This window comes from Pangasianodon hypophthalmus, chromosome 12 (assembly GCF_027358585.1).
Source record: "Pangasianodon hypophthalmus isolate fPanHyp1 chromosome 12, fPanHyp1.pri, whole genome shotgun sequence".
Classification (NCBI taxonomy): Eukaryota; Metazoa; Chordata; class Actinopteri; order Siluriformes; family Pangasiidae; genus Pangasianodon; species Pangasianodon hypophthalmus.
In genome coordinates, this window is record NC_069721.1 from 25137184 (window position 1) to 25266095 (window position 128912).

The 128912-nt window shown below is 38.2% G+C and overlaps 5 protein-coding genes across 9 annotated transcripts; 1 reads left to right on the forward strand and 4 right to left on the reverse strand.

Annotated features, from left to right (window-relative positions):
* Positions 1 to 16617: 16617 nt before the first annotated feature.
* LOC113527621 (legumain-like) lies at positions 16618 to 32456 on the reverse strand. Of its 2 annotated transcripts, none has more exons than XM_026915612.3 (14): positions 32424 to 32456; positions 31361 to 31440; positions 31019 to 31116; positions 23685 to 23766; positions 23496 to 23581; positions 22910 to 22985; positions 22596 to 22658; positions 21149 to 21215; positions 20939 to 21057; positions 19697 to 19813; positions 19252 to 19461; positions 17888 to 18043; positions 17406 to 17473; positions 16618 to 17323 (listed from the first exon to the last, which is right to left on the reverse strand). In XM_026915612.3, exons 2-14 carry the CDS (start codon positions 31433 to 31435, stop codon positions 17278 to 17280), a joined length of 1263 nt encoding a protein of 420 aa, XP_026771413.3. In that variant the 5' UTR covers positions 31436 to 31440; positions 32424 to 32456; the 3' UTR covers positions 16618 to 17277. The 2 variants fall into 2 exon arrangements, with proteins under 2 accessions (XP_026771413.3, XP_053094383.1); XM_053238408.1 differs by lacking the exon at positions 32424 to 32456 and adding an exon at positions 31542 to 31609.
* A 7928-nt stretch (positions 32457 to 40384) lies between these two features.
* Positions 40385 to 51502, reverse strand: LOC113527635 (legumain). 4 transcript variants are annotated; one of them, XM_034309490.2, is made up of 14 exons: positions 51390 to 51502; positions 51058 to 51145; positions 50098 to 50195; positions 47239 to 47320; positions 47071 to 47156; positions 46150 to 46225; positions 45936 to 45998; positions 44664 to 44730; positions 44454 to 44572; positions 43331 to 43441; positions 42831 to 43040; positions 41972 to 42136; positions 40953 to 41020; positions 40385 to 40867 (listed from the first exon to the last, which is right to left on the reverse strand). In XM_034309490.2, the coding sequence occupies exons 2-14, from the start codon at positions 51127 to 51129 to the stop codon at positions 40822 to 40824; spliced, it is 1263 nt and encodes a 420-aa protein (XP_034165381.2). In that variant the 5' UTR covers positions 51130 to 51145; positions 51390 to 51502; the 3' UTR covers positions 40385 to 40821. The 4 variants fall into 4 exon arrangements, with proteins under 4 accessions (XP_034165381.2, XP_034165379.2, XP_034165380.2 ...); XM_034309488.2 differs by having other exon boundaries at positions 40387 to 40867; positions 43331 to 43444; XM_034309489.2 differs by having other exon boundaries at positions 40387 to 40867; positions 43331 to 43444; positions 51058 to 51175; positions 51390 to 51496.
* Positions 51503 to 53392: 1890 nt separating this feature from the next.
* On the reverse strand, positions 53393 to 67603 carry LOC113527169 (proton channel OTOP3). The gene is made up of 7 exons (XM_026914733.3): positions 66794 to 67603; positions 63569 to 63705; positions 62335 to 62393; positions 58490 to 58617; positions 55255 to 56015; positions 54302 to 54430; positions 53393 to 53885 (listed from the first exon to the last, which is right to left on the reverse strand). The coding sequence occupies exons 1-7, from the start codon at positions 67176 to 67178 to the stop codon at positions 53715 to 53717; spliced, it is 1770 nt and encodes a 589-aa protein (XP_026770534.2). The 5' UTR covers positions 67179 to 67603; the 3' UTR covers positions 53393 to 53714.
* A 645-nt stretch (positions 67604 to 68248) lies between these two features.
* LOC113527655 (pre-mRNA splicing regulator USH1G) lies at positions 68249 to 79377 on the forward strand. Its single transcript, XM_026915668.3, has 4 exons — positions 68249 to 68685; positions 75373 to 75814; positions 76374 to 76910; positions 78000 to 79377. Exons 1-4 carry the CDS (start codon positions 68522 to 68524, stop codon positions 78303 to 78305), a joined length of 1449 nt encoding a protein of 482 aa, XP_026771469.3. The 5' UTR covers positions 68249 to 68521; the 3' UTR covers positions 78306 to 79377.
* A 28985-nt stretch (positions 79378 to 108362) lies between these two features.
* On the reverse strand, positions 108363 to 111233 carry LOC113527634 (zinc finger protein 503). The gene is made up of 2 exons (XM_026915634.3): positions 110989 to 111233; positions 108363 to 109917 (listed from the first exon to the last, which is right to left on the reverse strand). Exons 1-2 carry the CDS (start codon positions 111070 to 111072, stop codon positions 109015 to 109017), a joined length of 987 nt encoding a protein of 328 aa, XP_026771435.3. The 5' UTR covers positions 111073 to 111233; the 3' UTR covers positions 108363 to 109014.
* Positions 111234 to 128912: the final 17679 nt, after the last annotated feature.

Consider the following 128912-nt stretch of genomic DNA (forward strand, 5'->3'; position numbering starts at 1 on the left):
CAGAAGACTAGAACTAGTAAATTCAACCAAGGAACAGTTATCAGTAATGAACCAAAAGCAACAGGCGAGCCATTTCTTCTCACATCACACCACGGCTGAACTCTGGATTGTGATTGGTCAGAAGGTGTCGATTAATTTTCTCTGACAATAGTGCAGCTGCAAATCACAGGTTTATATTAATGTACTCGTTCTAATACGTTATCATTTCTGTAGCAACAGCTCATTCACACGTGGTCGCTCCAGTAATAATAATACGATTAAAAACGTGTAATCGTTGATATGGTGAAGTTTTCTGTAAGGAGATGTTTATTATGTAACATTTATGGAAGGAGTCTCCAGTGTCAGCGCTTTGTAACAGTCAGAGGTAAAGCTGTAACTTTAAGTTTTCCGACATCTTCAGGACAGATTCTCAGTAACATGACAAGCTGCTTTTTTTGTCTTATTAACTAGAAGAGCGAGAAAAAATATTGATGATGATGATGATGAGGGAATTACTGTTTATAGCTTTTAGCTAAAATTCAGCTAAAAAGCTAAAAGCTGTGTGTGTGCTAGAAGTGACCATTAATAACTTTTTTAAATCCATGTAAGAAAATATCCATGTAAATGAATTATAGATAAACCTCAGATACATTGCTACTACAAAGTACATTCATAATAATATAATATAACTTTATAATAATATAATAATGACTTTAACAGTTTCTCCTGACAGTTGAAATGTTCCTCACTAAAGCTACCAGAGACTTTGTGATCAGGAATGTTTTGTGTGATTTTAGTTTCATGCTAACAGGTCAGGTGAGTTTTTACCACATGAAGAGGCTCAGAGGCTGAAGCTCGTGAGAAGCTCTTCATGAGAAGCTCTTCATTAAAACAGGAAATGCCTATACCTGAAAAATAATAGATTTTATTTCCGTCTGTTTTGGGTTTTACATGAGCCTTACCCAATAACTTTCTAGTAATCTATCTTTTTTGTGTTTACTATTTTATCAGTTTAAGAATATCTGCAAAATATAACCAGTGAAATAAGAATAGGAAGGTACAATGGTCTGCACACCCCTGTTAAAACAGCAGGTTTTTTTGATGTAAAAAAAGAAACAAAGATAAATCATATCAGAACATTTCAGAACATCAGAACAGGAAAAAATTAAAACCTGTACATTGCTATTGAAAATCAAACTGAGACATTTCAGAGAAAAAGATAAAAATAAAAAAATTTACAATAACCTAGTTGCGTAAGTGTGAACACATCTAAACTAATACATTGTTGAAGCACCTTATTACACCACTCAGTCTTTTCGGCTGAGTCTATCAGCGTGTCTCAGAGTATGCTTTGGGTCATTGTTGTGCTGAAAGGGGAAATTCCTTTTCATCTTCAGCTTACTAGCAGACACCTGAAGGTTTTGCACTAAAATTGGCTTGTATTTGTAGCTATTCATGATTCCCTCCACCTTGGTAAAAAGCCCCAGTCCTGGCTGAAGAAAAGCAGCCCTAAAGCATGATGCTGCCACCACCGTGCTTCACCGTGGGTATGGTGTTCATGTGAAGATGTGCTTTTTTTGCGCCAAATATACCTTTTAGAGTTATGGAACTATCATACCTTTTGGAATTGGTCTCATCAGACCATAACACATTTTGCCAAACGGTTTGGGGTTATTTAGTGGATGTTTATTGTGAGAAAGGGCTTCTGTCTACACTGTAAAAAATCCAACTTGCAAATTGTTAGCTCAGTTTAAAACTGTAAGTCAAGTGGACAAATTTTTAAACACAGCGTTGAGTTTACTTATAAAAACTATTTAACTGCATGTTGATTACTACTTTGTCCACTGAATATAAACAATTAAGGATTTTATCATCTGGTCGAGGTAAGTTTTCTTTTAACGTTATTATTGAAATTAAGCTAAATAAACTGCACACCTAGATTATAAAGTGCAATGATATGTTCCTAAAAGATTAAACTCATTCTATAGCACGTGGTTATTTTCAAATGAGCTCAGACAGCGAGTTAGAGATCTTCATACACTGTAAAAAAATTTAAAGTTGAGTTAACTTTAAAAAAAAATAAGGCAACCAGCTGCAAAGCTTATTTGAGTTTACTGAACATCAGGACCTCTGTAGTTGTGCTTACTCGTTTCTTTGAGTTGGACTGGTTGTTAGGTGAACTTACTGAGGAAGGTATAATTAACTTAATCAAATAAGTTTAGTGAACTTTAAAAAATGATTTGGCATAACTTCAACCACTGAAGTTGAGTAAACACAAAAATGCTTTGCAGCTGGTTGCCTTATTTTTTTAAAGTTAGCTCAACTTTTTTATTTTTTACAGTGTAGCCACCCTACCCCACAGCCCAGACATGTAAAGAATTTGAAAGATGAAGACTATGATTGGTGGTTGTCACATGCAGAGAGTAATCAGTACAGATATTCCAGCAGCTCCTTTAATGTAGCTGTAGGTCTATTGGCAGACTTCCTGGTCATTTTTTTTGTCTTGTCCTTTTATAAATTTTGAAGGGCCGTCCTGTTCTTGGTGATATCACTGTGTTGCTCAATTTTTTCCACTACGCTACCCAGAATCCATTACCATTGAAATGTTTGCAATCACCAGAGTACACTCACCTGTTCCCAGTCACACACACACAAAAAGGACTCACACTCGGAAAAGCATTGCAAAGTAAACGCTCAGTTTGTGTTCTGCCTCTGACGATTACCAAGCTTTATGTGTTTGTTATTCTGGGTTTTTGACTTTGCTGGTTTCCTAGTTGTCCGAGTTTTGCCTTAGCCCTGTTTATGCTGTTTGTGCCTCACCTGTTTATTGAACTTGATCTTGCCCAACACTTTGGAATTGTCCATTAATAAAAATATGCTCAACTGCACCTGCATCCATTTGTGTTTTATTCTTTACCTATTAAAGAAGATATTAGTACAAAGGATACAAAATTTGAATAACATTCTGAAGCCATAGCTGACAAACCACTAAATCAAAAACGTCTCATCTGACTGCGCAGCTGTGTTTAGTTAAATATGCTTTTAAACAGAAATACTGAAAATATTTAATAGCATACAAACATGTATAAGTTATATTATAATATTAATGTTTCCTTAAGTCCTAATTTTACCCTCAAAGTAAGAGACATTGACTTCTTCTCTTTCAGGTCTTGTGTTTTGCATTTTTAGCATTGCTGCATTTCTTGAGAATGTCGTACCCTTTACATCAAAAACAGGAACTCTTATGAACAGCCACTCCCATTCTGAGAACTGTCTTCACAAGCTGTCATGAAAATCAGACATTATTACTCTCACCTTCCTTTGTTTGTTTCTTCAAAGTGGCATATACGTGTAGTTTTCAACACTTAGCCGACTGTGATTGTGCCTGTTCGGTAAAAGTTCATGTCTTACATATTGCTTAATAACTTAGGAACTATTTTATGTCAAGATTTACTTTAATTTGCTTTTCTAATAGCTCATGATCACAAATCCACTCATAGCATCGCAGTTTAGTGAAAAAAAAGGTTTGTTATATTTTCTTGAGTTATAAAGAAGTACAATTTATATTTTTTAATTTATTCCCTGATTGCTTTTCAATAGTTGTACTATAAACAGGACCTCTGACCAATTATACAGTACATTTATTTTTTAGTCCCTACACCAATCAGAATTCAACAACATATTTGTGCTAAAACAATGATATAATGAAATGATAATATTGTTATTGATGGTATCAAAAATGGTCCAAAATAGGAATAGACCTTTGAAAGTTAAACTGCAATACTGTCAAAAATCCAAAGAGCAATTACACACCACACAGCAGAGATCACAGAGAGTCTGTGAATCAGGGGAATGTGCTCTTTATTTACAGTGAAGGGAAGAATGTGAAGGGGATTTTTGGGCATGCTGGGTGAGGAGAAGGAAGTGAGGTTGAAGGCCGGCGTGGCAGTCTCGGGGTAGCGGCTCTCTTAGGAGGTGGATTTCTCGCAACGGCAGAGTTCACAGTGGCCCGGGGGTGGCAGGCGGCTGAAACGGCTTCTCTTCCCTGCTGATATCGCCTTCTAGAAGAAGAAAAAGACAGCAAAACATTAGCGAGTATGCCATTGTCCCTTCCCTCCTCCTCTGTGCTGCCACGGGCTCCTTTCATATCCCTCCATCTCCTCCGGGAGGGTAGATTTGGGCAGCACCGGGGATTCGCTGCCAGACGTGAAGAATTAAAGTGCTCCGCCTCCGAGCCACGCGCACTCCGATTATTCAAAACATTGGGGGTGCTGAAGTGGCGCTGTCCTTTCCTGTCCTCCTTCTCTACGGCTGCGTACTTCCATTCTGTGGGGGACAGCTTGCGGCTCGCAAAGAGGACCGGGTGCTCCTCCCCATCAAAAACTGCGACAGGATGGCCCAGAGCCCCGTCTCCAAGGCGTCCGTGTGGACAACAAAGGGGAGGGTGAAGTCGGGGTTCCGTAGAATGGGCAAGTTCATCAATGCCTCCTTTAGCTTCTGGAATGCCTCTTCAGCTTCCCAACTCCACTGCACCCGGTCCGGCTGACCTTTCCTAGTGAGATCAGGGAGGGGAGAGGCAATCAAGGAGAAGTTTGGCACGAAGCTACGGTAGTAGCCAGCCAAAGAAGGCACATACCTGTTTCTTGTTGGTAGGTCTTGGGTACTCACGCACCGCTTCAATCTTCTTCTCCTGTGGCATGAGCAGTCCCCGGCCGAAGCGGTACCCCAGGTAATGTGCCTCAGTTAGGCCCAGATGACATTTTTTTGAGTTGGCTGTTAATCCAGACTTCCAGAGGGCCTCTAACACCATCTGCAGGTGGTAGAGGTGATCAGACCAGGTGGAGGAGTGGATCACCACATTGTCGATGTAGGCGGCTGCATAGGGCCTATGCAGTCTCAGGACAATGTCCATCAGGCGTTGGAAGGTGGCCGGTGCCCCATGCAGCCCAAAGGGGAGAACCCGGTACTGCCAGTGGCCTCCGGAGGTGGTGAAAATCTTCGGTTTGGCCTCTGGGCTGAGGGCCACTTGCCAGTATCCTTTTGTTAGATCTAGGGTGGAGATGAACCGGGCTCTCCCCAGCCACTCCACCAGGTCTTCCACCCTGGCGGGGGTAGGCGTCGAAATCTGATATTTGATTTAGCCTCCAGAAGTGGTTACAAACCCGGATGCTCCCATCGGGCTTGGGTATGGCTACGATGGGGCTGGACCAGGGGCTGGTTGACTCCTCGATGATTCCATCCTGGAGCATCCGGCTGACTTCCTCCTCGATTGCCTGACAGTGGGCTTCTGGGACGCGGTAGGGCCGCTGTTTTGATGTCATGGTGCACCAGATGCGTTCTGCCAGGGACTGAACAGAACACGTACGCAAACTCTGTCAGCTCCTGGGACTGAGCTGGTGTGAGCTCTTCTCCTTGGTGGACCAAGTTACGTTCTGAGCGATCTGTGTGAGGTATAGCGAGAGCAAACACCTGGGGGTTAGGCTCCGACCATTTCTTTAGCAGATTAACATGATATATTTGAGTGTCAGCTCGCTTACCTGGTTGCTGCAGCCTGTAAATAACAGGACTCACTTGTACGGGCCCTGCCACTGTGCCAGGAATTTGCAGGAGGCATTGGGGAGGAGGAGGACTTTATCCCCAGGCTGAAATTCTGGGGGTTGAGCCGGTTGGTCGTAGGCCCTCCTCTGCTCCTGTTGGGCTGCTTCCAGATGCTCTTGTACACTGAAAAAAATAATCCTTTGAATTTATTTGATTTTAATGTGTACATCAGTCCCACATCATCAAAATGTGGAGAAATTACACAATTTTTGCTTGTTAAACCAAAATATTTAATTCATGTTAGACTAGTGTAAAAGAATCGTGTTGACTTAAGTTAATCTTTATAATTTACTGTAATAGGAATTGATTGTGCAATTGTAATGTATTTTAATCATGTCCATGATACTCCATAATCACTGACAAGTCTAACATAATTTCTTAGTGCTAACATTATTCAAATGTATAATGTAATTTAACAGTAATTTCATTATGTCTCTGACATATAGTAAACAATGTATAGGTTTCAGGTTTAAGTGTGTGCAAATAGAAAACAACCAATGGAAAATACTAAGTCACTGACAAAAAAAGGCGGAACCAGGTCTTTATACAAACATGCTATATTGAGCATTAACTTTGCAAACCATACATTTCTTTCAGTCCAAGTATAACGCACTGTCACAGCCAAATGCAAGTGTGAAGTGTTACAAAGTGAATTCTGAAGAAAAATTATTTCACTGAAATAAACCAAACATGGCATCACAAACAAGTGAATAAGGCAAAAGGGGCATTGTTATAAAGGTTACATTAGAACTCTTACCTAATTTCACAGTGCTTGAAGCATTTCAAATGGGTTTAAAAAGACAACCCTGTGTAAACATTTGCTAAGGAATAACCCTGAATGAGCTGCTGTCAAGATTATTCAATATAGCAAATACAAAAACTGTTTTACTGACTTAGCAAACCAAAAATGTTACAAACCTGTTAACATAATGGCTTCATAAAAGAAAACATTGTAAACTTACAGTGGATTCACAAAAAAGTGCAAATAATATAGCAATGCCTTTAAGAACAATTACAGTGTTTATGAAATGTCCATCTAGTTGTGTTAAAGTTCAGACTCTGTAACTCTTTCATTGAACGAGTCTGTTTTTCAGAGTTTGTGCTTTGTTAGAAAGTTTACGTCCATCCAGTTCCATAAAAATCTTTTGGACAACCTCAAAGGTGTAGCGAAGTTTGGCAGGGTAGCTGAGATTTAGAGCATACATCAGTCCGAACAGCATAGCCACAGCTAATGCTGCATTATCCAGACACTGCAACACCTTGATGCCTTCAAGTACAATTCCAGTGTCATTTGGTTCATCATTTGAAGCATATTCTTTGAGAACATAAATTCCAACAGTGGTGTCTTCAATGGCCTCCGTGATGGCATCTTCATCCATGCCCTGTACAAAACAGACAAGATATCACGTAAAACTCAATGGAGTGCAAAAACCTGTCTCCGACTAAGCACCACCAAATGAAAGTGACCTATTGTCAAATTTTATATCATACATGGCAGACTTACTTTTTATGCAGCAGTCTGTTGGGAGAGCAGTGTGGAGAAAAAAAAAGAGATGTCTTGAGTAAGTAGGTCCATTGAAAAATTATTAAAAAAGGGCCTACTGGACAATTGGAAGAAGACTGGAGACTGTGATGTGGGTCCTGTGAGTCCTTTAATGATACATGTGCGTCCAGCATCTACATCATTACACCGAAAAATAAAATTCTGTGTGTCTTAATACAGCACATATGGTCACTTTTACACTTTTACTAGCATTGCTTTCATCTACTTTCTATGTTCATGTAGGAAGTAGACTGACATAAAAGACACACCATGAGACAAAGATGCACCTAAGTAACAAGAGAAACTTTAAAAAAATAAATGCACTGTTGTACTCCCTGGTTTGCTGTACTTGCTCCTCTTCTTTACATCTAGAAGTAGACTTTTCTGCATGGCCTCCAGACTCTCCTCAGTTTCTGTTGATGGGTATGTTGGGCAAAAGTTAACCTCTGCTCGCTTTGCCTTTTTGACTCCAAAAGCTGCACTGCGCCTTCCTGCAGGCTTGTTTTTCAAAGAGTTCACTGAAACCTCTGGACAGCCCAGTTTTCTCAGGTGTGTGCGGTAATTGGACAGTTTGTATTTCAAACTGGTTTTCCATCTACCGCATCCAGTCCCAGACCCTTCCTCTGTCAAACAAGGATGTGTCTTGATAAGACTCTGGGCTACCTGTTCCATCTCATTCTCACTGACATACACTTTATACTGAACAATTTCCTGTACTAAACCATTAAGGATGGCTGACTTCAGCTTGGGATCTGGAGCAAGTACAGTGCCATTCTGAATATAAGTTACATTTGCCTGTCGAAGTTGTAATTCAGCATCGTAGGAAAACTAAGGCACATGAAAAATAGCAGGTCAAGAAGCTCGTGAGCTAGAAGACTCACTCGAAGACAGTATATTTGTATCTAAAGATCCATCTGACAGGAACGAATGGTCACTTGCAGAAGAAAAGCTGAATGGTTGTGACTGTACTTGACTATGATCAGATGGCCTCTCATCATGCTCCATAGAGATGGGTCTTGACATATCAATTATTTTAAGTGTGCCTTTATCTTGGACTTCTGAAATTGAAGTAAGGTTAAGGAAATCATTTCCAAACAAGGAATCCATAAAATGAAGTTTAAAATTCCCTTTAAGTCCACACTGTTTCTTTACTTCAACCATAAGGTCATCAATAGATGCAGGTAGTCCATGAGAAAGTGTCAACCTCTGAGAGCTGCCATCAGTCAGGATGATCTTAAGGATCATAGGTCCCCATCTTCACTGCTGTTTACTCTGCTCAAACACATAAAATACAAAAAGATTATAAATCAGATATCCATTGTTTCACATTTAAATTTCAGAGGTTAAAGCCTACTTTTCAATTACTTATCTAGAAAAGCATCTGCAAATATGGTGCAGGTTGAATTTCCCTTTTAACAAAGTAGACAAGACCGTTCCCAGGTGCTAGCCCACCTTGTATTTCAATATGCCTTTTCAGAGTCACCATGCGAGTAGCTCCAATCCTGTAGTCAACTAGTGGATAAGTATCAAGAAGTTCACTGACTGTCACAAGAGTGAAACTTCTTGTGGGTGCTGTGCTGAGTTCAAAGGCTCTATAGTGCTCTCTGTACCAACCACAGAGCTCTTTGACAATGTAGAACACAGATTTGATCAATTTCACTAAATTCAGGCAATCCACCTACAGACCTGTGGACCAGTATCATTCCCTTCCTATAGGTTATGCCCTTGACTTTTACACACTGTGCAAGGTGAACCTCTGTTGTGTGAGAGACCTGTTGCTTGATGACTTGCGCTATCTCTTCTTTGAGTAAGTCTACTGGCAGAGTCGATACAGCTGAGACCTTTAGGTCAGACTTGCTCAGACATGGAGAGCTTAGATGGTAAGCAAACATCATCTGATGCTTTGAGGCCAGTGAGAGGGGGACATTCTTGAAGCACCTTGTGTGTCTGATAACTTGCTTAAAGAAGTTATGCTTAGCCTCAAAGCGCATCGTCCACTGCCCAACAACTGGACCAAACCTAATCATCTGGGGGTAGTGTTCCAAATAATGGTGTTTTGGTAGCAGCTTGATGTCAGGGAACAACTCTTTGAATCTCTGTCTGTGCTCTATGATTTTACTTTCTAAAAAGGCCAGCGAGTCATCACTATATACAGGGGCAACAACAAGCTCTGTTATGTCCTTCAGATCCATTAGAACAAGCCACGCAGGCTCATCTTCAGGTACAAGTGGCCCAACCAGAAAAGGCAAGAACCTGAGCAGGCTCCAGTTTTCATGAGCATTTCCTCCCACTGTTTTTGTGCTGGAAAAACTTCGGGACACTACATGGGGTTTGTTTGTCTTGTCAGTCCATTTGTAGGGAAACTTAGGAATGGCATTGTTCAGATCAACTAATGTAAAATACTTTTTGGATATAAGCACAGTCAAGCAATGAGCTAGCTCTACTGGGATTACACCCTCAAAAACATCATGGAGAAGATCAGGTGGATAGCCAAAGATGACATGAAAATGAGACAAATTTTTGGTGAAGACACATTCCTTTTTCACTCCAAAACAATTTGTTCCTGAATCTTGCGCTTGTTTGACATGGGCCTGATGATGCTCTTTAGTTCTTAAAGTGAAAGCACCTGATGCAACAGAATGTACCTGAATATCACTTCTTTTTCCTGTACAAAATCTGCAGAAGTATTCCACAGAAATACTCTGCATAAATCCTGCAACACTGTGTGATCCTAGGTTGTCAGCCACTACACTGAGTACTGTGCCTTTAATTGACTCACCTAACAGCGGGATATAAACACCCTGCCCCTCCAGAGTTTTCAGGTCTTCTAGAAGAGGTTCAAAGATTTTATCATATCCATAGGTTTTAACGTCATCGCTTTTACAACAAACTGAGAAGTTAATAGATGACAACGAGGAATGAGACCCTGGAGGCAAGTTAGCTAATACCCAATAAACGGCACAAAGCTTGTGTTTCTTACGCGAGGTGCCGAGGGGGTTACAGATTTCAAAATCAAACTGCATTAACCGTATCTCTTATTGTAAGTTCATCGACATGGAGGTTTTTCTGTTGAAAGATGTCACTCACAGTGTCACAAGATAATTGAACGGGTGCAGAACAAATCAGATGATGAAGTTCCTCTAAAAATACATCAATAGCCGTACTTGGTACATGGACCAAATGTTCCAACTTTAGCAAGGCAGCTGCAAATCTTTGCTCTATGATTTTATGCAAGTCCTCTGTTTCACAGTGACTATTTGATAAAATGGCAATATCTGACTGCTCTACAAAGTCCTGACTAGTGGCCACCAATTCATTCACAGACGATGTTCTACTTATAACAACTCCAGGTTTAAAATCAATCAATGTGTGATGGCAGTGTTTTCGATTGTTGTGTGATTTAAATGTGCAATAAATGTTTGTTTTGAAGTCACAGCCTAAAAATATACAGATGACAGTCTCATGTCTTTTGAGATGTGCATTTATATGAGCAAAATAATCCGTCTCTGATGCTAAATCACCACAAGCGCAAAGGTGGCAGCTGAATATTGCTGTCTGTTTACACATAAAGTAGGCCGAGTGACGGCTGCTCTGCTTAGGCTGCGAATATATTGAAGCACCGTTAACATTAGCAGCCTGTTTGTTAACCTAAGTCTAGCTAGCTAATTGTTAGCGTCAGGTACATGTTAGTTAACTAGCATATCACACACATCGGCAGATGTTGCAAGTGTTAAATACAGAAAACAGAAAACAAGCGTACATCTCATTTAGCAATGATAATTTGCGCCAAAAGGACTGTACATACTGAATGAATCCTTTCATCCCTAGCACAATCCTGTGTAGACCACGTTGCCATCTTTTAACCCCGAGTAAAATATTATTTTAGGTCAAATAACATAAAACTATCGGAGAAATATGCCGCCTATAAGATGATATTATTAAGGCACTGTACTTTTATTTGCATTTTGATTAATTTCACAAGTAGATGATAAAGGATTTGCTCTTACCTTCCATGTGCTCGCTCATCAACGGCTTCCCTCAGGTGTCTTCTTTACATTATTTCAAATCTTCATCTCGGGACGTGTTATCGCCATAAAGGTAATCATTTTCCAGGAAGCGCGTGGGTACTTGATTGTTTCTTGTTATTTTGACAAAATCGAATCAAGTGAAAGATAAGCATTTGAATTTCAAGCAAATCTTACGTGATTTTTTTCATGTTCATTTTGTAAACATTAAATTAGGTAATACAAAACACACGTTGCACTTAAGTAAATGCAACAGCCAGCAAAATTCCTTTTTTTGAGTGTACGATTGGGATAACTCGATTTATCCGCTCCCACATTTCATGGACGTATTCGATGAGGGAGCGGAAGGGGGAGGGTTGTTCTTCCCAACTTCTCAGGCCACGTCCAGTAGTCCCCGAGGTCCCCGCCCAAAGAGTAGCTCAAACGGTGTAAATCCAGTGGAGGCTTGTGGAGTCTCCCGGACGGCGGAGAGGACGTAGGAGAGGAGCAGGTCCCAGTTTCTGCCCTCCTCGTCTACCACCCAGCGAAGCATCCTATTCAGGGTCAGGTTAACCAGCCCATTCCACCAGCCCATCTGTCTGGGGTGGTAGACGGACATCCTCAGGTGTTTCACCTGCAACAACCGACACAGATCCGTCAGGATGTCCTTTGCGATGCCGATACCACTGAAGAGGAGCAGGAGCTCACGGGCTATGTTTCAGGAGGTCTCTTTTCAGAGAGGTACTCTCTCGGGGTATCGGTGATGTAGTCCACGATGACTAGAATGAACTCATGACCCCGGGCAGACCTCGGCAGCGGCCCAACGAGGTCCATGCCAATTCTTTCGATTGCCGATAATGGGGAGGGGAATGAGTGGTGTGGGAGCAGGCTTGCGGACCTCTGCATCCATGCCACGCCACACAAACTGATCCTTTAGTGAGGAATACACCACTCTCGCCTTCACCTGCATCTCGCACAGGAAGTGGACGCAGGTATTGTTCAGTTTTCAACTCCATTCAGAATCTTATAGAGCAAGTGTGCATTCACTGTTTAACAGATGTTACAGATGTTAATTTGATTTATTTACTGTATGGTAAAATGGGTGCTATGTGGTAATTGTGTTCTTTTTTCTATAAATTAGTACTAGTATCAGTGAACATCACAATAATGTTAATAATGTAGTTTATTTGTTCACTTAATGCTTACTTTTTTATTTCAGACGTGAGAAAAACAGTGCAAAAGAACCTGTGGCAAAGAGAGCCAAAGCAGATAAGCAGCCCGCTCTGTCATGGAACACAGAGACTGATGTTGACATATGGGCTTGTATTATACTCTAAATAAACTACAAACAAAAAATATATATATATAAATTTCTTTTGTCCTCACATTCTTTTTGATAGCACTTCCCTCTCAGCCACATTCCTGACTGAAAGGCTCATTATGCAGGTCATTATGCGGGTCTTTGTCTTCTCAGGTGTCAATCACATTGTTATGCATGATCATTCACGCCCTCTTGCATATGCCCTTTCGAAACAAAAAGTGTCTTTCGGTTTTAGTTTTTTTAGTAATTTTAGTTTTTCACTAACCACGCATAAATGCTGTTTTCTCAAAAACACAATCATGTATAAACATGCTGCTCACATATTATTGTAGCCCAGTTTGTGCTAATTACAGTGTTCTCAGACTTTAGCCATTAGTATGTTCAAAAGCAACTGAAAAAAGCACAAATGTCAGGGCATGTCAAAATTTGTCCAGGGTCCCAAAACACCCTCAGACCCCAGAAGGTTAAACTGCAATACTGTCAAAAATCCATAGAGCAATTACACACCACACATAAGCACCAAAGATGTCTTTATTATAGAGATAAATTTCTTGAAATAGATCATGACTCAACATAAGTGTGGTGATAAAATTTACTGTAAGCTCTTATCCACAGCAATCTACACAAGTGCTTTGTCATAGATATAAAAAAGATCCTCGTGCTAGTACAGATAGTTCAGGGTCTGAGATGAGAACACCATCAGTGAGAATTATTACACTGACGATGCTTTGTTTGTTTGTTTTTTGCTCTCACTTCAGTGTTTAATAAAGATGTGGTACTTCATTACCATGTTGTAAAAGAGAAATCTACATTAAACTCTAAACATAGTTGAGTAAACTTCAGCCCTGAACCTTCTCTATGCTACATGTCCAAAAGTATGTGCACCCCTGACCATCACACCCATATGTGTGCTTGTTGAACATCTCATTCCAGATTTATTCCCCCTTTACTGTTATAATAAGCTCCACTCTTCCGGGAAGGCTTTAATTAGCTGTAATTAGCGGATTTATTCTATCTGTCCATAGGTCATCCTGTTCACCATGACTGCTTTCATATTGCCTTCAATATATTCATTTATTTGGGAACAGCCACTTAAACAAATTACAGAGATAAAACCAACAGGTTTCTAATTTATTTCCCAGAAGAAATACACAGTTATTCATTCAGTCCTGCAGTTATAGGGAAATAATCCACAGTGGGATGGAATGATGAAACATAGCAGAATGTTTTATCCCTCTTAAACCACAGCAACTTGTCAACAATTACATTTTTTTAAATTTATTAAAGAATGACACGTCTAATGATGAATAAGTGTGTATTTATAGTTACAATTTGTACATAATGGTCCATGAAGCAAATAAGAGGAAAAAACATACAGCTTGTTGTGTTACTGAGAAACCACCGAGTGTAAACCTGAAAAGTGGCTCACAGCCACCGTCACTGAGTATTTTTCTTACAACAGCATGACACAGAGTGTTTTATTCCTTACATATTAAAGAAGTTTTTAGTATAAAGAAAACAATATTTTAATATCATTCTGATGCCAAAGCTGACAAACTAGTAAATCAAAAACATCTCATCTGACTGTGCAGTTGTGAGAGAAATACACTTTTAAACAGAAATACTGAAAACATGTAATAGCATACAAACATGTATAAGTTAGATCATAATATTAATGTTCCCTTAAGTCCTAATTTTACCCTCAAAAACTGAATGTTACATTACAGTGCTCTTCTTAATAAAACAGTCTAATATCCGACCTCACTTTCTGTCCTACATCATCTACTGTACACAATGCTATCACAGCAACCGTTTATACTGCTTAAAGTAAGAAACCTCAAATCTTTCACTTTCACTTCTAGTTTTTTTGCATTGCTGCTTTTTCTGAGAACATGTCATACATGCCACAAGCTTTAAATCAAGAACAGACACGCCTATCTTCAGCTACTTCCTTCATAAGCTGTCACACCACACATTATTACTATCTTACACATCATAAGCATCATAAGCAGTGTGTACATTTAATTTTTAAAATGCAATACTGCCAAAAAGCCACACGGTAATTACAAATCACACATAAATACCAAAAAAGTCTTTAATATAGAGATAGATTTCTTGAAAAAGCCTGTGACTCACCATAAAAGAAGTGTGGTGTTGAATTTAGGAAAATCCCCCCCCATACCTGTCGACGTCATTAATCTTGCCTTTGTGTCACTTACAGTATTTAGAAGACGCTTTTATCCACAGCGACTTACAGAAGAGCTTTGTGATTGACATCAAAAACTGCCTCATGCTAGTACAAATAGGTCAGGGTCTGAGACGAGAATACCATTTTAGTTCTGACGCAAGTGTTTAATAAGTGTTTAGTAAAGATTTTGTACTTCATTACTGTGTGAAAGTGTAAAGGAGACTAAGCCATTAGTCACAAAGCTGAATAAGTGAACTCAAGCTAGTTCCCGTTCTCACTTACATTACAGGAGGGAATGTTTTTATGTTACCGAAAAACAGTAAAGCGCAAAATCCCTCTGTCCTGAAGATGTCGGAAAACTTACAGTTCCAGCTTTAGCTGTAACTGTTACAAAATGCTGACACTGGAGACTCCTTCCATCAATGTTACTTAAACATCTCCTTACAGAAAACTTCACCATGTCAACAATTACATGTTTGTAATCTTTTTCTTATTAGCAGAGTGTCCGCTGAACAAGTCCCTGTGAATGAGCTGTTACTATAGAAACGATAACGTATTAGAACGAGCGCATTAATATAAACCTGTGATTTGCAGCTGATGTTATAGAAAACTAATCAACACCTTCTGACCAATCACAATCCAGATGGTATAGAAGGAGCATTTAAAATACTAATTTCAGGTGGCTCCTGGTTATGCACCTCAGTATGAGCATACTGTTTTCTAAAGTAAATGATTGTAAGAATAAAAGGTCTCTCGACACAAGGAAGTCAGTAAAAAAAAAAAAAAGGCTTTGTTTTCTTTCTGACGGAGCGAAATGGCACAAAAGCTTCAGTGGCATTGAGAAAAATTTACAAATACTTTGAGGAAATCTGGTGTCTTTTTTTTCACCGATGCTGGTTCTTCAGTGTACAGAGCAGTGAGTGGAAGATGTGCAGTATGTGAACACATTTCTATGCAAAGTCAAGTACCTTCCAATGACATAATCCAATAGACATTTCAAGTGAACAAATAGTAGCTGGAGTAGTGTTTATATTAGCAGAGTAAATGAGATACATGTGTGTGATGAGTTTGTAACTGAAACTCAGGAGATTGTGACCCCTGGTGGTCAAGAGTGGTACTGCAGCACACTGTTGTCATATAGTGCAGTGGATAAAACTTTTACTGAAATCAAATGAAGATAAAACAGAGCTCTTACTGTCAGTACTAGTGCACATGAAGAGACATTACTAACCAAGCTTAGATGGAGAACCTGGTCAGAATGGAGAAAAGAGATCTCAGTGACATGCTTGTTGGTGCCAGATGAGCTAGTTTGAGTATTTCAGACACTGTAGCCTCAGATTCCTGTTCTTGGCTGACAGGAGTGGAACCCGATGTGATCTTCTGCTGTTGTAGCCCATCTGCTTCAAGGTTCAAGGCATTGTGTGATCTGAGATGCTTTTCAGCTCAGTATGGTTGCAAAGAGTGATTAGCAGTTAGTGATTATTAGTTAGTGTAGACTTCTTATAAAGCTGTTTCACATTGGACATAAATTTTGGTTGGCAAAATGTATCACATGATTAGTTTGTTTCCAAAAACAGACAAAAACCAAAAAACAAACAAATTCCATACTATATATTTTGAGCTTTTTTGTTTGTTTTTTTATTTATGTGCAAATTTTCATTTATGTACAAAACTTTTAATCATTTTAATTATTACAAATTTGCACCACATACTGATTTTCTCGTTCCTTATTATGGTCTTTGCAATGATGCGAGTTTAGAGTCCTTTTATACTATGAGTGTGTTGTGAAGGTAATAGAGTTCAGGTGTGTGTAATCAGTCATCTGGTGAGTGTGAACATGAGAGAATTTGGCTATTGTAGGCTGCAGTGATTTCTGGGAAGTGTAGTGTCTTGGTAAAACTTCTCAGGTCAGAATAAGAAAAAAGTAACTTTCCAAAGTCAAAGGGTTTTGGATGGCAAAAATCAGACTTTATTTATTCAACCAACAAAGCCGAGATGTCTGCAGATCATCTGATTTACATAGTTGTGGCTAATGCTTTTATACAATTCTAAAAACAATGATCTCACTAGATGGAGTTTTCTCTTTTTTTCTTTTAATCACACACCTGCCTCTCACCTCAAATATTCCATTGTTTCTCTATCTTGGTTTTAACCATGGCTTGAGCTCAATCAGTTTTTTTTTGTTTGTTTGTTTGTTTGTTTTTTAAAGTTAACATTCATCACAACTTCAGCAATGCACTTCAGTATTCTGGTAGAGAAAAAAAACACCTTCCCATGAGATATGACGGAGCAAGCCTGGACTGACAAAGATACAATTTATGAAGGAGAACTGTGTGCCTATTGTTTTCCCACAAGCACGGTCCACCTGCAAAGGTCACAGCAGTTTGTTTTAGGTTTCTTGAGTAACATACAGAAGTATTCTCACACAGAAATATTCTTATAAAATCATACGCATAAAGTCACTCTCTTCGTGAGTAGGATGTACTAAATGTAATAAATCTCATAATTTCTAAGTATTTTAACTCTTGATTAGACTTGATTTGATTAATCATACTTAAATCATACACCGATTACGAAAATTCTTCTATAGTAGTTAGATGCGGATTACGGTGTAGACACGATAACAGGAATGTGTTCATTTTCTTCAGAACGTAATCTCACGGCTCGCATGGGTAATGGCTGCCGTGATTCTGATGGAGACAAACAAAGAAATTAGTAATGACTGGAGGTGTTTTTTTTTTCAGTATTTAATCTGAATTACTCATCACCTACCTTTCAACCTGCACCCCACACTCACACAGATTCACTAAAACCTGCAGGTGATGACGTGTGACAACAAACTGCACAGAGAGAGAGAGAGACATTACATTAGCATGATTTGCATAACCTTATACAATATATTTTTCTTTTTAGTAAAGTGTTACATGAAGCTTCCCTTCACTAACATTATTATTATCCACACGAGTGATGTACAAACCATAAACTTGTGCTTTAAGTTTCTCTAATGCAACAACGAGTGTCTACTTTAAGGTATTTACGACAGAATGTTTTCAGAAACAAATGATGAGCACTTCAAAATGTAAAAGCTAGAGTCTAGGGAAAGAACCAGAACCAGAGGAGCAGAAGAACAATGCAGGGTTTGTGCAAAGAGTCCCTTAAACAAACTAAAAAGCAAATACTAATTTGTGTATTATCTGAAATTATCTTTAACACCCCATTTTACTCAGGCTAGTAAAGTAAAAAGACAAACATACCTGATTTTCATCCCAGTTGAAGAGAGTCGTCCTGAAATGCTCAGCCACGGCTTTGAGTTCGTACGTGCGAGTCACCTCACGTTTTTCAGTCAGAGCTCGTGAAGTGTTTGTGCGCTCAGCAATCTTCTGCAGTGCTTCATCCATTATCCTCCTCTTCTACAAATGTGATCATAATGTACACTTTTAATCTATAAATCCATCTAAAATGACTATTTGAAATACAAATGTCTTTTCACATACTGTATGTTACATGATATGTAATTCATCACGAAATGGATTACATATTACTTATAAACTCGTGGCTTAATATAAACCATTACGGCCCTGACCAGGCAGATAGTAACTGCACATTCATGTTAATGAACAGGATCTTTGTTTATCCCATGAGCTTCATGCTTGAGCATCCTAGACTGCATCAAATGGAAGTAAAAACCTCCTGCTGCACTGACAAGGCATTTTTCTTGCTTCCTATGGGATCAAGTCTCTGCCAAGGATGCTGCTCCACCTCCAGGCTACTACAAGAATGTCCCACTGTCTTCTGGCTTTGCCAAAGACGTCCCTCTGCCTCCTAGCTTCACTGAACACATTTACACTCTGCCGCCTGCCTTAGTTGATGGTATCTTCCTCCACAGAGGACGTAATCAAAGCTCCATCTTCTCATGATTTCACAGAGGATGTCATCATCACTCCGCCTCCAGCACCAGCATGGTCTTTGCTATTTGAGCTATTGCCTTCACACTGGAAATGGTTCCTTCAAGGCTATGCCCACCTAAAGGCCTCCAGCAGCTTGTGGACTTTCTGCCAAGGGGTACAGGCGCTTTTTGTTGCGCTTAGGGAGCCATATGCTTTGGGAGCAGAGCCATCACCGCCCCTTTCTGTAATTGTTTTTTTTCTGATTCTGTTCATATATTCTCCTTTTGGATCCTGATTAATTTGTCTATTTATACAATCCTGTGTCTTTGTCTCAGTGGTCTCCTTTGTCTACATTTTCCTGTGGGGGGGTGCAGCAGGTGGCAGATTTGGACATGACCCAGGGGAGTAACGGCTCCAGAAAAAGCACTGATGAATTTGTTACAATCTATTATTATGCAAACTATTGCTTTATATTAAATTACGAAGTCTGCTGCCCAAGAATAATCTCTATTTTAAAAAAGAACGACATACCAGCTACTGTGTTAGAATGTTCTGTTTGACAAATTAATTTGATGAGTAGTCAGGATATGGATACAATATGTATTCTGTATTGTTAATTGAGTTTTTTAAACATCCTAAATCATAATCTGGCCCCCATCAATTGGAACACACATTTCTATTCATAAATAAGGACTGTAAATAATGCAGGTTAGTGGCAATAGCTTACTCACTCTTTTAAGTTCATTATATTGTCTTCTGAGGGCCTCTTTTCTCCTCCAGTCCTGTTCATTTTTAATCCTGTTTTCTTGGATTATCAGTGGAACTTCTGTAGTGTCTACCACATCATACACTTGAATGTTCAGGGGCTGGGACGTGTAGGCCTCTCTGACAGAGTCAGGGGATTCTCCAAGAAATTCACTCAACATTAACTTCAACATGCCCTGAATTAAGAGAGTGGAGTAAGTAAGAAAAAAACATCTTAAAAAAGACGTCTTAAAATTTCACTGAAATTTCAGGTAAAAAAGCATTTATTTGTGTTAGTTTTCCACTGAAATGACCTGGAAGTTATTGTTATTTTTAATTATTTAATGCTTCACTTCATTCTTTAATTGGCTGCCAGCCATCATGAAATTAAGAATGCTTTAAATTATGAAATTTATTTCTAATTGCACATACCTTGTTTCCATAGTTACATGGTGTCTCAGTCTTTCCTGTTTTCTTTTTCACATCCTCACTGACGTTTTTCCTCAGGTAGGAAAACTGATCTCCAAATGAAGTCGTGTTAAGTTTTACCTTCAGAGTGAAGAGCAGAAAAAAAGGAGTTGAATTTCAAATATTTTCCATATATGTAGAACCATATTTATCTTTAGTGGGAGTGTTTGCGTATGAGATAATTAACCTGACACCTATCTATGATGCTTATATTAACAAGCTGTTTGTGGCTGTCTCTCTCTTGCTGCATCCCAATTCCCCTAATATCCATCCTAAATATCCAAGATGAGAATTAGTGTGTCCCAAATCGTATTATGTTGAAAAGAGGATCCCAAAGGTACCCAGATGGTCTACTATTTCCGGTAGATTTTTCAAAGTGTTGATTCGCGCGAGCAAGGAAGGAGGAGTTTTGTGATCGTTTGCTTCACCAAATTCAACCTGCAAGCTTGGCAGACGAGTATAACATCTGTGATGTGTCTTTATTTAAGTGTAAGAACTTAAATGTTAAGCACTAACCAAAGATTAATGGTTGGATGTTGTGTAAAAAGAGTACCATGTTTATTTTGTAGGATCAGATGAAGAGATCAAGTACCTAATAAAATGTTGGGTTTCAAATGACTCCCTTTTCACTGGCAATAAATAAATAAATCAAGGGAATAGTTAAATTATAAGGTTTATAATTAAATTATATATTATAAACGATATAAGGAATAATGAATGAAGAAAAGCTGAAATGCAACGAGGAGTTGTTTACAGTGACAGTGTGTGTAACTAGGCAACAACGCTCTCTTCCTTTACATGGCGTGTTAGTACGTCCCAGTACTTGAGTACTCTTTTACCACACATTCAAATGTATGTACTTTTTCTTCACAAAAAGAGTACATACTTTTAGTGCATAGTATAAGTAGGCTAAATGGGATGCAGTATCTCTCTTTGTCCCATGAGCTGAAGGCTGTGGCTGTGAATCATGTGGAGTGCAGTGAAGGAGCTGAAAGTTTGTCAAGTTTCTGTTCTGTTTATATGCGTTTTCATTCCCCTCGATTTTGCTACCATGCTGTAGCATGAGCCCAAAAGCAAAATAAATAATTTGCTTGCAAGTAATTTCACCCTGCATCGGCTAGGTCCTTGAGCAATGTGGCCTTGAAATTGAACTTCTAATTATTGTAAGAAAAATATATATCAAAAATAACCATATAACACACTAACTGTCTTGGTGTGATGTAGCCAGTGAGCAGTGAAGACATCAGAAAGAAAGGCGTTTCTTTGCTTGTCCCGGAACCAAGCATAGGTATATTCATCTGGCTGGCATGAAGAAACTGCATACACTGAAACAAAAGGTTCAAGACCTTTCAGACAAACAATAAGATACCTAAACATCAGAACTAGCTCCTTTCAATGAATAGAAATCACACTAACCATTGCCTTCTTTTGGCAGCTCCTCCAGCATGGATCCAGAATGACACGCTTCCAAATAAATGACCATCTGCAAACATTCACCAGGTTTGATTATAAGAACGATTATAAGATCAGGAAATACAAAGACACACAAACAATTTATACATCTTATAAATGAGGGAGATAGGGAGGAAAAATGTTGCAATGTATCTGGAAGTGATCTTGCTGGAGAATTCTGGATTTTGATTGGTCAAAAGTTGTTTTCTATAACAGCAGTTCTGACAGAACTGCAGCTGTAAACCACAGGTTTATATGAATGTACTCATAATAAACAGATTAGAAAAACAGTCATTTAAAAAAAAGAAAACAGAAGGTCAATGACAAGAAGAGAACTTCGAGGGCCGTTACTACCCCAAAGTCAATTATTCTCTTCACTTGTTTTATAGCACACCAATTTGCCAATGATTACAGTTTATTAATAAACATCTGTGACAGCGGGCCCGCACACATAATTCCTCCATCGCTTCTCACACAACTGCCGGCGGGTAGCTGAAAGGACAGCGCCGCTTCAGCACCCCCATCGTTTTAGACATCCAGAGTGCATGTGGCCACGAGGTGGAGCAGCCTAATGCAGCGCGTCTGGCAGCCAATAAGAGCAGCGGCCAAAATCTCCCTCACAGAGAAGACCAAGGGATATAAAAGGAGCACACGGCCGCTCTCTGAGGCTTAATAGTAGGCGAGGCTATCAAGCCTTCTAACGACTCTCTCTTCTTTCCCTACAGAAGGAGACATAAGTGGAGAAGACGAGCCCCACCCCCTGCACGACAGTGAACCGTACCACTAAGACTGGCCGCCGTGCATCCTCTGTCCTGCCGCTGCACTGCTGCCACCTGCTTGCCGCGCTTCACGCTGGGACGACCCCTCACTGCCATCTGCACGCTACCTTCTTTCACTCCCCATTCCCTTCACCATTGATCTGCACTTCTGAAAATAAAGAGCACGTTCCCCCACATTCCTGCCTCTGGGTGCTTGTGTTCGACCACCTTGTGATCTCGTGTGTCACAACATCATACTTTTTTATCTGTTTATCGTTACAGTTAATGTTGTTGAACGTCCATGAAACAAGTTAGTTCCTATTGTCACTAACATTATAGCAGCTATAAACAGTCATTCCATCACCAGCTTCTCTTTTTCTCTCTCTTGTTGTTATTAAGACCCCAAAAAATGCAGCTTATCATGTTGCCGAGAAATTCAGTAACTCCTCAGTGTGAACTCCTCTGTCCTGAAGATGTCCTGAAGAGTTACAGCTTTAACTCTGACTGTTACAAAGCGCTGGTATTTCAAGAATTCAACAGCTCTGTGATATAATCTGTGATCTATTATATGCCATTTTAATGAAAAAGGGGACATAGAAAATGGAAGAGAGACAAGACATGAACACAGGAATGTATTAAAATGTGCAATGTACCTTTGAAAATTTGCCATTCCTTGACATTGTTTTCACTGTGTCAATGAGGTCATGTGCGTAAAGCTGTAACAGAAAACAACTGATAATTACATTTCATGACCTCAGTGTTCTACAGTTAAAAAGACTAAAGCATCTAACAACCTTCTCACCAAGTTGTTGCCTTCACACTTTATTTAGCTAGCAGGGGTAGCAAAACTGGTGCTTAGCTGTTTTTGGCATCTTCTTTCACTAACCATTCCTTCATTTAGTACAAGGTACTTTTCAATTCACAGGGAGCTGAATAACAGAAGGAGTAGAAAATTGATTAAACTTACTGTGGTATGAGGAAAATGGAAGATCCCAACACCTCCATGGTCTGTTAAGTAGATGAAGATAGAATCATTTTTATCACTGAAAGAGAACACAATGTTCTTGTCATATTATGTTGTGGAAAGTTCATAAAACAAGTTAGTTCCTGTTCTCACTTATGTTATAGCAGCTGTAAACAGTCGTTCCCTCACCAGCCTCTCTTTTTTCTCTCTCTTTAAGTTAATAAGCCAAAAAAAAATTGCAGCTGGCCATGTTACTGAGAAACCAGAAACCATAACCTCATCTGTCCTCAAACTGGAGACTCCTTCCATAAATATTAAAACACTATATATGGGGTGTTCTCCATAAAAGTCCCGGTAAATGAGCTGTTACTATAGAAATGATAATGTATTACAACAAGCGCATTAATATAAACCTGTGATTTGCAGCTGCACTACTGTCAGAGCTGCTGTTATAGAAAATTAATCAACACCTTCTTACCAGAATCCAGAATTCAACACTGCTTTAAGTAAGCTTATTAAAATATGGACTAAAAGGTCACGTGAATTAGATGTGGAATTGGTGAATAAAGCTAAAAGGGATGGTTTCTACCTTTGTATTACTTTTTTTGGTCCTGTTTTCTTGACAGCAGCTGAATCTCCACGCAGTACAGCCAGAAAGTTTGCAGCTGACACCTCCTGATAATGGGCAATTTAAACAGATTAATTCCACTTAATAAACACACAAATACAGTAAGTCCAATCAGAGTGTTTATTTATTGTATGTTACAGAACACATTACCGCTTTAGTGTAGTCCTTTGGAACCCCAGGGTAAACATTTGGGCCATTTGGTACGTTGATTAGGTTTCCAGGAAAGGGATTTCTGTGCAAAAATATAATACAACTGTAATGAGGATTCTGGACATTTCCCCTCCCTGCCAGCAGAGGTCAGAAGAGTTTTGAAAGCGACACAGAGCTCGACAAAGTGCTTAATGCTGCTGTGCATGAAACCACTAAACATTTTGCATTTGACTTGGAAACCTGACGGACTGTGATGTTTTGTGTCTGATGTTTCAACAGTAGAGTATGTGATTTTTATTCCCCCAGACTTGCAGAGTGTGTGAATAATACTGCTCACGCAGTCACTGCTTCTCCACAGCCACGCAAAAAGATGCAGCATTTCAAACACTCCCTGACTTTTTGAAAAGTCAAGAAATATAAGCTCACGTTTCCCACTAGACTGTAAAGCCAAGGAATATTCTTTTGGTTTTTAGTCTCTTACGATACACATACATACAGTATGTTACTAACATAATAAAATGTTCAGATGTTACAGTAGTCCTCTATTATAAATTTGGAATTTAAAAAAAAAAAATGTAGGGTGGTCAAGGCTTGGGGTCGCAGAAAATTCATAATATCCATTTGGAGTTGTTAACCCAATAAGCTTGGGAACCCCTGATTTAAAGCATGAGAGACTATTGTGTGATTAGCTGATTATGCACTGACTTTCCACAGCAGAGTGTCTTTAAAAACATTTTCTGACATGGTCTGACCTAGATCATTCAGATGGAAGTAGCATGTTGAGATGATCAACTGGTGCAGAGTCAGTTCATTCAACTAGTCTTATTCCCATGGTCTCTCTTTCCTCATATGACACAACTGACCAGAAGGGCATGAAAATGGGACACGCACAACTTATTTGCAGAGGAGAGAAGGCTGATGTTTCTATTGTGGGGGAAAAGAACATTTCCACAATGCCTGTAAGGGGAGACACTTTCCTTACTCTATTACTTCAGACACACTTTTTACCAGTGAGTTTGTTATTATTCTCATAACAAAATATTTTCCAGCACTTGTCAATTCCTGCAGCAGAAAACTTTCTGGATGAAGAAGTAGTAAGGCTCCTAGAAATTCTCCGTACTTTCCTTAAAGAGTCCTGTGACCATCCTAGCCATAAATGAAGTTCCCATACATACTATACTTTATATTGTGTGTGATAGAGGTGTACCATTTATGTTTCTGTTCTGTAAACCACTCTGTCAGCAGCTAAAAAAAGAACAACATCAATCTCTTAGGGCACTGTCAGGGACGGGACTTAAACTCAGGTCTCTGGGGTGAGAGGCTGATGCTTCTCAGACTCTTGCACCACATGGGCTTGGGGGCTAGGGGGAGCACTTGCAAAGTAGTGGACCCAAATGCAGAAACCCAGTGCATGGTTCAGGGTAAAATGTAGGAAGTTTTATTTCAAAAATGAAAGATAGAGCCAAAGGAAAATTCCAAAAAATCCAAAAGTAAATCCAAGCAGGTTTAACTGGGTAACAAAAATACAAGATACCAAAGGCACAAAATCTCAAGAGACAAAAAAATCCAATAGTCATATAGCAAGATCAAAAATGGAAAACAAAGAAAAAATACAAAAGTCTCTAGAAATTAGAAAAAAACAGAGTAATTCCAGAAGGTTAAAGTTGGCAATAACAAAAACAAGATACCATACCCAAAAACAGGCAGTTTGTAGATAAATCCAAAAGCAGAACAGTCAGAAAATGACTAGAGCTTGGTCATGGCAAGAGAAACACTGAGCAAAGAACTGAGAAATAGGGCAACTTAAATACACACACAGGAACCCAGACACAGGTGAAAACAATGAACTTAATTACAAACACAAAAAATACTAACAAAAACACTCAAGGGGGAGCTCTAGTGGTCAGGACAAAGCCATAACACTGATGACCTGCCATAACCTGCCGCTGATACTGCTCAGAGGTCTGGAGAAGTTTGAGTCTGGCCTTCCTCCAGGTCAGGCGGCAATGTCTTACAAAGTTTAGAGCTGAAGGAACCCCGTCTTCTGCCTATTTGTCAGGGAACAATGATGGTGTAAATCCAAACTGGCACTCGAAAGGAGACATGCCAGTGGCTGAGGAACGCAGCATGTTATGGGCATACTCTGCCCAGGAGGTTGGGTTATTGGCAGTCATGCACCTCTGTAGTTTCCAGGTCCCGGTTTAGACTCTGGGTGGAAGCCAGAAGACAGACTCACTGTAGTCCCCAGAAGTCGACAGAAGGCATGCCAGAAGCAGGATGAAAACTGTGGTCCTCTGTCTGTAACAGTGTCCTGAGGGATACCGAAGATTTGGAGCACATGTTCTAAGACAATTTCTGCAGTTTTCTTGGCCGAAGGTAACTTGGGTAATGGGATAAATCGGCATGCTTTGGAGAATTGGTCAACTATTACCAGAATGGTGGTGTTACCTATGGATGGTGGGAGCCCAGTGATGAAGTCCATAGAGAGGTGAGACCAGGGTCATTTGGGAATCAGAAGAGGATGGAGCAAACCTTGAGGTAACTGATGAGGGGCCTTCCCCTGATTGCACGTTGGGCAAGCAGCCACAAATGCCTGAATATTTTCCTTAATGGTAGGCCACCAAAACTTTCTTAGAAGGAAGTCAAGGGTCCAAGCTGCCCCAGGATGGCAAGTGAGGTGAGAGCTGTGACTCCATTGGAGCACTTGGGACAGTGCTTGGGACAAATAGGCAGTTAGCTGGCCCCCCTCCAGGGTCTGGTTCTTGAGCTTGGGCCCTCCTTACAGTTGCCTCAATCTCCCATTTAACTGGAGCCACCACTTTAGAGCTAGGGATAATGGGGCCTACCAGCTCCTCATGACTACTGGGTGAGTAAACACGAGACAGGGCATCAGGTTTCAAATTCTTGGAACCCAGTCGATATGACAAAGTGAACTGGAATCGGTTAAAAAACGGAGACCATCGGGCCTGGCGTGGATTGAGGCATTTAGCCTGCTGGATATACTCTAAATTCTTGTGATCTGTGAGGACCAAGAACTGGTGTTTAGCTCTCTATCCCCCACATCATAATTTCTCTTTGTAGGTGTCAAACGATGTGACAGGAAGGCACAAGGATGAAGCTTGTTGTCCGCTCTTTGTTGTGAGAGAATGGCTCCCACCCCAACATCTGAGGCATCCACCTCAACCACAAATGACTTTTCAGGATCGGGGATAGTTAGAATAGGAGCAGAGGTGAAGCGGGACTTGAGTTCTTGGAAAGCATCCTCTGCCTCAGGACTCCACTGGAACTTAGAGTTTTTTCCTTTGGTGAGGGCTGAGAGGGGAGCGGCTACTGCACTAAAGTTTCACACAAACTTGTGATAGAAATTCGCAAATCCCAAGAACCATTGGGCCTCCCTTACACTGTTGGGAGTAGGCCTATTGGTAACTGCTTGGACTTTTCTAGGGTCCATCTTTATGTTACCTGGGGAAACAATGAATCCTAGGAACTGCACCTCAGACACATGGAACTCACATTTTTCAGGCTTGATGTACAGATGGTTGTCTAGAAGACAACAGAGGACTCTTTGAACATGCTTGATATGATCTTTCAATGATCTCGAGGAAATCAAAATGTCATCTAGGTAGACAAACACGAACTGATTTAGCATGTCCCCGAGAACATCATTGATTAGAGCCTGAAAAACCGCGGGTGCATTAGTGAGGCCAAAGGGTATAACTTGATCCTCATAATGCCCTGATGGGGTGTTGAAAGCGGTCTTCCATTCATCTCCTTGCCTTATGCGCACCAGGTGGTATGCGTTGCGCTGGTCAAGTTTGGTGAAGATTGAGGCCCCTTGGAGCAACTTGAAGGCAGAGGACATGAGGGGTAGAGGGTAGAGGTTTCGAATGGTGATCTTATTGAGGCCTCTGTAATCAATGCAAGGGCGAAGACCCCCATCTTTCCTCCCCACAAAGAAGAACCCTGCTCCAGCCGGGGAGGTGGAGGCTCGTATGAACCCTGCAGCAAGGGCTTCCTTAATGTAGTTGTCCATGGCCTCCCGCTCAGGAGGGGATAGTGAAAAGATACGGCCTCTGGTGCCCGGGAGCAGATCTATGGCACAATCATAAGGACGATGCGGAGTTGGAGCTCTACACTTGCTGAAAACCTCCTGAAAACAATGATACACGGGGGGCACTCAAGAGAAGTCAGTGGGTTCTTGAGACTGAGAAGGGATGTCTGGGGAACTCGAGAAGATGCAAGTGGCATAACAGGTAGGTCCCCAATCAAGACTAGAGCTAGTGGACCAGTCGATGTACGGGTTGTGCTGAAGAAGCCAGGGGTGGCCTAGAACCACCAGAAAAGCTGGTGACTGGATTAGTGAAGTGAAGTGACTTGTGGCCAAGTGTGGTGACCCATACTCGGAATTTGTGCTCTGCATTTAACCCATTCAATTCAGTGTTGGTCTGGGGAGAATGTTGGGTAACTCCCATCACAGATCTCCCCTGTCTGCACGGGACAGAGCTTTTCCCGGAAGCTCAGGGCAGGAGACTCGGAAATGTCCAGGTAAAGGCAGCACCTAGCCCTCATGCGATAGTCACGTTCAGCAGGTGACAACCTGGTGCCTCCCAACTGCATCGTTTCTGGGGTTTCGTGAGAAGCTTGAGGCATGAGGAGTACAGGAGAAGGCATAGTGGACTTACGGGCCAATTCTCTCTCAGTCTGTTGTCTAGGTGGATTGCGATATCGATCAGTGTCTCGAGAGTGTTAGCGGGATCCCTGGTAGCAAGCTTATCTTGGATAGCCTCTGAAAGTCTGTTCTGGAAACATACAATGAGGGCCTCTTGGTCCCAGCCGCTAGTTGCTGCAACAGTCCAGAACTGGATTAGTCTGCCACACTACGTTTGCCTTGCTGCATGGACAACAGTTTTTTTGAGGCCTCCCGACCTTGTAGGGGGTGATTAAAGACCCGTCCGAACTCCTCCACAAAGGCTGAGTAGCTGGTACAGAAGGAACTGCGGGCTTCCCAGCTGGCTGTCTCCCACGACAAAGCTCTCCCGGAGAGGAGAGTGATTATCCTGGCAGTCGCCGAAATATCTGTTGGAGGGAAGTGAGTATGTCAGACAGCAACCCATCATGTTTAACCATTAATGTCTCATGTTGCGCTAATGCAGCCTCCTGATGAGCCAATGTGTTATGCAGATCTTGTGCGCTGGCTGATTCTGCTGGGTCCATGTTTGGCTCAGTGTTTCTGTCAGGGACGGGACTTAAACTCAGGTCTCTGGGGTGAGAGGCTGACGCTTCTCAGACCCTTGCGCCACATGGGCTTGGGGGCTAGGGGGAGCACTTGCAAAGTAGTGGACCCAAATGCAGAAACCCAGCGCACGGTTCAGGGTAAAATGTAGGAAGTTTTATTTCAAAAAGCAATCTTCAAAATGCAAGATAGAGCCAAAGGAGAATTCCAAAAAATCCAAAAGTAAATCCAAGCAGGTTTAACTGGGTAACAAAAATATAAGATACCAAAGGCACAAAATCTCAAGAGTCCAAAAAATCCAATAATCATATAGCAAGGTCAAAACTGGATAACAAACAAAAAATACAAAAGTCTCTAGAAATAAAAAAAACAGAGTAATTCCAGAAGGTTAATGTTGGCAATAACAAAAACAAGATACCATACCAAAAACAGGCAGTTTGTAGATAAATCCAAAAGCAGAACAGTCAGAACAATCAGAAAATGACTAGAGCTTGGTCATGGTAAGAGAAACACTGAGCAAAGAACTGAGAAATAGGGCAACTTAAATATACACACAGAAACCCAGACACAGGTGAAAACAATGAGCTTAATTACAAACACAAAAAATACTAACAAAAACACTCAAGGGGGACCTCTAGTGGTAAGGACAAAGCCATAACACTGACAGGGCACCATTTGCAGTCAAATGTTCAAATGGAAAAACCAAACCAAGAGATTGGGAGGTTCCTCAGATCATATTGTGCAACTAATCAAAAGGACAGATACCTCCAGATACCTGGGCTGAATATGTACAGAACTCACTCACTCTTCAACAGGATTCGCCCCATTTTTGTGTCTATTAGGGCACCAACCACCACTGTTTCTCTGGTCTGAGGAACAATCAGATGTGCTGGCCATCAAGAAATGGATGCAGAGAAGTGAGCAAATCCGAAAGATGACTTATGTTGGAAGACTACGGAGAAGACCAAACGTCTATGATGTATGATGAAGACTACGGAGAAGACCATGACATCACGCACCATTCTAATCTCCACAGATGGATGGTTTGGTGAACTCAAACTGAGATTGCCTATCATTACCTACCTGTCATTGATCCTTTTAAAATTTTAAGGCACCTTAGTCCTGTTTCATATATACTAAAATTGCCTGCCTTGTATTGCATTGCACCCACAGTCCATGTCTCGCTCTTGAAACCTGCAGACGCCCTGAGCTGACCAGTTTCCCCCAGTAGACATCAATGGAGGACCAGCATACCTTCTACAGAGTCTGCTCCATTCAAATGACTTACAGTATGTTGTGTCTTGTGGACTGGGAGGGGTACTGTCCAGAGGAATGTTCCTGGATCTCAGCTAAAGACGTCCTGGATCCCTTGTTAATCTTGGAATTCCATCCTGAACATCCACACCAACATGCTCATAGGCATAGGGGCAGACCCTGACAAAGGGGTGGCTCGGCCTCCAGGGGCTGGGGGTGGGACTGTACTGAGATCTCTGGACATTTCCACTCCCTGCCTGCAGAGATTTCTCTCACCAGAGTTCTAACAGAACCTCTATGCTCTCATTTCCTCAGTACTCCCTAGTACTACTCTGTACTCTGGTACTACTCCAGTGATCCTCCATCTCCATTATGGATGGATGCTTCCATTTATGATCCACATAGTTGATTTGGCACAGGTTTTACGCCAGATGCCCTTAATGATGCAACCCTTCCATGTTATCCGAGCTTGGGCCCTGGTTCTGCACTGTATAAACTGTTTAATTATTGTTTCTGCCTTGACATCTGCCTGTTTCTATTCATTGTTTTAGGATTTTGTTTTGAACTGTGTTTGTGTGTGTCTTTTTTATTAAAGACACCATACATGGTTCTTCATCCTCTGTCTGAATCTGATATGTTACAGTAATCCTTTTACTTATTCATCATATTTACATTCACATTACACTGTACACATTACAGAGAGATGTTAGATGCATGTTCTCACAGATTCTGTTATTTTAAATATAAAGTTTAAAGGCTAAATGGCACGGCAGTCATGAAAGTATAAAATGTTAATACTTTTCCCGGAGAGCAATAAAATAAGATGAAGATAAAATGTAATACTTACTCTGCATTATAAGCGACATCATCATACATCATCACCACAATCTGTTCATCTGGAATGCCATTCCGTTGTGCAATCTGGTACGCGTGACACACGTTGGCCTGTGACAGAAATGGAGAATTTAGACTAAGAAGCATGTACTTGTACTTTAAAAAAATGACTTTCCTGAGCTCTAAACATAAAACAATTAGTATTTATAAAATGGTATAAATATGGTATATTTATGGTATATGGTATTGAATATACTGCACATATACTGGTATATTCTTATATTCTATAATATTGAATTGCTTATAAACAGCGATTAACAGTAAAAAATCAAGCCACTGATTTTAATATTCTCACCTGGTGTCTGTAGTTCTCCCAGCCTTTAGAACCCGCTGCCAGGAGAACCCACTGTTTGCTGTCACTACCGCCCATATTGACTACAAAACAGAAAAATATCAGGTGTCACTAAGCAAAGGAGTGTGTTGATAAAACTGAGAATTATATAATAAATAAAATAAATAAATCATCTTTAGTATACCACAACACTGTTTAATTCTGATTAGCCAGAAAATGTTGATTAATTTCCTATAACAGCTGCTTTTCAAAATGTCAGGAGGTGTGTGTGAAAGGGTGCATTTTATTTTCACTTTCACATCTAGATTTGAATAATACATAAGGACTGAAACACAACAGGGCGTGTTATAAATAATCTGTTGTGCTGGCGAATGAACGACACAAACGACACATTTTGGTTTCTCTTCTTTATTTAGCATTACACTTATAAACCCACAGTCAAAAAAACATTTTGCCATGATTTCCTCTTCTTTTTCTTGACTTCTGCTTTTCCACTGGTTCAAAAAAAAATAAATAAAATAGCACGTACACATTTCATTTAAATGTAGCTTATTTGAATGAGACAAATATTTTTCCCAGTGACGTTTCCTGCAATCGATCCAGAATCACACATAACAGATTCCCATGGTACTACAGGAATAACATGCTTTTATAAAATAAAGAATAAAAGAAAAATACATGCTTTTATATTTTTAAAAAAATCCAAATTAACTCAACTCTACTGTGTCAAGAAATATGAGCTCACCCTTTCCCTTTCCTCTGGACTGATAAATCTAGTCAAGGAATATTTCTTCTGTCTTGATTTGTCACTTATGTTATTTACCAAAAATAAAAAGTTTGGGAACTTCTGTGTTATAAATAAAAATAATAATAATCATCTTTATTAGTTTACTTTAGTATTTTACTGTGACATCAACACACACTGTTTTATACTTTATATAATACACTGTGAATGCCTTACACTAAACAATATCATTTCTTTCATTAAATTACAGCATTCTATAAAAAATTTAGTCTTTTAAATCTGATTATTGTTGCTGCAAAGTAGAAGTGTGTTGATTCTTACCTCTCTTCTCTCCAGTGACTGCGGAGCGAGCGTCCATCAAGTGTTTTTATTTTATAACCAGCAAACTTTCACTTTTATTTTCACTCAGAAATTTTTCTCAGAAACAGATTTTTCACTTCTAGGAAAAACAATATACAAAAAGTTACCTATGAAGGTCTGTGTTCATTGTTAACTGAAATATACACGGGTCTCCACAGACACCAGGAAACTGTGCTTTTCTGCTTTTTCAGGTAAAGCAGCGATAGACCAGGCCTGAAAATAGAAAACAAGAATCAACATACCATCAACATACTGTAGGGTTTTAGAGGGTTTTGTTGTTTTTGCTACTGTTAGTTTTTTTCCTCTACCTGCTAGGATTGTCTTGTTAGCAATAATGGCAGCTTTGTGTAGTGCTTTCAGATTTGTCATAATTACAAAATTAAACACAGACTGAACTGTAAGTACAGATACAATAGTAATGTGTGTATTATACTGGATGATGTATTTATACTAATGAAGATCTGTGTACATTTCAGTGCATTTACTAAGGCCGAAAGTGAGAACAACACCCACACACACCCACACACACACACACACACACACAAACACACACACACACACACACAGAAAACCCCCTTACTTTTTTCTCTGAGTCATCTGCTCTTCATTAAATTCCCCTTGGTTTTCTGCTCTCTGTGCACTTGGAGATAATGACTCAGAAATCAGGGATCTGTGTAAAGAGGAATGTGACCGTGCAGCTTTTATTAACAAAACAAAGTTTATTGAACTGCACTCCAACTAATATGTTTTGTTCTGTCCCACCTCCTGTCTCCTCAGTTCTTTTACGTGTAATCGACCATCATGAACACTGTGTGTTAGAGGTCTGTGTTTGAGACCCAACAATAAAGTCAGGTCAGTTATGAAGCTCGCAGGACAAAGAAAGGCCACGGTCATTAACATGGAAGGAGCGTACTCGGCACTCGAACAGCGCTCATCATCACAATTACCGTGTAAATTATTCATTTGTGTATAGTCTGGGAAAATATCCAACTAGATATTAGAGAATATCCTGGGCAGGTGCATCCGGAGCACTTCCTCTAATCAGTTTCACTTTAGACTTGTTTGTTTCAGCTGTGTCTTTTTGTGTTTGTAGTCCTGTGTATTTTTACTCTTTATTTGGTTCTACTCAGGAGAAATATCTCGTCCTGCCTCTGTGCAGTTTATCTCATTACTGTACCTCTCACCACTCAGGCACATAAATATGTTTGTGTCTGGTGTTGCATATTGACTGCACTTATGCACATCACTATGAACTTGTGTAATTTTTATTTTGGCTTTAATAAATCTGATATTTTATTCAATTCAATTCAATTCAATTTTATTTGTATAGCGCTTTTAACAATGGACATTGTCACAAAGCAGCTTTACAGAAATAAATGGATTCACAAAAATATATTGTAAATATTTAAATTTATCACTGTGAATTTATCCCTAATGAGCAAGCCAGTGGCGACGGTGGCAAGGAAAAACTCCCCGAGATGATATGAGGAAGAAACCTTGAGAGGAACCAGGCTCAAAAGGGAACCCATCCTCATCTGGGTGCAACGGATAGTGCAATTATAAATAAATCCCTTCTATTGTGTACTATATGGACAAATAGTGCAATTGTGCAACCAATAAATTCATCACAGTATTTGCAAGAGGTCCGGCTGGTTAAAATCTATCCACTGTCCACTGATGGAGTCCTGAGTACGAAGCTGCTCGTGGCAACTGCAGCCCCAAAGCCACTACAGCAATCGCAGTCCCAAGCCATTACAGTACAGCTCCCCATATGTGATCCCCAAGCCATCTCCACAGCCCCCAGGTGGCACCATCCCCAGCAATCCAAACAGTTCTTCAGACCGTCCATATGGGGCCACCCCCAGCAGCAGCGAGCGAACTCAACCGATGAGAACTCCAACCAGAAGTAGGGCATCAGGATGGGTCAGGCAGCGAGGAGGAGCAGAAGGGGTCAGGATCACTGGCATCACTGGCATCTCAGAAGTAGCATGTGTAGCTCGACAGAGAGTGAGGGAGAGAGAGAGATGGAGAGAAAGGAAGAGATTGTTAGGTGAGCTTTTGTCCTCTAATGGTTAAGCACGATGTACTTTGCATGCAGAGTGCAAGCAGGGACTCCGGCAAGACTAGCTATGACAGCATAACTGAAAGGGAGAGCCAGAAGCTAACACAGACATGAGGGCACCCTGGGACATAAGGCAGCCAGCCACTCCACCGTCGACAAACCTGAGTGAACGTGTGAGAGTGGAGGGGCGACAGCATCCAAACATCCCATTTCACCACAACACTCTATGCCTGTGAAACCCTCCAGACCTGCCCCTGTACCTAAGAAAACTATTCACAAAAGGCTTGACTAAACAAATATGTTTTCAGCCTAGACTTAAACACTGAGACTGTGTCTGAGCCCCGAACACTAAGTGGAAGGCTGTTCCATAACTGTGGGGCTTTGTAAGAGAAAGCTCTACCCCCAGCTGTAGCCCGCATTATTCGAGGTACCAACAAATAGCCTGCATCTTTTGATCTGAGTAGGCGTGACGGATCATAAAAGACCAAAAGTTCGCTCAGGTACTGTGGCGCGAGACCATTTAGTGCTTTATAGGTCAATAGTAGTATTTTATAATCAATACGAAATTTGATTGGGAGCCAATGCAGTGTGGATAAGATAGGGGTGATGTGGTCATATCTTCTGGTTCTAGTAAGGACTCTCGCTGCTGCATTCTGGACTAACTGGAGCTTGTTTATGCATCTACTGGAACATCCAGACAGTAAGGCATTACAATAATCCAACCTAGAGGTAACAAAAGCATGAACTAATTTTTCTGCATCGTGTAGTGACAATATATTTCTTATTTTAGCAATATTTCTGAGATGAAAGAAAGCAATCCTAGTTATATTATCTACATGAGCTTCAAAAGAAAGACTAGAGTCGATAATCACACCAAGGTCTTTTACTGCTGCACATGATGAAACAGAAAGGTCATCCAGAGTTATTATGTAATCAGAAAGCTTACTTCTAGCTGCATGTGGTCCTAGTACAAGTACTTCTGTCTTGTCAGAATTAAGTAAGAGAAAGTTAATAAGCATCCAGTTTCTAATGTCTTTTACACATTCCTCAACTTTATTAAGCTGGTGTCTGTCATCTGGCTTTGCTGAAACATACAACTGTGTGTCATCAGCGTAACAGTGGAAGCTAATACCATGCTTACGAATAATTTTGCCCAGAGGTAGCATATATAAAGAAAAGAGCAGTGGGCCTAAAACAGAGCCTTGCGGAACACCAAACTTTACCTTAGCATGAGAAGAGAAGTCACCATTTACGTTTACAAACTGATAACGATCAGTCAAATAAGACCTGAGCCAGGAAAGGGCTGTTCCCTTAATGCCTACTACATTTTCTAGTCTATTGAGGAGAATAGCATGATCAATGGTATCAAAAGCTGCACTAAGGTCAAGCAGCACCAGCAAGGAGACACAACCCTGATCAGAGGCCAGTAGTAAGTCATTTACAACTTTTACCAGTGCTGTCTCTGTGCTATGATGAGGCCTAAATCCTGACTGATACATTTCATGAATGTTATTCCTATGTAAGTATGAGCATAGCTGCTGTGCTACAACCTTTTCAAGGACCTTGGAAATAAAGGGGAGGTTTGATATTGGCCTGTAGTTGGACAGTTGACAGGGATTGAGGTCAGGTTTTTTAATCAGGGGCTTGATAACTGCTAATTTAAAAGATTTAGGTACATAGCCAATGCTAAGGGAAGAATTGATTATCTTTAAAAGAGGTTTGATTGTTTCAGGAATTATCTGTTTGAGGAAACAAGTAGGTAAAGGATCTAGCATACAGGTTGATGATTTTGATGATGAAATTAGTGAAATTAGTTCAGTCTCTTCAAGGGGACTAAAGCGTTGTAGTTGTTTATCTAATATTATCATATTATCATCTACAGGGTTAGTTATAGAACTGTCCGGTTTTAAATTAATAGTCTGAATTTCTAGCCTGATATTTTCAATTTTACCATTGAAAAAATTCATGAAGTCATCGCTGCTATATAATGATTGTGTGCGTGTTTCTATTGTGGTCTTATTCCTAGTTAATTTTGCTACAGTATTAAATAAGAATCTAGGATTATTTCTGTTATCTTCAATTAGGGTGGAGAGATACATTGATCTAGCAGCACTAAGAGCTTTCTTATAGCTCAATAGGCTCTCCTTCCATGCTATTTGAAATACTACCAAGTTAGTTTGACGCCATTTACGTTCTAGTTTTCGAGTGGTCTGTTTTAAAGTCCATGTGTGATCGCTATACCAGGGTGCTAGCTTTTTCTCCCTAATTATTTTTCTTTTAAGTGGAGCTACCTTATCTAGTGAGTTGCAGAACGTTGATTCTAAACATTCAGTTGCCTGGTCAAGTTCTTCGGGATCAGACGGTGATCCAATCATGGTTGATAAATCTGGGAGATTACTGATAAAACTCTGTGCAGTTGTTGACGTGAACGTACGTTTGACACGGTGACGTGGCAAGGTGCATATACTATGATTAATACACATTTTAAATGAGATGAGGTAATGATCTGAGATAGCTTCAGACTGTGGACATGAGACTATATTTTCTATATTTAATCCGAATGTTAGTATTAAATCAAGAGTGTGACCACCACTATGGGTGGGTCCTATTACATTCTGATTAACCCCTACAGAATCTAGAATGGACACAACTGCTGTTCTCAGAGGGTCATCTGGATTATCAAAATGAATATTAAAGTCTCCAACAATTAATGCCTTGTCTAAAGAAACAACCAGGTTAGAGATGAAATCCGCAAATTCACACAGGAATTCAGAATATGGCCCTGGGGGTCTGTAAATAATAATTACTGGAATCACCTGGGTAGACTTATTTTTAGTGGCTACGTATGTTATGTTAGAATAAAGAACTTCAAATGCGTTGAATTTATGACTAGGTTTTTGTGTGACGGCTAGATTATCATTATAAATGACTGCGACGCCTCCTCCTTTGCCAGTTAGACGGGGCTGATGTATGTAACTGTACCCGGGAGGACTAGCTTCATTTAATGCTACAAACTCGTTTGGTTTAATCCACGTTTCTGTTAAACACAGTACATCAAACTCCTGATCAGTAATGGTTTCATTAACAATAAGCGCTTTAGACGTAAGAGATCTAATATTCAACAGTCCTAGCTTCAGATCAACGGTGCTGGCTATGCATTCGGTATGGTTTAATTTTATGTTAATTAGATTACTAAAACAAACTGTCTGAGTATGTCTATAATTTTGTTTAGCTCGGGGAACAGACACAGTCTCAATACGGTGGAACCTAAGTGACGACTCAGTGCAGCTAGCAGACGGTCGGTTTAGCCTGCTTGTCTGCTCCCTGGCCTTGGCCCTGGATTGTCACCGATTAACTAGGCCTGTTCTGAGACTATGTGCTATGCTGCAAGAAATGAGAGCAGCACCTTCCCGAGTGGGATGGACACCGTCCCGCCCTAACAGGCCAGCCTTGCCCTCAAAGTTAGTCCAATTATCTATAAAGCCCACATTGTTTTCGGAGCACCACCTGGACATCCAGCAGTTCAGTGACCATAACCTGCTGTAAGCTACATCGCCATGCCGCATTGGGATGGGGCCAGAGCATACTACAGCATCGGACATCGCCTTCGCTAATTTACACACCTCTACCATGTTACTCTTAGTAACCTCAGACTGATGAAGGCGTATATCATTAGCTCCTACATGAATAACTATCTGTGAGAACCTGTGCTTGCCTAAGACCCTAAGATTACCTGCTATGTCTGGCGCCCTGGCTCCCGGTATACACCTGACTAAAGCTGCTGGTGCCCCTAAAGGCCTAGCTAATTTCACGTGCCGCAAGATAGAGTCACCTATAACCAGAGCTCTTTCAGGTTTCTCAGCGGGTGCTTCACTGAGGAGAGCAAACCTGTTGGACACGTGAAGCGGAGAGGAGTGGTGCTCCTGTGGGCGAGCCTTAGCGTTAGCTTTGGCTTTGCGATTATGCCGCCGAGTCGTCACCCATTCGCCCCGCTGTGAGGGCTTTAATGCCGGAGTTGGGGGATTACTAACTCCGCCTAAGGCATCCAGACTTTCCCCTACAGAAACTACGCTGCTCTCACTCTCACTAACCCTCTCTAGAGTCTGGATGCGCACCTCTAATGCTGCAATCTTCTCCGTCAGAGAGCTAACTAACATGCATTTATCACAAATAAAGTTAATACTAACGACGGAGGAAGAGTGACTAAACATCCTGCACTCAACACACTGAACAAGCTGAATGTTAGACATGTTGTTTAACGCACCTTAGTCGAAGATTTGTTGATATTTTATGTCCTTGGGTAACGAAAATTGAGAAAAAACACTGACAGATCTTTTCATGTCGTTTCACATGTTTTATATTCGATCAGAAAAGTTTCTCTGGGAGAAAGTGTCTGGGAGAGAAATCAGCACCTCCAGGTCTGGGGCCATGGTTCTCTCCTTGAAAAGTGTGAGATGATCACTTCAGTGTGAGAGGAGAGGCCTTACCCCTGGTGGAGGAGTTTAAGTGATGGATAGGGCACATGGATTTGTTTTTTTATAGAAGTTGGTGAGAAGCCCTGATAACTAAAAACATCGAATTGAAGGAGGGTGTACTTTCTTTTTCCCATGACTGTACATTCAGTCAGCTCATGAGCATACAGTATGAGGGAATAGGGATGAAGGTCCTGTTCTTCTTTACAGCGCTGCTTCAGTTCATTGGTGTTTGAGGACATTTGTTTATGCACAGCTCTCTTAAGATCCCTCCACAGCATCTCAATGGGGTTGAGGTCTGGAGATGGACTTCGCCATTCCAACACCTTGATTTTCTTCTTCTTTAGCCATTCGTACGTTGATTTACTAGTGTGTTTGGGATCATTGTCCTGTTCCATGATTCAATTTCGACCCAGTTTAAGCCGCTGGACAGATGGCCTCATATTTATCTCAAGAATATTCTGGTATAAAGTGGAGTTCATCGTTGTATATATTGGTTTACTTTTTTTGGGGAAAATGGCTAGATATTGAAATCTGTTTTGTTTTTAATTGTCACCTGAGGTTATTTGTTTTTTGTAGACGTTGGTGAGGACCACATAATTGTTATTTAGCTCCTGTGTGACGGCGGGCCACCAGCCTGTGCACAAAAGAAGCCCAGTGCTCCTTACACGACTGCCAGCAGGGTGCTGAACGAGCAGGAGAGGCCCAACCTCTGCACGCCGACCTCAGCTCTGCTTGAGACCGACCACCGTGCCCTCTTCGTCCCGCCGCCACGCCGCGCTCAGCTCTGGGATGACAACAATCTCACCCCACTTCATCAGCCATCTTCACCTTCACCCCCACTTGCTTTCTGCACCTTTTCTTAAAATAAGAGCACATTCCCCACACTCCTGCCTCCTGCTATCTGTGTTCAGCCCCTCTGTGGTCCCGTGTTGTCACACCTGATAAATAAAAACTTTCTTTTTCCCATGACTATATGGCTGTGAGTACAGCCGGAGAAAATGAGGTTCCTCCTTTACTTACTCTCTGTGATACAGTGAAGAGCGCAATAATCCAGGAAAGATATGGAGTAGAGCTGCTGCTCCTCCAAATTTAAGAGGAGCCAGACTGTGGTGGTTTGGATGGGGTGGAATCAGGGATCGAGACCATGGGGCAGATGTGTGGGGATCTCCCAGGAGGAGCTGGAATCTGTGTCTGTGGATCTGGGCTCATCTTCTCAGCTTGTTGTCACCACAACTCCCAGAAGGAAAAGTACAAAGAGAATGAATGAATGAATGAATGAATAAGCCATCAAAGGATTTTCTTTGAGATTATTACAAATATGCAACACAATTCCATAAAAACATCACATAAATAAAAACATTATTCCTTGTAAACTCTTTTATACTCTTTATTCCAGAACGTGGTTATGGTTACAGCAGAAAATCACAAATACAAACATGATTTACTACCATCATACTATACGTCTAGGACTAATTCTATTTTTTAAAAATATAAGCATATTGAAAAAAGATTTTTAGAAAGTCTCCCTTGTATAAATTTTAAAAAAGAATTGAAAGAAAATGATGGTGACCTATAATGTAAGTACCTCTAGGTACATATTGTCATCACTTTCAGCACAGTTTTTTGCAGGGAGCATAAACCAAGTATTTAATCTAATTATGAATAAAATATATAGAACTGTAACATCAGGGTGTTAAAAGATACACTTATCTCAATACATGCTTCTTATAACCAAAAGAATGTGAAAAGCTGAGACAATCAAAATGAAGCATTTAAGGAGAATGAAATCTGCTGTCGCTCCGTAGAGTTGCTTGTGTTTTCTTCAGAACTTAATCCGCTGACCGACGTAGTCAATGGCTGCAGTGATGCTGATGGAGACAAACAAAGAAATCATGAACGAAGGGGCATATTTAATTTAAATGAATTCCTGAGGAACTGAAACTCATCACATACCTGTCAACCTCCAACCCACACTCACACAGATTCACTAAAACCTGCAGGTGTGAACGAGTGAAAACAAACTGCACAGAGAGAGAGAGAGAGAGAGAGAGAGGGAGAGAGAGAGAGAGAGAGATTATTCATACCACAGACCTGTTGAATTCTGGATTGTGATTGCTAAGAAGGGGATTAATTTTCTATAACAGCAGCTCGGTCAGTAGTGCAGGTTTATATTAATGCGCTCGTTCTAATACATTGTCGTTTCTATAGTAACGGCTCATTCACAGGGACTTGTACAGCGGACACTTCACTGATAATAAACGGATAAAAACTTCTTCACCATATCAACAATTAGTTTTCTGTAAGGAGATGTTTATGTAACGTTTATGGAAGGAGTCTCCAGTGTCAGCGCTTTGTAACAGTCAGAGGTAATTTTGTTGTAACTTTAAGTTTTCCAACATCTTTAGGTCAGAGGAGTTTACCTTTACAGTTTCTTGGAAAAAATTCATTCTCATTATAGCTGCTATAACATAAGTAAGAACAGGAACTAACTTGTTTCCCTGATATTCCATGACAGTAAATATAACTGTAAATGGATAAAAAGTATGAAAATTGTAAGTGTTGGTAAATCACTGTGGTATAAGAGGATTAAAACACTTGGAGACATGCTGTTATAGGAAAATAATCAACTTCAGGGTGTTACAGTAACTCCACGTCATCACACCACCCCATCATTGATTGTTATTATATTATAGATTATATTATATAAAATATCTTGCATACATTTTAACTTCACTGATTAAACATACTTCATTTCTTACCTATTGGAATTATGAATTATGAATTATAAATCACTCAATCTACCTGATAAAACTTGTGCTTGCAAAACACCATATATTTGCTGGATCACACGGGAATGATGAAAAGCGTGACTATTTGCTCTTTGGAAGTTTTAAATAAATAAGCAAGTACAAGTGCGCACCAACAAATGAACAAATAAATGAATGAATAAATAAATTTAAAAAGGAAGTACCCGCCTCTTCATCCCAGTTGAAGACAGTTGTCCTAAAATGCTCGGCCACGACTCTGAGTTCGTACAGGCGAGTCACCTCGTGTTTTTCACTCAGAGCTCGTACACCTCCATCGTAAGTGCAGCGCTGAGCAATCTTCTGCACGGCTTTATCCATTGTACTCTGCTTCTACAAACATGAAGACAATGATTAATCTACTGTGCAGTTTAACTAAGTATAAATAAGCAAAATACACATCTCAGGTGCTTTAGCTGTAGACTATAAGCCAGGGGTCTTCAACTAAAACTAAAAGCGGCCTTTCGTTTTTGCCTTAAGCTTCATATCTGATGGCTGTAATAAAGAAAAAAACCACCATTTTGTGACTGTTTATCCCGAGGCACATGTCTACTCTGAACAGATGAGACACCTCAGAATAAACACGCACCTCTCCATCCATTCATCTATTAACATTTAGTTTTTTTCATCCACCTTATTTTAAACGTTTGTCACTTCATTAATCAGATCAGAAAGCTTACGTTTACATTTCTGACCTGTTTAGCTCTTTCTGTAGCTCGTCTCTGAGCCAGTGGACTCTGAATAATTTACATAAATGCATGTGCTTGAATAAAATAAAACACTGCTGGTCTGGTTTAGAAAACGAGAGTCACAGATCTATGATTAGTTGAGGTTTTTTCATACATTGATCGGCTCTGATACAGTATTTTTTTTTTTAAACAAGTATATTTTGAGAATATAGAGTAGATACAGAGGATAATATTGCAGAGCAAGAGATGTAAATAAGAATATCATACAGGTAAAGGTGAGTAAACTGAATTTGCATATTTGTGAAAATAATGTACTGCACAGGAAGTGGTGCACTTACTCTCTTAAGCTCATGATATTGTCTTTCAAGAGCGTCTCTTCTTCTGGGGTTCCGTTCTTTTCTAATCCTGTTTTGTTGGATTAACAGCGGAACATTTGCGCTTTCTTCGACATTGGTCACGACAAAGTTCTGCGACTGGGATTTGTACTTCCTCCTAACGGAGTCAGGAGACTTTCCCAGAAATTCACTCAGGGGTAGCTGGAGCATGAACTATAAAACATGTTGTAAATAAAGAATAAAGTCCACTTCATAATATTGTAGTGAATTATTTAACAAAATTAACTTTAAAGACCTTTTAATGCTTAATAATGTTGATAAATACAACACCCTCTCCATTTAAAGCAGTTAACAGACACAATAGTTCTATTATTCGTTATAGTTTTTTTTTCTGGGAAGGTTGACTTTTTTTATTTAGTAGTTTGTTTAAATAGTATTATTAAATGCCTGAGTTAATTCCTAGATTTTCTAATATCTAATATGATTACATTTTTCATACGTACCATGTTCCCGTAATGACAGGGTGTCTGACTCACTCCCAATTCTGTCACGGTCTCTCTGACTTTTTCTTTCACATAATAAAACTGGTCCTCTAAAGTGCTCACCCTGAGCTTCTTCTATCATGGAAAGAGGAAAAGAGCAACAACCCCGTTTTTAAAAATAAAAAATAACTGATGTTCGATTCAGCTTCTTTTCGTGTACGTACAAAACTGACCAAATTTACTGCACAAAACACGACACCATTGCGATATACAATTAATCTTATTTAACATAACAACTTATACTACAGCGCTGTTGAATTCTGGATTCTGATTGATCAGAAAGTGGTGTTAGGAAAATAATCAGTGCCAGGGTGATAACCGCATGTCCACAAGTGTTTTATTCCTCTTATACCACAGCAATCGGTCAATGATTACAATTTTTAAATTTACTAAACTGTGGCATGGCATACTTTTTATCTATGTACGGTTACATTTAATGTTGTGAAACATTATTTTATAGCAGCTATAATCAGTCGTTCCCTCACCAGCCTCTCTTTTTTCTCTCGCTAAAACATAAAAAACGCAGCTTGTTACGCATGTTAGCGAGAAACCGCAAAGAAGCGTAAACTCCTCTGTCCTGAAGACGTCGGAAAACTTAAAGTTACAGTTTTACCTCTGACTGTTACAAAGCGCTGACACTGGAGACTCCTTCCATAATTGTTAAATAAATATCTCCTTACAGAAAACTTCACCAGATCAACGACAATTTACATTTTTTTAATCTGTTTATTATTAGTGGAGCGTCTGCCGTTCAAGTCCCTGTGAATGAGCTGTTACTATAGAAACCATTAATATAAACCTATATAACTGTCAGAGCTGCTGTTATAGAAAATTAATCAACACCTTCTAAGCAATCACAACCAGATAAATGGACATCATTCTTAAATTAAAAAAATTGTATTCATTGGTAAATTGCTGTGGAGGAATGTAAGAGGAATAAAACACTTCAGGACGTGCTGTTATAGGAAAATAATCAACTTTACGGTGGTAATAGTAACTCTGCTTTATCACACCACCCTGTTGTTGATTATTTTACTATAACATCAGCACATGTGGTGATTTATTTCTTATATAAAACACTAACTCTCTTGGTGTGGTGCAGCCAGTAAGCTGTGAAAGCATCAGCGACAAACGCGTTCCTTTTCTTGTCAAAGAAGCAAGCATACGAGCTCTCCTCTGGCTTACTCGCTGCAACGGCATACACTGAAACGACAGATTCGAAGTTTTGAAGTCACACCAATGCATTTTTTGACTTAAAAATATTCTCTTTTTCATAAATAAGAAATGTTCTAACCGTTGCCTAATTTCGGCAGCTCGTCCAGCATTGATCCAGCGTGGCACGCTTCCATGTAAATAACCATCTACACGGGCAGAAAAATGGGCAAACTCATTGTCATTTTTAATTCTGAGATTGCAAACACCAGTAACACTGTCTAAGCAGGCAATACTCCTAAATCATTCTAAAGCCTGGTTTATGCTTCTGCATTAGTGTGAATTTGTGTCGCAATGCACAGCAGGGGATCATGGGTAACTGTGGCACACAGAGACACAGAGACGTGCTAGCGCGTAGTCCTCCCATGAGCTAACGAGATGTTGCAGAATGCTGATTGGCTGGCAGAGAGGCGTGTCCGGTTGCGTACCTGGGAACGTTTTGATGAGCCGATGTGGCATGTCTAATTGTGTGTAATCAAACTCAGAATAATTAAATTATAAACAATAAAATGCTAAACAATTAAGTGTAAAAAAAAAACACAAAATGTTTTCAGTGAGAATTCATTTGGTTTATAATAGATGATGCAAAGTTATCCTTTATCGTTTCCGGCCGTGAAAAACAGAACTCGCCTTTGTTTCGGCTCTTCATCGCTGTCTAATCAGGTAAATTCTGATGTGATTAATGTAAAGTATGAAGACGTGATCCTGTGCGAGCCTCCGCGCACGACTTCCTGATGTGTTCGCAGATGTATAAATCAGAACTAACAGTTGGAAACTTGTCATGGATCCCTTCTTGGCATTGTGGTTCCCATGGCGACGTTGGAGTCCTGTCTCCACCTCTATCCTGTCATTGGTCTCTTCCTCTACTGTGTATTTTGTATAGTTACATCATCAGTTAGTTTGTCTGCGTATACCCGGCTGTTTTTTTTGTAATGTAATGCTTTCGTAAGCGTTTATTCCCCCAGTGTCTGTTATTCTAGTCCTTGCTCTATGTGTAGCAGTTCCTGATTTGATCTTTACCTGTTCTTTGACCATTCTAGTATGTTTCTGATCCCCATCATGGACTATGAGTCTTGGATTTGCCCTGATAATGTAAATCCCAAGTTAACACACGTTACGTAATGATTCTAGTAACATCACTAGTAGAACGTATGAGCAAGACTTCGCAAAGATTCATTGAAATTTCAGGTTAATTATGAGAAGGACGTTAATTGTGAACATGAATTTTGAGCATAATTGTGAGCATTCTGGGAAATGGTGTTCACTTTGGTACGTGGAGCAGTATTTCACCAAACATGCCGATGATGTTCATGATCTAACAGTTTTGGCCCTCATATTATTATAATATATCTACCTTTGAAAATTTGCCGTTCCTGCACATCTCTTTCACTGTGTCGATGAGCTCATGTGCATAAAGCTATAACAGAGAACAACTGATTAATATAATCAACAATAAAGTGCATTATTATGGTTTTGAAGGGGCTCTAAAGGATTTTTGTTTCTGCGATTTTAAATTAAACATCAGTTACATTTCTAAGAGAGAGAAAATTAAATCTGACTGCACTTACTGTGGAATTAGGAAACTGAAAGACTCCGTGGCCTCCATGGTCTGATAAGTAGATAAAGATAGAATCATTTGCACAACTGAAACAGAACAAATATGGATAATAAATGTCGGAGTATATTCATCAATTAACATTACAGAGTAACAGAGAACTACACAGATTTCCGTAAAAAAAAATTTTTCTTTCTTTTAATGTTTTCTGCTTTCGAACAATAGTAAAGTCATCAAAATGAGGAAAGCTGCTCCTCGCTTCAGCTGATATCATGCAAGAAAAATGCGCTTGAGTTCAACACACACCTCTGTTTTAGATAAACTCCGCCCCCTATGTGTCACTCACTCATAACTTCTGAATAGTGCTTAGCTTAAGTCTGTAGTTACGCAAAATTTCAGTATTAAAACCAAGAACAAAATTCTGGCACTGTGAGCAACTGAATCCAGATTTACTCTGTTATTTCAGCTGTGTTTTAAAATCATTCCTCATCACACTGTATGAGATCTTAATAAATAAACCCTGTAGTGAATTCTGTAACAGACTGTGTGATAGCATGTGTCTCCATGTCAGATTATACGATGAAGATCCTCTAACGATAGACCTGCAATTAAAGAAAATTACTACATTCTGAAATCAGCTGGTGTGTAAACACACACACATTCTTTAAAGTGAGTGTGAGGTAATGAGGAGATTATTTTCTGTCCATTAGCACGTTTTGTTTACGCTTCTCCATCGCAGCTACCGTGTTCGACTGCCGCTGAGCGTCACGTTTATTGGTGCAACAACACTTCAAATCGTACCAGCTCTCCACCAGGTTTATTAGCCGCAGTTTTAAAATGAATAAGTTTGGGAACGATTGTAAAATGGTGAGTGTACAGGAAACAGAACAGTAGAACAGGAGTCGAGCGTTGTTGAATAAGACATGATTAATACCTTTTGATGACTTTTTTCCTTCCTCGTTTCCTGATAGCCCGTGAATCTCCACGCAGGACAGCCAGAAAGTTTTCAGCTGATACGTGCTGGTAATAAATTCATCGACAGTTTAATTTTCACTTAGTCTAATAAGAGTTTTGTTTAACCGTATAACGCAAAACACATTACCTCTCCTGTGTAGTCTTTTGGAACACCATTGTACACATCTGGACCTTTTGGTACATTGATTATGTTGCCAGGGAACGGATTTCTGAGGGAAAAAATTATATATATATTTAAACTTTGTTATAGATTTTTATTTTCCGACTTCTACATTATTGATTCAGTACAAAAAACAGTTTAGATTCCAAACATTAGTTTTCCAGCACAAAATGAAATGTTCCAGAAAAATGTTTGTATGTCAGTAAAGAAAGCAGCAGATTCCATAAGAGACACTTTTCAGATAAAAACATAATGAAGGCTGCTGGGTTTCGCTGCAGAAATAAGAAGCGAGTCGACAGTCAAAGTCTCCAGAAGAACTGTGGCTGCTTCTGCAAGATGCTCAGTAACACTTCCAGCTCATTTCCTTATAAAACTGCACACACTGCACCTCAGATACTGCTTTATTTATTTAAAGCGAAGGATCATCACATTAAATATTGACTTTGTTTCATTTATTACTGTTTACTGCTCTTTATAGGATTTTTTAAAATGTAGAAACATAATTATTGTTCTGCATTGTAAACTTCAGCCAGAGACAATAGAAAAGATCGAGTGACACCTGACGTCACTGCACTTTTCTGAAAAGATGAAAACTTTTGGAAGCTCCACTGTGACCAGAATTAAAATATATATATATATATATATATATATATATATATATATATATATATATATATATATATATATATATATATATAATTTTATTTGTATTTTAGCAATAGACATCATCACAAAGCAACTTTGAAGAAATCCAAACCTAGATTTACAGCATGTCTCAAAAGTCTCCATACACAGGGGAAATTAGCACTTTTTAGCAAAATGTCTTCCAAAATGGTTCATATTTAGTTTATATCATATATATTATTTCAGATAGCCTTTAAGAACGCCTTTGACAACAGAAGAACGTATTGAAATCATTCTCATGAAGCTGTCGCAAGGTTGCGATGAAATTACAATCCGACTGCAATTACATGCATAACACCAGATGTGTTACTCAATTTCATCATGAGTGGGAGAGACGACTCCGTGTGTGTGTGTGTGTGTGTGTGTGTGTGTGCAGAAATGGCAATCATGCAGAAGATGTTTCGTAAATAAAGTTATATTTTGCTAAAAAGTATTTTTTATAAAATTTCCCCTCTGTATGGAGACTTTTGGGACACGCTCCTATAATTTACTCCTATTTTTGCTTGTAGATTTTTTATATACAACCCCAATTATGTATAATATTATTTAAAATGGCTGTTTTATATGATGCTTTATATCTGTGGATAAAAACAAAACATTATAAAAACAAAACATTATTGCTTCCTAACTACGGGGGGTCCCAAAAGTCTCCGTATGTAGAGGAAATTAACACTTTTTAGCAAAACTTGATTTTAGTAACTTTATTTACAGAACATCCTCTAAATGATTGCTATTTTTTTGTCGTGAAAATGATTTCAACAAGTTCTTCTTTTGTCAAAGGCATTCTTAAAGGCTATCTGTAAAAAAATATTTTTTTATATTTTTTTATATTAAGTGTTAATTTGTATTAAAATGTATGGAGACTTTTGCGACACGCTGTGTTTAAGCTTAGCCGCTTGTTAATGGCACAATGCCTCCATGCCTCCACCAAAAAAAAAAAGAAAAAAGAAATAGGAGGATGGATAAATGAAGAAATGTCTTTCTGACACAGAAGTCATGAATTTATTTCACACTAACAGGCGACAAGTCACTCATCTCACTTGTGGTTTGCCTCTTGTGGGCGTGGCCTGTCCAGCGCTTTTATTTTCTTTCGATGAGAAACGGTGGTAGCCAAAATGTACAGCTCACTATATCATTTATACACTCCACATTTCTTTAAAAACCCATTAGGCTTCATACTAGCTTTCATATTCTCATATTAGATTTGCAAAGCAAGCTAACTAGCTACTAGCTACGTACTTTCAGAAGAGGCACAAACGATCTCTGTTACTTCCTTCCAAGCTTTTTTTTTTTTCATAATGTCTCTATACACATTTAATGAATGGTCGTATTTGACAAGATAAAGATGAAACCTTGCATGAGATGAAAAAGTTTTTCTTCTATTATTATGTGTCAAATGTAAAAATTTAGCAAGCCATACCTCATTTGCTCATTTGAATTGACACAGTCGTAATTTATCTGAAGTTTGTTGCTGAAATTGTGGCTCTTACGTAGAAAATGAACAGTCCGTCGCTTGCTAGTGATGAGTGACAGCAAGCGCTTGTTTTTAATCTCCTGGCCAATCAGCTTGTAAGTTGCTGCTTAACACTGTTTACAGGCCATTAGAGTACTTAATTGCCAGGTGATAAGAAACTGCAGATATGCACAGACAGCAAGCCTGAACTTCTTGATCCATGAAGTGAATGCACAGTGAACCACGATCGCTTTGTTTTTCCGTGGATTAAGTTTTGAGCCCCAAAACAAACCCCAAATGACCCACAGATGCAGTGTGAGTACAGTTTCCTGTTTTAGTGGTGTCTGAGTTCATTTATTGTGCTCAGACATACCATAAAAAATACCGAATCATAAATCCGAGACTAGATGGAACGCTAAAACGGCCAAAAGTAAGCTGCCTAGGAGCAAAATTAAGAAAATACAGTATGCTTAATGCAATGGAACAAAGTTTTATTTTTTCCTCATGCTGATCTTCTGTGTAGATGTTTTAATTGAGTGTGTTTTAAAAGCCTGCGCTGGATTTTACACTTACACATTAATCTCCGTAACAGCAGTGTAAAAGTTCGTGATTTTATACAGGAAAAAAAACATAGTCCTAATATAGGGTCTGAGAATTTTGACTCAAACCTCTGTGTGGCAGATACTCACTCTTCATTATGAGCGATATCATCATACATCATCACCACAATCTGTTCGTCCGGAATGCCATTCTGGTGCACGACCTGGTAAGCGTGGCACACATCGGCCTGCAAGAGAATCCATGGACTTTTAAACCAGGATTTAATCAAGTCTCAGTAACACTTATAGTGTGAATAATCATGCACTAATACCTGAAGTGATGCTTAAATCTGAACTAATGATGAGTTCTCCATCTAGTTCACTTCAAATCCCACTGAAGCACTAATACGTGCAAGAGTGAAATGAATACGGTAACATTTATTCATTTAGCAGATGTTCTTATTATGCTATTAACATTTAAAACCAGTGTTCTGTAAAATTAATTTCCAGTGTTTTAGTCTGAGAATGATGGAGAATGATGCAAAATGGGTTGAGATAAAATTATCGGTGTTTATTATTACTATTATTATTATTATTATTACAATTATTAGTGCGTCTTTCCACATTCAACAGGGAGGATCAGTGTAAATTATGAAAGTAATCCATCCCATGATGTTTGTGTACGCAGCTGCATATGGCAAAACATGTATATTTAATTCATATTCTTACAGAGCATGTTTGATTGTTAAGTGTTAATTAATACAATATATAACACACATGTACTAATATGTACTTAAGGTGGTCGTTATTCACACATGAATTCACTCACGTTGTCGTGCCTTAACTCATCATTAGTTCATATTTAAGTAAGAATTAATTCAGGTATTAGTACATGATTGCTCATGTACTGTTATTGTAAAGTGTTACTCATGTCTCTCTGAAGACCATAATCATGAAAAATAAATAATCTACTAGCAAAGATTATATTTAGATATATACTATTTAGTAAATAGTTTACTATTTAGATTTAAAAAGCTTCAAAAGGTCTGTACATACAGACTGTATTTGCATCTGACGGTAAAATCAATCCACTGGATTTAATATTCTCACCTGGTGTCTGTAGTTCTCCCAGCCTTTAGAACCCGCTGCCAGGAGAACCCACTGTTTCCCGTTGCTGGCCATGTCGAGAGAGACGCTCCTTCCGAGCAGAAAATACTGAAATGTTACACTATAAACATTACAAAAGACCAGTTCATAGCTTTAATAATAGTGATAATCCTCCTGCAACAGCTTCAAACGTTATACAGACTTACATAACTAAACTAAATAAAACCTTCTTCTGTTTTATGTTTACTTCTTTTTATTCTAGTGAATAATTCTTATTCTTATTCTTAATCCATTTCTTTCTACTTGATGAAAATGAGAAATGTGTTGATTCGTACCTCTTTTCTCGCCTGTGACTGTCTTCAGCAGTCTGTTATTCAGTGTCATGAACAGACACATCAGGGCTTTTTATCACCAGCTAACTTTCACTTTCCTTTCATCTCAAGTCATGAAGAGGTTTATGAGGAAATACTGCAGGAACGTAACTTTCACTTTCCAGAAAACAGTAAATCATAATGAAAAACAGTTCACTAAGTCAAGCCAAGTGGCTTTTATTGTCAGTCCTCTATACAGCTTGTGTACATTGGCATGAAACTCATTAAACCAGGCAGGATTTTCCTATAATATAGTTTTAATTCAGTCCTTTAGTTACTTTATATGAACACAAGACTTATTATATTTAAACCTCGAATAAATAACCTCAACTTTAACCAATACTGACATACCAGAAAAGCTATATATTTCAAAAATAGAGAAATGAAGATAGAAAACATACATCTTGACCTATATCTGAGAATATATTACACATTTATTTGGTTATGATTCTGTAAATACTTCCTTCGTAGTAAAATATATGTCATATGTCATATGCAATATATTCACATATATACAGTATATCTTAAGCAAATAAATTATTTACTGTGTATTGCATTATATTAAATATATATGATTAAATATATAGGACAAAAAAAAGTTTTTTTTAATAATGCGCCAATTTTAAATATTTGCATATTTTCTAAAAATATATTTTGAAAAATACTGCCTTTTAATTATTGATTTTAAAGTTAAAAATACTGACATGAAGCTAGCGCCGATCGACTTCACAAACCAGGAGCAGTTAGCTAGCTAGCTCAGGAGATAATATAATTTGTCGAGCTATTTAAATTAAATTAAATCATGTGACATCACCAGTAACTTTTACTGTTACTTATTTGAATATCTGAAGCAAAATACATAACTTTAGTTACACCATATAATAGTTTTGCAACATTAGCTAAGCTTTATGGAGCTTAGTAATCAAAGCTGAACTTTGTAATCAAAACCAGTCGGCATATATGTTAGCAAGCTAGCTAACGTTAAGTAAACTCGTATAGTCATATGGTGATGATTGGAATTGGATGAACAAGTTTAACTTAAGCTCCGCCCTCCTTGATCACTGCACTGGAATAATTATTCATACACTATGATTTATGTTTATATGTTTATTTATCGATGCACGCTGAATATTTATTTATATTACACACCGATTCAGTCGAGCGAAAGGAACAGGAGAGGTTATTAGAGGTACACTATACTAGCTAAAACACAGAAAACCTGTTTACTCCGTAACATTACATCATTTATAATAGACGTCTAAGAGCAGCTGTCGAAAACCGTTTTTATTGTCAGTGAAGCACATGTGGAATTGTGGGGCATATGGATACGACCAATCCTTCACATAAAGAAAAAGATAAAGAAGTTAAAGATAAAAGAGAAGACTAGAGCTTTACATTTGTGTTTTATACTCGCGTAATTTAAATATCGAGTGACGGAGCTCAGCATCTGCGCTTAGACTTTGTATCATTATAATTATAGTTTTATAGTAAACAAGGTCTTTAAGGCGAGACACTACAATCGATATCACAGATAATCTTGTGCCAGCTGATGGTTGATATTCTTACAGCGTTTTTTTTAACTGCTTTTATGCAAATGAGGATTTATCTCATTCAATATGCGCATATTTACATACATTACTTAATAAAAGCAAAAATCTAGTCCTTTGGTGATGTTTTAATTAAAATGTTTTATTTCACTCGGACTCTCCAGAGAAAGACTTTTACAGAATAGTTCATTGGAAAAATCATTTATTTATATTATTTGTTATAGTTTATGTTAATAAAATTTCAGTTTAAAATCTAATATAAATCTAATCATTTGGATTAACATTTGGAGAAATTGCTCTGTAATATGTTTCTGATTAATGATAAGGATGAACGTGTAAAGTTTCATGACTGTGGGTCATTTTTGGTTCCGAATATAGAAAAAAAAAGATCGAGATATTTTAAAAATAGAAATTGGTTTAATGTTTGCACTCTAGTCAGTGTGGTTTATATCATAATGACACATAACTGGATATATATCAGGAAACACGATTCAGGTGATAAATGACATGATGTGATTGTCAAGTGGGCGGAGCTTAATCTTCAAAACTGACAAGTTTTAGATAATGTAGTGGTCAAATAATAAGTAGACAAACACAGTCGAGTGTTGATTGTTTTATTGCTACAGTTCAAGAGAAGAACGTGTCAGTAGATGCAAATTATTGTGTCATGTATTGTGGCACGTTGTGTATTGTGTCGTGTGTGTGTGTGTGTGTGTGTGTGTGTGTGTGTGTGTGTGTGTGTTCATGCAGAGATGAGCAGCTCCATCAGCGCTCCTACAGAGTGCATCCTGTAGAAGACGGTGAGCGGCTGGCCGAGATTCACCAACACGAACCACACCGAGAACCCGAAGAACTGCTTCCCCACACCGCTCTCGAACTCAGGGTGTGCTCCGAACGCCGGGATCACCCACAGCTACACACACACACACACACACACACATATACACACATATACACACACACACAGAGAGAGAGAGAGAGAGAGAGAGAGAGAGAGAGAGAGAGAGAATATATCTATACTCAGTAAGTTGGCCATGTTTCATGTTTCAAGTTGTTTCATTTTCTCTCATTTAATGTACAAAAAAAATTATAATTTTAATAAGGTTCAGAAAAACATTTAAAAAAATGTTGTGATACATATGCACTAAATATTGCAGTATATATTTAACTTATTTACAATATACCACTGAATAGATTTATTGCCTAAATGTTATATTTTCATTTAATAACAGTAGCACTATTAACACAGGTCCTAAAAATAATTAATAAAACTTTTGTGTTTTGTGCTCTCTCTCTCTCTCTCTCTCTCTCTCTCTCTCTCTCTCTCACCATAATGTTGGAGAGGATGAGGAAAGCGCAGATCTCCTGCATGACCCTCTTACTCCAGCGATGAACGTCACGTTTCGGATATAAGAACGATTCTCCTCTGTCTGTCGTCTCCCCTTTCCTCACCATTTGCTTCACACAGACACATTCACACTGACTTTACTCACACCAACACACCATGATACAGTGTAGAAGCGTTTCATTCAGTTTATTAAATATTAAATTAAGTAATGGATGTGTGTGGTGATGTGGAAATGCAGTGTAACAGTGAGAAAACGTGCCACTTCCAAAGAATTAAGCCTTTCTATAGTGTTCAAGCCACCTAGTGGTGTAATGGATTATAGACTGTTACTTATTCTCTCTCTGTCTCTCTCTCTCTCTCTCTGTCTCTCTCTCTCTCTCTGTCTCTGTCTCTCTCTCTCTCTGTCTCTGTCTCTGTCTCTCTCTCTCTCTGTCTCTGTCTCTCTCTCTCGTGTTTTATTCACTTAACACAAAAGAATTGAACAAATCAGATCAAACATGTACACTGTGACCATGACATTGCCCTCACATGACCAAGTCATGCCTCTGACTTAATTATCTCGTTCCTTCACGTAACTAAATCATTACCTTGATCACTTTCTCTCTCGTTAACCAAGTCGTGGTCATGACTTACTGTCATTATCTCATTCTCTTGCATTACTAATTCATGGCTGTGACTTATTAATCCCTTTCCCTTGCATTACTAAGCCGTGGCCATGATTTAATCATCTCATTCCCTCAATTTCTGAAATATCTCAGTCTCAGACCTTACAGATCTTCCTGAAATCAGATTTTGCTGTATTACTCTTCAGCTGATATTTCCATGTTAACTTTCTCACAGGTTCCACTTCCATCCGATTCACAACTGAGACTTTACACAATTTACATCAGCTGAGCAAAAAAGCCAACTTGCTGTGTGTAAACGTGAAACTGACCTTACAGACGACCTCCGCCTCAGCTGTCTCACCGTCCACCTCGTTCTTGATGGAGTATGTGTGTGAGTGTGTGTGAGTGTGTACGTGAGAGTGCAGACCCTGGATGATGAAGATGTTCTGCAGCATGAGCTCCAGCAGGCTGAACAGTGAGTATGACAGGTGTAAATTTCCCAGAATGCCTCCGGCACCGAGAGCCAAAGCAGCCACCAAGGAGAAGTATGAGAGCAAGAGCTGCCCGAGGCCGGCGCCCAGCAGCAGCAGTACGTCCAGACTGCGCGTCGGGTTTTTAGTCACGCCTCCTTCGCCTTTAGCCTTGCCACCTTGATGTAGGCAATGGCCTTTCCTCTCCTTCCAGCGGTACACCAGCGTTCCCGCCAGTGAGCACAGAACCATGGCAGGAATCACGCAAATGTGAAAGTAGTAAAACATGAGAAAAGCGTCCAGACGCCGCTCCTTCTGCCCCACCCACACCTGGTACAGCAGGAAAACCACAATGCCGGAGATCAGCACCAACACACCGAAGATCAGCCCGAACAGGATGCCGCCATGACGCACAATCCGCAATGTGATCTTCTGGGCGTGGCCTGAGTCGGTTTCGCCCACATGACGCCCCACGTTCTTCCACATGACATAAAGCATGCAGCCAGCCAGGAGACTGAACTCCATGTTGAACGGGTACAGGACCTCGTAGCCTTTACGCAGAGCGATGCAGACTGGCTGCCTTCTGCACTTACATTCCATCTCACTCTCACTGTCCTCGTCTGAAAAACATTTCAATAAAATGATACAAAAATATCTAACAAATCACGTCACGTGTGTAATATCTCTCAGTACACCGCAATATCATTAGTGAGTAGGAAGTTGCTCATATCGCTTGTAGTTTGTGTCTTGTAGGCATCAGGCATAACTTCAGGAATAAACGTTGGTCCAAAAATCACCAAATTGTAGGATTGGTCAGAGAAATCATACTATTGGTCAGAGAAATCATATAATTGGTCAGAGAAATCATGCGATTGGTCAGAGAAATCATACAGTTGGTCAGAGAAATCATACTATTGGTCTGAGAAATTGGAGAATTGGTCTGAGAAATTGGAGAATTGGTCAGAGAAATTGGAGAATTGGTCAGAGAGATGGTACGATTGGTCAGAGAAGTCGGAGAATTGGTCAGAGAAATCATACGAGCCAGTTGTTTGGATTTTTTTCATCGTAATGCGCCATACAGTTCAAATGTCACTTGCAGCTGTGACTGAGAAACATAAGCATGGTTTCATCTCATCCTCTCATATATAAGCTCTCATTATATGAGTATAGAGACATTATGAAGGACAGTAAAGCTGAGAAGGAAGTAGTGGAGATCGATGGTGTGTCTGGAAAGTGTACGTACTGTAGCTAGTACAGTTAGCTCACTTCGCTCATCTAATCTGAGAATGATGCTAATATGAAGCTGAGCAAGCAACATGTAAATCAAACAACCAACCTTCATATCGATGAGTGCGTTACTTAATTTCTGTTTCACTAGTTAGCTCTAGAAGCTATATAGCTGCTAATATAGCTACTATATATTAAAAAAATAATAATAATAATAAATGCTGGCCCACAGGGGACAACAGTAGAGGTCGCAACTACACGCTCACAAGAGACAAACTACAAGCGACATGAGCGACTTGTCACCTGGTTTGTAGCCCCGCCCCTAAGAAAATAAATGTAGCACGGTTTTATTAAATTTTACCAAGAATGTTTTAATTAACCTACATAATCAGAATCCATTCAAGACAAAAAAACTTGATGTACTTTTGCATTTTTCATTCAGATTTATATGAGCAGTGCAGTAAATGTGGGATGATGCACACAGTGAGCTCTAAGTGACGCGACCAATGACAGAAACGCAACACGATGATGTGACGTTTTCTAAATAAAAAACTCTATAACTGTCTGTAAAATTCATTTTTATAGGTGTTTTTTGTTCATATGTTTGTTTCAGCTCACTTCTCTCAGGACAGCAGCTGATTTATCTCAGTGTTTCATCACATTAAATAAAAAACACGTATAAAAATAAAACATTTGTCCCTTTGTTGAGAATGTGAGTAACAAACTAATGAATATTAATGAGGTCTGATGAATATTAACGACGAGTCAGCAATTTATTAAAAACAGAATAAAGGCGTGGTTTTAGTTCAACTACATGAGATGTGTTTTTACAGACGTGCCTAAAAATAACAAGATATAAGAACTTTAACCTTTCATCATGGTTTAATGTTTTATAATGTTTTTAAAAAGAAGTTTAATGTTCTATGGGAAAATGAAGCGAGCCCTTATTTACGGTAGCACCAAGTTCCAAAAACAAAAAACCACCAAAAAACAGGATTAATATTAATGGATGTTTTTTGGTGGGGTTTTTTGGGACTTGGCGCTACTGTAAATAAGGGCTCGCTTCATTTTCCCTTAGAACATTAGACTTCTTTTTGTTTAATCAGTGCCTGCAGGACTTTTGGTAATATTTCCCAATCTACTCCATCCCTTTTAAGTCTTTGGTGTAACTGGGGTCTGTTCAAATCGGTTCTTTACCGTGTTTATTCCAAAAGAAATGCTGTTTTAAAATAAAAACAATGCATGTAGTAGCAGTGTTTAGGATCATATATATCATTAAAAGAAAATGTTAATATAATAACAACGTTTTATTCCTCTTATACCACAGCAGTTTACTGATGATTATATTTTTTATATATTAATGAATGACACATTATACTTTTTATACATATTATCCAGGTTAGTTCCTGTTTTCACTTACGTTACAGCCGCTATAAACAGCGTTCCCTCACCAGTCTCTCTTTTTTCTCTCTCTTGAAGTTAATAAGACAAAAAAACGCAGCTTGTCGTGTTACTAAGAAACCGCAAAGAAGCGTAAACTCCTCTGTCCTGAAGAAAACCAAAAACTTACAGCTTTACCTCTGACACTGGAGACTCCTTCCTTACATAAATGTCTCATTACAAAAACTTCATATCAACAATTACACACGTTTTTTAATATGTTTATATTATTAGTGAAGCGTCTGCCGTACAAGTCCCTGTGAGCGAGCTGTTACTATAGAAACGATAACGTATTAGAACGAGTGCGTTATCATAAACCTGCACTACTGTCAGAGCTGCTGTTCTAGAAAATTCATCAACACCTTCTGACCAATCACAATGCAGAACCCAAGAGCACTGTGGTGTAAAACGATAAGGTATAACGTACAGGTCTTCACTTTGCTGATGGACTCGTTGAACTTTCTCTCCAGTTCGATCTCTATGTGGATGGTATCTTCTGTTACTGCATTCAGCCATAACAAGACGTCTGTGCACAGGATTATCATTAGTCCAGACCTATAACACACACACACACACACACACACACACACACACACACACACAGAGATGTCTGTATTTACAGTGATGCCTGGATGTAAATGCAGAATCTTCTCAGTGAGATTTTGTTTTAAATCATTAGCAGAGAAGGCACTTCCTGAGAGATTCATGATTAATATCCAAAACACACAAGCTTCCGAATAGCAACAAGACTTAGGAAATATTTGACAATTGTCCATCGTTATCCAGGTTTCCACTAATCACATGCTTCCTCTGAAGCCACTGCATCTTTTCCACCTGGAATTTATGTAATATGTAAAATAATAATGAATGAAAAGAAGGAAAAACAGAACCGTTATTTTTTATACCCAGTTGTACGTGTCATTATGTCATACATCTCAGTAAACAGCTGAAGGTCGGTACTGTCAAATTACAGACTCACGTTAATCCATTTGATTTTGTTAGGATGACATGTTCCAACACAAATATGCTGCATTAAATATATCAGTTTTAGACGTTGAAATGTCAAAATTCACTGCATATATATACATATGGAGATGTCCATAAGTATTCACCCCCTTGAACTTTTCCATATTGTGTAATGTTACAAACCACATTTCCGGAAAAGTTGGGATATTTTCTAAAATGAAATAAAAACAAGAATCTGTGATTTGTTAATTCTCTTGAACCTTTATTTAACTGACAAAAGTACAAAGAAAAGATTCCCAGTTTCACTGACCAACTTAAATGTATTTTGTAAATATAAACTAATTTAGAATTTGATGCCTGTAACACACTCAGAAGAGAACAGTTGGGAGAGAGGCGTGTTTACTACTGCGTTCCTTTGAATTACACTTTTTATCTGCACTGGCTGCCGATTCGTTATAAAATTGAATTCAAAATTTTGCTTTTTGTTTTTAAAGCTCTGAAGGGATTAGCTCCAAAATACCTTTCTGACCTTTTGAATTTAAATAACTCTGCTAGATCGTTAAGGTCATCGCAACAAAGATTGTTGATGGTTCCGAGGTGTAGACTTCTGTCGAGGGGCGACCGAGCTTTTTCTGTCATTGGTCCAAAATTGTGGAATATTCTCCCTTTATCCCTAAGACTAATCTCTGCAGAGTCTGAATTTAAATCCAAGTTAAAAACTTACCTTTTCGCTCAGGCCTACAACTGATATTGGATATTACAACAAATTGGTATTTTTGATGTAAATTCCCTTTATTTATTATTGCTTTGCTGTCTTTTTATTCTCTTTTATTCTCTTTTTGTCTCTTTTTTAGATATTTATCTTTTGTCTTTTATGTACAGCACAATGGTCAACTATTGTTGTGTTTATTCGTGCTATAGAAATAAAATTTGATTTGATTTGATTTTTAATCATTTGGGAATACCTGATACCAATTGTTGCAGTTTTGAAAGTGGAATTTTTGCCCATTCGTGCTTGATACACGACTTCAGCTGCTCAACTAGTCGCTGTTGTCTGATTCTCCTCTTCATGATGCACCATACATTACATCTTCAGCAGGAGACAGATCTGGACTGATGGCAGGCCAGTCAAGCACACACACACACACACTCTGTGTCTACGAAGCCACGCTGTGTAGAAGGAGGCTTGGCATTGTCTTCCGGAAATAATCATGCACTTCCTGGAAAAAGACATCACCTTGATGGCAGCGTATGTCTCTCTAAAATCCCAATATACACCTTAATGATACTTTCACACATATGTAAGTCCTCCATGCCGTGGACACTGATACCATGACAGATGTTGGCTTTTGCACCTTTCGCTGATAACAGTCTGGATGGTCCATTTCATCTTTGGCATGGAGAACTCGATGTCCATTTTTCCAGAAAACAAGCTGAAACGTGGACTCATCGGACCACAGCACACATTTTCACTGTCTTTTGGTCTATCTGAGATGAGCTCAGGCCCAGAGAACCTGGTGGTGTTTCTGTGTAGAATTGATGTTTGGCTTTCTCCTTGTGTAATAGAGGGTCAGGTTGCATTTCTTGATGCCACAGCGCACTGTGTTAAGTGATGAAGGTTTTCCGAAGTATTCCCGAGCCCATGTGGCTATAGTTATCACAGTAGCATGACGGTTTCTCATGCAATGCTGTCTGAGAGCTCAAAGGTCACACACATACAACAGTGGATTCTGGCTTTACCCTACACGGACTGAGATTTCCTGAATCTTTTCACAATATTGTGTACTGTAGATGGTGAAGGACCTAAATACTTTGCAATCTTGTGTTGAGAAATGTTCTTTTTGAACTGATTGATAATTCTCTCACGAAGTTTGGCACAGTGATGAGACACGACCCCTCTTTGCTTGCAAAAGCTGAGCCTTTGGTGAATGCTCCTTTTATACCCAATCATGACACCCTCACCTGTTACCCATTCACCTGCTTATTGTGGAAGGTTTCAAAATGGTGTAACTTATATATACTATAAACTTTTCACTCTTATTTTGCCTCTGTCCCAACTTTTTTTTTTTTTTCGAGTGTGTTGCAGGCATCAAATTCAAAATTTGTTTCTATTTACAAAATACAATCAAGTTGGACAGCCAACAAAATAAAAGTCTTTTCTTTGTACTTTTGTCAGTTAAATAAAGGTACAAGAGAATTTACAAATTGCATACTTTTGTTTTTATTGCATTTTAGAAAATATCCCAGCTTTTCTGGAAATGGGATTTGTAAAACCTGGAACTGAAATGGACACTGAGACAAAAAAAAAACACATAAACGTGGTCATTGTATAAGTATTCACCCCTTAAATAAGTTCTGGTGTAAACAGTTCCCATTAGAAGTCACAGAATTAGATGAATGGAGTCAACTGTGTGAATAAAGTGTCACATGACCTCAATATAAATACACCTGCTCCTCAAAGAACTTACTGTGTGTTAGAGAACATACCTAAACACACAGCATCATGAAGAACAAGGAGCGATCAAAACAAGTCCAGGATAAAGTTCTGGAAAAATATCAAGCAGGGATTGGTTTAAAAAACTTTGACCCTCCCACAGAGCGACTTTAAAAGCTGGTACAACCTCGACTCTGCCTGGAGGAGACCATCCACCAAACATCAGTGAGAGGGTAAAGAGGAGATTAGTCAGAGAAACACCAGAGAGGACTAGAGGAACTGTGAAGGAGCTGGAGAGATCCACAGCTCAGTTGGGAGAAGTTGTTCTCAGGACAACCACAGAGCTGCACTTTACAGAAGATTTGGAGTTCTCCAAAAGACATGCTGGAGACTCAGCAGACATGGAAAATGATTCTCTGATCTGATGAGACCAAAAGTAAACATTTTGGCCTCGGTACAAATAAGCTATATTTGGTGGAAACCCAACACTGCCCATCACCCTGAGAACACCAGCTCCACTGTGAAGCATGGTGGTGGTAGTATCATCCTTGCTCTCTTGGATGCTTCTCAGACTAACGACCTCCTTACCCAGTACACTTTAATATTATGAGATATTTTGTGGAGATTCTTGTCCTATAATCCCATTACGTCCATTTCACTTCCAGGTTGTTACACTACACAATGTGAAAAAGAAAAGTTTGAAATATCAAGTTGTGATTTTTGCCTTATTAACTTCAAGAGAGAGAATAAAAGAGAGACTGTTGAGGGAATGACTGTTTATAGCTGCTATAACGTAAGTGAAAACAGGAACTAACTCGTTTCAAGGGCTGAAAAGCTAGAAGTTAGCATGGAGGTGGAGAAGGAGCAGGTACCTGGTGAGGACTTTGTGTTTGTGGATGCAGTCTTTGGAATGAGACCAGAGCAAGTAGGTCTACAGGAAGAAGAGGACAAGGAGAACACTGAATACACTTTTTTATTTTCCACTACAAAAAAAGATATCTACACAAGTTAAAAGATCTCAGATTTAGGCAAATGTATCTCATTTTTCTCATTTTTCTCATTATGAGGAATATTATGAGTGATGAAGCTACTGTTATCTCCACGAACAGCACGGGTTTTATTCAGAATCCAGAATTCAACAGCGCTGTGAGATAAATTACAAACAAATCTCTGCAAATAATAATCAGAGAAGGTGTAAAAATCTTCTATTTCTTTTTATCATGTAATCTTTTTTTTTTTTTTAAATATAGTTGTCCTTTTAAAGTATTTTTAACTTGCTAGGACATTTTTTGCAGCGTAGTAATTTACATATCTGCTCTGTGGGATTATTGTTTAAATTTGAATAAAAGTTTTTCATTTTAATAATTCGATGAGAAAAATATTATGTGTAGACTGTTTGTGGTTTAAGGTTATTTTTACAGATAAAAAAGCTTAAAGTTAAAGTTTTATGATTAACATTCAAAGTTAAAGTTTAATGTTAATGTTTATAGTTAAAAGTTACATTAAAGTTTACAATGAAATTTTATGCTTCAAATTTATGGTTAAAACTAATGATGAAAGTTAATATTTAAAATTTATTTAAGTTTATATTTATTTATTATTATAGTATATATATTATTTACTTAAGTTTATAGTTAAAGTTAATGATTAAAGTTTAGAGTTAGTTAAAGTTTGTAGTTAAATTTTGTGAATAAAGTTTATAGTTAAAATTTATGATTAAAGTTTAAAGTTTATACTTACCTTTATAGTTAATGTTTATGAATAAAGTTTATAGTTAAAAAAATTTATGTTTATGTTTTATATTTAAAATTTATAGTTAAAGTTTATGTTTATGTTTTATATTTAAAATTTATAGTTAAAGTTTATGATTAAACATTTGGTATATAGTTAAAGTTTAAGTTTATAGTTAGTTGTAATTATAGTTAGTTTGTAGTTAAAATTTATGTTAAATGTTTATGGTTAAAAATATTATTAGAATTTATAATTTTATAAATTTTTACATTAAAAAATATTTGAAAAATGCTAAATTAATAAACTTTACATTTATGTTTAAAGGGTAAAGTTTATTTTTTAAAGTTTATGGTTCAGGTTTATTAAGTTGCTCACCTGGAGGATGAGGAATGGAGTCTGGATGAAGGGTAGAAGCACTTTAGCTAACGACTGACATTTCGCCATCATGATGCTGTACGCCATCATAAACACACACAGTAACAGACTGAATCCTGCAAACAGCGTGAGCACCACTGACACACACACACACACACACACACACACACACGGTTAAGATAATGCTCTATGGTAGTGTAAAGTCACACCCTAATTCCTAATTCCAACTGGGAAAAATAACATCATGTTATTTCAGCTTTCTGAAAGCCCTGAATTTCAGATTTATAGAACAGTTTATAATAAATTACTCATAACTGATAAACTGCTCCACATGATTTAGTTTTATTAGAAAAAGATTCCCTAAAATGAACCTCTTTTCACTTTTAACATGAACATGCTAGCTAAAAACACCAGCGGACATTTTATTTAGTAAACGAAATTGCAACACTTTCAAGCTGGAACACCAGAAGGTTTGTCTGTTCTCCTGAATTCTCCAACACGACATGAACAGAAGATTAGCTGACTTGTTGGAAATATGATGTTGAAATATCCGTTAATGTCAAGAATTTAATGTAAGGAACGACACAAACAGAGCTATCATTATTGCGAAAACTGACTTATTTTATAAAACAGTTTATTTTCGAATGGTGAGACTGAGATAAAAATGTCTATTAAAGTGAGTGTGTGATGATTCAGACATGAGGTTTACGTTGTGCTAAACTGGTAGCTAGAATGTTCCCTTAAGAAAAAAATAGCTTTTTAACTTCGATAAAACACTACAGCACATTTGGGGTAATCGTGAGTCAAATGATTCCTTTAAAAAAAATTTTTAATGCAAATACTTGTAATATTATTTTTAACAATTACTAATGTAATATAATAAACCATTAAAGGAGCTGTTTGTGATTTTTTTAGTGCCTCCTGCTGCCTGTGAAGTGAATTACGCTTCAATAAAAATACTGACCAGCATTTTTCAAGAAACACCAACAGTAACAAAACAAACTATACACTTTGTAAGTTCCCTTTTTAGGAAAGGGGGCAGGATTGAGTAAGGTTCATTCTGGATTGGGGGTGGAGCTAATTTCAGGGCCAGAAAAATGTAACCGGAAGCATTATAAAAAGTGAAGAAATTCATTTTTGAAACAGGAAGTCAGAGTGACAGCATGTTAAAGTGCGAAGCCAATAGCGTTCCAGATGCACCAGACCACGCCCTCTCCGAATCTAAACACACCTGACAGTAGCTTAGCGAGCTAGCTTAGCTTAGCTAGCTAAATGTGGAGAACAGTGTACAGTTTTACAAGAGTGTTTTTTCAGCTGTGGAGGATTTCACACCCACGCATGTCCACTTTAACCAGGACGACTTTAATCTTAGACAACGAGACGAAAAGTGTTGTTTTTGAAGTTATGGCGTTTGAGTCAGCATTGCCGATGGTAACGGAGAGCCACAGGATCATCACCAGGAGACATCTAACACATCTGAGTGGGAGATAAAATGATATTACAGACTCTTACTGATGGAGACGGTGTATGAAGACAGAATTCTCCATCAGTCTGAGGGAGCGATATTCCAACACTGAACAGCTACATGTTGGTAAAACACGCCTCTGAAAAGTCACATGACCACCAGCTCACACAAACTCCGCCCTCTTCCTCAAGAATAAACTCCAAACATTTATTCTCAGATGGAAAAGTGAACATTGTGCAGGAAGACACACACTGATAAACCGTGCGGGGGGGTATACACACTCTAGAGAGCATTTACTTGGATGAACACAAGATTAGTACGGGATGAGTCATCAAAAAAGTTCAACTGTTTTCCCATAAGTGATGAAGTATAACATTTATCACTATCAAAACCTTTTTTTTTTGCATTTGTTTTTAGATGAACTGATTTCACTGGACTAGCTGCATGAAAACAACGCTAACTAGAAAAGCCGGTTCCACCAGAAGTCATGTTCAGATATGAATCACTTTGTTTGATTCTTTTTGATTCACTAGAGTGCAGGATAAAGTGTAATGCAGTGGGGCATTTCATTTCCTGAATATAACAGCACATTCATTTCAATTCAATTCAGTTCAACTGGATTATTTAGCTTTAGCAGCTTTACAGAAATCCAGATGCACATTTAAATCCCTAATGCACAAGCCAGAGGCGAAAGTGATGAACCTCGAAGGAACCTCGAGAGGAACCAGACTGAAATGGAGCTCATCCTCATCTGGGTGTGATGATAAATCATTACAGTGTACAGGTGTAGAAGAGAAAAAACAAGCAGCACTGAGTGTGTGTGTGCAGGATGTTCAGGATGAGCAGTTTGTGGATAAGAGTCCTGGGATGAGAAACAGGACAGGCTTTATGATTACATTCAGACCTCAGATGAAGATGAGGAAATTCATTGTCCCCTTTTGTGTAATATATGTACTACAGTAGAGTTTCCGTTGCTTTTGGAGCGCTACGTCATCATAGCCTTAGGTCACCTTGCCGCTAACCGCGCTTGCATGGTACATATGCATATGATTCAGGTACGAGAGTTCATTTTAATATTGAATTACTTTCCTCAGTCTCTACCTGTTATTAAAAGTATATCTGCTCTAATAGCTAGTAACATCAATAATTATCCTAAAACAGCAGCAAGCTGCAAAACAAAGCAACAACTGAGAAAGCTGGTAGCGTTACCTGGTTCACTAATGTCAGCTTTGTTTGCATTAATTCGTTGGTTAACGCTAACTAAAGAACTAATCTCGCATTATGGTCACTTTTGTTACACCAGGTATGTTTTTGTTTCTCCAAACTCCTCCTTACTTCACTCTCCCTCAGCCGTTACTTGCCTGAGTGTTGTTTCTTATGTGCTGTTTATATTTGCATACAATTTTTAACGTGAAATACAGTACACCTCATGTGAAGTCCCTAAAAATCATATTTTGTGGCTTTAAAAAGTCGTTGATTTTAACCATGTGATGTCTGAATGAATGCTGCTTTTTGCACTGTATTGTATTATATTTCATTTGTGTGACACCGCACTTGTTCATCTTGTACTTGGTGAATGAAAGACTCTGGTTGTGTTTGTGTTCAGTGATTGTAGTAATGATTGATAAAATAACACACTGCAATGGCTGTAGCTTCAGACTAACATTTAAAAGGTCATTATCAGGAAAAGTGATGGTTTAGTGGAGCAGAAATAGTTACAGAGAGAAAGAGAGATTGTGTGTGTGTGTGTATTTGCTTACCAGTGACTGTAACTCCACCTGCGTGGTGATCAGTGTGCGGAGGGGCTCCAGGCTGCCGTCGTGACCACAGCAGGTACCACAGCATCCACGCCACACTGAACCCCATCAGCAGCAGCAGAAACACCTCTGGCTCGTGATGGTGAAGTCCGACCGGGTTCAGAGTGTCTCCAGCGACCAGCGCGGCTCCCAGCAGCACCACGTTGATCCCAAAGAGTCCAGAAATGAGCCTGCGTCCGGAGGGAACCCAGAGCAACACGGCCTCCTCATCTCTGTTCACTCCGTCCTCCAAGTCGTTTGTGTTTTTCAGGTCATTTTCCACGCCGTTTAAATCCGAGTCTGGAATTTTCAGCTCCAGTTCCTCAGTTTCTCTAGTTTCAGCCTGCATTCCTCCGTCGTGTCTGTATCTGTCTATCTATCTATCTGTCTATATTTATATTTCTCCATGCGTATGTCAGTTCAAGTGCCTTTACCTTTCTTTCTTCTCTGCACTGAGAAGGTAAAGTGTCATACTATGTGTGTGTGTGTGTGTGTGTGTGTGTGTGTGTGGTGACTCACAGACTGGGCGTGTCTGTTTGTTGAAAGTGAGGCAGGTAAATATTCCACTCTGATCAGCACATTCACCAATCCAGCGAGCGAGGTGAAATTTAACACCCACATGTTCTTTATTTGCCGTTAAGGAATGAAACAGAATCCTATGCTTTTAAAGCTCCTGGCTTTGGACTGAGATGTATCACACAATCTCTGTGTCCCTGAGACGTGCCCAGACACGTGAATGTTCTAGACGTTCATAAGAATCCGCAGCGAACACACGGTATCTTATCAGAAAGTCAATGTTTAATGTCTGTCATTCACCTAGTGGCAAGTTAAACAGCACAGGGAAAACGTATTACCGTATTGTACACACAGGTAATGAGTGTTAAGTGCAGAAATATAATGACAGAAGCATTAGATTAAATCCTATTAAACCGGAGTTTGACTTGGTTTCACTTTTTCCTAACAAAGCCTTCTACAATCCGACTGTAATCAAAGAGCTAATGCAATATTACAGGAAAGGAATAACATCAGCGCAGAGGTGGTGTGATGAAGCAGAGTTACTGTTACCTCTGCAGAGTAGATTACTTTCCTCTAACAGCACATCCCCAAGTGTGTTATTCCTCTTATATACTGAGAAACCACAACCAAGTCTGACTGTTACAAAGCACTGACACTGGAGACTCCTTCCATACATGTTGATGTTAATAAACATCTTCTTACAGAAAACGTCACCATACACACACTTTCAATACATTTACCTATGGATTAAAACATAAAACATACATGAATAAGCTGTTACTATAGAAACGAGTGCATTAATATAAACCTGTGATGTGCAGCTGCGCTACTGTCAGAGCTTCTGTTATAGAAAACTAATCAACACCTTCTGACCAATCACAATCCAGAACTCAGCAGCAATAAATAGGATCAGCGGAGGAAAATTCAGATTAGTGTTTAATAACAGCGCTTTACCGTAAGAGCTTTACATAGTGAGTGAATTATTGTACCTCGTCATCCAATAGGGAGCCGTTTTGGGATTCAGCCAATTACGTGCCCCGATTAAAGATTAATGGCTCCGGCATCTTCATGCTGCCATGACAACGCTCTCATCCTTCTTCTGCTGCTGCATTTCATCTTACGCTCTTCCCCAGACACATCTCAGTACTTTAAATCCCGCTTGCAGTTCGTGCTGAAATGAACGACAGATATCACCGAGCAGCACGAGATGGTCATGTGACCTTACTGAAGGAAGCCACTAGGAAAGAGCTGAACGCTGAGGATGAAGATGGTATGACCCCGGTGCTCTGGGCGGCTCATCACGGCAACCTGGAGGCTCTGAGAGTGATGCTGGGGCGAGGGTGAGTGTTTAACCCCCAACCAAAACCAACATTTAACATGTCTATCTATCTATCTATCTATCTATCTATCTATCTATCAAGCAGGATTTGCCTCAAACCACGTTATCCTTTATTACGTTGGTGAACCATAAAATTCTAAATATTACAAATGATATAATTTGATTAATATACTAGTAAATATATAAAAATGCGAATAAAAATATCTTATCACTCTCTATATAATTTTATAATATATTATGGATTATTTCAGATAAAGAATATAAAACATATATTATCAGAATGCAGGGAACAACTGAGCATGTAGATTTTTTTTTTTTAAGAAAAATTGGATAGTAGGAGAAAAAATCATCATCATCAACAACAACTATTCAAGAAAAGTGCACAAAAACCAGAAAAAAAACACTTTTACATGTATAATGAATGGATGTGTATAATAATTTTAAAATAATTTAAATAAATAAGTAAATAAATTAAATAATGGTATCACTTTCTATCTATTTCTGTACTATAATATACTATACATTGTATGAAAGACAGTATAGGAATTATATACAGTATATCCAGGGACTAGTGGTACATTTAGTACATTTAATTCTTCAGAGAAATTGGACATTTGGATGAAATTCTTTTACCATCTGTGCAAGAAAAGTGCTTTCTGTACTATTTTCTATTTTCTTGCGCAGATGGTGTTTATCTAAAAGTCCGATTCCTCTGAAAAAGGATGTATTAAGCTGCTTTATTTCTGAATATATCTCTATATTATTCTGACACAAAGTGGTTGAATATTAGATTGGTATAATTATTATTGTATCATTGTTGTGATTGTTGTTTTGTTGTTTTGTCGTTACTATCCTGTCTAATTTACAGTAAGTTTCTGGTTTGTGTTTAGAGGCCACAAAAACAAAGAGTGATGTATCATTTGTATAGCACATGAGCTGGTTTTTATGGAGGCGCTTGTCTCAGGGGTTGATGGACAGAGTTACTGGTATTTGCATTTTAATAGCACTACTAGAAGAAAAGGTCAATGAGGCAGGACGTGTCAAGTGTGTAATGTAATCTATTCACTTCCTGTCACACAGACCAACATATATCACACACACGTTTCACTATAGCTTCATTTAGTGGTTATAAAGGTAAAATAAATCTATGTTTTTATATTCAGGACCTGAACATAGCATGTACATAATATTTAGATCTTTAATTATGTAGACTTCCATATGAAGCATATGGCGAACTTGAAACCAGACAGATGTAGTGACATTTTGGTTGAAAAACTGTTCTAAATATCAAATATAGCTGTTTTAAAAATATATCTAATACCGAAAATCTTCAGCCAGGATTGATTACGTTATTAAAACGTAAATGTGGTGTTTGTATAGTTTACATGTTGACAGAATCTGAGAGTATGATCCGTAAAAGGCCTGATCAAACCACAATTAAATAATGAACAAATCCAAAGGGACAGCCGAAAACAGTAAACCAATGATCAGTCCAAGGTCTAAGTACCAGAATATATAACACGAAATAACAAGTGTTGGCAAGACTTCGCGCAGTGTAATTGAAAAGTAGTGTTTTTATAACATCTTTGAATGAGGAAGTGATGTGAATCAGGAGCACTAGGTAAACCTGAAGTAGGTTAGTGTTCTGGTGATGCGTGATCTGGAGTGGGATCATCAGGTGAACCTGTGACTCAAACATTTTTCTCGACTTCTAATAACCATATAATTTTAAAAAAGTGGTTCATGATAGTTTTTTTATAGACAACTGACTGATGAGCTTCAAGAGCCTGAAGAGAGAATTACACATTGTGCTATCTCTCGTTCATAGAGAGACTAGTCTCTAACAAAATGCAGTTAGTTGGCATATGAGTGGAGGAAAAATAATAGAATTCCAATGTTCCTCCAGTTTCACTGTTTTGCTGTGGTTTTTACGGTGACGTAAACAACTTCTCGAATGTCACATTAACTGGCCTGGTCGTGTCTCTCTATAGTACACCAAGTCTGCATTTTTTTAAAGTAATAAATAACGGCACCTTCATTGTTGTAACTGTGACGTGTGTTTCAAACATCCCTTTCATAAGCAAGTTGAACCAGGCCTTAAAAATCGACGAACTTCTTAAAATATAATGGCTGTTTTCACAACTTTCAATCCCAGGAAATGTTCTGAATGATAGATGTCTAAACACGGATTCAGTAAAAAAAATTAAGAAGCACTGGTAGTCCTTGATCTTCACAAAATACAGACTAGAAAACTGAACAGTTCTCTGAAACGCTCTTCAGTTGCTTCAGGAAGCAGGAGAACATTTTGTCAAAGTTAGCATCTATGAAACCTGTTCAGTCCCTCTAGTTCAATGCTCAAATGTTCAAAAATACAAGTACACATTTTATTTTAAGTTCTCAGTCTTGCAACAAAATTACCTCCATATTTTTCAGTCATTTTCATTTCTGTAAATCATTCTGAATTGCCTTGTGTATGAAGTTACGCTGTATACATTGAATTTTGTTTGCAAACTCAAGAACAAATGGTTCCTCAGGATCATTTAAACGGTTAATGGTTCTAGCTTTCTAAAATGCAACCATCTTACCTGGAACTTTTTTTCTAAAGGTTATAGGTTTCTACATAAAAACACAACATTTTATTCTAAATTTCTGACCTAGATGTCTGATTTATTGGACATTTCCAGCTGTAGGTTGTGAGTTATGAATTTTGGGTATGATGTAAAGCAGCATGTGTGGAGTTGTGGAAAAGGAAATGAGCTTGTTATTCAGGTTTGAACAGTAGAAGGTCATTAGGTAATAAAATTCTTTATTAACCTGATCTTATCTCTGCTGAAGGTTGTTATTAAAAAGAGAGAGAGAGAGAGAGAAAGAGAGAGAGAGAAAGAGAGAGAGAGAGTAGATCTTAATAATATTCTGTTCATTTAATACATGTTATGAATGTTGCCTAATAAACAGGTCTGCCTGTGGAGTGTGTTATATGTGAGTAATAAACCAGCGTGTTTGCTGCTGTTAGAGAAAATTAATCAACACCTTCTGACCAATCAGAATCCAGAATTCAAAAGCGCTGTGGTACGGATGAGTGTGTGTGAATTAGTGCGGGCTCATATTGTTGTGTGTGTGTGTGTGTGTGTGTGTGTGTGTGTGTGTAAAGGTCAGGGTAAATAAAGCGGAAATCCTTCCACTGACAGTTTTATGATCCAGTTTTATGTATGACGCTATTCACTGAATATTTATTATTATTGAAGAAAGGTCAAAGGTCATCATGAGTGAGTTGTAGGCTTATCAACTCACTCAATCATTCTCCGTGGGATATTAAAAAATAAAAAAAAAAGTTGCTACAAATTTCCAAACATGAATATAATGAAATAACGTTGTTGTGTCTCTGAGTCTCGTATGAGAATAAAACGCAGAATGAGAGCTTTAAAGGAAATTAATTGAAATGTATTTTAGGGGAAACATACAGAGATCATGCACATAAGTATCTCAGATGAGCGTCATACACACCGTAACTGATCATATACTGTATAGTTTGTAATTTTATTGTCAGTGTATATTGCTGTATGATATATAGGTGTATCTCAGAAGGCTGTAGTGTGTACGTATCTTATTACACTGTTAGGTTTCTATCGACATCATGCGCAGTTACAGAGAGATAAAATGTAAAGCTCTTAGGAAATATTTGGGAATTTCGCAGCTCATTTCCATCAGGTTGCATTTTGACAGTAAATATTATGTAATGATGTAAACTCATGCAAAAAAAATGCATGTTTTTTTACCAAGTTTCCATAAACAAGTTCTACTTTTTATTTTTTTGCATAATGTTAGTTCATGTTTAAGTGACTATTCCACACTGGTAAAGTCTTTGTTGCAGTTTGGTGCATTTTCTAACCACAATCTCATCCTTGGAGTTTCACCAGCAGTGGAACTGGATATGAAAAGGACAGCCAATATTTATTTTATTTCATTTTATTGAATGATTGATTGATTGATTGATTAGGGGAGAGTGGGGTCAGTGGTAAACACCTGCTCCAATCCACTACAAGCTCCAGCTCAGCACATGCTCTGTAGCGTCCTCTGCCAGCCTGCAAAATCACTTATAAAAAAATAAAAAGAACTTCATCTGGTGAACATTTTGAATACTGTGTTCATTTTGCTTGCAAATGAAACCAAAAAACAGATATTCAGCATTAATTTTTTTATTATTTAATATGAATATGTTATAATTCCACTGCATATTAAGCATTTCAGCAAAAAAAAAATCCTCCTAAATTAATTTTCATTATTTATTGATCTTTTTTCATACATCTCTCTGAATGGCCTTGTGTATGTGTCTCACCTTCATGTCTCTGAACTCAGGCGTCCCTCAAACATTTTTTTTTAATGTTTAATACATTCTCGCTTTCTAAAATTGTTCTCCTTTGAACCTTTTTCTTAAAAGGAAACGTGTTGTTACAAACCCACGAAGTCTTTAAGGTTGTTTTTAAGATTTAGTCTTTTACCCTAAACGTGTCAGGATGCAGATTTCTGCAGAGCTGCTCTGTGACGATGGCTGCTGTTAAACACACAGACTGAAACGAACTGGAACTGAAATGATTTTTAATGCCGACTTGTGGCTCTGTTGTAGTTTGATTATTGATGCAGTGTGAAGAACATGCAGCAGGCAGAGATGTAAATGTGTAAAATGTGAATAGTTCCACGTCATGTCCTGCACAGGATTTGACTTGCAAAGCTCAGGAGTGGCACGATGAACAGAACTAAACCACTAACTCTACATCGCTCGCTCACACAGCCGGCGTCTGAGACAACTCTGTTTTATTTAAACCTCAAGTTTCAAAAGAAATGATGGTTTCTTTATGATGAACAGATTGATGTGAGGCTTTTCTGATTGTGTACGTCTCTGACTCATACAGCTTTATTCATTTTATTTGATAATTTAATTTCTAAAACAGATGTGTTTAAAGGTTTAGGGTGAATACAGTTAGGAACAAGACACTGTTTAACCGTGTTACAGACAGCAGAGTCACAATCTCAGGCCTCATTTATCAATCTTTTAAAGTGTGTGAAAGCTTTCCACGAACCAAAACAAAAATTTCCACCGCATTTACAAAAAGTTTTACAAAAAGCTTTTCTTCTTATTCACGTGCACGTGTTGATCAACCATAAATTACCAAGTGCATTCACGGTACAGCTGATGGCCACAAAACACTATAAAAGCTCACAGAAGCTGAAAACAGCAGTGCGACAGCGTGTCGGAAAACAGACACACACTAACTCTTCCTTCTTAAGACTTTTGTATTAATTCAACAGCTATTTTTGGGTGGGTTTCACGATAACCATGAATCTCTGTGAATAACGAACACGTTACGTACGAGTCTGTTTTGTGAGTGTTTCCCGAAAGCCTTCATTATCAGAAATTTACATTTACATTTATGGCATTTGACAGACTCCCTTATCCAGAGCGACTTACAATTATCTCATTTATACAACTGAGCAGATGAGGGTTAAGGGCCTTGCTCAAGGGCCCACAGTGGCAGCTTGGTGGTTTAACAAACAAGTTGTAAGTAGTTGTTTGTTGTTGTTGTTGTTGTTGTTGTTGTTGTTGACTCTGACCTGCCCGAGTTCAGAGAAAAGCTGCAGGAGTCGATTGTCAAACACCTTACAGTCCGGAGGTAAATTTAATAGACGTATTAACGACTTAAACAACAAAAACAGATGCAGATAGACAGGATTTATAAAGATAGACTCAAGCATAATCAACAATTTACAAGAAAAATTATGTTAGATTGGAAAAGCTATGCCAAAAAACAAGGGAATATGGTAGAATTTAATAATATTAAATTATGTATTATATATATGTATAATTTATATATTAAAATATATTCAGGGCCTTGGGTTCGATCCTGAGCTCAGCTGACTACATGGACTTCATTTTTATTCCAGGGCTTTGAATGTACGTGATCAAACCATGTTGCTGAACAAAACCAAACTGTGTTAATGCGAATCCATTCATTCACGTGGAACCGATGTACACATTTGAATCAATTAAATTCGATGAATCCTATGAACGATTTGTGAATAAATTCCCTCGTGTCCAGTTTGATAAATGAAGCCTGAAGTTTGTAAGAAATTCCTACACCATGTAGATTAATTATCCATTAATAGGATTTTATTTCGTGTATTAATGTTAGTTTGAGAGTTTGTGTTGTTTAAATGAGCTGACTTTTTTATCAGCGCTGTTTTGCAGGATAATAAAACACGTCTTTACATGCAGCTTGTCATCTAGTGTGTGTGTGTGTGTGTGTGTGTGTTTATACTGTATATACCCACATGTACACATCAAAACCGTTTAAATCCAAAACTTTGACCCAAAACCCATCACACCTGATCTGGATTAACTTCCCTGTGACTCGGGATCACAAGCATGATCACTTCCACGTCTCCAGTACCTGACACCAGGTGACAGTATGTGACATAAGACACAGTGCTGGAAATTAGATAATGATGACATCGATGATAAAACTTTAATCCTTTAAATCCATAAACTCTCACTGAATCTGCTGGCCAGCTCTCTTGAGTTAAATGTCTTAAATATGTTCTTCTCTGGAATATTGAACATCAGATAAATAACTTGTTCTTGTTCTGTTCCTCTCTCTTTATTTATCGTCCCTGCTATTTCGCCATGTCTCAGCGGAGAGCCGGATAAGTGTGACATCTGGGGAAACACTCCTCTCCACCTGGCCGCAGCCAACGGCCACCTCGACTGTCTTTCCTTCCTCGTGTCATTCGGTGCCAACGTGTGGTGTTTGGACAACGACTACCACACGCCGCTGGACATGGCGGCCGTGCGAGGACACATGGACGCCGTGCGGTATCTGGACTCTGTCGCCGCCAAGCAGAGCGCTCTCAACCCCAAGCTGGTGAGGAAGCTGAAGGAGCGAGCGTTCCATAACGCAGAGCAACGCATTAAACACTGCGCAGAACTGCAGCACGAAAACCAGCGGCGCTTGGAGAAAAAATTCCTGAAAGAGACTGTGGATTCGGGCGCATCTGGATCTCTGAGGTTCTCCCTGAGCAACGGCCGCAAAATCCCACAATTCAACACTGTTAACTCCAGCATCAGCTACACACAGGTATACACACCTAACACTCACTCACCTTCTATTCCACAGGGACTTGTACAGCAGACGCTCCACATAAACAGATTACAAAACGTGTGTAATCGTTGATCTGGTGATGTTTTGTGAAAGGAGATGTTTATGTAACATTTATGGAAGGAGTCTCCAGTGTCAGCGCTTTGTAACAGTCAGAGGTAAAGCTGTAACTTCAAGTTTTCCCACATCTTCACACTTTCACACAAGTTGCATTTTTGTCTTATTAACTTCAAGAGAGAGGTTGGTGAGGGAACGACTGTTTACAGCTGCTATAACGTAAGTGAGATCAGGAACTAACTCCTTCCACAACATTAAATGTAACTATAAATGAGAAATAAAACACTTGGGGACATGCTGTTATAGGAACATAATCATAGTCACTCAGTATTTAGCTGCAACAGCAACACACACTGTGGTTTTCTTCATTAATTAGTTTATTTATGTGTAGAATGTGAACGATATCTTTTAGTTTAATTATTTACCTCTAAGTAAACATGCTCTTTATGCTACTGTAGAGTTTCTGATTTAACCCCCGCAGGCCACGCTGAACTCCACGGCCAAAGGTAGGAAAAAGATCCCGAAGTGTCTGGAGAAGAAGAAGCAGGATGATGACACCTTTAAGATCTCTGAAGATGGGAGGAAAAGTGTGCGTTCCCTTTCTGGGCTTCAGCTGGGGAACAACGTGATGTTCCTGAAACAGGAGACGTATGCAGACCCTCGCCGCCGACTCCACGTCCGCAACATGTTCCCTCAAAACCCGAACGATGATGATGAGGAAGAAGATGATGATGATGATGATGTGGTCGTGGTTTCACATGCAGTGAGTGATCCAGGTCTGTACAGTGACCCGGGAAAGGACTCTCTGTTCTCCCGGCCTGGTCTCGGGACGCTCGTTTTCCGGAGGAATTACGGCAATGATGGAGTTTGGGGGTTCGATTCGTACAGCGTAGAAGGTGAGGAGTTGTTGTGGAGAGAACAGAATCTTCTCTTTAGAGAGCGCGTACATCTCCGACCTCCCAGCCCGGATCAGGACTCCATCAGCAGCTCCGCAAGTCTGCAGAACAGACACTTAAAGGTACAAGAACACAGAGAGAGTGGCGTGAAAACGTAAACCTAAATGCTGCAACGTTCTTTTCTTTTCTTATCCATTTCATATCTGCTTCTCCACGAGTTTCTGACTAGCGACAAGTCAATGGTGTCAGTTGTAGTTTGTCCTTTTGTAGGCGTGTGGTGAACTCTACTGTTGTCACTTGTGGGCGTGGCCTGTCCACTTCTTTTTTTTCTCATGAGAAACGGTTATAAATTGCTTCTAAAGCTAACTAATTGAACACAAATTTAATAACGCACTTATCAGTGGGAAAATATGATTTCATGTTACATGCTCAGCTTTGTACCAGCTTCAGTCTCAGATTAGAAAAGCAAGCTACCTGTACTGCGCTGCAAAAACTGGCATCTTACCAAGTGAAAATATCTTGAATATAGTCAAATTTATCTAGCATTTCCTAACATAAGTTTACGATAAACCAAATTTAAGATTATTAAACCTATTTCTAGAAATAAATACTTAAAATGAGCAAAATTATCTGCCAATAGAACAAGACTATTTCAAGCATAAATTAGTTTTTAAAAAATGTCTAGAAATAGGTTTAATAATCTTAAAATATTTGGATTATGGTAATCTTATACTAAGAAATACTAGATAATAATATATTCAAGACCTTTCCACTTGCTAAGATGTCATTTTTTGCAGTGTAACAACATACATGAATCTCTGCTACTTCCTTCCAAGCGTTATTGTTCATCATTCGAGATGATCGTTTGGATTTGTTTATCGCATCATACCTAATTTGCATAGAATTGAGAAAATCTCCATAAATTAATTGATCTATTTAAATGACGCTTGTTACGGTCACACTGTCACTTTGTTGCTGTCGCTGAAATCACGGCGCTGTGTCGCTCACGTACTCATCGATCGTCTGTCACTTCGTCCTTTTTGAATCCGCTCTCCGAAGTGGATAAATCTGAAGATGCCGTTTTGTAAATTGAAGCTTTTAAAAGCTCTGATCTGAACTGTCACATGATGGAGGATGCAGCACTGTTTTCTGTATCACGTGCTTAACTCCATGTTGGTCTGCTTTGTATCATATAGAAATATCTCTTGCAGGCTTTTCTATGGGATTACAACGATGGTGATGATGACTATGATGATGATGATGAAGAAATAGAGTATGATGATCTGCAGCCTTGCTCTTCTCCTCTGGAGGTGTTCTTGGTGTCTCAGGGTCTAGGCGAGTTCCTGTCCCTGTTCCTGAAGGAGCAGATGGACCTGGAAGCTCTGATGCTGTGTTTGGAGCCTAACTTGGCCATCATCAACGTTCCACTGGGACCCAGGAAGAAGCTTCTGGAAGCCTGCAGTCGGCGCACACACACTCTGCAGCGAGCCAGGGCCATGTGTGACACTCCGCTCTGAGGGTGACTGTGTGTGTGTGTGTGTATGTGTGTGTGTGTGTGTGTATGCAAAAGATGAACCTGCTCAATAAAGAAACTGGGGAGCTTCAGTAAGATGATTTAAATCGTACGCTACTTTGATAAATAAGAGCTCTTGTGTTTACATTGTTGTAGCTACAACTGAAGAATCTGGAAAACTGTTATATATAAAATGTTGGATATTAGTGTATATATGATGTAGTCGTGTAGTTTAGAGATTATAGCTTTAAAAAAAATACTTAAGTGATGACTCCAATAGCTTACAAATTTCCTTTTATATTAAATTAATAGTATTTATGTTTGCTTTCAGTACGTCTTTTTAATATAAATAAGACACAGAACTTGAAGACATACAGTTGGGGTCATAAGTTTAAATACACATTCCAGAATCTGCAAAATGTTAATCATTTAAAAAAGTAAAAGGGATCATAAAAATCCCTCTAATAAAAATCATAAATTGTTATTATTTTGAGAAACATGTAAATATCTTATGTAGCTTCTGAAGGGCAGGACTAAATAAAAAAATAAGATTTTTAAACAAAATAATAACAATTTACGCCGATCATCCTGTTCAAAAGTTTACACCCCTCTGGCTCTTAATGTATCGTGTTGCTTCTTGAGCATCAGTGAATGTTTGCGCTTTTTGTAACAGTCGTGTTCGAGTCCCTCAGCTGTCCTCAGTGTGAAAAGATGGATCTCAGCATCATAAAGCTGCTGATGGAAAGGAGTCAAATATGCAGAAGATGGTGGAAAAGCAGAGAAGGTGCAGGAGCTGGAGGATTTTACTGAAGAACAGTGTGCAGTTTAACTGCTCAGGACAAACAAGAGACTCATGAACAACGATCACAAAACATAAAAACAGTCGCTGATCATCAGGAAACACACACAGTATTAAGAATCGAGCGTATGGAAACTTCTGAACTGGTTCATGTGTGTAAATTCAGTTATTATTGTGTCTTGTGGACGAGATGGAAACATCTGCTGTGTGAAATCGCTTATTCAGGGCAGAACTAAATAAAAAACAAAATGCAATTTTTATGATCCATCTTATTTTTTTTTTAATTATTAACATTTTGCAGATTCTGCAAGGCGTATTTAAATTTATGACCACAACTGTAAAAATAGAATTCATGTTTGTAGTTGACCATTTTAAATATATAAATACATAAATAAAGATGTTTATTGGATAATAAGTGGTTATTAGTACAGTATGAGTAAATAAGTGTGTTATAAATGATGTGATGATGTTTAATTGTATTTTGCTGCTTCTCTGTTGTTCTAAATCCTGCAATAAATAGTTGTGATGCTACAACAGCTGATTTTGGGCCATTTCTGATATTATTATTATTATTATTATTATTATTATTATTATTATTGTGAGTAGTAGTAGTAGTGCTACCCAAGCCAAGTTAAATTTCATCATGAAGTGCTTCGAAAAGCTCGTCATGAGGCACGTCAAGACCCTGCTGCCCCCCTCACTGGACCCCTTGCAATTCGCTTACCGCCCCAACCGCTCAACAGATGACGCCATCACCACCACCCTCCATCTGGCCCTCACCCACCTGGACAGTAAAGACACTTATGTTAGAATGCTGTTCATAGACTTCAGTTCAGCATTCAACACAATCATTCCTCAGCACTTGATCGGAAAGCTGAACCTGCTGGGCCTGAACACCTCCCTCTGCAACTGGATCCTGGACTTCCTGACTGGGAGACCTCAGTCAGTCCGGATCGGGAACAGCATCTCCAACACCACCACACTGAGCACTGAGCAAAGCCACCATATTGTGGATGATCCCACACACCCCTCACACACACTCTTCACACTCCTGCCGTCTGGAAAACGGTACCGAAGCATTCGGGCCCTCACAACCAGACTGTGCAACAGTTTCTTCCCTCATGCCATCAGACTCCTAAATACCTAGAACTGGACTGAAGGAACACACACACACACACACACACATACATATACACACACACACACACACATATATATACACACACAACTGAACTGGTCCAAAGGAACTCACGCATACATACATACATACATATATATACACACAACAGAACATCCTCTATGCACATGCACTGCTCATGTTTTGCACATGTCTTATTATTGCTGCTACTACTATGTTTACACTGTTTACACTACCTCAGCTGTAATATTTGCACTACTGTCACTTTATCACTTTCAACAGGACTGTGTACTGGTCGGCGTCGTAGTTATGTAGTACTGTCTGTTCTGTCTTGTGCTGTCTGCATGTTTGCACTTGTGCACTTTACGTTTAATTTATGTAATTTATGTAGTCCCCGTAGTTCTATGTTGTTCTGTGTTGTCTTATGTAGCACCTTGGTCCTGGAGAAACGTTGTTTCGTATCACTATGTACTTGTATATGGCTGAAATGACAATAAACTCCACTTGACTTGACTTGACTTGATTTATTTATATAGCACATTTAAATACAACTTAAAAGCTAACTAAGAGTGAATTTGAACATTTGCGTCTTTTAGTCTATAATATGACCTTCATTAATACTTTGAAGAATAATATTTTTAAGCCTCACAAAACACTGTCTAAGATCTTCTCCAACATCTCCAGAGCTTCCACCCTCTGCTTCAGACCTCAGTCCGCTCTGTGAACGTGCCAATGAATGACTTTTTTTCACAGTTTATTTCAGTTCAGCACTCAGTAGTTTCATTCACTAGAAAGTTATCTGCTTTGATAAGCCAGTGAAGAACCTTTCATTAAACAGCAGTACGGAGGAGAAGCTACTCCAGGACCATCTCCAACCATTCCAGCAGCTCCAGCACATGGTCACAGTGACACAGTGAAAGCAGCAGAATAAAGGGCTCTATGGTTATTTTTTCTTTTAGAAAATGTAATTGAGAAATTTTAAATGAATAGATGATTTATGGAATTTGTGTTTAATTGTTGTTATAGCAAGGAATACAGTTAATTCAGCAGACTTCAATCATGTGTCAGAGATGTTCAAGCACAGTGTGGTCCAATACTAACAACTGTTATTAAAACTCTTGGAATTCTGTTTGATAATTGTTAATTATGCTTCAAAAATTACTAATTATTTCAATAAAATTACCTACATTTATAAAGATAAGAACAATAACTCTGTGTGTTTCTAAATGTTCTCTTAATATGTACAAAAATAGGCCTAAATACAAAAACACACAAGCACGGTACCAACCCTGTTACAGTTCATTTATTACGAAAACACACAGGCAGAGTCTCAGCTCACCATCTGTGTGTGTTCATTCCTGACGTCAATCATGTACAAACATCCTACAAACAAATGAGCTTTAACCAAAGTAAGGCGAATTCTGAATTTTGTAAAACCTGGTAGATTACACACCATGTCACACCTTGTAGATTACACACTTATGTACAAGGGATGGAGACAATAATGGAAACTCATAACCATACATGAAGAACAAATAAAGGACCTAATAAAGTGTCGAGACTTTAATCTCAGGACTCACCTTCGTACTCAGGACTCCATCAGTGGACGGTGGATAGATTTTAACCAAACAGACTTCTTATGAAAACTGTAATGAATTTCCTGGTTACACAACTGCACTATTTGTGCATGTAGTACACAGTTATAGAAGGGAATGATTTATAATCACACTATCGGGTGTCACCCAGATGAGGATGAGTTCCCTTTTGAGTCTGGTTCCTCTCAAGGTTTCTTCCTCATATCATTTCAGGGAGTTTTTCCTCACCACCGTCACCTCTGACTCGCTCATTAGGGATAAATTCACATATTTACAATATATTTTTTGTGAATCCATTTATTTCTGTAAAGCTGCTTTGTGACAATGTCCATTGTTAAAAGCGCTATACAAATAAAACTGAATTAAATTGAATTGAATCTTTGTTGGAATGTCGTCATACAGATGGTGGTTTGTGGTGAGTTACAGGTCCATTCTTCAAGACTTTCTATGAGGGATGAATAAAGTGGATTATTGCTTCACTACAGACGTTCCCATAAAGGGTCAGTGATGTTTTAATTTGGAATGTCTCTGTGTGCTGTACAATGGTGTGTGAAGGTTGGAGTGGAAGAACTCGAGTGTCCTGCACAGACCCTTGACCTCAACCCCACTGAACACCTTTGGGATGAACTGGAACACCGACTGAACCCCAGACCTCCTCGCCAGACATTGTAGCCTTCATTCAGTAACGCTCTTGTGGGTGAATGGACACAAATCTCAACAGCAACTTTATAAAATCTAGTGGAAAGCCTTCCCAGAAGAGTGAAGGCTCTTTAAGCAGTAAAGGGAGGAACAAGTCCATATCAGTGCACATAGCTTTGGAATGGGATGTTCAAGGACAGATTGGGATGTGATGGGCGGGTATCCACAAACTTCTGGCCATATAATGTAGTTCTTTGGCTAATCACCGAGGTTGTGTTGTAAGCATGTGTTGCCAATAAAAGAGAAATTGCGTGCTTTTTCTTCACCAACACCACACTACTCTTACCATCACTAAAAGGATCTCTGCACTGAAATCACAGCGTCTTGATATACAGGGGAAAATGCACTAATTTTAAGAGATCTACACGCCTCTGTTAAAACTGTAGGGTTTTGTGATGTAAAAAATGAATACAAGATAAATCATATCAGATCCTTTTCCACCTTTACTGTGATATAGCAACCAACAACATTCAAGTGAAAAATAAATAGACATGTTTTATGTGAGAAAAAAAAAAAGAAAATACCTTACAGTAACCTGGTTCAAGTCAAACATCCAAGCAACCGCCATCATAGAGGCACTACAGGTCCATCACCTCCCAAACCACATGCTACCAGCACAGCTTCTTCCCGGACACTATCCAGTTACTCAGCCGACCCCAGTCCACAGCAACTCCCACACAACTACCGCAACTTCCTGCACAATATATTACACATATTCACACTATCTTTTGTCTCATGTCCTGTCTCTGTGTAATTGTGGTGCTACTGCAAAGTCTATTGTCTACTGTCTGATGTCTTGTCCACTGTATAATTTGTTGTTCGTTTGTTGCAGTATCTGTTTTGATGTACTGTTTAATGTTACACACTGGCACCAAACCAAAACCAATGCATGTGTTTCTGTTTCTGATTCTTATTCTAAGTGTACACACCCTTTAACTAATACTTTAACAAAGCACCATTCAGTCTTTTTCAGCAAGAGTCTACCAACTTAAAACATCTTCATTTGGCAATTTTATTCCACTTATCTTTGCACAAATGCTCCAGATCTCTCAAACTGTCAAGGGATCTCCCAGGCACAGTCCTCTTCAATTCAATTCAATTCAATTCAATTCAATTCAATTCGACTGATGCTTCAAGTCATTCCACAGGTTTTGGATAGGATTTAGATCTGGGGTCTGACTGGACCATTCCAAAACACTGATCTTCTTCTTCTGAAGCCGTTCCTTTGTTGACTTGGATTTGTGCTTTCGGTCGTTATCTTGCTGGAAGATGAATTTTTTCTTCATCTTCTGCTGTGTAACAGATGCCTGTAGATTGGTATTATTATTATTATTATTATTATTAATGGAGCTATCTATTATTTCCTCTATCTTGACTGGAGCCCCAGTCCCAGCTGAAGAGAAGCAGCCCCATAACATGATGCTGCCACCACCATGCTTCACTTTTGGTAAGCTGTCTTTTCTTTGCACCAAACATGTCTTTTAGAATTATACCCAAAAAGTTCCACCTTGGTCTCTTCAGACCATAAAGTATTATGGTCCACACATTCACACTAACTTTCACACTAAGTTTTCTCGACTTGTTGATGATGGCCTTCACAGTGTTCCATGCTGCATCTAATGTTTTGGAAATTCTTTTCACTGATAATTAATATTTGAACATGAGTTTGAATGTGATTAGTTAACTCTGAGCACAGTCATATGCCCCATTTTAAAAGGGTGTGCACACTTATACAACCAGATTATTGCACATTGTTTTCTTTTTCTTTTCCTTCCCAAAACATTTCTTTTTATATCCATGGATTTTTGTTTGTTGCTATATTACAATAAAAGTGGGAAAAGAGCTGACGTGATTTATCTGGGTTTAATCTTTTACATCACAAAAACATGAAATTTTAACAGGAGTGTTGAGACTTTTTATATCCACTTAATGTAGGATGTGTAAAAAAAAAAAAAGATATGGCATGTATGAATTCCTGTAATGATGCAATATTAGAAGCCTAGTAAAAAAAAATTTTTTTTAAAAGTCAAAATTTCTTAAAAATAGGCCTGGGTTCTAAGAGTTAACAAGGTACCAACCCTGTTACAGCCCATTTATTAGGAAAATACACAGGCAGAGTCTCAGCTCACCATCTCACATCATCAACATCAGTCATGTCCAAACATCCTACAAACAAATAAGCTTTAACCAAAGTAGCTCTAAGAAGACCTGGTAGATTACACACTCACATACAGGGGATGGAGACAATATTGGAAACTCATAATGATATATTAATATATATATAAAACCTAATAAAGTGTTGAGACACACTTTGCCTCCAGAACAGCTTTAATCTTTGTTGGAATGCCGTCATACAGATCTTCAGTGGTTCGTGGTGGGTTACAGGTCCATTCTTCAAGTCTTTCCATGAGAGATGAATAAAGTGGGTTATTACTTCATGGACTTCAAACTGATTAGAGGCCATGTAAGGCACTTACATTAAATAATTTTAACAGTATTGTGTGTGTATTGTGAAATTATAACTTAATATAACCTCAGATATAACTCATACGTGCAGCTGTGTTTGTAATTGTTCTTGGAAGTTTACTGAGAGAATGTAAAGAAGTTGTATCCATGGTTACAGTTTAGGGTAAGGCCGTTTCCATCCACTCTGTTTTGGTTTCCTGAGGAAAGCAGGGTTGCATAATGTGAATCATGTGCAGCAGTGAAGGACAATGTTGTAATTATTGTCTCCAGTCTCTCATTGGAAGCTAATGTAGATTAAATTCTATCTTTTTCCTCCTTTTTTATTTCAGATATATTGCTAGGATAAGAAGTATAATCTCATTACATGATGCAGAAAAACTGCTTAATGCTTTTGTTAACTCTAAATTGTAATGTCTTGCCATCTGGATCTTAACACAGGTGCATAAACAAGCTTCAGTTTTTCCAGAATCCTTACTAGAATTAAAAGTTTTGATCATATCACTCCTATTTTATCTACACTGCATTCTTTACATTCTCTGAGTCAAATTTTTATAAAGCACTGAATGATATTGCTCCACAGTACCTGATTGATCTTCTGGTTTATTATGATTTCCCATCACTGCTTCGATCAAAAGGTGCAGGCTCTTTATTGGTACCTAGAATAATAAACTCCCAGTTACAGAGCAGATGTCCTGTTAGAATTTGGGAGTCAAAAAAAGGCTAATTTGAACACATAATTGTTGTATCACTCTTTCAAGTACTTGAGCTCGTTGTTTACAATTAGTTGTCTCTTCTTCTGGCCCAGAAATTCCTCCACAAACCCAACCAGTGTTGCTACAAAGTGGTGCATTCTTCGCCAAATGGCAGGTCATGTGATGTGCAACTTTTGCTTTATATTTGTATTTCAACACTTCCTATAGACTAGGAAATGTTTTACTCACAGCATAAGAACCAGATGAGTGGATTGGATGGAACATGTACAGAAATAAAATCTTTATTCTTGCACTATGTTAGATTTGTCTTGTCATTAAAAATAAAACTCGGCTGTGTAGCAGGACACATCGAACCTGTCCTGATGAATTCATATCCATGTTTAAAGGTAAGAATGACAAGCTGATCTGTGTGCTGTATAATCTAATAATCAAAACTGAACATTTAAACCTTTTTCTCAAATTACACACTAAAGACAACTTTATAAACATCTCCAGTCCTCCTTTTTCAGAAAATCCATCTTAGGATTTTCTGCCAATCTGATTTGGAAAGCAGGGAACGAATGAGGTGGTAATTTGCATTAGGTCATCAATCCTAAAAGAAAAGAAGACAAATAGCACCTCAGTTAGTCAGATACAGCAGAAGATGTCTGAAGAACACTGAGACATGAAAAATCTGTAACGTTGATCATTTACCTCCTTCAAATTTCAGGTATGTTTCAATATTCTACTGTTATACTTCACTTATCTCCACTTAATGAGTGTAAATATTTTATATACCTTAACATGTGAGATCATTTTTTTTATTTTTAGTATGTTTTTAGAGAAGATCTTTACATCAGCAGTTGATTACAGTTATAAAGAGGCTCATGGACCGAGGTTTTATTAACACCAACTACAGCATAAGAAACAGAACCACTGATAAATAAGCACTAGAATTTAGAGTTTAATGCCATGTGATATTTTGTGGAAATATAACAATATAGATATAACACGACAACATACAAGCATACAATTAGTGTGTTTAAAATTAGTTGTAAGCACTATAAACTCACTACAAGTCCACGTTGTAGTTTAACTGTTGTTTAGGAGCGGTTTTACAGAACACTTGTATTTATGGGAAGTGAAATGTTTGTCTGCTTTGTCTTTCAGCTGGTAGTATTAGTATTAAGACTTAGTTGTTGTTGTTGTTGTTGTTGATAATAATAATAATAATAATAAGAAGAAGAAGAAGAAACTTTATGTATATGGCACTTTTATTTGAGTAAAAAAAATCATAAAGTGTGTTATATGTAAACTATTAGGATATAAAAAAAGCAACATATTTACTATGAATCATATAAAATGACTCATGAACTGCAGTAAAAGTCAATTAGTTTTTTTAATTACTTTTCACAAATCAGGAAAAGACATGGAACACCATTTAATGTTTAATAGGAAATGTTCCTGAGTTAATTCCTGAATTAATAAACGTAGCATGATTGTGTTCAGTAGCATGAATGTGTTCAGTAGTATGAATGTGTTCAGTAACATGCTGTGTTCAGTAGCATGAATGTGTTCAGTAGCATGAATGTGTTCAGTAACATGATTGTGTTCAGTAGCATGAATGTGTTCAGTAGCATGAATGTGTTCAGTAACATGCTGTGTTCAGTAGCATGAATGTGTTCAGTAACATGCTGTGTTCAGTAGCATGAATGTGTTCAGTAACATGCTGTGTTCAGTAGCATGAATGTGTTCAGTAGCATGAATGTGTTCAGTAACATGATTGTGTTCAGTAACATGATTGTGTTCAGTAGCATGAATGTGTTCAGTAGCATGCTGTGTTCAGTAACATGAATGTGTTCAGTAGCAAGATTGTGTTCAGTAGCATGAATGTGTTCAGTAACATGCTGTATTCAGTAGCATGAATGTGTTCAGTAGCATGAATGTGTTCAGTAACATGATTGTGTTCAGTAACATGATTGTGTTCAGTAACATGATTGTGTTCAGTAACATGCTGTATTCAGTAGCATGATTGTGTTCAGTAACATGCTGTATTCAGTAGCATGAATGTGTTCAGTAACATGATTGTGTTCAGTAGCATGAATGTGTTCAGTAACATGAATGTGTTCAGTAACATGATTGTGTTCAGTAGCATGAATGTGTTCAGTAGCATGCTGTGTTCAGTAACATGCTGTGTTCAGTAACATGCTGTGTTCAGTAACATGATTGTGTTCAGTAACATGCTGTGTTCAGTAACATGCTGTGTTCAGTAACATGCTGTATTCAGTAGCATGAATGTGTTCAGTAACATGAATGTGTTCAGTAACATGATTGTGTTCAGTAGCATGAATGTGTTCAGTAGCATGAATGTGTTCAGTAACATGCTGTGTTCAGTAACATGAATGTTACTAGCGGACTGGTCAGGGTTGCGATGGTTCAAATCAGGCCACTAGTTTATATTTATTTGTTCATATTATGTGTTTATATTTTGGGGAATAAATCCAAATAAATTTGTTGAAAATACTGTGTGCAGGTACAAACAAAAATAATAACTACATAAGCAGGATTTTAAAAATAAACCTGTGCAGATGCGAATACATTCAGACTGAATGGATGACGTTAACAGGAGCCCAAACCTAAGCACTGCCTTACTGATCTCCACAGTAAGAAGCTTGCACAATGTGGGCTCGAGAAAGAAATTCATTAACGTCATATGATTATGAGGCACATCATGAATGTCTTTTTTTTTGTCTATCAATAAGTATAAATACTCAAACTAATCACAGGCTTACACAGCAATAACAACATTAACTATGAACTAAAAACCAAGCAGGAGAAGTGTGCTCATCGCCATCTCCTGAAACGATGAATTCATGACACATCACGTGTTCTTTCCTCTCATGAAGATCACGTGCCATGATTCTGTTACAGAAAAATGATGACATTGATATTAAATTGATATTAAATCCTACCTGAAGTGACTCCATCTAATTGTTTATTTATTGCATGATGGACTACAACTCGGCTTTTTTAATTTCTTACAGAGTTTCCCAACAATACATCAGTGATGGAGCTGGGTCTGTTTCTACTCCTGTTTTTCACCGGTGAGAAAAAATAAGTGTGTGTGTGTGTGTGTGTGTGCAGGTTTAGGTGAGCTGTATAGCTAGTCCTAGCGTCTGATCCAGGACACCTATAGCAAGAGGAGTTGTAATTTAGGAGATGCTTCACTAGAGGCAGATAATTACAGAATGAATGAGTTTAGGGCGATGTGTTATTTTTATTAGCAGTAAAATGCTAGGTTTCATGGTTTGCACAAACCTTAAGATGAAGATCTTTCACACTGAAAGCTAAAATTAAGCCAGGAATTCGGTGGAATTTCTGCTGTAGACTTAACACTGCATAAAACATTTAAACTTCCCAGCAGTGGCTCCGCCCATCCTGGCCGTCACTCGGGAGTACTTTCTGATCCAGGAGGGGAAAACATGGACTGATGCTCAAGCTTACTGCCGAGCCAAATACACCGACCTGGCTATCATCAAAAGTAATGACGACATGGTCCAACTTCATCACGAATCACAGAGACAACAATTCAACTCCAATGCTTGGATTGGACTCTACAATGACATCACTAGCTGGCGCTGGTCCCTTGGAAATGAGCCACTAGGAAGTGTGACACAATGGATGTCTGGACAGCCGAACAACAAGGACGGCCATGAAGAGTGTGGTGGAGTAAATCTTTGGAGTTGGTCGGATGAACCATGCACAGACATGCACAGCTTTGTGTGCTTCAATGGTGAGAAGCTGCATATTTTCACTTTTCCATTTTGTCAGTAAAGAATGTTGTCTTTTTTTTTAAAAAATTCTGAACTGTGAAGCTCAGACCTTAAAAAACTACATTTGAGATGTACATTAATTGAGAGTGTAGTGAACGATGTAAAAGTTTAGTGCACAGTGTACACCGTTTGTGAGTGTGGTGTACAGTGTAAGACTGTAGTGCACAGTGTGAGAGCATAGTGCACAGTGTGAGAGCGTAGTGCACAGTGTGAGAGCGTAGTGTGATAATGTAGTGCACAGTGTGAGAGCGTAGTGTGATAATGTAGTGCACAGTGTGAGAGCGTAGTGCACAGTGTGAGAGCGTAGTGTGATAATGTAGTGCACAGTGTGAGAGTGTAGTGTGATAATGTAGTGCACAGTGTGAGAGCGTAGTGCACAGTGTGAGAGCGTAGTGTGATAATGTAGTGCACAGTGTGAGAGCGTAGTGTGATAATGTAGTGCACAGTGTGAGAGCGTAGTGTGATAATGTAGTGCACAGTGTGAGAGTGTAGTGTGATAATGTAGTGCACAGTGTGAGAGCATAGTGCACAGTGTGAGAGCGTAGTGCACAGTGTGAGAGCGTAGTGTGATAATGTAGTGCGCAGTGTGAGAGCGTAGTGTGATAATGTAGTGCACAGTGTGAGAGCGTAGTGTGATAATGTAGTGCACAGTGTGAGAGTGTAGTGTGATAATGTAGTGCACAGTGTGAGAGCGTAGTGTGATAATGTAGTGCACAGTGTGAGAGCGTAGTGTGATAATGTAGTGCACAGTGTGAGAGTGTAGTGTGATAATGTAGTGCACAGTGTGAGAGCGTAGGGCACAGTGTGAGAGCGTAGGGCACAGTGTGATAATGTAGGGCACAGTGTGATAATGTAGGGCACAGTGTGAGAGCATAGTGCACAGTGTGATAATGTAGTGCACAGTGTGAGAGCGTAGTGCACAGTGTGAGAGCGTAGTGCACAGTGTGATAATGTAGTGCACAGTGTGAGAGCGTAGTGCACAGTGTGAGAGCGTAGTGCACAGTGTGAGAGTGTAGTGTGATAATGTAGTGCACAGTGTGAGAGCGTAGTGTGATAATGTAGTGCACAGTGTGAGAGCGTAGTGCACAGTGTGAGAGCGTAGGGCACAGTGTGATAATGTAGGGCACAGTGTGATAATGTAGGGCACAGTGTGAGAGCGTAGTGCACAGTGTGAGAGCATAGTGCACAGTGTGATAATGTAGTGCACAGTGTGAGAGCGTAGTGTACAGTTTAATAATGTAGTGCACAGTGTGAGAGCGTAGTGTGATAATGTAGTGCAGTGTGAGAGCGTAGTGTGATAATGTAGTGCAGTGTGAGAGCGTAGTGTGATAATGTAGTGCACAGTGTGAGAGCGTAGTGTGATAATGTAGTGCAGTGTGAGAGCGTAGTGTGATAATGTAGTGCACAGTGTGAGAGCGTAGTGCACAGTGTGAGAGCGTAGTGCACAGTGTACACAGTTTGAGAGCACAGTGAGAAGTGTAGGAGAGTAGCACATCGGGAATGATTTGGGACAGAGTTAGTAATGTTTTTGATGATACATGTATGAAACAGACTCAGGATTACTGACATTTAGGACTGACTCAGGGCAAGATTAGGGGTGAGATTAGGGGGGACATTAAGGGGTGAGATTAGGGGAGAGATTGGGTCAAGATTAGGGACAAGATTGGGGGAGATTAAGGGGGAGATTAGGGGTGAGATTAGGAGAGAGATTAGGAGCAAGATTAGGAGAGATATTAGGAGAGAGATTAGGAGAGAGATTAGGGGGGAGATTAGGGGAGAGATTAGGGGAGAGAGTAGGGGAGAGATTAGGGGAGATTAGGAGAGAGATTAGGGGAGAGATTAGGAGAGAGATTAGGGGAGAGATTGGGGGAGATTAGGAGAGAGATTAGGGGGAGATTAGGGGAGAGATTAGGAGAGAGATTGGGGGAGAGATTAGGGGAGAGATTAGGAGAGAGATTGGGGGGGAGATTAGGAGAGAGATTAGGGGGAGATTAGGGGAGAGATTAGGGGGAGATTAGGAGAGAGATTAGGGGAGAGATTAGGGGAGAGATATTAGGGGAGAGATTAGGAGAGAGATTAGGGGGGAGATTAGGGGAGAGATTAGGGGGGAGATTAGGAGAGAGATTAGGGGAGAGATTAGGGGGGAAATTAGCAGTGAGAGGGATGAAATTCTGTCCACATTCCTGACTGTCCCCAGGACCACCTCCTATCTCTGTCCTCACCCAGGCCATTAACTAGCCACTTTATTCCAGATCATGTAGAATCCATAAAGTATCTACTGTAAGAATAAGTGAATAACATGCAGGATATTTCCTCCTCTTCCATCTGCAGGAGTTCCACTGTGCTCCTTCTTTCTCTTCACCTCTAATGTAAAATTCTCTATAAAAATAAATTCTATATTCTCAGATTGTGTGAAATTAGGGGAGAAATTGGGGGGAGATTAGGGGAGAGATTAGGGGGGAGATTGGGGGGAGATTAGGGGAGAGATTAGGGGGGAGATTGGGGGGAGATTAGGGGAGAGATTGGGGGAGAGATTAGGGGAGAGATTAGGAGAGAGATTGGGGGGGAGATTAGGAGAGAGATTAGGGGGAGATTAGGAGAGAGATTAGGGGAGAGATTAGGAGGGAGATTAGGGGAGAGATATTAGGGGAGAGATTAGGGGGGAGATTAGGAGAGAGATTAGGAGAGAGATTAGGGGGAGATTAGGAGCGAGAGGGATGAAATTCTGTCCACACTCCTGACTGTCCCCATTATGAACTAGAATATTCTGTGTATTTGGTAAATGTCTAGGACAAAACATGTGCAGTGTTCCTGATTATTTCTACTTTTTAGCATTTTTGTCTTTCTCTACTTGAAAACAGTCTTTGATACTGAAGGTTAATCATGTGTTTTTCACAGCCAGGAATATTGGCAGCAACAGATACATTCACATCTCCTATTCCATGACGTGGTATGAAGCTCGGAATTACTGCAGACAGCATCACACGGACCTGGCCAGTGCGAGAGATGAAATAGAATATTTAGCTGTAAAGAATCTGAACTTTGGCTTTTCTTGGCTTGGGCTGTTCAGAGAATCCTGGAAGTGGTCAGACAAAACCAACTTCTCTGCCATCAGCTGGATGTCTCAGCAACCTGATAATGCACATGGCCATGAAGATTGTGGTTATATAAATAATGGTCAGGCCGGTGATGCAGATTGCTCAGACATAATGCCTTTCTTCTGTTACTCGGGTGAGTTAAAGTTCTCTTTCATCCCTTCTAACTGCCAGAGGTGATCTTTAACACCTGAATCTCCTCTAGTGCACTTGTGCATATATGCTGTGACCTTCAGCAAAGTCACAAAGTCACAATGACTCATGTAGATCTTGAAGCTATCCTGGGCAGGTTGGTACTTTGGTTGGAGCCACAGTTTCTCTGTGCTCTGAAGAAGAAGAAGAAGAAGAAGAAGAAGAAGAAGAAAGCCTTTATTTGTCACATATACATTACAGTACAGTGAAATTCTTCTCCTCACATATCCCAGCTTCTTAGGAGAGCACAGTGATAGCCATCGGTGTTAAAAGCACCAGACTTCTCATGTTCTTCCATTGCCCATGTGTCACTGAATGCATCTCCATCAATTTGCTCCCTCTGTGGCACAGTTTCACTGTAGATCATGAAATAGGAGCATTTGTGTCCCTCTGTTTTCCTCACATCAGCCAGAGCTATTGGTGCTGACAGGGCTGCAGTGTGCATGTCTCTGCAATGCCCCGTGCTGCTGACTGTATCCCGCATGAGATGCTAAACTCAGTGCTCATCAGTGTTTTATCCAGGATCACATTATAGGGGCAAGTGTGTGTCTGGTTCCCTCACATCCACTGTAGCTATTGGTGCTAACAGAGCAAGATCACGTGTAGCCCACCATTGCCCTTGTGTTTTACATCAAACATCAGCTCAAATAAAATAGCTAATTTTAGGACACACACTACAGCTCATGCGCTTCAGTAGAGATCCCCACTGAAGCCTGAGGTTCTTGCCCAAGGAGCACTTGGATGGTATGACCTCCACCCAACCTCAAAAGAATCCCTTTCCCAAAGAAGACATTGCCCATTGAGCAGGGACTTCCTCAGATTAGTAGCTCCTGATGACCATGCTGAGGGGTACAAACTTTGGTACATCTTGAGGCCTCACCAATTTCAGACCTGAAAAAGCTGCTGCTTAATTTGTTATCAAATAGGTTCCAGGAAAAGAAGTGATGTGCCTTGAAGGTATAGCACTTTATGAATTGGTTGAATGTGTCAGAATGCATGTGCACTAGAGAACATTCAGGTATTCAGTGCCAGCCATTGTTCAAAAAATAACATTTACAAACTAGCATTTAGCAAACTAGCAAACACGCTAGCCGTGTGTTTAGTTCAATTTAAACTGCTTTTAGAAAATATGTTTAGTTATGTGTACATCTTTGCATTTTTATGTTCAGTTTATACTAGAAAACAGCAGATTATTAGAATGAAGATGCAGTTCAATCAGGATGTGAATGATCCTTCAGTAAAGGCGGCCATCTTGGAGCAGGTGGGTCTCATTCTCCACACTTATGATGTACATTCCCCTCCTCAGTGCTGCAGTCAGAACCTCAGTCTTCCCCGAGATCTGACACATACACACAGTCGTGTAATCAGTAATCAGAACCTGACTACTGGGTTCAGTTTCTGTAGTTCCACAGGAGGTTTGGATGGATTCTGCATTATTTAGTAATAATAGTTTTTAATTTGTTTTTTAGATCAAGCAGAAACTGAAGGATCATGAAATGACAGAGAACATCACAGTGAAATGGAGAGAGCAACCAGATGGAATGGTGTTTCACAAGATAGGAAATAATACTACAGCGAGAAAAGACGAACTCTAAGTCTCTAGCTTTGTGTCAAGTCTTCTGTAGTTCACTATCCATTTTTAATGTGAGTAGTAGGTTTACTCTGGGAACTTTAATGAGCTGTAGTGCACTATTAAAGGGATGGTGAGTTAATTCACATTAACTTTCTTATTCAGCAACTTAGCATACTACACAGCGTAAGAGTGTAGTGTGTGTAAGAGTGTATTTCACAGCGTAAGTTTAGTGCGGCGTGTAAGAGCATAGTGCAGTGTGAGAGTGTAGTGAACAATGTAAAAGTTTATTGCTCAGTGTACACAGTGTGAGAGCGTAGTGCACAGTTTAATAATGTAGTGCACAGTGTGAGAGTGTAGTGCACAGTGTAAGAGCGTAGTGTGATAACGTAGTGCACAGTGTACACAGTTTGAGAGCACAGTGAGCAGTGTAAGAGAGTAGCACATCTGGAATGATTTGGGACATTACTAACATTGGGAGTTAGTAATGTTTTTGCTGATACATGAATGAAACAGACTCAGGATTACTGACATTTAGGACTGACTCAGGGCAAGATTAGGGGTGAGATTAGGGGGAAGATAAAGGAGGAGATTGCAGCAAGATTAGGGGCGAGATTAGGAGCGAGATTAGGGGAGAAATTGGGGGGAGATTAGGGGAGAGATTAGGGGGGAGATTGGGGGGAGATTAGGGGAGAGATTAGGGGCGAGATTAGGGGAGAAATTGGGGGGAGATTAGGGGAGAGATTAGGGGGGAGATTGGGGGGAGATTAGGGGAGAGATTAGGGGGAGATTGGGGAGAGATTAGGGGAGAGATTAGGGGGGAGATTGGGGGTGAGATTAGGGGAGAAATTGGGGGGAGATTAGGGGCAAAATTAGGAGGAAGATTAGGGGTGAGATTAGGAGCGAGATTAGGGGGGAGATTAGGGGCGAGATTAGGAGGAAGATTAGAGGTGAGATTAGGGGAGAGATTAGGGGGGAGATTGGGGGGAGATTAGAGGTGAGATTAGGGAGGAGATTGGGGGGAGATTAGGGGCGAGATTAGGAGAGAGATTAGGGGGGAAATTAGCAGTGAGAGGGATGAAATTCTGTCCACATTCCTGACTGTCCCCAGGACCACCTCCTATCTCTGTCCTCACCCAGGCCATTAACTAACCACTTTATTCCAGATCAAGTAGAATCCATAAAGTATCTACTGTAAGAATAAGTGAATAACATGCAGGATATTTCCTCCTCTTCCATCTGCAGGAGTTCCACTGTGCTCCTTCTTTCTCTTCACCTCTAATGTAAAATTCTCTATAAAAATAAATTCTATATTCTCAGATTGTGTGCTCATCAGGACAGAGATTCGAGCTGGTTTTATCAGGAGAAACTTGATGTCAGCTGAAAGCATGAGACAGGCCCTGAAAGCTTTCCTGACTCTGAAAGAGCTTTACTTCTTCAGTTTACTGCTTTTAGGATTGCACTGATACAGAAAATACTTTTAATTAAGCAATTTGTTTTTAATTATTAAATTACTGTAATGAATGTCAATAGATTGAATAAAGATAAAAAGACAAAGGAACAGAATGTTGTGTATTTTATTAGAATGCCTCATTCTGATGGTTAATTTAAGCAGAATAATGTCTGCAGTTCTTATATTTAGAAACAAGAAAGAAAGCAATGACAAGTTTCTCACCTGAGTCTAATTCCACCTGAGACATGTTCATTATTTAATGATCCAAACCTGGAGCCAGGGCTGGGATGCATAAAGCCGCTCAGAGTAAAATTGTGGTCTTAAATAGCAAGAAATTCTTAGAAATCAGGAATTTTTAAACCCTGGTGTGTAGTTTTAAAGCACTGGTGTGTAGTTATGCTTTACGTATTGCCTACTTCTTGTGCGCTTGTGCGATGAGCTATCTTGTACTACAGAAACAGGGCGTGGTTAATCGATTTACGGTGATGCAGCTGCCATATTTTACGCTTAAGTTTTAGTGCTAGGATTGCAGCTAGCCTGAGGGCTAATGTTGTTGTGGGATGTGGGAGATGTACTTTAAGATGTTAGTAAAATAAAACAGAGCTTCAGGTTGCTCAGTGTGAACGTTGCGACCGCTTTATTCCACAGCTGAGTCTCAAATGAAAAACCGATGGGATTTAATGAGCACACAATGTTCCTATCAAAAACTATTTCTTTAAATATAAATACAATAAACAGCATATTAGCTGCAGTAATCATCAGTTTTGCTTTTTAGTTGATGATGAAATTTGATGATATAGTAGATAAATGAAGTAATTAATTAACAAAAAAAATCAATTGTATTTACATTCACACACTTCTATACTTCTGTAACCTGAACTCAAGTGAAATATTTTACCATCATCAGTTTTCCCGTTTGTTTTACATCTCACACATTAGAACTTATTCATTCAATTCAATTCAATTTTATTTGTATAGCGCTTTTAACAATAGACATTGTCACAAAGCAGCTTTACAGAAATAAATACACTCAGGATATAAATTGTAAATGTATAAATTTATCCCTAATGAGAAGCCAGAGGTGATGGTGGTGAGGAAAATCTCCCTGAGATGATGTGAGGAAGAAACCTTGAGAGGAATCAGACTCAAAAGGGAACTCATCCTCACCTCAGTGACACCTGATAGTGCGATTATAAATCATTCCCTTCTATAGCTGTGTACTACATGGACAAATAGTGCAGTTGTGTAACCAGGAAATTCATCACAGTTTCCACCTAAAGTCTGTTTTGTTGAAGTTATCGACTGTCCACTGATGGAGACCTGAGAGCAAAACCGCAGCCCCAAAGCCACCACAGAAATCACAGTCCCAAGCCATTACAGTACAGCTCCCCATATGAACCGCAGTCCAAAGCCATCTCCACATTCCCCAAGAAACATCATCCCCAGCAATCCCACTGATCTTTAAACTGTCCATGTGGGGCCCCCAGCTGCAGTGAGCGATCTCCAACCAGAGATCTAGAGAACTCCAACCAGAAGTAGGACATCAGGATCTATTATACTAGTACTATGTTCAAGTGTACACAACTCAAACCTGTGTACTTCGCTTAACTGTGTAAAATATTGAGAATAGTCCAGGGAGTAACTGCAGTGTGTTTCAGTAATAAATGGAAAGACGTAGTTACACAAAGCTTTCAGAGGAACAGAACGGTTCAGGTTTATAAGGTTTGTAAGCAAAGTGCGTGTAGAAACAAACTGACTGATGCTGTTGACCACTGAAAGGTGTCACTTCCTGCTCTTTCACGCGAACAAAGTGCACTGATACCACATCCTCCCTCTGCTGCCTACACGTTAAAGCGCATGATCTGCGACGCGCAAAACAACACTTCACTCATCAACTCAACACTTTTCTCATTCTTTTACATTATTTCAGAAAGAGTTTATTTAATAATCTGCCATGAAGGAAAAGGTTTACAAAATAACATTTATAATGTCATGAGGTTTTAAATGTAGCTACATCGCAGAAATTTTAATGATGAAATGATGGAACAAAACACAAAACACAAACACACTAAAACATCTCGCTATAAAACACACCATGCTCCATAAACAGCAGTAAGTGTGTTTAATCATGATCCTGTTTCCTCCTGAACAGTGACGCTAACACGTTAACGCACTAACACATTAACACACTAACACGTTAACACACTAACACACTAACACGTTAACACACTAACACGCAGACTCGATCCCTTTGCATGAATCTGATATGTGAAGAGAAAGAACAGAACATTACTACAGTTTCTTCTCCTTAATGAACCACATGTTGTTTTTATGTAAATGTAAACAAGATGAAACTGATGAAAATAAATGATAGACATTTGCTCACTGTAGATTTGTGTTAATCCTGAACACTGGATTTTTCTGCTTCTTCATAAATCACGGTTGTCACGGTAACCTATAAACACATCAAACACTGAGTCTACTGTCCAACAGGAAACAGCACACTGACAACTTCCTGTTTATTCTTACCTCGTCCTTCGGAAACTTCTTTAAACCTGACAGAGGGATAAAATAGAGAGTTATAGTGTAGAGAAATACTTTTATATTCGTGTGGGACAGTAAATAAAATTTACAAATTGATTAAACTAAAATCTTTTGACATATTTTTATTATTTTACTTCATTTCAGACAACTTCCCTGAATTTTCTCAATAATGAAACAGGACAGAAAAAACAGAAATAAAAATTTACCACAGTGATTTCAGTTCTCATCAAATTGTTTGCAGAATATTTTCAGCTGTTAAATCAATGTAAATGTCCAAGAAGTAAAAATTCTGCTTTAGTGCAGATATACTTTGTAATAAAACAGCTTTTTATTATCTGTTCTTTTTATTTTCAGATATTATTTTATATTCTATTCTATTTTATTTTATTGTTTTTTATATTTTATGTATTTCTTAGTTGTTTTAGTACAACAAACATTAAAATAAATTTTTTTTCATTAAACTAATTCTTTCTCTTATAATAATTTGTGATTTTGTCTATAAAGTGTTTTGGGCTGCATTTTATTTATGAAAAGTGATATTATTATTATTATTATTATTACTACTACTAAGAATTATATTACATATATATATATATATATATAGTACTGTGCAAAAGTCTTGGCACCCTATTTTTTGTTTTACTACAAACTTTGTTATAGATGTTTATTTTCTGACTTCTACATTATTGATTCAGTACAAAAACATTTTAGATTCCAAACATTAGTTTTCCAGCACAAAATGAAACGTTACAGAAAAATGTTTGTATGTCAGTAAAGAAAGCAGCAGATTCCATAAGAGACACTTTTCAGATAAAAACATAATGAAGGCTGCTGGGTTTCGCTGCAGAAATAAGAAGCGAGTCGACAGTCAAAGTCTCCAGAAGAACTGTGGCTGCTTCTGCAAGATGCTCAGTAACACTTCCAGCTCATTTCCTTATAAAACTGCACACACTGCACCTCAGATACTGCTTTATTTATTTAAAGTGAAGGATCGTCACATTAAATACTGACTTTGTTTCCTTTATTACTGTTTACTGCTCTTTATAGGATTTTTTTAAAATGTAGAAACATTTAATTTCATTATTTTTGAAGGCGTCTTTACTCTACAGCATTTCTTTGCATGTGACTAAGACTTTTGCACAGAACTGTATATATATATATACAAATTTCAGGTTTATTATTTGTGAAAATATTTAAATTAGGTCTGTAAGTACATATTAATATTGTTATATGGTAAATATGTGTCTTTAATAAAGTTTATAAACTTTACCTCTGCTCATGATGAGTGGAACAGCGAGGATTAGAGCCACTACAAACACGCTAAAGTACATCACATAGGACCACTTCTCACCAAGCAGGGGGGTGTGTGTGTCATCTGATCAGATACAGAAAACAGATCAGACACAGATAAAATGTCAGATACAGATGAAAGATCAGATACAGAAAAAAAGGAAAAGAACTAAGACTGAGATTCCTGGATTTTTCTCGTTAAAAAGTTTACCTTTAAGTTTATTTTTAACTCGGATACTTACCCGTCCCAGGAAGCATAACAGCAGGAGTATCTGTACATGTCAATAAATATTGTACATCAGATTAAGATCATGAGATTTTGATTGTACAGTGAGGTGTAAAAATAAGTGCCCCCTTACCTGCTGTAACGTTTTCAGTGCTTACAACTTTATAGTCTGTGTGAATATCAGAAACATTTAATATCGTCAATAAACTGAAGTTTTTACTGCTTATAGTTTATAGTTGTGTCAGTAAATATGACTAAATACACGCACAAACACACACACATTATATATAGAAGTCTGAGTTTACCTGTCACAGTAACATTGATGCTATGGCTTACAGTGGGTGTAGGTGAGTTTATCCTACACCTGTAAAGTCCAGCATCCTGCATGGATATTTTCCAGAAAATTAGGAATAACATTCGTTTACTCTCAGTGACGCTGCTCCATTCTGTAATGATGTGACTGGAGTGTTTTAAACGTTTGCATTCATTTTTGTCATCAATTTTGCACCAAGACACATTCGCATTCTTCCAGCAGTGTGATTCAGTGTCGACAGTACAGTTGATCCTCAGGACGTCAGTTACACAAGCTTTCCACACCGTCCAGGGATACAGTCCGGATCAGACTCTAATACACACAATCAGACAAAGAGCAAGAGCACATGATGATTAGTTAGTGCTATGAGGAGCTTTCTTCTAGAAGAAGAAGAAGAAGAAGAACACTGGACAACAAAGATTTTTGTTTCCTGAATAGTTTTGGGTGTTTTTGCATTATTGTGAGCAGCTGAGCTTTAAAATCACCTTGAAATTTTCCCGTCACATACCATTTTTCTGAAATTGCCTAATTTGCATTTTTAATAAAAAAAATTCAATGTTGTCCACAATGCAAGTAATGACCAGTTTTCTTTATTGTGTCTAGAAATGGCTGGACATGTAGGTCACATGACATGCTTTACGTGCAGAAGGAAACCAAGAAAGACATTTTTGCCTCCTCATCATGTAAAAATTGGGCTGATGAGAATAACTCTGTACCCAATAAACAGTAACGCAATAAACTGGTGAAGGATTTCATTACTTCAGACAGAGAAAAACTGATGCCGAGATAAAGGAAGTCATTTTTGTTGGTCTACAAATCTAACAGGTCGTCAGCGACAGGAAGTTTGCAGAACTTGTAGTGGGGCTGGAGAGGAAATTGTGTGCAGTACATTCAACAATGTTGTTCAATTCAATTCAATTTTATTCGTATAGCGCTTTTAACAATGGACATTGTCACAAAGCAGCTTTACAGAAATAAATAAATTCAGGATATAAATTGTAAATGTATAAATCTATCCCTAATGAGAAGCCAGAGGTGACGGTGGTGAGGAAAAACTCCCTGAGATGATATGAGGAAGAAACCTTGAGAGGAACCAGACTCAAAAGGAAACCATCCTCATCTGCGTGACACCCGATAGTGCGATTATAAATCATTCCCTTCTATAACTGTGTACTACATGGACAAATAGTGCAGTTGTGTAACCAGGAAATTCATTACAGTTTTCACATGAAGTCTGTTTTGTTGAAGTTATCAGCTGTCCATTGATGGAGACCTGAGAGCAAAACTGAAGCCCCAAAGCCACCACAGTACAACTCCCCATATGAGATCCCAAAGCAGCACCATCTCCAGCAATCCCACTGATCTTCAGGCGGTCCGTGTGGGCCGTCCCCAGCAGCAGCGAGCGAACTCCACCTGATGAAAACTCCAACCAGAAGCAGGGCATCAGGATGGATCAGAGCACCAAACTACATCCAGCTGGATGGCAAAATGCTTCAAGCAACAAAACTAAGAGGTTCAACATGTCACTAAAGCTTCAGTTTCTACATTCACATTTCGAATTCTTCCCTGCAAATCCTGGAGCAGTCAGTGACGAACACGCTGAAAGGTTTCACCAAGACATTGCGATGATGGAAACACGGTAACAGGGAAACTGCAATCCATAAACGTTGGCAGATTATTGAACAGGAAGCATCTGATGCTAAGTACAAGCAAAAATCAGCAACATTTTAGCTCGGTGGAACTAAATGTAATGTCTTAGCACTATCATGTGATTAAACACATTAAGTTTCACATTAAAAAAAAAAAGAAAAAGTAAAAGTCAGCTTCCTTTTTTAATTATATTTGTGTTCAGTTTGAAGAGTTCTGTCATGAGCACTAAAATTTGTGAGGAAGAAACTTTAAAAAAATAAATAAAAAATGCTGTCCAGTGTTGTAACGGGAGGAAAATCATAAAAAAAAAAAAAAAACTTTTGGTGCTTGAATCTTTAACAGCTTTGAGAACTACAGGGTGTAGTATCATTTTTAAAGAACATAAAATTTATATTTGTTAAGTTGTGTATTTATTCGTTTGTTTCTTTGTTTGTTTGTTTGTTTTTCAGCTTTTTTTAACTATAGGAGCAGTGAAGTTCAGATTTGTTTTAACTTTTAGACTTACTGAATAATTAAAACAGTATGTACACGTGAAAAATGAATATATTAATTATTTAATTATTTTTTTAAATACATTCATAAAAAAACTTTTGAATAAGTCAGTATTCTCATTATCACTTATTTGTTTAAAGAATAAATGGGAGAGTAAAATTGTAACTGCATTATCTTTAAATAAGATTTTAGCAATATTATAATGTGCATTCTGTTAAATTAAATTAGTATTAATTCTTTATTTATTTATTTGTTTGTTTGTTTATTTATTAACATTTTAAACAACACAACTTTCAGATTATTCTTGTCCTTTTGTAGAAGTAAATGTACATTTCCTAATTTGCAGTAAAGTAATAAAATTTTTTCATTTTTATCCAAATCCATTTTGTCCTTCTGTTTACTTATTATTTTTAAAAAAAATTATGTAATTAAAAAAAAATTTAATAGTAAAAAAATTTTAAAAAGCCTTTCATTGTTTTAGTAAATTAAACCTTATTTCTGTTTCACGGAATTAAATCAGAGTTAAAGTGGAATTAAAGCTTTAATTATTGGAGTAAAAGTTGAAAGTCTTTTTAAAAAGAAACTTTATAAGTAAAATGTAAAACTTAAAAGTAAACTTAAGTACAGAAGACGAGGATTTAAAGTCCATGAGAATTCACTATTCACTGTTTTTACACACGTAAAAATGAATATCTGCTCTTCTGATTGGCTGATTTTATATAATGATGTAAAAAAGTACAGTATAACAGTGACGTCACATGATTTCATTCTGTTTTATATGATTATGGAGTGAAGTGTTGGAGTAAAGCTGTAACTCACCGTCTGTATTAGCGCTGACACTGAGCAGGAGCGGGATTAACAGACTGCTGATGATCAGGAAAGCCATCATCTTTACTCAGAATGATCCAGAATGATAGAGTACACACACACACACACACACACCCACACACTCTCTCTCTCTCTCTCTCTCACTTCTTCTTTGTCTCTTTCTTCTCCTTCACCTTCGCCTCGCTTTCTCTGTGAGTTGAGGTTAGCTCAGGGCCGTTACACACATCCGGTGAATTTCTTGCACATGAGCTCTCATTGGACACAGAGAGCAAAAAAACAGCGTCTTCTCTTTACTGTCAGAGTCGTGAGTATTTACTGTCCTGCTCAGGAAATACAGACGAGCTGCACAAACTGCACAAACCTCACTGCAGCCTGTGGTGAAAGTTTAAATCATACGTTCAGTAAAGAATAAAACACAGTGTGTGTGTGTGTGTGTGAGTGTGTGTGTATATGTGTGTGTGTGTGAGTGTGTGTTAAACACTGAGTGACAGAGTGGTGTGATGAAGCAGAGTTACTCTTACCACACTGAAGCTGATTATTTTCCTATAACAGCGCATCCCCATGTGTTTTACTCCTCTTATACCACAGACATCTCTCTCTCTCTCTCTCTCTGTCTCTCTCTCTCTCTATCTCTCTGTCTCTGTCTCTCTCTCTCTCTCTCTCTCTCTCGGTCGAGCTACACATGCTACTCCTGACATGCCAGTGATTCGGACTCCTCCTGCTCTCCGGACCTGCCTGATCCATCCTGATGCTCTACTTCTGGTTGAAGCTCTCATCAGCTGAAAATCACTCGCTGTTGCTGAGGATGATCTCCAACACGAACAGCCTGAAGATCACTGAGATTACTGAGGATGGTAGCACTTAGAAACCATGAAGATGACTTTGGATGTTCTGCCTCGGATAACCTAAAGACTGCGATTAATATAAACAGTTTACACTGAAGTCTCCATCACTGAACAGTTCGATACAAAAGACTTCAAGTTAAAACTATAATGAATTCAGTAATGACTCTGATGCTCAGATTCATAAGCTCATAAGTTCCTGGTTACACAACTGCACTATTTGTCCATGTAGTACACAGTTACAGAAGGGAATGATTTATAATCGCACTATCGGGTGTCACTCAGATGAGGATGGTTCCCTTTTGAGTCTGGTTCCTCTCAAGGTTTCTTCCTCATATCATCTCAGGGAGTTTTTCCTCACCACTGTCACCTCTGACTCGCTCAATATGGATAAATTTATACATTTAAAACTTATATCCTGAGTTTATATATTTCTGTAAAGCTGCTTTGTGACAATGTCAAACAATCCTATACAAATAAAATTGAATTGAATCTAGTTGAGATTATGTTTACATATTCAGGCAATGCTCATTTCCTCTGTATCGAAATGATTCTTGTGTGTCTTTATCTCATTTTCAACATAATTTATTATTTAATAATGTGATAACCCAAAAACAATTAGAGTAGTATGTTCTCAACATCCTTAAATGCAGTTAATTTAAATAAATACATTTGTAAGCTATTTGAGTATTTATTATTTCAGAAATAAATTCAATCAAAGTTTCATGCACTGAAGAAAATGGAATATGTGATCAGTCAGATTGAAGAGAACATTGCGTATAGTTTACATAAATATATTATTGTTTCTTATCAGAACGTGATTTCATTGATTATACGAAACTTAATTTAAGTTTTTTAGGTTTCTAATGACTATGTTGAGTTATGTAGTGTGAGCGTGATCAGTTCTCATAGCATTAATGTAAAGTAATTACATTATAAAACCTCACGAGGACGTTTGAACATCAGTCCAGATGCTGCGTTCGATTTTATTCAAGGCTTTGAAAATACGTTTTTTATAATACTGACTTTTTTCAAACACAGTGTTCTACATTAGAAACCTTCTCAGGAGTGGAGTATTTATCTAGTTAACTAGTTAACTATCAATAACTAGCTAACTAGTTATTTATACAGCACTTCCTGTAGGTCACGTGGGTTAAAGGGCCTGCAGACTGAACAGATGGAAATAGAAATGAAATAAAGAGACACTGAACTTGAACTACAGGACAGAGGTCATTACTGTGTTTCTCCAGCAGGGGGCGTAAATGTTCCACTACAGTTTTAATTTCGTTTTACAGTATCTGCTTTTAAAGTGAAATCCAAAATCCCAAATTCCTCAGGATCAGTTTTCTCACATGACTGCTGTGTTTGGTAACAACTCAGTTATTAAATAATTCTTATTTCTCTGCATATGTGTGTGTGTGTGTGTGTGTGTGTTTATTACAACTCAAACTCCAGCCCTGACTTCCAGTGTTGTATTAAATCATTATTAAATGTAGAAAACTATTTTATCTTTTATCTTTTCTATTTTATCTTAACTATTTGGGCCAGTTTTAGAGACAAAGTCCAAAATGACCTTTCCTCGTGTCTATAATGCAGGAGAAGAAGTTCTTACTCGTCAATGCACGAGCCTAAAAGTCTTTTTAGTCAAACACACAAAATACAAAAAATAGATGAAAAATCCTGTCAGTTCCTGAAGTCTATATTCTTAAGCACCTGATAACGAAGGCTCCAGTTTCACTTGTGAAATCTTACACGTCTTCAAACCTGCTGGTTCTACAGTAAGATAACGGCTTCTCTTTTTCCTGCTTACGTAGTTTCCCTAAATTTTACCCAGAACCAATACGAACTGGTCTTTTTAAATAAGTCGGAGAGAATAATAATAATAATAGAGAAAATATCAGAATAAACAGATAGAAATATAGAAATAAACACAGATAAATGTCAGTATTGCAGCATTAACACCATACAAAATAACACTTTCAACTGACTGTTCTTTCAAATCAGTAACTAAGAAGTAAAGAAATAATAGTTTTATATTTATATATATATATATATATATATATATATATATATATATATATATATATATATATACAGTTCTGTGCAAAAGTCTTATGCACATGTAAAGAAATGCTGTAGAGTAAAGACGCCTTCAAAAATAATGAAATTAAATGTTTCTACATTAAAAAAATCCTATAAAGAGCAGTAAACAATAATAAATGAAACAAAGTCAGTATTTAATGTGACGATCCTTCGCTTTAAATAAATAAAGCAGTATCTGAGGTGCAGTGTGTGCAGTTTTATAAGGAAATGAGCTGGAAGTGTTACTGAGCATCTTGCAGAAGCAGCCACAGTTCTTCTGGAGACTTTGACTGTCGACTCGCTTCTTATTTCTGCAGCGAAACCCAGCAGCCTTCATTATGTTTTTATCTGAAAAGTGTCTCTTATGGAATCTGCTGCTTTCTTTACTGACATACAAACATTTTTCTGGAACGTTTCATTTTGTGATGGAAAACTAATGTTTGGAATCTAAAATGGTTTTGTACTGAATCAATAATGTAGAAGTCAGAAAATAAACATCTATAACAAAGTTTGTACTAAAAACAAATACTTTTGCACAGTACTGTGTATACAGTATATATATAAGTTGTCTAGCATATTGAATTGGCTGTTACACTGATATTAATATTCACATGTTTTGAAATAAAAATGCTATTATTACAGTAATGGTGAATAGTTTCTCCTGTTGTATGAGTGCAGTATGAGACATTTCAATTACTGTATGTAATGTTTTATTTTATATCTAATCAACTCACTCGTTTTTTATGAAAGGTGCCAATAATTATGGACAGAACAGTATATTTCTAGGGTGTTTGTTGTTGTTGTTGTTGTCATTAGAACATAAGGATGCAAGTAAATAAATAAATAAGATGAATAAAAATTGTGACAAAACATTAAAACATTAAAACACAGCTTTGGATACAGGAAGTGACACTGCGATAAAGTCGCCTGCTGAATTTAACCCTTTCATGCATCAATTTAAGAATCAATTTAAATCAAATCAATTTAAGGCGCTATTTTTATATTTTAGGAGATTTAAATCATCTCCTAATCACTTGAGAGCATTATTGTAATTTGAGGTAAACTTCTGTAGCTCTCCAGGCCATCTGTCATTATCAAACTTTACTAATATTCTAAATCACATTAAAAAATTAAGTAATGAAATAAATTAAAGTCCAAAATGTTTTTGTTCCAGACACCAGCGAACGAGGTAGATTTTTTTTTAAACTAGGGTTTTTTTGGGTTGTTGAGATGGAATATGGGAATAAGATGGAATGTTGTTTGTTCAAAGATGATCTTTTCCAAAAAAAATTATCTTCAGCATTACAAATTTTAGACCTGAATGTTAAAAATTTTCAACATTCTAGCTTTACATTTTTGTTTCTTATTTTAGGCACACAGTTTTACCCTTAATCCATTTACTTTTTAATATTTGATCCTTAGACAGAATGAATATTCATACATCCTACCATTTTAAGTAAAAAATAATAATAATAATAAAGACAAAGTCTAAATAAAAATGTGGATATCCATATAAATAATTTAAGCATGAAAGGGTTAACAGTGCATTCTATTAAATAATATCAAATATTAATGAATAAAAGAAATACACAAGCTGGTTTCTATTTGAAATGTTCAACCTTTGTTGTGTTTAATAGCAATAAATTCAAAGCTTAAATGTAGAAGTTCATGATTTACCATAAAAAAAATATTTGAAATAAGTTAAATATAAAGGAAGGACAGTGGAACAGGACAAGTTTCATTTAAAAGGCTAGAAAGCAGAAAATACAGAGTTTAATACAGCTGATACAGGAAGAGAATTATTTGCTGTTATATTATATAAAATAAATGTTATAACAAGTAACAAGACATTAAAATCTTTTTTTTAACAGTGTGAAAATCTTAATTTTTTATTTGTTAAATCATTAAGAGAAACATGTACACATCACATTTCATATTGTCCATTTTTATTATACAGTTTTAGATTAGAAAGAAAAATGGTGTTTAAAATTGTTTAATTTATCGCAGTATATTTAAACTCTGTACTGAAATATTTGAATAAATGTTCCAACTTTGGTATGTGCCAAAAATGATAATTCTCAGTGTTTTTTATACAATATACCGCAATATTTTATACAATATACCCCAATATTTTATATAATATATCACAATATTTTACAAATACACTATTTTCATAAAAATCTGCACTCCATGAGAAGTGGCTGCCTCGAGAGGTTGTTTTTAAGTCTAAAGTGCTCATTTATTTTATTTTACTTTATTTAAAAAAAAAAACAGCTGATTAATAACAACACCACCACTTACAGCAAATAATTTTGTGGAAAATTAAATTAAAATTAAATTGTGATACAACATTAGGCAGTTAGTGTTTTATAAAAACGTAATAATGGCACATAGTCCAAGTTCATAAAAGATGAGTTTTTGTTTGTTTGTTTGTTTGTTTTGGGTTTTTTGTTGTTGTTTTGTGGTTTTTGGGGGGGTTTTTTTGCCCGGATTTGCCATTAAATTCTAAATTTCCACTTGTCCTGACTGTCCCCTGGGTCTCAGGTGAACCTTTTCCTGCCATGTCAGTCTCTGTTCTCATTTCTGTCCCTCATTTTTGAGTCCTCAAATCAGTTCCTTGCAGGAGATCAGAAGACAGAAAGCCAGCCGGTGGAGCTTGATGCCTTTAAAACATTTATTGGTGCAGCTGAAACAGATTTTAAAAATGGCCCTGACGAGGTTTTGTTTTGTTCTTTGCAGTATTATATTTTATTATTTTGAATAACATAAAATGTAAATAATAATTTGATTTAAAAATGTTTCCTCACATGTTCTGATTTATGGCTTTTTTTAACTTCCTATAAAAAACAATAATAATAATAATAAATGGAGCCTGGTGTTGTAGGGATCTACACAGAACCTTTAACGTTCCCCTTTATGGTGCTAGATGAAGCCTTTGTCCATAAAGTCCATGTATAGAGTAATAAGAATTTGAAGGTGTTGGAAAAGGGTTTTTGAAGTACGGGTGATACCGAGTGCCAAGTCCGAGTGTGTGATGTGGGCTCCTGAGAGTCGGGTGAGAAGCCACTGAGGAGGAAAAGTTGGTCTCAGAAGAATTAGCTGAAACACTGTTAAAAACACATGACTGGAGCTCGTGAGGATGCATCAACCCGTGTGGAAATATCGTAAATGCAGACGTGGAGGAGGAAGGAAGCGAGTGAGGATACAGAAGAGGGAAGGTGGATTTTAGCGACGCAGCGCAGTGATAGCCGAGGCAGTACGGGTCTCCACACGGACCAGTGGAAATGATGGACGTCCCTGGTTTATTGTTCAATGCAGGCAAAACTGGTTGAGGGAAACTCACACTGCTTCTTGGAAACGGCGGAAGAGGAAGTGCGGAAAATGGCGGAATACCCAATCCGAGACTGGAAGAAGTGGGAAACACCACTGATGTCTCAGACGATGAGGGATTTCTTTCAGATTCATGTCTTGCTTTGCTGTTAATCTCTGGATTTCCACTTCTGATCGTCTCAGAGGGTTCACGTGAACTTTTACTGTCGTCTCTGTCCTTCTTCTCATCTTCATCCTGAATTTTAGGAGAACAGACAGCAAATGGCCTGCAGGTGGCGCTCTGTGTCCTCAAAACACACTGACCATCAGTCGAAGGTTCTGAATCTTTCTTCTCTGCTGATTTGGAACAAAAGCTGATGTTGCTGATCTTCAGACGTCCAGAGTCTTTAGAGTCGTTCGATGAGTTGGTGGAAGAAAATGGGTCTGATTTTCCGATTTGCGAACACGTTTGTGCCAATAGAGCCAGAGGACTCTTTGTGGCATCCAGCTATAAAAAACAAACAAACAAAAAACATGAGAGTGACATTGAGGTTAATGTCAAGCTTTTCTTATAAGCTTTTCCCTAATTCTACACTGTTTAAACCAGTGGATTCTCATCCAGACAAAGAACGAGCATCGTAGAAACTTTTCAATCAGTTAAGATGCTGAACAATAAGAAGTTCATCACACATTAACCTCAACATAACGTCTTCACATAACAGACCTAATGTCTTTTTAACAAATTATCCTAAGGATAAAAAGATTTTAGAGTAATTAGCAATACAAATGACACAAAAATGAATGTACACAAATCTTTACCATTCTGACAAAATTTTATCCGTCTGTTTTAAGCTCTGTGTGTGATATTAGAGAAATTTTTTTCCAATCAGGTACAACTCAAAGTCTGAGAACTTTTAATGGTTTAGTGTTTGGTGTTTTTGTTTCAAGCTAAGGAAGATCTTTCTTTGTACTAACACTTCAGCATTGTGTAATTTGGTAAGAAATAAAATGTCTTACAAGAGAAATAGGACAACAAATTTGTTCTCGGTTCATTATAAACATTCAACACTGACTAAGCTGATATTTCTCCCATTTTTGCATTCACATTCAAGTTGTTTTTTTTTTTAAACTTTGTGAAATATACTTTTTTTTGCACAAATATTGAAGAAGTGAAACCTATACATGCTTAAATAAAACACCTCCATCAGTTTGTCTTTTTTAGGGGAAGACTTCAAGGTTCTCTGGAGAACCTTACAACAGAGGGTTTCTTTTTCAGAACAGCTTCCAATTATAACTCATTTAGAAAGCTATGAATCTTTAATTATCCTAAAACCCTTAAAAACAATTTTAGAGTGTACTCATGACATTGTAATAGCTCAGAAGTTTTTACAACCTAATACACTTTGTTTCCATAATGACCACAAAAAAGAAAAGAAAAGTTTAGGTTATGTGTGTTTATTTAAATCCTATTTACCTACAAAGGGGTTATAAAGAAAAACTAAAAACCTAAACATAAAACACTAAAATAAAATTATTAAGGAACACATTCCTATAAAACATCTCTCGAGATGAACTTTACCTCGATATGGCTGAGAGACGCAGATGAAGCCAGTGGCTGGAGAGAATCCGGGTATAGAAAATGTCCGCTATGTGCTGTGATCATTTTAACACTTAAATTAAATAAATAAACGCTCGGATTGTTCAGGACTCGTAGCGCAGTTTGGTGAAGCAGGTCTCAGAGACGACGAGCTCCTGAGCTGCTTCTCATTTAATCCACGGGAAACTCATTTATAACCCACAGGAAGAAAACACATCATCCCCCAAGAGCAGTGTGTGTGTGTGTGTGTGTGTGTGCACTACACCATTAAATTTACACATGTGGCTGCACAGGTGCCAAGATTAAAAAGCCCCTGCTTTACCATCAAAGGCCAAAAGGGACAAATGGAGTCACGCTAAAGCGCAGTGAGATGTGACTTTTCTTTTTTTAACTATATTTCAGTCTTAAAAAAAGTGAAATGTAGAATACTTTCTTAGGGAACCCTTAAAGAACTTTTTTCCCCAAGACTTTACTTCAACATTAATTTTTGTTTCATTTTTATTTCTACATCTCATTTATTTTAATATACAGTAATAAATGGATGATAAATTAAATAAAATCCAAACATAAATTGTGTTAGCCTGGTGTCGAGCCGCCGCAACAACTTCAGTGCTTGGAAGAGACCACGCCCATCAGGATAAAAGTTTTTCATTGTAGGATTAAGGGGACTAGTCAGAAGACCTTCGTATTGATTTACAGTGATGCTTCCCTCTAAGGAGACAAGTGGCCCCAAACCATGACAGCAAAATGCCATGTGCTGGTCATCTTAGACACCATTGTACTCCACATTGCACTCGCTTCTCAGGTGGCCTCATTCATGACTTCTCTCACTGAAAGCCTTCATCTATCCAAGCTGTACTATGGTGCGCTGAGACAGTGTATACTGTCTAATATTGTGTAGGTCGCCCTTGTATCACCAAAACAGCTCTGACCCATTGAAGCATGGACTCCACAAGACCTCTGAAGGTGTGCTGTGGTATCTGGCACCAAGACGTTAGCAGAAGTTATAGTAGCTCTTCTGTGGGATCGGACCAGACAGGCCTTCGTCCCCACACGCATCAGTGAGCCTTGGGCCGTCCATGACCCTGTCGCTGGTTCACTGGTTGTTCTTTCTTGGAGCACCTTTGGTAGGTACCAACCACTGCACACCAGAAACACCCCACAAGACCTGCCGTTTTGGAGACCCAGTCGTCCAGCCATCACAATTTGGCCCTTGACAAAGTCGCTCAGATCCTTACGCTTACCCATTTTACCTGCTTCACATCAACACATCAACTTTGAGAACTGACTGTTCACTTGCTGCGTAATATATCCCACCCCTTGGCAGGTGCCACTGTAACAAGATGTATACAGACCTCGGGATGCAGGTAGACCTCTTTGCCAGTGTGGTTCTCCCTCACAGAACTGGACAGGACTACTATCTACTATTAATTCTTCCCAACACTGTACAGGATACAGCAAAAGAGTCCTGCTTGTTTCCACCTGGATCTTGGTTCCCACAGTGTGGAACACTCTGGTGGATGCCTCCCTGATCATGATAGTTTGGCACTGAGATTTGGCACAGGTCATCTATGTCCATGGGTCTCGCCCCTCGGTTGGAATCGCCAACTCAGAACACTAAAACACTCCAGGAGACACTTCTAAACATGAGCAACCCTTTAAGTGGAAGGTGTTCTGCAAGTGGTGTTCACTTCATTGCATTGCTCAGTTTCCAGGATCCTGACTTTCCTTCAGGGACTGCTGTGCAGTGACAAGTCCCCATCTTTTTTTTTTAAGCCTTTACTTGTCACATATACCTTTCAGTACTATGAAATTCTTTTCTTCACATATTCCAGCTAGGAAGTTGGGCTCAGAGCACAGAATCAGCCATGATGTGGTGCCCCTGGGACATGGATGGTTAAGGACCCAACAGTGGCAGCTTGGTAGTGATGGGGATTGAACCCTGGCCTTCTGATTAGTAACCCAACTACTGAGCAGCCTAATGCTTCTACTGGGGAGATTTTCTGCGACCCTGAGGGCAGCCACAAACAGCTTAATGCAGCACTGTCTCATTCAGGGTCTCATAGGGACAAGGAGACTAAACCTGCCATGTCCTCTACAAGCCCAGCATGGGATCTACCCCTTGTGCTGGAACCCCTTTAGAGCCCGTGCAGGGTGTTAACTTGAAATGGGTATCTTTGAAAACTGCCCTTTTTCTAACAACTACTTGTCTAACAACTACATCTCTGAAAGAGTTGCTTGCTCTGGCCATAAGCTGGCTTTGCATATAATGAAGGTCAGATGACCCAGGGGTGACGTTGTGGTTGAATCCTGGAAAGCGTGGTCTTTTTTAGGATGAGTCTGTGGAAAATTACTTACTATGAAGGAAAGACATGGAGGCTCTCTTGTGTAAGCTGAGGATAGCTCACTAGGATCAGCACTTTGGAGCCCCTACCCTCTCCACCCCGTGGGCCTTATTTAAGAGGTGTGTCACTCCAGGAAGTCTGCGCTGCTGCTACCTGCGTAACACCTTGCACTTTTTTTGTAGATTCTACAAGGTTACCATTGCCCTTTCCAGTGGCGTTCATCTCTGAGCATCTTTCTTGATAAAGTTGTAAAATGATTCCTGTCCTGATCTACACTATCCAGCTGTTTCACACCATGCCTGTTAGTTAGGAGGCTAAGTAGCATTATTTTTACCCGAACAAAATTGTTTAAGAGTTGATATAATTTAGCTCCAAGAATTTCACAGTACACATCACACAGAAAAGCTTTATGGAGGTAAATGTTCTCTGTTAATCTTAAAAAAAAAATGTGGACGAGGACTGAAGACATGAGTTCTTGATATTCTTGGGTGTGATGAACATAAAAATGGAACTGGCATGCAGCAGATGATCCGCTATGAAACATGCAGTGGAGTTTCATGACAGAGTGAAGTTGGGTTTGACGGCTTGTTAATATTCCCTGTGATGGGCATCTGTGTCTGTAAATGTGAGAGTTTAACTCAGAGCTGGAAGAATGTTTCAGCTCGAAGGACAGGAAGTGTCACTCGTGGAGAAATCTGAGACAGTGATTCAGCCAAACAGTGTCAGAAAATATTAGCGCTAATACTTAGTACTCAGATATTTAGCATCAAGTGCACTTCAAAATTTTGCACTTTGAGAGTTTTTTAATTTGCTAACCTTTATGATAATGTCCCCTGTCTCATGATTTCGTCCTACAGAACATTTAGTCGTCTTTATGTCTTCTTTATGTTTCCAAACAAACTTATTTCTCAGACAGTATTAGTCTAAATAGATTCATGCTACGCTCACTAAACTTTTAGCAGTTCAGAGAAATTACAGCCATAGCAGGAAAAGTGGTGTTTGAGAAAATGCTCCTAAGCTCTTTCAGACAGTTGCTAATGTTGCTAAACTGATCAGACCCAAGCTAATGTCAAACAGACTTATAGTATTTCGGGGAGTTTAGCGATGTTAGCATGGTCTAATCTGGCTAAAGCAGTCATAAAAATTTCACCTAGAGCAGAACGAAAGATGAAGTGCAGTTCCACAGCTGATAGTCTTTTCAGTCGTTAACATTCATGACAATATTACAGATAATATTTAGCATCAGAGGTTTTCAAGAGCTGACACATTATATAATGATCAATTAGACAAAACGTGTGTGAAAGGTGTAGCATGATAGGCATAGTTGAATGATTTTAGCTTGTATCTGACAAAGATGGGAAAATGATGTCATAAAATATTACAGATAATACCTAGTGCCCATGTATTTAGCATAAATGCACGTCTTGTCTGCAACTTTTTGGATGTATGCTATGGTTGTAATTTCTCTGACAGCATTAGCCTAATCAGGCCCATGCTAACATTCCTCAGAACTTCTAACATGTTTGGCAGTTTGGAAAAAATAATAACCCTGCTGTTAAAAAGGGAAATGTTGGTGCTTCTTTGGCATGATTTAGCTTTATCTCGCCTACAGGTTTTTTTTTTAGTGCTGTGCTTGTAATTTCTTTTGACACTGTTAGCATGACGCTAACATCACTAGACTCTAGTAAAGTGCAGGATGAGCAGCGAGCGATTGGAGACCGCCGAAAGCTCATCCAGTAATTTCTTCTTGTTCATGGTGTCTCTGTAATTAGCTAAATCTGTGGGTCGCTGCACCTCAGGATGTTGATCAGGGCTGAGGATTATGGGACGGTTTAACCTTCAGAACTAAAGGCTGCTCCGGATGACGTTCTCTTTCCTGACAGCTGCCGTATTTCTTGTCTTTAGAAGTTTCTGGAAGCTGATGATATGCTGAGAGACGGGTCTGTCTCTTCCTCTAACAGTCTTACAGAGGATCATGTCGAACCTGTTACAGGAAACTGCAGGTGATTTTGAGGACACGGAAAAAGGCAAAGTAGAGGTCACAAATTATTAGTCTCGCAAAGCCAGATTTCTAGCATCACCTAGTGAGTCTTCTAGGTTTTTCACAGACACAGTTCTTTCACAGAAAGATGCAATTTGACTGAAGTCCCTTAGCAGTTTTTTTCCTTTTATGTTGGAAAAAATAAATTTAAAATGTTGGATATACGCCGCATCACTTCAACTCAATCGGTAGGTGTAGGAACATCACATTTACTGATATTCTGCGTCTGTGAGTCGAGTGTGAATGTAGCCTGTTATGCTGGTTAACTTTGTTTTGTCCAACTGCAGCTTAAATCAGTGAGTCTAATGACTGTTGCTCGTTAAAAGACCATAATAATTAGCACCACGTGTTACAAGGTGTTGCAGTGGTGGTGCTGTCCGTGGTGCTGGAAGCGTCGCTGTCCATGGTGCTGTGAGAGTTCACATTCACACTTTCACACCTATTTAGCATAGTGAATTCACCTTCCTGCATGTTTTTGGACAATGTGAGGAAGCCAAAGAACCCAAAGGAAACCCTCAAGAACACGTGGAGAACATAAACTCCATGCAGAGAGTATCATGATCTCAGGAAAGCTGGAGCTGTGAGGTGACGACCATACTGTACAGCCGTGCCTCCCTGTACACCTAACAAACAGCGCTGATCAGGTAGCTAGCTGAAATTTATTTTCCAAATAAGAACAAGCTGAAGGTGAAGTTCCAACTTCCTCCACTTTCACACCCTTTCAGTCCATTTTGTTTTTGTCCTTCTGTAAAAATTTTTACACCAGGACAGTAACGATTTCCATCAACATGAGCTACAATAATTATACAGGAGTAATAAACATCTCTGACCAATCAAAGAACATCTACACACACACACACACACACACACACACACACACACACAGCAGATGGCCACGCCCATCTCTAGGCTCAAATACAGTTTCATTAGCATATTAATGAGCTAAATTGAAATTAATTGGGTTGTTTATAGTGTGAGACCAGTAAAACAGCAAGACAGAGCTTTTCACTTCACACACACAACTCTGTGAGGTTTCTGTGCTTGAAAGAGTGTGTGTGTGTGTGTGTGTGTGTGCTCACTGATGCAGTGTGTGAAACAGGATTACTGTCAGAGGAGTGACTAGTCTCGTCTCAGTGTGTCAGAGTGAATAGTGTACTAGTGCATTAGGGATTTACCTGCCGGTGCGCGTCCATCAGCATCAGGACGACGCTCTGCAGGTGTGGACGAAACTTTCCCTGCTTCACTCAATCAATATGAGAAATTATCATAATTGTTATTTTTTTATTTTTATTTACAAAGATGACGATCGGGTCATTTTAAGCATGTACACAGGAGGTTAATCCATGAAGCTAAAAGGTGAAGGTGAAAAATAATGGTACATTTACAATAATCACTCAGACCTGCTAACCTTAACGCAGTTCGCCTAGAAACTCCACATATTAACAGAATTTTTCTTAATAAAAACCAAACATTTGAATCTTGAATGATTTGCAGTTGCGTAGATGTTTTGAAATATCCGATATTAATTGACACCCTGGAAGCCCCGCCCACTTTCCCCCATCTCACATTAGTAATGTTTGGGCCGGTTCTCTCGTCTCTCGTCATCTCGTCATCTCGTCCTCGCTTTCCATCACGGTAAATAGAGAATGTTTTCAGTTCATTAATGTGAAATAAAATCTAGCAGTGTGTTTCGCTTAGCTAATATCAGTTAAATAGATTAATTATGGAGGTCTGAAAAGAAGAGAAAAGAAGTCCAAGCTAAAAAAATTGGCTGAGAAAATATTAAATAGTTTTAAAAGAAGTGTCAAATCTAACAGTCTACAAATCATTTTACTGGAAATGAGAATTAAAAAGTGATTTAAAATGTTTATAAACAGTTTGAGCAGCAGATTAATGTGAAAACATTTCTACATGAGACATTAGATAAGCGATATGTAAGAGGAATATATTGAGAATGTACTAACAGGATCTAACTGTATACTGCGCTAAACCCGCAAACCTGAGAGCGCTGGACTGTTATCACCTGCGCTGTGTTACTAAAGAGTGACGTTAGAATCGCACCCAGATGAGGATGGATTCCTTTTGAGTCTGGTTCCTCTCAAGGTTTCTTCCTCATGTCGTCTCAGGGAGTTTTTCCTCACCACCGTCACCTCTGACTCGCTCATTAGGGATAAATTTAAAATGAAAAATGTTTATCTGGATGTCCGTAAAGCTGCTTTGTGACAATGAAACACTGTTAGATAAAATTGAATAACAAATAAAATTAAATTGTGTTTGAGGTGCTCGAGACGTGCCGAACTGTCAGACAGAGAGAGAGAGAGAGAGAGAGAGAGAGAGAGAGAGAGAGAGAGAGAGAGAGAATGATGTTTTAACAAATGAGAAACGCTGAGACTTCAGGAGAAATAAAGCGCTCACACATCACTTTATTAAAAAAATTTTTTAAAAAAAAAAAAAAGCTCATGTCTTTTGTGAAAGTTGCACATAAACACTTCACAAAGATGAAATCTATCAGTGTGACTGTGTGAAAGGAAATAACTTTAGGAACTTTAGGAACTTTAGGACAGGAAGTGCTCTATCTGTGTGTCTGTGGTTAACAGAGTCAGGACCTAGAGCGTGGTACCATGTGGTGCAATTTTCTCATCTGAGAAGTCTTGTGTAGGGAGAGAAGATGGAGTGATGACGTCAAGAAGCTCAGTGTGGTACCGTGTGTGTGTGTGTGTGTGTGTGTGTGTGTGTTTCCTCATGTAGAGTCAGGGTTGAGGATGTGTGTGGATTCAGGACTCTGCTCCTCGCACAAGTGTCTAATTCCTGTTATAGATAATGTCTCTAACACACGCACTGTATGAGGTCGAGGCTAAATTCAGTCTTTCCGTGTGTGTGTGTGTGTGTGTGTGTATGAGATCAAAGGAAGATCAAAGACTTGCTTGCTTTTGTTTGTCTGATGTGATTAATTCTCGGTCACTGACTGCGGTGCTGAGTTACTTCATTAAAACTTCTGTGGAGGTGACGTGTGGATGCTCGTGAACTTTGCTACTAGTTTTTATAATCCAGTAAAATAGTTGACGTAAAGCTCAGACAGCTTGTTAGCTAGAATTTAGCTAGTTATCATCAGAATAGTTACTGCTGATGAGGTCATGTTAATGTGAGTTAAGTAGCTAGCTGGTAGCTGTCTCGCTTAGCTAATGTTTCTTTTATCTCACAAAAACCCAAACATCTTCTCAGTAATTAAAAAAAGTTTACAGACAAATAATTAACATTAAAAAAAATTATAATTTTAGTACAGTTCAACTTTTAGGGGTATCCTCAGAATCGCTGATCTACTGTAAGTCCAAAAATTACGGAAAGTTGCTGGTATTCAGAGTCGAGTTACGCAGCTGCTTAAGTGGCTTTTCTGAGCTCCACGTTCTGATTATTAAAATCACTCGTGTATATTTCACACCTCCAAGGTTGGCAAATTTGGTTTAATTTAACAAAATGGCTCCCACATTTATTATTCAGCAGTTTATAAAAATATCTCATCCTATTATTTTGTATTGTGTTTTTTTTTTTTAATATCGTACTCCAACAATTACTCCTGTAAAGAAAACATGCTCATGGTGTGAAGGATAATCTGACCAAGCACTCGTCTGCTACACTTACAGAGAAACTTCTGAAGAAACTGATGAAGTTCATTCATCACTTCATCCATAAGAAATTCACTCCTCCAGATAAGCCATGTCTCTGATTAAGATCCACTCCGATGTCTTCTGTGTGGAAAACAAACCTTTTTGTGGACTTTAAAAGGAAATTATAATATAAATTAAATAATAGTGTGATATTTATGTATTTAATTTTGTCCTTGAGTGTGTGTGAGTGTATTTACACCTAAAACATAAATTTCAGTGTGACGTATTTACAGAAGATCAGAATCGAGCGTAACTGAGACACGCCTCTGTTTTACACAAACTCACATGCGTAACTCTCACGTAACTCCTGAATATCGCTTAATTCTGGAGTTCCGTCTGAGGACTGAACACTGATGTGTGTAACTAAAACTCTAAACGCGGCTCTGAGTGGAGATCAGAAACGGGTCGCTGTGACCTGAACAGAACAGACGACTTTAACAGACGTGTTCTTCTCGTAACTCACGCTATTGTTCACGTCTGCACCTGAGCTGCTCTCGCTGCCAAATCAGATTTTCCCACAAACACTTCTGCCAAGTAACAGGTCAGAGGTCACACACTGCACTTCCTCTCTGCACAGGAAGTACGAGAAGGGCTTTAAAAAGGAAAATGGCCTTCAGAAATAGATCTAAGAAAAGCCAGGGATGATTAAGAAGAGACGTGAGACGCAGTGCATTAGTTTGGCTCAAGTGTGTTTCCATGGATATGTTTTTATCAGAATTTGTTAAATTTGTGATGTATTAAAAACTTCTAGCAAAAAATAGTTTAATATTACAAAGCTGGTGAATGAACAAAGAGAAGTGATAATATTTTATTATTATTATTATTATTATTACACCACTATTACGGTATATACTACATAATGTGTGATATAAACAGTATCGGGAACAGGGCCATGTTTTTGTTTGGTGTCACTCGATACTGACTTTCTCTTGTTTCTGGTTGAAGTGATTCTTCACCAATTCAATTCAACTTTATTTGTATAGCGCTTTTAACAATGGACATTGTCACAAAGCAGCTTTACAGAAATATAGAAGTTCAGGATATAAATTGTAAATGTATAAATTTATCCCTAATGAGAAGCCAGTGGCGACGGTGGTGAGGAAAAACTCCCTGAGATGATATGAGGAAGAAACCTTGAGAGGAACCAGACTCTAAGGGAACTCATCCTCATCTGAGTGACACGGATAGTGCGATTATAAATCATTCCCTTCTATAACTGTGAACTACATGGACACATAGTGCAGTTGTGTTAAAAGGAAATTCATCACAGTTTTCACATGAAGTCTGTTTTGTTGAAGTTATCAATTGTTCACTGATGGAGACTTGAGTGCCAAACTGTTTGTGGGAATTGTAGTCCTAAAGCTATCACAGCAACTGTAGTCCTTCACCAGCTGAGAGATTCTCCAGCTCTGACGAACATCAGCAATATTAATGAAGTCGTCTGTGTGAACTTGTGTTGTGAAGCGTCCTCGACCTGTTAGTTTCCCCGAGATCCATATCTTCAGCACTACTGCTATAATGTTAAACTGATTTCATCATTTTCTCCAATGATGGAATCCGCTGAATTATTAAAAACATAAAGATAATTCCCAAATGAATAATCACAAGATTTAATCATCATAATCGAATAATCCTAGATTTAATAATTCCATCATTTAATAATCACCTGATTTGATAACTCAATAATCATTAAATGTAATAATTTTCACAATTGTATAATCAATGAATTTAATAATCAATGGGTTTAGTAATCACTCAATTGAAAAATGACCAAATTTTAAAAGCCCTGAATTTATATAATCACTCAATTTAATAATCCCTCCGTTTAAAAATCCCCAAATGTATCAATCCAGGAATTTTAGCGAATCAAATTTAATAATCACAGAATTTTATACTCTCAGATGTAATAAACCCTGACTTTAATAATCCCAAATTTATAAATCCTGGATTTAATATTTCTATAATGTAATACTGCCTGAATTTAATAAACATTAACTTTAACAACCCCTGAATCTAAAACTCACTTTCTCAGAATTCGATCGTCCTGGAGTTTACAGTATTAAACCTCCTAGAGTGTGTGTTTGACAGACGTTCCTTGTTTACAGTGTAAATGCAAACAGTGGTTTATTTTGGAGTGTGAAGGATTGCAGAATCAAACCGTCTTAAATACTGAAAATAAAATATTAAATAGACTTTATGTTTGCATTTTTAAATTTCAGCAGCAAATTTCATTTACTGTATGTTGATGAAAATGTCTTTGTAAACACGTTTTGCAATTGAATTTGTATAATGTCTAATATATGCGAGTACACACTCTGGAAATGCAAATGATAATACGCATAAATTAGCATTTATAATTAGCATTCGGTTTTTAATAAAGGCCGGAATGCGGTGCCATAGAAGTGCGTCATGCGCTACACTGACTTTAATGTAATATATAAGTCTTTAAATTAGTTCTAAATCAATTGAAACAGTCAGAAGATTTAAAAGTGCGTCTTTTAGATTAGAGTCATTTGTGTATGTTAATTAATGTATAAAGATTTATTAAAGTATGAACTTTAGTAACCTCAAATATAACCTGAAGAACTTTCCTGCATTAATCATCTTATTGGAACATCGAGCAGAGGGACCTTACAGTACACACTCTGTTATATTGGCTACTGCCTGTGTAGCTAGTTTATTTAAAACACACACACACACACAAACACACACACACACAGTACACAGAACAATAGCAGAGTCTAATCTATATAATCTCTGGCTCTGGATCACACAGTGTAGCTCAGGAGTATGCTCCATAAACACACACACACACACAGACACACACCTGCAAGAACAATACCTACACACACACACACACACACACACACACACACACACACACACACACATCAGCTGGAAAGCTTTTAATCAGCTCTAATTAGCTTAGCAGAGAGCGTATTGGGGCGTGTAAGGATTTGTGCCAGCATGTGAGAGATGAAAGAGTGTGTTTTTAAACCTCAGTGGGAGTACTGTGTGTGTGTGTGTGTGTGTGTGTGTGTGTGTGTGTGTGTGTGTGTGTGTACTGTAGGTTGGGGGTTAACAGGACCCAGGAGAGATCAGTCAGGAGGTCACGACATTAATCTGTTCTTTTCTTCACATCGAGCAGCTGCTGTTTTTCTAATTAACCCGTTAGCGCTGTAGCAAAGCCTCGGTGGAAACACACTGGAAACAAAGTGGTGTTTGTTCAGAGAGTCACGTATAACAACGCTAACGCTACGTGTCGCTACGTCTACACTCGCTTACGTAACTCTGGAGCATTCTACGTGAACAGGCTACTCTTGTGATGTTCATAACTTCAGAATTATTTCATGAATCTTGTTGTCTCATTGCTGTCTGTGCGTCTGTCTGAGATTCTCGTTAGCATGATGACTCGAGAACGAGCGGTTACATGTTCGTAGGATTTATACAGAATTATTATTTTAACCAGCGGATGAACTGATTAGATTTTGAAATCGATCCAAACGAGCTCAAGGTCACAAGGTCAAAATATCTGAAATATCTTTTCTACAACCGCTTCCTTCCTGTTTGTCATACAGAGGTTTTACTTACACATTAATATTCAGGAACTCAAGGCCCATTTTCTAGCTGAGATATTTTTCCTCAGTAGGAAATTCTTGTTAGTGCAGTATCTCAAAATCCAGTGGTTAAATGTAGGATTTGTATCACTGCTACCACCAGATGAACCAATCACATTGTGGCATTGCTCCAAACATGCTCATGGTGTATTTTAAAAGTATTTCAGCTAAACAAATTAGTAACAAGAAGGACTAGACTTGTTGGAAGCAGAGGCATTTCAGTCGACACTACTGTTGTCACCTTCTACTTGTTTTAGTAACACATGGACTCCATATACTCCTTTCAGAAGTTTAAGCGATCAGAATCTTCTTTTAGTCCCACATTCCAGACTCAAACGCAGAGGGGATCGGGCTTTTTCAGTGGTTGGGCCGCGGTTGTGGAATAATCTGCCTTTAGAGATTAGATTAGCCCCTTCTTTGACCACTTTGAAGTCTCTCCTAAAAACGTATCTGTTTTCCTTGGCTTATAAATAATCTTCTATTATGGTATTTGCCGTTTATTTTGTCCTCAAAATGTATATACTCTGCTCCCCTTGTCTTACTAATATATTTTCTTAGCCACTGTATTATTTCTTCACTTTATTTTACTCTTTTTCTGAACCTCTGTACAGCACTTTGCTCAGTCGTGTGGCTGTTTTTATATGTGCTATATAAATAAACTGAACTTGAACCTGAACTTGACATGGAATTTGCTTAGCCTTCAATGCTAAGTGTATTTACAGTTTAATTCAGGTTGTTCCTCAGTAAATTACTAACACGTCTGAAGGAAATGTTGATATTCGCAACAGTCCAGTCTAACTTCTACTCTCACAGTGGATTTACACAGTCTGGATAACAGATCTAAAATTAACTTCAGACATTAGCTACCTTTAACCTTTGTGAATACTGTTAAAATCTTTAGACAAATAAAATGAAATTGAATTTAACGTGTTCATCTTCAAACTCCATGGACCATGTTCAGATCTCAGACGTAGCTACAGACTTGAGTGCTATTAAGAAGTTACGTGCATGGAGGCATTAGAGGTTGAAATTAAATATATAAATATGACACTATTCATCAATTAATATCATAATAATATCATCCCCTTAAGTTCCATGAAAAAAACTTGCAAGAAAGAGACAAATCTTAATCCAAGACATGGCTTATCTTATGGATAAAATAAATGTTTCTCTGTAAGTGTATTTATGAGCGCTAGGTCAGATTATCCTTCTCACCATGGACATTTTGTTTACAGCAGAGCACTTCGAATTATTTTATTATGTAGATTCAAAATAGTGAATTAAAATCATGATAAAATCTCCTACATTCTGCTCACCTATTACGATTTCATCACCTCGATTTACCATCATGTGGCTTCATTAAGTTGTTGCGCACGAGTAATTGTCCAAGTGTGGTATGAAAAAAAAATACATACTATAATACATGGTATATTAAATACATAATAATATAAACACAGTTTCCTTATTAATCTTCAGAGAATTCTCACACACAACCTCTTATTAATCTTCAGAGAGTTCACACAAACACAAAATTACTTTCACACAAACAATTAGCTTAATGAGGATGTGAGATAATTACACTGAACACAACAACACATCAGGACGGAGATACAGATATAGCACTGTGTGTGTGTGTGTTTCGCACGTTTATCTAATAGTAAGATTTTGTAAAAATCAGCGAGTGCAGTTAGAGAAGAGCCTACCATAGATGTGGTGGGACCTAATATTCAAAACTGATTAAATAATTAATTGTAATAATTTTTATCTTAAAAGTGCATCATAGTGGGAAAAAAAACCACAAACAAACAAACAATATTTATATTCTGCTGAATTACAAGACCGAATAATTACATTATGTGCTAATTTTAAGAACTGGGCTCTGTCAATAAAGTAGAAAAGCAAGAGAACTTGGAAAGTTCCATGTCGATTTACTTTTTTGAGTTTTGATATAAAAGCGCTTCGTTGCTTCAGCTCGGAAAAACATGGACGCAGAGAGCAAGGTCATATTTGTATAGCTAGTCTCTGAATTTCATAAACTTATAAAGAAGATCTACGTGAATTATTTTTGCACAAGTAATGAAGAGAACCGAGTTGAAAACAGAAGCAGAAATCAACAGAATTACGTCACAAAGCTGAACTTACAAAGCCGTTAAAACATCTGCTCACAACACAAAATTTTACTATGTAGGAAATTATGGAAAGGTAAATATGTTTACTGTGTTTGCGCCGCCATGTTGTTGTGACATTAGGTGTGTTTACGTCAGAGAACTCGGACTAGGTAGATGTTTCCCAAGTTCCTGACTGGAAATTCCGAGTTAAATTACCGTTCAATCGCACTTTTCCTTTTCAGAGTTTTTCCGAGCTCCGAGTGTAATGAAAAGCAGAATTAGACCCTGATTAATTAAGCATTTAGAAACAGAGACTGTGTGGAAATTAATATCACTGAAGGGCAGGTAATAAATTCTGCTTTAAACCTGCTTTATTTAAAAGACAAAATCATATAATTTAGTAGGATTTAATTATGAGAAAGTTTAATGATATTAAGTCAAAGTGTGTCATGTAATGGAGACTGAGACAGATGCAATTGCAGGAAGAACAGCTTTAAGGAAAGTCTGTGCAAACAATCCAAAACTTAGGTCAGGAAATAGTCAAACAGGACACACTAGGCTAAGCAAAACACAAAAAAATGAGGTTTAACATTAATTCCAGAGTAACTGTGGCAGAGAAACTAGGCTTAGTAACATCAGTGACACAGATAAGCCTGAGTGTTTACTTCATAGGATGTGAGAATCTCTTTTAAAGGGTGACTGTGAGTGATTGTGATTGAAAACAAGTGTGTTTAATCAAAAGTCTGGTGACTGAGAACGAGGCAGTGTGTGTGTTGTGGGAAGTGGAGTCCAGGTCGGCCATGTTTGTAGGCCACAGTGAATGTTGGGAACTGGAGTTTGTGATGTGGTTTGACCTGACAAAGTGAAATAATTCGATTTTTTTTTTTTTTATTCACACATCTAAATGCTTTTAATATTTACATAAATTTATTAGTTCTGATATTATAAAGTATATTTCTACTGTTTATATATTAAATGATACTGATGTGGTGTGTGTGTGTGTGTGTGTGTGTGTGTGTGTGTGTGTGTGTGTGTGTGTGTGTGGCTCCATCTTCTGGCTGAGTCACAATATTACACACTATAGATTATCAGTAAAACACATGGAGATTCTTTATTCATTAATTTTAGTTTTTATACCAATTATAGGTTTATTATTAGTAATTATTTAAATTGTCACTTTACACCTGGGGTGCGACAGTGAAACTGTATCTTAATGCTCATGTTAATGTTCATCTTCAGTTTAATGCTAATATTAAACTTCATGGTAAACTTCATTTTAATATTCTTGGTCATATTAAACTTGGTCATATTCATTTTAAACTTCATGTTAATGTTAATTTCAAACTTCATATTAATGTGCATATTAAATTTCATGCTAATGGTAAACTTCATGCTAAAGTTAATTTTAAACTTCATGTTAATTTTAAACTTCATATTACCATTCAAATTAAACTTAATTTTCATGTTAAACTTCATGTTAATGTTAATTTTAAACTTCATGAAAATGTTCATATTAAAATTCATTTTCATTTCAATTCATTTCAACTTCATGTTAGTGTTCATGTTAAATTTGATGTTAATATCAAACTTCATATTAATATTAAACTTCAGGATAATGTTAATTTTGTGAATGTTCATTTTAAACTTCATGTAAATGTTAATGTTAAATTTCAAGTTAATATTCATAATAAACTTCATATTAATGTTAAACTTCATGTAAATTTTAAAGCTCATGTTAATGTTAAACTTCACTTTAATGTTAAACTTCATATTAATGTTCATATTAAACTTAATTTATGTTAAACTTCATATTAATGTTAAACTTCATATTAATGTTAAACTTCATGTTAATTTTAAACTTCATGTTAATGTTAAACTTCACTTTAATGTTAAACTTCCTGTTAACATTAAACTTCATGTTCCTGTTAATTTTAAACTTAATTTTCATGTTGAACTTCATGTTAATATTAATTTTAAACGGCATGTTAATGTTCATAGTAAACTTCATGTTAATGTTAAACGTCTTGTTAATTTTAATGTTAAATTTCATGTTAATGTTCATAGTAAACTTCATGTAAATTTTAAACTTCATGTTAATGTTAAACTTCATATTAATGTTCATATTAAACTTAATTTTCATGTTAAACTTCATATTAATGTTGAACTTCATGTTAATGTTAATGTTAAACTACATGTTAATTTTAAAATTCATGTTCATGTTAATGTTAAGATTCATTTTAATGTTAATGTTAAGCTTCATGTTAATGTTCGTAGTAAACTTCATATTAACGTTAAACTTTATATTAATGTTCACGTTAAACTTTATGTGAATGTTAATTTTAAATGTCATGTTAATGTTCATAGTAAACTTCATGTTAATTTTAAATTTCATATTAATTTTAATGTTAAACTTTATGTTAATGTTAAACTTCTTGTTAATTTTAAACGTCATGTTAAACATGAAATGGTGAAATGTTTTTCCTTAGTGCCTCGTCTCACAGTGCAACAATGAAACATAAAAACATGAACAACATTTGAACTTTGTTAAATTTTCATGTTGAGTTTCATGTTGATGTTCAATATCAACATGATTATCAGTTTAACATGAAGTTTACATGAAAATGAAATTTAACAACAGCTTCAGCATCAACAGGAACATTAAAACCATGAACATCAACATTAACATCAGCAGGAACATCAACGTGAACATGAACAATATCAATATCAACAATATCAACATGAAGTTTAATATGAATATGAAGTTTGTTGATGATGATGTTCATGTTCATCAAATTGTTGATGTTAATAATCGTGTTAAAGTGTTAAAGTACATGTTAAGAAGAGGAAGAAGATAAACTTTATTGATCCTGATGGAAATCCATGTGCCAGTTTGCTCAAAACAATACAACAAAACAATGAAACATCACATTATGAATATAATTGTTTATAATATATAGATAGAAACAGATAGATAGAATGTCCTTCCTGTTTTATTTTTTATTAGTTGATGTGTGTATTTTTTCTTTTCTTTTAGTTTTTTTTTTCAAATGCTTATCATCATATATTTTTTGTTTGTTTACTTATTTATTTGCCTTTCCTTTTCTTCTCTTTTTCTCTCCCACTTTTAGAAATGGCTTCAATAGTCCAAAACTATAGTGGTGGGAGGAGTTAAATTTTATTTTTACACACAGACACACACCAGTGTCTGTCCCCTCCAAAAGTATTGGAACAGCAAGGCAAATTCTTTTGTTTTCATCTTTCATTTCCTGATGTTTACATGAATGTCTCCTCTCGGTTTGAGCCCTGGGTTTCTCCTATGAAGACTGCATTTGTTGTTAAAAAGGATAAACCAACATGAAGACCAGAGAGCTGTCTATGGGAGAAAAGCAAGCCATTTTGAAGCTGAGAAAAGAGGGAAAATAGATCAGAGGCATTACATAAGCATTGAGCATAGCCAATACAACATTTTGGAATGTCCTGAAAAAGAAAGAAACCACTGTTGTAATAACAACCAGACATGGAACAGGTCAGCCAAGGAAAACAACAGCAGCTGATGACAGAAACATTGTGAGAGCTGTGAAGAAAAACCCAAAAACAACAGTCAGTGACATCATCAACAACCTCTACAGGGCAGGGCTGAAGGTATCATAATCCACCGTTTAAAGAAGACTTCGAGAGCAGAAATATAGAGGCCATACCACAAGATGTAAACCTCTCATCAGCAGTAAGAATCAGAAGGCCAGATTGGAATTCACAAAGAAGTACAGATATGATCCACAAAAGTTCTGGAACCAAGATGAACCTCTACCAAAGTGATGGAAAGGCCAAAGTGTGGAGAAAGAAAGGATCTGCTCATGATCCAAAACATACGAGATCACTAGTCAAGCATGGTGGAGGTAGTGTCATGGCTTGGGCTTGCATGGCTGCTTCTGGAACAGACTCACTAATCTTTATTGATGATGGAGCTCATGATGGTAGCAGCGGAATGAATTCAGAAGTCTACAGAAATATTCTGTCCGACAATTTATAGAGAAATGCATCCAATCTAATTGGAAGGAACTTCAACATGCAGCAAGACAACGACCCAAAACACGCTGCAACACAACAAAGGAGAAAAAAGTGGAAGGTTT

What these genes read in the sequence shown, in the direction of transcription:
- LOC113527621 (XM_026915612.3), bottom strand. Translation starts at nt 31,435, where the DNA reads ATGGGCGGTAGTGACAGCAAACAGTGGGTTCTCCTGGCAGCGGGTTCT. An exon ending in GATGTCGCTTATAATGCAGA is followed by an intron (nt 23,767 to 31,018) that starts GTAAGTATTACA and finishes ATTTTTGCACAG; the next exon opens with AAATCCCTTTCCTGGAAACC. An exon ending in TCCATTTTCCTCATACCACA is followed by an intron (nt 22,659 to 22,909) that starts GTAAGTTTAATC and finishes TTTCTGTTACAG; the next exon opens with CTTTACGCACATGACCTCAT.
- LOC113527635 (XM_034309488.2), bottom strand. Translation starts at nt 51,129, where the DNA reads ATGGCCAGCAACGGGAAACAGTGGGTTCTCCTGGCAGCGGGTTCTAAA. An exon ending in CAAAAGACTACACAGGAGAG is followed by an intron (nt 47,157 to 47,238) that starts GTAATGTGTTTT and finishes ATTTATTACCAG; the next exon opens with CACGTATCAGCTGAAAACTT. An exon ending in TTCAGTTTCCTAATTCCACA is followed by an intron (nt 45,999 to 46,149) that starts GTAAGTGCAGTC and finishes TCTCTGTTATAG; the next exon opens with CTTTATGCACATGAGCTCAT.
- LOC113527634 (XM_026915634.3), bottom strand. Translation starts at nt 111,072, where the DNA reads ATGATCACAGCACATAGCGGACATTTTCTATACCCGGATTCTCTCCAG. An exon ending in CGTCTCTCAGCCATATCGAG is followed by an intron (nt 109,918 to 110,988) that starts GTAAAGTTCATC and finishes TGTTTTTTATAG; the next exon opens with CTGGATGCCACAAAGAGTCC.
- LOC113527655 (XM_026915668.3), top strand. Translation starts at nt 68,522, where the DNA reads ATGAACGACAGATATCACCGAGCAGCACGAGATGGTCATGTGACCTTA. An exon ending in CCAGCATCAGCTACACACAG is followed by an intron (nt 75,815 to 76,373) that starts GTATACACACCT and finishes TAACCCCCGCAG; the next exon opens with GCCACGCTGAACTCCACGGC. An exon ending in TGCAGAACAGACACTTAAAG is followed by an intron (nt 76,911 to 77,999) that starts GTACAAGAACAC and finishes TATCTCTTGCAG; the next exon opens with GCTTTTCTATGGGATTACAA.
- LOC113527169 (XM_026914733.3), bottom strand. Translation starts at nt 67,178, where the DNA reads ATGCAGGCTGAAACTAGAGAAACTGAGGAACTGGAGCTGAAAATTCCA. An exon ending in AAACACAAAGTCCTCACCAG is followed by an intron (nt 58,618 to 62,334) that starts GTACCTGCTCCT and finishes TGTGTGTTATAG; the next exon opens with GTCTGGACTAATGATAATCC. An exon ending in AGGCGGAGGTCGTCTGTAAG is followed by an intron (nt 54,431 to 55,254) that starts GTCAGTTTCACG and finishes GTCTGTGTGAAG; the next exon opens with CAAATGGTGAGGAAAGGGGA.